This window comes from Vipera ursinii (genome assembly GCF_947247035.1).
Source record: "Vipera ursinii genome assembly, chromosome: 3".
Classification (NCBI taxonomy): domain Eukaryota; kingdom Metazoa; phylum Chordata; class Lepidosauria; order Squamata; family Viperidae; genus Vipera; species Vipera ursinii.
Genome location: NC_139516.1, coordinates 61543108 through 61687286, shown reverse-complemented (window position 1 = coordinate 61687286; position 144179 = coordinate 61543108). Strand labels below are relative to the sequence as shown.

The window sequence follows — 144179 nt, the reverse complement described above, 5'->3', positions numbered from 1 at the left end:
ATGTCCGACCCATCGCGACCCCATGAACAACGTTCCTCCAGGCCTTCCTGTCCTCTACCATCTTCTGGAGTCCATTTAAGCTCACGCCTACTGCTTCAGTGACTCCATCCAGCCACCTCATTCTCTGTTGTCCCCTTCTTTTATTGCCCTCAATCTTTCCCAACATTAGACTCTTCTCCAGTGAGTCCATCCTTCTCTTTAGGTGGCCAAAGTATTTGAGTTTCAACTTCAGGATCTGACCTTCTAAAGAGCAGTCAGGGTTGATCTCCTCTAGGAGATCTCCTTGATCGCCTTGCAGTCCAAGGGACTCGCAGGAGTCTTCTCCAGCACCATAGTTCAAAAGCTTCAATTCTTTGGCGCTCAGCCTTTCTTATGGTCCAACTTTCACAGCCATACATTGCAACTGGGAAGACCATAGCCTTGACTATACGCACTTTTGTTGGCAGGGTGATGTCTCTGCTTTTTAGGGTGCTGTCTAGATTTGCCATGGCTTTCCTCCCCAGGAGCAAGCGTCTTTTAATTTCTTGGCTGCAGTCCCCATCTGCGGTGATCTTGGAGCCCAGGAAAATAAAATCTGTTACTACCTCCATTTCTTCCCCATCTATTTGCCAGGAATTGAAAGGGCCGGATGCCATGATCTTGGTTTTCTTAATGTTTCGTTTCAACCCAACTTTTGCACTCTCCTTCTTCACCCGCAACAAGAGGCTCTTTAGTTCCTCTTCACTTTCTGCCATTAGAGTGGTATCATCTACATATCTCAGGTTGTTGATATTTCTCCCAGCAATCTTAATTCCAGCCTTCGATTCATCTAGCCTTGCCTTTCTCATGATGTGCTCTGCATATAAGTTAAACAGGCAGGGTGACAGTATACAGCCTTGCCGGACTCCTTTCCCAATTTTGAACCAATCAGTGGTTCCGTGTCCAGTTCTCACTGTTTCTCAAGAGAGAAATAAGATGGTCTGGTACTCCCATCTCTTTAAGAACTTGCCACAGTTTGTTGTGATCCACACAATCAAATGCTTTAGCATAGTCAATGAAACATAAGTAGATGTTTTTCTGGAACTCCCTAGCTTTCTCCATGATCCAGCGTATGTTGGCAATTTGATGTCTAGTTCCTCTGCCTCTTCAAAATCCTGCCTGTACTTCTGGTAGTTCTCGATCCACATACTGCTGGAGTCTAGCTTGTAGGATTTTAAGCATAACTTTGCTAGCATGTGAAACGAGTGCAATGGTGCGATAGTTTGAACATTCTTTGGCATTGCCTTTCTTTGGAATTGGAATGTAAACTGAACTTTTCCAATCCTGTGGCCACTGTTGAGTTTTCCAAATTTACTGGCAAATTGAGTGGCACGTTTACTGCATCGTCTTTTAAGATTTTGAGTAGCTCAGCTGTAATACTGTCACCTCCACTAGCTTTGTTGTTGCTCAGCTTTTCTAAGGCCCATTTCACTTCACATTCTAAGATGTCTGGCTCGAGGTCAGTGACCACCTCATTGTGGTTATCAGGGATGTTAAGCTCGTTCTTGTATAGTTCTGTGTAGTTTTGCCACCTCTTCTTAATCTCTTCTGCGTCTGTTAGGTCCCTGCCATTTTGGTCTTTTATCCTGCCCATTTTTGCATGAAACGTTCCCTTCATCTCTCCAATTTTCTTGAAGAGATCTCTAGTCCTCCCTATTCTATTGTTTTCTTCTATGCACTGTTCATTTAAGAAGGCATTCTTATCTCTTCTAGCTATTCTCTGGAATTCTGCATTCAATTGGGCGTATCTTTCTTTTTCTCCCTTGCCTTTCGCTTCCCTCCTGTCCTCAGCTATTTGCAAAGCTTCCTCAGACAGCCATTTTGCTTTCTTGCATTTTTTTTCCTTTGGGATGTTTTAGTTGCTACTTGTACAAACTTCCGTCCATAGTTCTTCAGGCACTCTGTCTATCAGATCTAATTCCTTAAATCTATTTGTCACCTCTACTGTATATTCGTCAGGGATAGTGCTTTTCCCTACTTTCTTCAATTTAAGCCTAAATTTTGCAAGGAGAAGCTCATGGTTTGAGCCACAGTCAGCTCCTGGTCTTGTTTTTACTGACTGCATAGAGCTTCTCCATCTTTGACTGCAGAGCACATAGTCAATCTGATTTCTGTGTTGACCGTCTGGTGATGATGTCCATGTGTAGAGCCTTCTCTTGGGTTGTTGGAAAAGAGTGTTTGCTATGACCATCGTATTCTCTTGACAAAATTCTATCAGCTTGTGTGCCCTGCTTCATTTTGTACTCCAAGGCCAAACTTGCCTGTTATTCCAGTTATCTTTTGGCTTCCTACTTTAGCATTCCAATCCCCCATGATGATAAGGACATCATTTTTTGGTGTTAATTCTATAAGGTGCTGTAGGGCTTCATAGAACCAGTCAATTTCATCCTCTTCAGCACCGGTGGTTGGGACATAGACTTGGATTACTGTGATGTTGAATGGTTTGCCTTGGATTCGAACTGAGATCATTCTGTCATTTTGGGGATTGTATCCCAGTATTTCTTTTCCTACTCTTTTATTGACTATGAAGGCTACTCCATTTCTTCTGAGGGATTCTTGCCCGCAGTATTATACCTGATGGTTATCTGAATTAAGTTCACCCATTCCTGTCCATTTTAGTTCGCTGATTCCTAAGATGTCGATGTTCAGTCTTGTCATCTCTTGTTTGACCACGTCCAGCTTTCCTTGATTCATGGATCTTACATTCCAGGTTCCTATGGAGAAAAAATCTTTACAGCATCGGACTTTCCTTTCACCACCAGACACATCCACAGCTGAGCGTCCTTTCGGCTTTGGCCCAGTCGCTTCATTCTTTCTGGCACTACTAGTACTAGCCCTCTGCTCTTCCCCAGTAGCATATTGGACGCCTTCCGACCTGAGGGGCTCATCTTCCAGGGTCATATCTTTTTGCCTTTTGGTACTGTCCATGGGGTTTTCATGGCAAAGATACTGGAGTGGTTTGCCATTTCCTTCTCCAGTGGATCACGTTTTGTCAGAACTCTCTGTTATGACCTGTCCGTCTTGGGTGGCCCTGCACGGCATAGCTCATAGCTTCATTGAATTACGCAAGCCCCTTTGCCATGACAAGGCAGTAATCCATGAAGGGGAAAATATAAAATACAGAAATACAATTTTTTTTAAAAAAGAAAATAATAGGAAAATAGGGAAGGGAATGGGAAAAAGAAAAAGTGTAGGGGAAAGGGGAAAAGAGACAGAAAAGCATGAACTTCCAACACTTTTGGGTCAGTAGAATAAGATAACACACAAACTCAACTTTTTACTAATGGAGTATATGTAGATTTTGGCACACAGGTTGCCACACAAGTAATGATCCTAAGTGTATTCAGTTGTATCAGTGGAATTGTGGTGTCTTTAATCATTGATCTTTGCTCAGATGTATTGTAAGAAACAATAGAGCAACCAAGGACTGTTTCATATCCATAGTTGTCATCAATAAGTTGTTGCACTTGCACAAACAATAATGGAGCCAATAATGAGTGTGTACATAACTGTACCAGTGAATATACCTCTGCATGAGTGCTACCTTTTTGTGACTGAATTTTCTTGTGTTCAAACTATGAAATGAAGCATGTGCAAAAAGTGCCTGTAAAAGAAAGAAAACTAAGAGATCACAGTAATTCACTTATAAATAGATACCGTATTTTCCGGCATATAAGGTGACTGGGCGTATAAGACGACCCCCTACTTTTCCTGTTAAATTATAGGGTTTGGGCTATACTCGCCGTATAAGACTACCCCACTGCATACAAAGTCTGCTTGGATTGGGTGGGTCAGCTCTCCCTCCCTGCCTGGCCAGGCCTCCCTGTCTCCAAGATGATCCGAGCGGTAGTACGCAATTTTTTTTAAAAAAATCCCATTTATATCCTGCCCTTCTCCGAAGACTCAGGGCAGCTTACGATATAAAGCACAAATCAATGTGCTTAGCAATGTACAAAGTACACTTCCGGCATCCAGAGCCTGCCTGCGTTTCTTTAACCTCCACATGCTTCCGACTCTCGACAACTTCAGCGTTGTAAACCTTGCTGCTGTTAGTATCCTGGGTGACTCTTCTCCAAACCCCCTCTACCCCAACCCGGGTGAAAACACTAACGTGCTCCCAGTGTGTGCCTATCCCTCTCCAACCAACTGCCCCCCCTCATCCGTATCTGGCTCCAGCGGGCTCGTCCACACATCCCAGGGCCGCCCTCCAGCAGTCCCCGGCTCCGGTCCATCTGACCGATGGAAAACAGCCGGCCCTTGCCTCCAGCGCGCAGGCTATAGCATGCAGTCCTGGCACAGGTCCGTCGGCAGGCAAGGGAACAGCTAGCATGTTTTGTAGTGCCCAGGCTCCCTGTACGGCAAGGCAGACTGGGCTGTCCTCCTGAGTGCCTGCGGGGTCCTCAGCAAAGCCCTGCGATGCAGGCGCGTGCAAACGCCGTGAAGCAGCTGGTCGTCGGGTTTGCAGAGCCAGGAACCGACGATCAGCTGATAGTCGGGCTTACTGATTACGGGCGACCTCCTCCCTTGTTTGTCGGAGCGCCAGGTCATGGAGCGAGCCGTGTGCAGTGGGGGGGTGTGAGTAGGTGAAGCAGGGCTTGTTTTTGGAACGAGACCCCCTGCGTAGTGTTGGGCCCGCAGGGCTCGACAATGGACAGCAATTTTGTGATTCCCTCCCCCTTCCTCCCCCCTATCAATGAGCTGCCGAGGTTGGCTGCATGTGTGTATGTGTGGAGGGGTGTTGCCTCTGGTTTTTCCTGTAACATTGGACAATAAAACTGCCCCTAACCCTAACACCCGACGTATAAGACGACCCCCGACTTTTGAGAAGATTTTCATGGGTTAAAAAGTCGTCTTATACGCCGGAAAATACGGTAACTTGAGTTGAGTTGTTTTAACATTCTGTTGTGCCATAGCCAATTAAGTAATCTTATCTCATGATGTGTAACTGCCATGATTTTACATGATGTATTGCCTTGTAAGATTTTCCTACTGTAAACTGTATCAGTGATTGGGATTACTACATGATGTAAATATAAATATTAATACTATTAATACTATGATTTTGAAAATGTGTGGGCTGAAACTTGCTATTCTGCAAAAGACTGGCTGATATGAAATAGGAATAAAGAAATAAATAATTAGTATCCTAAGTAATGATTCATATATTTTACATTAATACCCTACTGAATTTGTGTTTCAGAACAACTGTCAAACCTTAAACACAAAATTTAACAGAACTGTCTTTCAGCATAAAGAGTTTTATGGCATAGTCTCAAGCTAATCATAATATTTTGTTGTATCTTACAGTAGTTGTTTCATATGAAAGGGAATCTTACCATTTTGATTTCATAAGTTAATTCTATGCAAATACTCATATCTTTAGTTTTTGAATGTTTATCTAATTGTACTAATCTATTATATTTTTAAAATTAACCCATTTGGAAAATTGAGCAATAATATATTATTATTATATTTTGTTAGCTGTCAAGTGCAAATCCAGTATACGAAAAATATTATTGTCAGGTAAGTGTGAGCTTGTTTTCTTTGCTTTTATTTTAAAATAAAATAACTTCCCATTTGGTTGTTGTGGTTAATTGTCTTAAATAGAATAAAATAAACCACTTTGTAGTTTATAGAGCAAAATCAGCATTTTAAGTATGCTAAAAGTTAATTTTATATCTTAGCACAAAATCAAAGGACCTTGTTTCATATCCTGAATAATTCCAGTTCAAACTTTATCGTTGTTTAAGTGATTTGTTTGAATACAATGTTTATCAGTACTAATGGTACTTCATGCCCCCTGTCCTTGGTGCTCTCTGAGCTTGGTTGTTTCTAGCACTGATAATGTTACCTGGTCTGTACCAGCCTGCTACCAGCCCTGCAGAAAAGGCAGGGACAACCCCTTTTACAAGAAGGCAAGAGGCTGGAACTAAGCCTGCCAAATTTATGGACACAAAAGCAAACAGAACAAGACACGAACCATGAAACAGGAGCTATTCAAACGGTTGCCTTTAGCAAACCAGCCCTCCCACGCATTCCCCTTTTAAACAGTTCAGGGCGTGGCTTCTCTCTGCCTCCTTCCGAGGTGCCCCATTGCCTTCCTCTGTTTACTCCTGATTGACTGCCTCCTGCGTCGGGCGTCCTTGAACAGGGCCAGCTGTGGGTCATCTTCATCCACGCTGTCAGGCTCACACAGCTGGGTCTGCGTCGTAACCAGGTGGGAGGGGCCTGGCTGAGGGCTCTCATCAGCAAGCTCTCCAACACCCTCAGCAACCTCTCCAACACCCCCTTCCTCCTCCTCTGAATCATCTGACCCAACTGCTGAACCCACAGGCTGACCCTGAATCACAACATTACCTGGTTTGGGAAATGAAACATATACAAGAAAACAACCAATATATATTTAGTATATTGACTCTAAGGCAGAAGTCCCCAATCTTTTTGGCACCAGGACTGGTTACGTGGAGAGAGGTTTTTCCATGGACCAGAGGGGGCCTGATTTTGTGTGCTGCCTGCATCCTGTGGATGGGGCTTTTCTTGTTTGTGCAGACCAGTTGCTGGCATGCCACGGCCTGGTACTGATCCACAGACCGGGGATTGGGGACCCCTGCTCGAGAGACTGCAAAGATGAAGTGAGAAAAGTTAAGGCTCAAAATGAACTAAGGCTTGTGACCAAAGTCAAAAATAACTACAGAAAAAGCTTCTTTCAACGTAAAAAACAAGAAAAAAGTGAAGGAAATGATTGGTCCATTGGTGGGTGAAAGTGGCAAGAAGGTGACAAGCAACAGGGAGAAAGCAGAACTATTTAACTCGTTTTTTGCATCTGTCTTTACGCAAAGGGAAAAAACAGACCAACCTATCAAAAATAGTGCCATAAAAAACAGAATAGAAACACAAGTTAAGATAGGCAAGAAAATGGTAAGTGAGCACCTGTCCAGCCTAGACGAGTTCAAATCACAGGACCAGATGGATTACACCCCAAGGTTCTCAAGGAACTGGCAGATGTGATCTCAGAACCACTGAACTATATTTTTCAAAAATCCTGGAGCACTGAGGAAATACCAGAGGACTGGAAAACAGCTGATGTAGGTCCCATCTTCAAAAAAAGAAGGGGGGAATGGATCCAGGAAATTACAGACCTATCAGCCTGACCTCAATACCTGGGAAGATTCTGGAAAAGATAATCAAACAACGAATCAGCGAAGACCTAGAGGCAAACAAAGTCATTACTGAAAGCCAACATGGGTTTGTCAAAAACAGATCATGCCAGACAAATCTTATTGCGTTCTTTGACCAAGTGACAAAATTAGTGGATCAGAGGAATGCTGTAGATGTAATTTACTTGGACTTCAGTAGGGCATTTGATAATGTAGATCACAACCTACTACTTGATAAGATAGAAAAATGTGGGTTAGACAGCATCACCACCAGATGGATTCGTAGCTGGCTGACTGGCTGTACTCAGCATGTGGTCCTCAATGGAACCGCATCTACATGGAGGGAAGTGTGTAGTGGGATGCCCCAGGGCTCTGTTCTGGGCCCAGTGCTCTTCAACATCTTCATCAACGATTTGGACAAGAGAATAGATGGGGAACTCATCAAATTTACAGACTACACCAAGCTGGCGGGAATAGCCAACACTCCAGAAGACAGGCTTAAGATACAGGAGGATCTGGACAGACTTGAGCACTGGGCGCTATCTAACAAAATGAAATTCAGTGGTGAAAAAAGTAAGGTTCTACATTTAGGCAAGAAAAACCAAATGTACAGGTATAGTAGGGCATACCTTGCTCAATAGTAGTAACTGTGAGAGGGATCTTGGAGTCCTAGTGGACAATCACTTAAATATGAGCCAGCAGTGGGCTGCAGCTGCCAAAAAAGCCAATACAGTGCTAGGCTGCATTAACGGAGGGATAGAATCAAGATCACGTGAAGTATTAATACCACTTTACAATGCCTTGGTAAGGCTACACTTGGAATACTGCATCCAGTTTTGGTCACCACAATGTAAAAAAGATGTTGAGACTAGAAAGAGTACAGAGAAGAGCAACAAAGATGATTGGGGGACTGGAGGCTAAAACATATAAGGAACGGTTGCTGGAATTGGGTATGTCTAGTTTAATGAAGAGAAGAACTAGGAGAGACATGATAGCAGTGTTCCAATATCTCAGGGGCTCCCACAAAGAAGAGGGAGTCAAGCTATTCTCCAAAGCGCCTGAAGGCAGGACAAGAAGCAACGAATAGAAACTAATCAAGGAGAGAAGCAACCAAGAACTAAGGAGAAACTTCCTGACAGTTAGAACAATTAACCGGTGGAACAACCTGCCTCCAGAAGTGGTGAATTCTTCAACACTGGAAGTTTTTAAGAAGAGACTGGACGGCCATTTGTCCTAAGTGGTATAGGGTTTCCTGCCTGAGCAGGGGGTTGGACTAGATGACCTCCAAGATCCATTCTAACTTTATTATTATTATTATTATTATTATTATTATTATTATTAGTAGTAGTAGTAGTAGTAGTAATAATAGTAATAGTATTAATATTAGTATTAGTATTATATAACATCTGGGAGCTGGATAGATGTGTTTGAACATTTATTTGTTAAAAGTTGTTATAGATGTAACTTTTTGTAACTATATATGTACAACACCATGATTTTAGCATATGGTATACATGGTTCTACAGTATTGTGTATGCAACATAATTAAATATTCCATAATTCTTTACTCTATTTTCTGAGTTAATAATTTTTTTGTTAAAACTGTATATTTTTAAAAGATTTGCTTGTTTTAATTAGTTGTATTGCCTTTTTTGGCAGGTTGATCCTAGTAATTCTGGAAGAGTGTTGGCTTCTGATGCAGCTGTCTTTTTGAAAAAATCAGGACTAACAGATTTGATCCTTGGGAAGGTATTGATATCTTCAAATAAGGGGATAATCATCTATTTTGGCTTTTAGGAAAACAAAAACACTGTAACTTGCAGAATCTTACATTTCACAGATTGCATTGTTATTGTAATTCTTATTGATATTATCTTATGCTGGTCTTTCACCGAAATAAAGATTCAATTTGATCCTGCATATATTGCTATTTTGTTAACAATTTGTCTTACTGCTACATTCTGCATTGGAGTTATAGCTACATTTCTTTAATCATTTCTGTAATTAGTGGAACTTAATCATTTTTTTTAATTAAGTGTGATTATGTGTGTAAAATAAATCATTAAGTTCCACTGATTAAAGATACACGTATATAAAAAATTATAATTATATTATTATAAAATGGAATTAATCAGAAGTTGTGGGGGCTCCAAATGGTTGTCCAATGTCTTTTAAGAAGAGATTGGACAACCATTTGTCTGAAATGGTATAGGGTTTCCTGCTTGAGCAAGGGTTAGATTAGAAGACCTTCAAGGTCCCTTCCAACTCTGTTATTCTGCTATTCTTGGAAAGTAGTCATTTTAATTTTAAGTGGTTGAAGTGAATCCAATATTGGGTGTGTCCAGGAGTATTTAGTAGCTGCGTATTGAAAATGAAAGTATTACTTGATTAAATTAAAGATTCTCCAAGATTTAGTGTAATCTAAAGATTTTTAAATGCATAGAAAATATTTAATTTTTAAAGATATTCAAAAACTATAAAACCTGATTCAGATTGATTTCTAATAATTGTAATATTGTAATCTCTGTTAACTAAGATTAAAAAGTTAAGCTGTATTAGTATTGAAATATTGCCAATAATAAATATAACATTTTAAAAATAGATTGATAAGGTAAATAGAAGAACTTTCTGGCATCACTTCACATGCTTCTTTTATCTAACTATATTTTAGGTTTGGGACCTTGCTGATACAGATGGCAAAGGTATCTTAAACAAACAGGTAAGACATATTTTCTTTTGTATATAAATACAGTTATGAAATAACAACAGGAAAAAGCATGTCTCAAAATAGTTTAAAGAGATTTCGGTATCTGACTATAGTGTGAACATCTGTCTTTGTTTTATTAACAAGGTAGGGGAGCATGTGTAGAAAATAGCCTTGAAATTCTATATGTATGTATGTATGTATTTAGCATATGAGCTAGCAATCTATCTTAACAAATCACCAAGATTAATAAAACACTATAAAATATAAATATGTTCAAATACTAATGTCTAGGCCGTCTAAGCATTGAAGCACAGCATCGTTTATATTAAACAAAATCAGATACTGGACCAATATATGCCCTCAGTTTACAGCCAGTCACAATGTGATCTATGGTTTGACATGGGATCCTGCAGTCACACTGTCTGAAGGATACTGTAGCCCCATTTATATGGAGACTCCCAGCAGATGCCTTTTGAGGTGCAAATTCTATTCAGGATTGTCCATTGCTGACATGGTAGTTAAAAGCCTGGCACCTTTTTTTGGGGGGGGGTGTTATCATTTACACCTGTTAAAGTTGTTGGGCGGATGTTGTTCAAGTGCCGGTGGGGACTTCCTGGATTTGAGTCTTCCAGCTGTACCTGTATTTGCTTCTGTGTAATCGAGTAGCATTTTCACTTTTCCCTCATCTTGTCTCTGTCACTGTGTACGTGTGCGCGCGCACACATGTGCATGTGCATGCATGCTTGGAAGCACAAATAAGTTGCCTACGTTCTGCTGTGAGTCACATAACCAGGAGGGAGCAGTCATAGATTGGAGCAGACAGCAAACTTCTGAGAAATTATTTAACTACCTCCGGCAGGAATGCACTGGGAATAGAAGGTGTGGAATATTTTGGCCTCTGCTTGGCCACTGTCTTACATAGGACACTCACCTTAATGGACCCTTGACCTGATTCAGCAGAACTCTTACAAAATAGAAGATTGACAAAGATGGAAATAAAATTTCTCATTAAGTCTGCACTCCTTGTTATATTAAGCCCAATAGATGGGAGAAAAATACATTGGGCATTGTATATCATTAAAAGTCTCTAAGACAAAAGAGAAATATTACAAATTACAGAATAATAAATTATACAATTAAGCCTTTTGGGAAATGTGCACTGTTTCTCAAGTCTAGTATAGAAAAGTTTATAAACAGACAAGAAATCCTATATAATTACATGAGCCTCTGTGTGCTTCCCTCTTCCAATTTATACTTTAAAAACTGTTTAGGGAACAAATCACATTATTTTGCTAACAAAGCACGTAATTTGAAAAACAAGGACAAACCTCAGTTCATATCAATGCACAATGCAGTGCAAAAATTTTTTTAAAAAAATTTGATGTTTGAGATTTGAATTAACCATGCGTTATCTGTAAAACTGTTTTATGTTACTTTTTTTTCCTTTATAGGAATTTTTTGTGGCTTTAAGACTTGTAGCCTGTGCACAGAATGGATTGGATGTTTCGCTGAGTAGTCTTAACCTGCCTGTTCCTCCACCTAGATTTGTAAGGCACTTTAAAAATGAGTTAATCCATTACAGGACAACAGAAAACTGTTCACTGATTTGATCAACAACTTAAACATTGTTATGTAATTGTGTTTGCCTGGATTGTGCCTTAATTGTTTAGTGATGGAAGATTTTTGTTTCAAATGTTTATTTTATTCAAAAAAAAGTTTAAAACTCCTAAAGATTAAAAACAAACAAACAAAAACACATAGCAATAAGACATTTTTAAAAATTTGGGAAAAAAGAAAAGCTAACACCTATACACATACCCACTAGTTGAATACTGATTGATACGTTACTACCATATTAATTTACCAACACTTGCAAAATAGGCTCAAAAGATTTTTAAGCTACTAAAACTATTTGCAAATTACTAACATGTCATCTATATACTATATTAATGACAAAACTGTTAACAGGAAGAACAATACTGATAAAAAAGACAAGGTAAAAGTTTCAAAAACCTCTGGTAACAACTGTTATTGTAACCTGCTTATAGAAAATTTTGTCATGTTATCATCCAAAAAGTTAACAGTAATTCATCCTGGATCAAATATCCACATTTGTTTTTTAATTTCATATCTTATCAAACTGGTGAGGCTGAAACTAGTTTTGCTCAGCACTACTGCTGGTCAGACCAGGCAAATCACTACATATATTATTAGTGTAAATATCTGCTACCCTCTCTGCCCATTAATCACATTTTTTAATTTTCTGGATTTATTAATTTTATATCACTGTTGTATAGCTTTTTACTCTGTGCTCTCCAGAGTCATGAGATGGCCAGTCATATAAATATGAATGAATGAATGAATACATATAAGCAGAACATGTGCAGTCTCAAGGTTGGAAAAAGGATGAGCAAAACTGATCTGAAAAAGTGATTAAAAGGTGCATCAGATAGGGTTTGATTCTTACATTCCACATAATTGTGTGTAATTATTATCCTTTCTTCTCTGCAGTAAAAAGTTAATCTAGTAGTATTACAATTTTGAAATTTCAGCAATTATCTAGTTCCTAAATCTAAGGTTGTATTTCAATAAGTATAAAGAATTTTGATTATACATGTCCCAAAATCTACACCGGACATTTCCTATGTGCATGACTGTTTTTACATGGAATTCTTTTCTAGTTGCAAAGCTGACATTATTCAGTGAGTTTTTGCGCAGTTTCTCTTTTCTGTGAACTCTTGCATTAGTTGATTTCTAGGAATTTATTTTTTCTAATGTCAGAAGAATGGCTGGTTTTCTTATTAGAGGGTTTTGTTCACAGCAGTTTATCTTTAAAATGTGTTGTATATCATGACTGAGCTATAACATAATTTTTGGTAGTTACCACTTATCCACCAAATTTCTCCACTCTCTGTACCAGAGCAATTCTGGGATTCTGTCTTCTTCAGATTATAATCATAATTCTGTATTTTCCAGTTCTTGTAGCTATTGCAAGAAACCATCATTATGTCAAGTTACCAATCAAAGTTCATAACTGCCAGATAATGTCCCATCTTTCTCATGCATATTAAATAAGTAAGACATTTGGTAGGAAGACTTTTTCTATACTATAGCTTGGTTAATGACAGGTGGCATGCTTAACTCTTTAATAATTGAAAATAATCCTAGCAGCCTATTAAGAATGATCCAAACACCTGCCAGTAATAACCTGCGATGATATATAGTTTAGGAGAGAAAGATAATTCATTTAAATCTTTGAATTCTTTACTTGTGACAGGACCGAAAGAGGTATTTGTGAGTAGAAATAAATGGTGGCATTGAACGTGAAAAAACAGATTTATAACAAGCAATTCAGATAACACAAAATACGTGCCAGTAATAACCTGCGATGATATATAGTTTAGGAGAGAAAGATAATTCATTTAAATTTTTGAATTCTTTACTTGTGACAGGACCAAAAGAGGTATTTGTGAGTAGAAATAAATGGTGGCATTGAACGTGAAAAAACAGATTTATAACAAGCAATTCAGATAACACAAAATAGATTTTTAAAAACATCTTTTTATTTTATTTTCTATTAGAATGATTCCGCAAGTCCATTATTATGTGGGGGAGCTCCACCTGATATCCCTTGGGCTGTTAAGGTAAATGAATTAATTGCACTACAGCAAGTGATCTCAGTGAATATGCTTCATGGTATTGGATTCTTACTAGAAAAAGTGTTCCACTTTCCTTGTTCTAGCCACTTTTCCAGAACAAAAGCCAATTTGGTATAGTGGTTAAGGTGCTGATCTAGAAATCAGAAGACTATGAGTCCTGCCTTAGGCATGAAAGCCAGATGGATGACTCTGGTCCAGTCATTCTCTCTCAGCTCACCTTCGCAACAAGTTTCCTGCTGTTGGGAAAGTAGGAGGAAGAAAGAAAACTAGATATGTTCGCTGCCTTGACCAGCTTATAAAATAATAAAAGAGGGGACACGGTGGCTCAGTGGGTTAGGAAGCTGAGCTTGTCGATCAGAAGGTCGGCAGTTTGGCGGGTCGAATCCCGAGTGCCACGTAGCAGAGTGAGTGCCTGTTACTCGTCCCAGCTTCTGCCAACCTAGCAGTTCGAAAGCACGTAAAAAATGCAAGTAGAAAAATAGGGACCACTACGGTGGGAAGGTAACAGCGTTCCGTGCGCCTTTGGCATCTAGTCATGCTGGCCACGTGACCATGGAGACGTCCTCGGACAAGCGCTGGCTCTTCGGCTTTGAAACGGAGATGAGCACCGGCTCCTAGAGTGGGAAACGACTAGCACACATGTGTGGGGGAACCTTTACCTTAAAAAACAAAATAAATCTAATTGGGAAAACAGGTTTCTTTTTTTATGATGGTGCCTTGCTGTATTGTGATTTGGCAACTAAGCATAAAACCATAACCACTTCACATATACTAGATACCTGGAAATGGGAGGGGGGTTGCTTAGGTCTTGAGCATATATGAAGGCATACAGCAGATATGGACTGCTATGTAACCCAGTCTTAAAACTATAGCTTTCTTGAATAAAAACTAAGTTATGTAACCCCTTAGTTTCTGGCCTTGATTATGACTTCCTGGCTGCTATTCCACTGCCAAAATACTTCACTTTCTTGTCCCTATATTCATAGACATCCCACCATAAATTCCTACACTACCTTTCTTCCTGCTTATTTCCAGCATAGGGTCCTTATGATTATTGTCCAAGTACTTTAATGGTCTTGTCATTATTGATGTCTGCATTCATATCTCATTATCTTAATATCTTGACATTTTCTTCTCCCAACTTTCTACAAGTAGTCCTCGACTTAAAATAGTTCATTTGGTGATGGTTTGAAGTTACAATGTCACTGAAAACAGTGACTTATCATTTTTTACACTTAAGACCATTACACTCATGTGATCAAAATTCAATCACTTGGCAATTGACTCATATGTATGGTGGTTGCAGTGTCCTGGAGTCATCCTGTACTCCTCTTTTGCAACCTTCTGACAAGCAAAGTCAACGGGGAAGCTAGATTCACTTAAGATCCGTGTTACTAACTTAACCCCTGAAGTGATTCACTTAACAACTGTAGCAAGAAAAGTCATAAAATGGAACATAACTCACTTAACAAATGTCTCACTTAGCAACAGAAATGTTGGGCTCAATTGAGGTTGTAAGCCGATGGACCACCTGTAGATCTTACCTTTTGAAAGGTTCATTGATATCTTCAGTAACTCTGCTTTTTTTCTCCTTAAGATACAGACTCATTCCAAATCGTTTTTAGGTCCCAATGGTTGTCATTTCTCTTTAAATACAACTTAAGGCCCCTGTCTTTTCTGTGACACAATCTCCTCTCCTCGATCTCTTGTTTACAATGTCCTTTTCTTTTTCCCCCCCTTCTGTTTCCTTCTGTCAAATGGGTCTGAATCTCCCAATAGCAGTCTTTATTTCAATATATTTCTGAAGCATAATGCTTATTAATAATGCTGTCATTAAACTTGGGTGATGAATGCCACAAAAGAAGGAATCAAAGTAGGGATTCAGAAAAACAAGGGGAATCTCTGTTATATTACAGAAGACTGAAGTATTTAGCTCTTTGAGCATACCTAGTAGTGATGGTATGTTGATCGATGGACGGAAAAGAGAAAACGGAAAGCTAAGAGGTAGGAAATGGAATAATCTGTTGGAAGTGGCACCCTGCTTTTAGGAGGTGAGGAAGTATGTTATAGCACCACATTGTAGGTTCTGTTTCTTTCCCACCTGGCATCGAATCTGTGCACTCCTATACTGGAAACAATAAGGAGTGAGGCAATGATTTCTGTGTATTTTACACATTCTTTAGGTATGCAGGAATGTATTCATTTATAATTTTTTTTAAAAAAATCCAAAATAGTTCATGGAGACCATCCCCTGCCTTTCAGATGTGGAATGTTGGCCACTGGGGAAAGAGAGAAGAATGTCTGAGCCATAATCCCAGGTTGAGGCATTGCTGGTGATGACCTATAAAGCCCTAAATGGCGAGGGTCTGGGATATCTGAGGGAACACCTGTTGCCAGCATCAAGCTCCCTTCGTCCAGTGCGCTCCCACAGGGAGGGTCTTCTCGGTGCCGCTGGTTAAAGATTGCCACCGGGTAACACCCAGGGGTAGGGCCTACTCAGTGGGCGCGCCTGCCCTTTGGAACCAGCTGCCCACGGAGCTTAGGACTACCCCCGACCTCCGTTCATTCCGCCGGGACCTGAAGACCTGGCTCTTCGAGCTCTCTGGCCCAGGCTGAGAATTTTTAATTTTTAATTTTAATTTTAACTGGGGTTTTTATTTTCTCTCAGGGTTTCATTTAATCTTTTTTAATTGTTTTAACTTTTGTATTGATTTTCTTTTAAATATCCTGTAAACCGCCCTGAGTCCTTCGGGAAAGGGCGGTATATAAATCTAAATAATAAATAAAATAAATAATTAGATAAAAGTAATTTCTGCTGTGGTTTCAAGAAAAAAAGAAAGAAAAAATAGATATCTGCACATCTGCACTGTGGCTGTTTGATCAGTTTTTTATAGCTTGTAAGCCCAATAAATGAATATTTTAGGGGCAAATGCTTTCCTTATAGTTTTATTCAGAAACAATAAAATCTCATAAATAAATAGGGCTTACTCTGTATTTGGCACATCTGATGTTTACAATTATATTGTTTCAAAGTACTCCTACAAAACTTCAAGCAAAATCTCTAAGAAAATGGCCCTCTGATTTCTTCTCTTGCTGTCCTGTTTTCATTTCCTCTAATTCTCCTGAAACTGCTTTTGTTTGTCAGACTTGGTTAGATTTCCTAGGAAGGGTGACTGTAGTTTTTTTTAATATATAACACGTTCCTGAATTTTTGCATGTGCCAGTGTTGTAAATTAAGTATAGCATCTTATTATCTTTATAACCAGGTAGAAGACAAGGCCAAGTATGATGCCATCTTTGACAGCTTGAATCCAGTTAATGGATTATTGTCCGGTGATAAAGTGAAACCTGTTCTCTTAAACTCCAAACTACCAGTTGATATCTTGGGAAGGGTAAGAACAACAAAGAATTTCGCAAACCATAATATTTGTCCCTTTGAATTCTATAGTTAGAGTTGAAGAAATGTGCAATCGTCCCTCCACTCCCATTATTCACAGTTGCCTAAGGAGAGTCACTAAAAGGGGGCTGCTTGCAGATTGCTGGTTTCTCACAAGAACAGCTTTAAGGAGGTTTGGGGTAGAAAGATTAGTACTAGCAATTGGGCTCAAGATTGCCAGTTTCTAGCGATCTTGCTCAGAGTATGGATAACCCTTGCTTAACAACCACAGTTGGGACTGGCAGCTTGATCATTAAGGAAGACTTCACAAAATGTTGATAGACCTACGACCTCACTTCCATCGCAGTCATTAAGTGAATCACCCATGGTTGTTAAGCAAGCTCTCATGTGAGCACGACTTGTGATTTTACTGCTGGTTTCTCCATTGACTCGCCATTTGCATGTTTCACAGCCAGCTTCAGACAGGAAGCCAGCTGTGAAGCATGCAAATTGCGATCGCATGACTGTTGGCTGCTGTTGACAGTTATAAATGCCTGCCAATTGCAAAGTGCTGAAATCTTGATCACATGACTGTTGGAACACTGCGACAGTTTTAAGTGTGAAGTTGTTCCTTGCTTTCCCCTTAGGTAGATAATCTCTCTAAATCATTAAGAATTGTTAAGGCCATGCATTAACAGGAGAGTCAGTCTGGTGCAGTGGTTAAGGCATCAGACTAGAAACCAGGAGATCATGAGTTCTAATCCCACTTTAGGCATAAAACCTGTTGGGTGTCATTGGGCCATTCAGTCTCACACAGTCCTAGGAAGAAATGGCAAACCCCTTCTAAAAACCTTGCCAAGAAAACTTCAGGGACTTGTCCATGTAGATGCCAGGAGTCAAGAGGAACTCAAAGGATCCGTCCTCCAAATGCATTATTTAGGAAACATTGTTTTTTTGTCTTAAAACTATATATTTCTCCCCCAACCATAAAATGAAATTTTCTAATGATGTATCTAATAAAGATTTGCTGACATACTGTGTAGTCTTAATCCCAAAGATTTCGCTTTCATGTATAATGTACATATGTTGCAAGTAAGAATAGGGGTGTTGGCTCTCCAGATATAGAATTATAATGTGAACCACTGTGCTGCTAAATATTTCTCCTGCCAGTCACATGAATTATGTTTCAGCAACATGTGGAGATTCAAATGTGATTTATAAAAACAAAACATCCCTTTCTCAATAAGAATGACATTTTTAGTACTTTATTATTACATAAATGACATACAAATTGCTCATTTGTATTAAAATGAAAATGAGTTTCTTTAAATTACATTCAGGAATAGGCAAATAGCATATCGGGGAAAAACTTTCTACCTTGTGTTTTCTTTGAAAATATTTTATAGGGAGGAAAAAGGGAGGGTCTTTTTTGTTTTTTTAAATCCCATTTATATCCTGCCCTTCTCCGAAGAACTAGGGCGGCTTACAATCTAAGAAGCACCAATCAATGTGCTTAACAATAGCCTTCATTCTATGTATATGCCTGCTTATTAGGGCTTTCCCCCCCCCCCCAAGCGGCCTTATTACAAAGTCAGCTTATTGCCCCCAACAATCTGGGTCCTCATTTTACCTACCTCGGAAGGATGGAAGGCTGAGTCAACCTTGAGCCTGGTGGGACTCGAACCTGCACTAATTGCAGGCAGCTGGTGTTACTTAAGGAGGCATTAGCCCACTGCTCCACCAAGGCTCTTTGATGGATAGAAACATTCCTGACCTTGCTAATTTTCACCTGCTCCTGATTTCAGATTTAATTGGATATTGTGATGTGGGAACAATATGAAATGTATGATTTGGTCTTGAAATGAATAATTTATCTCTAATCATAAAGGGCTTGGTAGGCCACTATGCCAGCAGTTTGAATATTTCTTAATGTCATAAAATATAATAATGAATATATGATAAAGTTAAGGTATTTGCCTTTAAGTTTAATTTTAATCTTTAACCTCTTAAAAACTACTTGATAACTGGTGCTGAAATGTGTCACATTGACATATGTATGATCTTTTAAAAATGTAAAGAAAGCAAACATCTGATAATTGACAGTAATTTGAAAAAGTAAAATATTATCTTGAGATGGGCTTTTTGTTGTTAGGTTTGGGAGTTAAGTGATATTGATCACGATGGAATGTTGGATCGGGATGAATTTGCTGTTGTAAGTATAAATTTATATATTACAAAATTTTGAAACTGTTTAAAATAGTTAAAAAGGGCATAATGTAATATTTCTTGTTGCATATAATTTTTTGGAGGAAGAGCTATTAAGGGATCTTAAAATGCAAATTCCAACAGTAATGGTTCTTTAAAAAATGCAATTTTTATCTTTTATCTAATGTGATACTGTTTTCCCATTACATGATGCCTCCATAAAGTGTTTGTTCAATTGGATATGGCTTCTACTTTTCAGAAGAGTTTTTTGAATGCTTATTGTGCACATTGGTCAAAATCCTTTCCCAGAAGGTGCAGATTTACTGTTTAAAGCACGTTCTTCAGTATTCATTTTATTTACAAAGCCAGCACATATATAATGTTCTAAGCTAAATATCAATATAAAATTACACAGAAATATTGCGTATTTAACCTATATACAATCCAACTTATTTTGCTATACCATATAAGACTTTTAAGCTGTGTTCTACGCAATTGTATCCAAGGGTCCTGGAGGGATATTTCAGGATTTTCTGCGCTCACACATTCTGTTTAACATCTACATGAGGTTGCTGATGACCCATTGGTTTGGGATCATCAATATGTGGAATATACAGTTTCTCAATCTCAGGCTGACCAGGTAATACTGCCAAGGTCAAGTCAGTCCTGACAAGTCTGTGATTGTGTTTTTTGACACCTCTTGTTCCCAGTGCTAAGGATATTTCATATGTAGTCTTGAATGGGCAGCCCTTTTACCCTTTGGAACTGGTGCCTAGTTAAGGAGTTGTCCTGAATTTATAGCTTCTGCTCAGAGAAAAGGTGGCAGCTGTGGTTAAGAAGACCCTTACACACCAATTACACCAGGGGTCTTTAAACTTGGCCCTTTTATGACTTGTGGACTTCAACTCGCAAAATTCATCAGCCAGCGTGCCTGGTCTGAAGACCCCTGAATTATACCCTTATATGGACTGTGAGGCTCTTCAGATACTCATGCATTATTCACCTGATTAATATAAGGTACTCTATATGATGCTGGCCTTGAAAAACACTCCAAAGCTGCAACAGGTCCAGCATGTGGTAACACAGCGAATTATGGGCGTGTCTCATCTTGTCTGTGCAATACTTTTGCTCCATGAGCTGCACTGGTTATCATTAGGCTTCTGGGTGCAATTCAAGGTGCTGATTAAAATTAAAATGTGATTCTTCACTCAGCTTTGGGTTGGAATGAATAGCAGGTACCCATGTATGTGAGGGTCGTTTTTTAATATGCTGCTCACAGTTGTTATAGACACGAATAGCATTATAAATTTAATAAAATTAAAAAATGTCTAGTTTCTGTGCTTTTTTGCTTTACTATAATTTTAAATATAGTAAATGAGCAGAAGAGTAGCTAAGAGGAAAGTCGAAAACATTTAAGAGTTAGCTCAACTACTGCATTAACTATGAGTTTGCATAATAAGAAACTAATGTTTGGTTCATGTCTTTGATAACTTCAAAAACATTTATTCAGGCCATGTTCTTGGTATACTGTGCTCTTGAGAAGGAACCTGTGCCAATGTCCTTACCTCCAGCGTTGGTGCCACTATCTAAAAGAAAAGGTATCAGCATTCCAGGTGTTGGGCAGTCAGTTTCACCTTCAACACCCAACAAAGAGTGTAATCAGTCCGTGTTACCTGTCAGCCTATTACCATCCACATCATCAGTAACACAGGTACCTTTGACAAAGAGTAATGTTTTGATCTGTTGGGTTCACAAAGTGTAATTGAAATGTAAAACTTAGTTATTGCTTTACTTTACAGTGGGTTGTATCACCTACAGACAGGATAAAATATCATGAAATCTTCCTGAAAACAGACAAGGACATGGATGGCTTTGTCTCTGGTGTGGAAGCTAGAGAATTATTCTTGAAAACTGGTTTGCCTTCAGCTCTACTTGCACACATCTGGTAAGAGTTTTCCCAGCATTTCTTGAAAAGAATAAATAATCTAATTTCTTTAAAATTAATGAAAAATAACTGGTTATTCTAAATTTGGAATTTATTCTACATGCTGGTATTCAATTGTGCACTCTAACCCAAATTATTATATTTTTAAGAATTGAAATAATTACTGTTGATGCTTTTTCTAAAGTGTATCCTAAATTATGATATAAAGTATGTGTTTAATGTCACTCTTCTGGGTGCCAACATGGATTTTGTCATGTTAGGTTCTAAACAGATCTTTAAAAAAAAAAAAGATGAAAGACCTTGTATAGAATTGACTTAGAGCCAAGAGGCATAAAATGCAATAATAAATGTTATCTGCTTCAAAATGTACTCTACAAATATTTAGCTCAGTTGTATTAGATTGCTCTATCTTTTCTTTTTTTCTTTGAATCAAACATTCCCAAGTCGTCATTCTAAAATATAATGTCATTTATTAATTAGAGGCTTATTACGAAGTGTGAACTCAGGTATTATGAGCAAATGGAATGCAATATGTATGGCTAGATTTCAAAAGTAAAGAGCTTTGTAATGATAGTCTTTTAGTACAATCTTTATTCTGTTTTTAGACCATTTTAGAGTTATAATGCTTTCTAAAATGCTATCCAGTTGGTCAACTTTTAAAATAAATGGGTTTTTTTAGTTGTCTCTTAATATTTTATTTATTTCAGTTAAATAAGATACATTTTAATGTAATATAAAATAAAGTTAAATAATGGTAGGCTTAGACTTAACAGCTTAATGTTACCTAGATGTGTAGGAGTACATCTCCCCTTATTTCTAACTAGTGTGACTGAAAGTTAGGTTGGAGAAAGATAACATCTTTCCTGGTAAAAACTGCAGTGTTGGGTCAAAGCAAGATATGTCTAATTCCAGATTAATTTTTTTACAGAAAATAGCCAGTTATTTTGAAAGTTTTCTAACTGGGCAGGAAGATGATGCCTATCCACATATATTGGCCGTTCCATATTTTCTGCTGCTGCTATTCTGTGCAATAATGTGTGAACTAACGTATATCTGTAAAACCTTTTAAAGTATACATAGTGACATAATGTTACAGAATTGTTTTAATCATTGAACATAAGTAATTTTTAATCTAGACAGCATGTCCGTGCTATGAGAAATTTCATTAGTCATTTTCTTTCTTCAATGGATTTTACAGGGCTCTTTGTGACACAAAGGATTGTGGGAAACTTTCCAAGGAACAATTTGCTTTGGCCTTCCATTTAATCAATCAGAAGCTGACACAGGGCATTGATCCTCCTCAGGTGCTAACTACAGACATGATTCCTCCATCAGAGAGAACTGCTTCACAAAATGTGAGATTTGGAACATTTCATAAAATGTGATAAAGATTGGGAGTCCGAATAAAATATCGTACTATGTGTTTGAACTTGGTATCTCGGATAATAATAGATATAGAAACTGATTAACAGGAACACACAAACTCTGCTCATATTATCTATAAACTTTCCTTCATCTCACTAGCCAACCAAGCAGATACAAGTTGTTTGTTTAAAATAAAATGTTACTTTATTAGAAAATGGATCTATGACTTGCAAGCTTAAAATTGCTTTATTGAGTGCTGTTATATCTTGCTGTTCATATTTTAGAGCTGATAACAATTCAGTTCAAAGACCAGGTGGATTAAGTGCTAATAAATTACTAGAGTCAATTCCATGTGCAGTAAAGCATGCATGCAGATGTGTTCTCAACATTGCAGTCAGTGGAAAGGCAAATAACATATTTCTGCTATATATTATGCAAGAAGCATCTAATCATAAATTTCTGATCTCTTTTATGAAGTATACTTATTGAAAAAAATTCCATGATTCCTAAGATGTTTATTTTAACAAGGACATACTGAAATAATTTCAGAATAAGCAGGATAAATTTATATGTTGTGTACTTTTGTGGCATTGTGCCATTTTAAACAATATCCACCCAATAAAAAAAACAAAAAGCTAAAGTTCTCCCAGTTTGATAATTGAGCTTCTTCTTGGTTGTGCTAAGCCATATTACTCAAAATAAACTGAACTCCTTATCAGAAATTACACTCAAAAGTTCTTCATTTTGTTTGACTTCTACAATACCAGATTTATTTTTGTTTATTTTGAAAAAAGTTGCTTTTATTTCTTGCTTTACTAATCTTTTTATATGTTTGCTTTCTTCCTATGTCTTTCCTAGTTTGGACTATATTTTCCATTCTGCACCATTCTGCTTTGCATCTTTATTATACTGTCAGTTTCTTAAATCTGCCATCACAAGGTTAGAGATTCTTCACTTTTCCAATATTGATTGTTTAGTAATGAACATCTTTTTCACATCACACATTTTCTTTTTAAACAGCAGAGTGCTGCTTAAATTTCTGAAAAAGCTGTGCTATTCTCACATCACTGTTCTTACTTCAGGATGCTGCATGCATTTCCAAAATTGACAGAACAGTGTTCTGTGTACTTGATGCCTGCTGACAACAACAACATATTTTATAAACATTTATATTTTTTCACAGTTGTTTGGGCTTAAATATATGCCCTGAGTTTAAGATGCATACCTCAGTTGAATATTTAATTTTATTATCAGACATGAATTGTGAAGTCTTAACACATGTAATATCACACATATATGAACACACTAAGCCTTAAGCTATAATGAGGCTGTAATTATACTGTTGATAGTTGCAGAAAGGTTTAAACCTGAAATATGAAAAATAATGAATGACCATGCACCTTTAAAAAGGTGATTCTACAAGCAGAGGTCTGTCTTCATTGAAAATTAGGCTTTGTCCCTTTGCTTCACATTCTTGAAGGGAAATAAATATCACATATCCTTGTGTCTTTGGTGCAATGAATTATATGTATTAACAAGTGCAACTATGTGGTTTACTGTTGCAAGTTCAGAAATATGACAAAAATTCTCAACTGAGAGAAAACAATTATCAAGGAGAACTCATTGCCAATAAATGAGTCAGTATAGGTATTATGGAAAACTCTGTTGAAGCATACACATTTATATCTATGTAGCAGAATAGACTAGTTCAGACCTGGATATTTTATGGTCCCTAGGCCACAGCCAGCCCTTTGGCTGTCTCTGTCCGGCCTGCATGAAGTCAGTTGGAAATTGGAAATCAAATATTTCATAAGTACGCCACGGGGTGGGAGAATAAGTCGAGTCGGATCCAGATCTGCACATCACTATGCAGTCCTTCAGTCAGCTGGCCAGTTGCAGGAGGGCGAGAAAAGAGAGTGCTTTTCTGCACCTGTGCAGCACTCACCCCTCTGGAGAAATCTGAGGAGGCGATGGTAGTCATTGTATGAGGGGACCTGGGCTTGGCCACCTTGGTCAAAGCGCATCCCTGCAGGCACAGCTGAGAGCTCTTGGTTCAGCCTTCCACATCAGCCCCAGTTTTTGATGTGGCTCCTTGGGAAAATTAATTGTCCACCCCTGGAATAGTCAGTTTGATTGCTATGTTACAGTATATAGTTTTATCATCTTAAAAACTGATTGAAATAAAAGGAAACTCAGTTTAGCCTTTGAAGCTCACCACCTGTTTGGAGCTTATGTAAGCTTTACGTTTGGAGTTTTTTTTAAAAAAAAAAAGGCGGTACATTTTCTTTGATCTTAAATTAGAAGCCAGTTAATTTTTTCCCACCGAGACAATCAGAGTATTTGTTCTGGAGGCAAGTAGAATCAGGCCATATTTCCTTGTTTATTTTTCAGAATTTACTACGGCCAAATTCTATAGCAGATTTTTCCGCAATCAAGGAGTTAGATTCTTTAAGCAATGAAATAATTGACCTTCAAAGGTAAGACAAAGAAATGTACACTTCAATTATAGTGATTTTTAATGTTTGTTTTATTATTTAGATTTGTAAGAGCTGCTCCATGGAGCATAGACTGGGGGAAAAGCCAATTTTTTAAAGACTGTCTAAAAATGTGTACTTTTGATGCAGTCCAAAACTGGGCAAAGTGGGTTATTCCAAAGAGGTGGCACCACGCAGAGGGGACGTGAAATATGCCTGCTTTGTTAGATCCTCCAGGATAGACAGAAGTAAGGAGAGAGATGTGGTCCCTCAGATAGCCAGGCCCTATGCCATGAACAGCTCTATAGGTGATGACTAGCATCTTTAATTGCAACCAGAAGCGTATTGATAACCAGGACAGCTCACGCAGCAGAGGTGTTACATGGTTGTATTGAATTTTGCCCAATTATTCACTTGGTTGCATTTTGGACCACCTGCACCTTCCGAGTGATCTTCAAGGGGACCCTCATGTTGAGCACATTGCAATAGTCACACCTAAAGTGATCAAGGTATGAATGATTGTGAGAAGACTCCAGTCCCTGAAACAGCTCAGTTGGCACACAAGATGACCCTGCAAAGGCCCTCTTGACACAACTGCCACTTGCTTATGGCTAGGAGTTGTGAACCTAGAAAAAAAGCCCACATTATGCACCAGCTTTGTATGAGGGGGAACCATTCAGATCAGCAATTAAAAACCACCAGCATCAAGAGAACAGTGTATTGTACCTATAGCCACATATTCTTTTAAGGGTGAGTTTGAGCCTGTTCTTTCCTATCCAGACTCAGTCTTCAAGCACTGGGATATTACTTGGACTGCATTATTTAGTTAACTAAGACTCAAAATATACAGCTGAGTATCACTATACTTTTGGTACCTGACCATTGTTAGTAGATGACCTCACTAGACACTTTCCTGCAGATGTTAAATATTTATCTTACTATGGTATCTGATTCTGAAATGTATAACAAAAACTTTTATACAGCAACTGTGTTGATTCATAAACTGTTTAAATTCCTGAGCTCTGTCTTTTCCAAAAGTATTTGGATTATCTGGAACAATTTGTACTTCTTGGCATTATATTCAAATTAAGTATTTCTTCTGTGGATTATTTGATCCAGATGCTATTGCTGCTTGAAGTTCCAATGCCATTAGACACTCTAGAGGGATAAACTGCAGCTCCTGGCTCCTAAACCAGTAATCCTGCTTTGAAGGATGTTGATGAAATTGATACTACGTACTTATGTGTCCTTTGAAATAATGGGAATATCTTGTCCTGATAAATGGAACATTGCAGTATACAAAATGAAATTAGTTTCTGTAATTTTAGAATGAGATTTAGGTAACAACAACAATGAAATGCTTTGTGTTTTTGAAGCCTCAGTTTGTTCAAAATTTTTTTAGTTAAAATTAGTCTGCTCTTGAAGATATACAGTGCAATCAGAAAGTATTCAGACCCCTTTCACTTTTGTCAATTTTGTTATGCTGCAGCCTGATTCTAGACTTGTTGAAACTCTTTTTTTCTCATTAATCTACCCTCAGTATCCCATAATAACAAAGTGAAAACAGACTTTTAGAAATTTATTTATTAAATTTATTAAAAAGAAAAAACTGAAATGTCACATTGGCATAAGTATCCAGACCCTTCACTTAGTACTTTGTTGAAGCACCTTTGGCAGCTGGAGTCTTTTTGGGCATGATGCGACAAGCTCTTGGTCACCTATCTTACTAAGGCCCTTCTCCCCAAATTGCTTAGTTATTGGGCAACCAGCTCTTGGAAGAGTCCTGGTTGTGACAAACTTCTTCCATCTGAGCATTATGGAGGCCACTGTGCTTTTAATAACCATCAGTGCAGCAGAAATTTTATTGTAGCCTTCCCTAGATCTGTGCCTTGCAGATTAATGAGAAAAAATGAATTTCAATAACTAGAATCAAAATTGACAAAAATGAAGGAGGTCTGAATGCACTATATCTTAGGAATTAGAGGATTAATCCATACAGTCTGGTCTGGCCCTGCTGTTGCATTTTGGGTTGGCAGCAACAGAACTGCTAATATGTCTCTGGATCATTTCTATATTAAAAAATATGCATGTTCTTCTTAGCTGTGATCCTCATATTTGGAATCTATCCAGCAATGTTAATTTTTCTGGCATGAGGATTGGCTAAATGAATGATTATAAAACACAGAAGAAGAAGTCTGTCTGATTTGCAACACTAGACTGTTAACTGGTGTGTATGTGTAGTATTTTAATCTTTCTCATTTTTCAGAAAATTTGAACAATTGAAAAAAGATTGGGGATACTCTGCTGGATTTCAAAGATCCATTAAAACTGTTTTTTTTTTCTTTTCAGTAGGTCTTAGGGGCAAAAGTGCTATGGAAAATTCCCTCATATGATTTAGCATTTTGTTGGAAATGGATTTATTTTGTCAATTAAGTGATCATTTGCCTCTAATATATTCCTGTATCATTGGTGACCTTTTACAGATACCTGCTTGCTTCTGTTTAGCTAAGCAGTTAAGATAACCTTCATGCCTTGGATGACCTTGATAAGAGTATATACTCCTAGTGTGTACTCCGAGCATTGTTTGCTCATCCCTTCAGTGAACACACCACTACCACCACCACAATGAGGCAGCAAGGCAGACTTTGGGGAGGATTCCCTGTAGCACTAAAATCAAAATGTATTTTTACCATGATTTGCAGTGTTTCATCACCACTTCTTACATAGATGTTTTCCTAAATACTTTGGGGACAGTAACTTCTTGTTTTTTAAAGTATGGACTTTGGTGTTTTGTTTTGTTTCTGAAGTATGAATTTTTTAATGAACTGTTTGATTCTGCGTGCATTATTTCATATTTGGGAGGTCAGTGGAGGAGAGAAAGACTTTGGGAAACTGTTATTTCACCCATTTTATTGACTTTTGTTTTGGGTATATATACTTGTGAAATTTGTATGAACAAATTCATGCAACTTTTTAGGCAACATCTTAGGACACATTTCTATTCTTCAGGCACTGAAATATTATTACTTGGACTGCATTACTTGGTTGACTAGAGGGAGGAGGATGATTGGCCCAATGTCATCTGTTGGCTTCTGTGCCTAAGGCTGGATTAGAACTAGTCCATTGCCTTAACTACTACGCCAAACTGGCATTATTGTACATTAACTTTGACTTTAAAATGATATATCAGTCCCGGCAAATAAATTTAGTTAGCACTTTATTAATATAATGATTAAAAGGTAAATGATTAAAAGGTAAGTTAAAACCAGCCTTTCAAGTTGCTGTATTCACTATGGTATGTCAGTAATAAAGCAGGCACAGTTATGCTTATTGCCTTCAAAAGCCAACTTAAAATATTTTTGAAGAACTACTGGATTGTAACAACAATTTGGCTTTTTTTTTGCATTGAAGCAGGTTTGTCTATGTATTACTTACATTTTGTGAATGCATTCAGTGTTCATTAACTTTTCTTTAACCAAAGCAAAAGAAAGTGTTGATTTTGCATATTCAATGCCACTATGATAGTGTTATAATAGAAGAATTCAATAATAATAAGGATTTATGAGTCTTTTCCAGCTACTCCACTATCTAGATATAGGCTATGTTCATATATTTTTCAAAGCCGCAACATGGCTTGTTAGTTTTGGCTTATAATAATGTGAACTCCACCATACACATACTGTGGCTTAGTGTTACAGGTAACTGCAACTCCTGATATACAAGAGTTTGGCTTTAACAGTATTTCTTTTAGTATAATTTTTCAGCAACATGGAAAATAATGGTGGCAGGTGTAGAATAAGACATTCAGTGTGTGTGGTCAGGCGATTAATAAGGTAATACTAGAAATAGCCTGTGTGAATGATAAATACAATGTGTAAATGGATGCATGAATAATCTAGCTAAATCCAAAGGTGCTCTTTAGTTGGGAGACATCTTTAGCCCTTGGAAAAGTGTACGCTAAGCTAAAGCAAGGACATGGTCTGTTTGATTTACTGTTAATGAATGAAAAAAAGCTGCTCTCGAATTGATGTAGTATAAGCTTTATGAAAGCTTCTATGAATGAATGAATGAATGTACGAAGAGGATTGTGAAATTGAACTGTTACATTTGTGGTTTTTCACATTCATTCCCTGACTGAAAACCTGATGAAAGCTGCAGCATCCTAAGTCATGGGAAAAAAATGTAGACATATAGCTTATCTTTAAGATTTTATGCTTCAAGTAACACAAACCTTAGTATTTTTATAGAGAAAAGAAGAGCTAGCACACGGCTTTCTATCTTGCATAAAATACGTGCAATTCTAGTTCCAGAAGGGTTAAGTATATGAGAGTTGATGCAGTCCCTCCCTCTTTTTGCCAGACGGTTGTTCCATAGCAACAGTGAGATCACTGAAGACAGTATTTCATTGATTTTTTTTCCCCCTTTCCCCTTTGCTTTCTCTTTAAGCTGTCATTTCCACCTATCCATGTCTGGGAGAGTAGACATTTTTTTTATATTTTAATATTTGAGCTACGTAGGACATTCCTTCCGGCTTTTCTTTCTAAAACAACAAAATCAGTCTTATAAAAATTACATGTTTAACTATGCATTTAAAAAGAGAGACTGGTTTGGGAGGTTGGATAACTGTGCCTGGCGTAACGGATGTTCTTAAATATTCCTGCCTTATTTGTTGGTCTTCTAGGGAAAAGAACAGTGTGGAGCAAAACCTGAAGGAAAAAGGAGAGACAATCAAGCAGAGGACAAGTGAGGTCCAGGTAATTGTCATTGGAATTTTCAGATTTGGTTGATATAAATAGAGGTTATTGGAAAAAATGTCTTTCAGTGAATGGATTAGCCTTTTACCAAGTATGTTATTAGGATTTGTTCTCATTGTGATCAATATATTTGTTAGCTTAGGGATTGAAATGGACACGGTTAATTACATGAATGTCTACATTACTTGGGAAATAGGCTGAGGGGGAAATGCAGCATTTTTGTTAGATGACAATTTTGCCAGCGATGTTAGAATCCAAGCACTGTGGCTATGAATAACAGCTTCAGGTTTTTGTGTGATACGAACAAGGATTTGCATCTAGATTTTATATTTTCCTTAAAGTTGAAAATCTCTCTCAGTGCTTAAATGTAAATCCAGATGAGATTTATGCATGAATAAATGAATCGTGCATCCTAAGCTTTTACAGAATCATTTGATCCCTATTGTAACAGAAACAAATACGGAGCAAAATGCAGCCTGTTATTAAAGACTCCATAATAGTTCTTTTGGATGGAGCCTTTTTAATTTATTCTTAACCAGTATTTTGCTGATCATGCAAAATCAAGGAGCAACTTATATAACGCTATTTAGTTAGTTAACAGTTTTGCTACAGGTGTTGAGATATCTTAAGATTTCATATAATGCTAGCAAAATAATTCCCATGTATGATTTTTATTATTTCTTTCAGTGGATGACTTAGTCCTGTTCAATAGTGATTTCTAAAATATTTGCCCTAGGACACCAAAGAAGCGACTACAGACCCCCGAATTTGGCTCTGGAAATTTCTCTCCCTCTCTCCCTCCCTCCCCCCCCCCCCACACACACTATCAGTAGTGTTCCATTGTAATGGAAATGAATTTTAAAATTTAGAAAAAAGGTTTTAACAGAGAAGTAAATTAATGGTTTCCCTTGAATGTTCTCTATTATAGATTGATGAACAGCTTGTTTTTGTACAATTATTTCTGTAGTTAGATTAATATTACATTAAGATTACAAGAAATATTACATTTCTTGCAATCATTCCAAGAAATACATTCCAAGAAATAATCCAGGCAAAATAATAATAATAATAATCCAGCTTGCTTTATATGCTTTTCTGGGAAGACATTGACACTTTACAAGATATGATTTTAAAAAAATTATTATAATACATTTTTTGTCATGTCTCTGTACCCAAGGACTTTAGCCAGGAGTGAAACGTTCAGTATCATCACTATAAAGTAGGAATGTTTACAGAATGAGAATATAGCAGAATCCAAGTGTTCTACCAGAATAATCAAGTTAGTTGTGATTAAAGTAATTAAAATAAAAATGGCTGAAACTTTTATTCTTATTTCAGAACAGCCCACTCTGAAGTTGAAATGGCCCGTTTTGTTTTCTGTGACTGGAAAGCCTTGATCTGTTCTGAAATTAGCATTTTATTCCCATAATAAAACAAACTGTCATAACATGTCTTGCTTCCAGTTAAAAAACATTTCACATTCAAATTGAAATGAAATACCACAAGTTTAATGAAGTTTAATTCTGTTAGTGATATTGAAAGTTGTGGTCAAGAAGCAATCTAAATTGTGTGAACCTTTTTACTGTTGATAAATCTTGAAATGTATTGTATTTCACTGATAGGTGCTTGTATCCTGCAGTGTCTTAGCAATGTCTTTGGATACAGGTTTTAGGTGGCACTGGATGAATTGCAGTTGTCCTGTTTGTGGGCCACTCTTATGAATAATGCCCAGCAATAGCCAACAGACATCAGTTTGGGAAACATTTTATTCTCTACCTTTAGCTGCCTATCTGCTATTTTCACCCACTGAATTGCACTACATTTGTTACTAAGAGGCAAATTTTCTCAGTAGTTTTGGTTAAGTATTGTTTTTTCGTTCTGTTTATCCAACTCATTACTTTCTCATACCCTTCCAACCTCTATTTTGATTTACCTTTGTCCTTTTCTGTGTGTATCCTATGAATTTCATATGGCCTTGTTCATGATAATCCTTGCAAAGTATGTATGCTGAGGCTATTTTCTTTTCTTCATTTTTTCAAATACGTACCTACCTGTTCACATCCTGTCCCCTTCATCTTACATCACAAAGTTAAAATCATTATCATATACAATCATTACAACATCATAGTTTAAGAAGAAATGCAGGCCTGTATTTTTCACTTTTCAGGATCTTCAAGATGAAGTAAGGAGGGAGAGCAATAACTTGCAGAACCTTTTGACCCAGAAGCAGGAGGCAGAAGAAATCCTGAATGGTCTAGATGAGGAGAAAGCCAAGTTGGAAGAGCAGCTTAGTATGATACGGCAGAAATGTACAGAAGAAGTTGATCTGGTGAGTATTTTTACCTCAGCTGTAGAAAGCTGCATTTTCTGCATGGTTTCACTGGGACTGTTGTATACATGTTGTATCTACTTAGGGATTCCTTGTATAAAGAGATTGGCATGGAAATAAATGATTAAAAATTATTTTAAAAAAAGAATAATCCCTCGACATCATTGTTGATTTGATTGCTATGGGAATTGTTGGACTATTGTTAGTATTCTGTTGTGTTACATGGTTTAGAGTTTTAAGCATTTTATTTATTCATTGAGGAAGCTTTAATTAATTGTATTTGTATTGTCGTTACTCTGGCTTTTATTAATTAAACAAAGGGAAAAAATGAATTAGAGAAAAAGAAGGAAAGGAAAGGAAAGGCTAATTGTAGCCCCACATTTCTGGGACACGAAGGGGCTGAGGCTAAAAGGCGCTGCTCTTCTGTGGCAATGCTGATGCTGTGGAACAGCTTTCCTCAGAGGTCTTTGCCTCCTCCCTTCTGGCTTTCAGGAAACTACTAAAAATGGAGTTATTCCGGAGGGCATTCTCTTAATTTAAGCATTACATCACCTTTATGTAATGGTTTCAGTAAAAGACTACTATAATTCATGGTAAACTTTCATACATAATCTGTCTTTCTAAGCATGAGTTTATAAATAAATAAATCATTGTTATTAAATAAACAGAGAGAAACAACTGAGATAGGAAAATCTGGCAAAGAGCGGGACATTCAAGTCCACTCTAATTTTATGTTTTAAATTTTGAGAATAAACAAACATGAAAGTATGCAAGAGGAAGGAGGAAGCCTCTGGCACACTTTTCAGTTTCCCAAATCACGATTTTGCATTTCAGGAATATTTTATCTGGGCCGTCTGGTAAAATGACACAGCAGGAATAATGTTTATGCAGTACAGCTTTCCTTGAATGTGCCATGGAAGCAATCTCATAATTCAAGTATTAGAATGCTAGAGTGGAATATTTCATTTTTTTATTAATTTATTTCTACCCCGCCTTTTATTATTTTTTTACAAATAGCTCAAGGCGGTGAACATATCCAGTGCACCTTCCTCCTCTTATTTTCCCCACAATAACAACTCTGAGAGATGGATTGAGCTGAGAGAGAAAGACTGACCCAAGTCCGGTGCCTTAATCACTAGACCAAACTGGCTCTGATATTCTTCTGTTTTGGTTAGCTCTTTCTTGTTAAAAATGTTGATGGAGAGAACTGCTAGCTAGTTTTATATTCACCTTTCACTTTACAGATTACATCTCTGAAAAAAGAAATAGGAGAGCAGGAATCCAAAATCTCTGGATATAAGGATGATTTGAGTAAAGCCCAGGAAGAGCTTAGCAGGCTACAGAAAGAAGCTTCAGAGTTAGAGAAAAGTGTGGAGGAAGGAAAATTGCAATTAGAACCTATTCAGCAGGATCTTCAACACTCCCAACAAGAAATTACTTCAGTAAGTAACCTCTGAGATTGTTCTTTTTCATCATGCTTCCATCGTTGGATTTCCTCAATTACAAATGTTATTATATCATTCTACATTTAACTAAGAAATAAACCTGAACTCAGATTTTTAAAGCTGAATTCCTCCTGTTTTGGCTTTCTGTGTCATTCATAATATATTTTTTTTATAGTGTAAATACTCAAGTTTCATGGATTATAATTCAGATGAGTGAGAGCAGTGCTTTTTTTGTAAAAGAAAAAGGTGCCCGAACTCACACATGTTATACAACCCGCCTTGCCTACCCTACAAGGTTCCATCCAAAAAAGGTGCCGGAACTCCATTCTGAGCGTTCAATGAGAAAAAAAGCCCTGAGAGCTATTACCATGAGATAGGGAAATATATGTGTATTTATGTTGCTTTTATATATTTAATGATTTTGTCAGAATCCATTTAGATCACATTCATAAATGTATGTTTAAAACATTATCACACACCCCCCCCCCCTGGATTCTGCCATCTCCCGAGGAAGGAGGAGCAGATGTGGATTCAGCCTGCCGTAGGTTATTTCAAAGACCAAGGGAAACCTTTTGAACTGGGGGAACAAAGGGGAGGGTTAGGGAAGAAGGCATCTGGCCTGTGTCTCCATTTGAATCTGTAAAGGAAGAAGGCAATAACCGTAAAAGATCCGAAGTTCCCTTTTTCCCACGAAAGGGATGACACAAAGTAAATGATGGGGGGCTGACCAAATGGGGTTGAGGGAAGGGGGGGTTGAACCAGGAAGTCTTTATAAAGTTTCAATCTGTAAAACAATACCAGGTCCTGTCTTGTATTTCCACAACCAAACATGTCCTAGTAAAAATTCCTTTTGGACTAGAACTGACTCCAAGAGTTTTTGTTTCCCTAAGACGTGGATTGGGGTGGGTCCTGACAGATTTATATGCCACCCATCACTATTTTAGCGCTCTGTGTTTTACAATATCATTGCTTTTTTATTGATAGCAATATTGATCAATTGCTTTTTTGCAATTCTCCAAAACCATTTTGTCAATCAGAAGTTGATGTTTTGCACCTCTGCTTTTCTTTTTATTTCCTTTCTGTTCCATTGGAAGGATAAGTAATCTTGGATGTGAGTATGTTAATGGCCTATAGGTTCATAGTGTTGTTCCTTTTGCTGGATTTTTTTTTGAATCAGATAAATGTTGCCAGTTATTAACCAGTCAAAGCTCTTTTCTTCTTTATGCAATATTTCATTAACCTGTTTAGCTGTAATTGGATGTTAACTAGTCAGATATGTGAGCCCAAAGTCACACAATTGATCATTCCCAGGTCTACTATTTAATCCTTTTTATTCAATTTTTAACTATTTCTGCTTTTATTGTCAGTTCTTCCATTTGATGTTTAGTAAATTCATCTTCAGATATTTTTATCCATCCAGCATTTTTATTATAGTCTTTTTGACTTTCCCATAATCTTTTTCTAAACTGGATTGTTTCCTTTTTGCTTGGTTTTCCATTTTCAGAATTTCTATTGCCATTTATTCTTTGGTAGAATTGTTTATTTTATTTTGTTTGTTTATTATCAGGCGCAAGAAAAATTGCTGGAGCTCAAAGAGTTGGAAAACAGCCAGTTTAACTGGGAAGTTCAGCCACATGGCATATTAATTAATGGGAATGCGGATCACTCTAGCCTCAGCAACAGCAGCAGTGAAACTGTTAATCTAAATGAGAATGCAGAAAGAGAAAATTCAGCAGATTCTGAACAAGTAAATTATGAAACTCCTGTGAGTGGTGCTTGGATTATTTTTCAAAAATCTGATGAAACTCAAGTGAAGCTTGGGTTTCAATGTGATAAATAAAATATACCAAGTTTTGTTCTAGATAGAACAAGTCCAAAGTATATAAGTAAATTGATGAATTAAAGTATTTTTGAATAATTATTACCTAATTAGGAGATTTCAGAGAAGGTTGAATGTGTTGTTATACACTTTTTGGGGGGCGGGTGTTGCCCAAACATAGTATAATATTAGAGAAATAGTTTAAAGGCAATGGATTTTCTTCTTCCAAAATAAAAAAAATGAATGAACTTAATTATTTACAAGGTTCACATAGTTCTTATAGATTTGATTCAACAGGTAACAAGAGATTTATATTGCCCTTTTAGATGTAACTTGGTATTTGTACCCTAAAAGGGTACAGTTGTAGCCACATTTAATTATATAAAAGTCTTCTTTATAAGGCTTGTTTCTTAACATGATTAAAAGAGTTTGCATGAACATTATTAATACAAAAAGTACATGTCAGAGTTGTATCCATTGTGAAGAATTATCATCAGGGAATGACATATAGATTCGTTGAGTCAATTTTTCTTAAATAAAAGTCACCAGAAAAAAATTATACCAATCTGTAGATTGTTGTTGGGAGAACTTCTATGTCTGATTCTTTTTTTTTTTTCTTTTTTCTTTCTTTTTTTTTGCTCTGAAAGGCTAGAAATAGTCCTGAAGCGACACATGAAGATACAGAAGAAGAAAAAGAGGAACTGCCATCAGATGTTACCAAAAAAGTGAGTTTAAACATTTTAATGTTTAAGCATTTTAATGTACAACATTTAAGCATTTTAATATACAACTTCTAAGAAGCATCTACATTTTGTAGGTTGATGTGAGAACCTATACAGGTAGTCCTCAACTTACGACCACAATTGAGCCCAAAATTTCGCTTGCTAAGCGAGACAGTTGTTAAGTGAATTTTGCCCCATTTTACAATCTTTCTTATCATAGGTGTTAAGTGAATCACTATAGCTGTTAAGTTATAACACTATTGTTAAATGAATCTGGGTTCCCGCATGACTTTGCTTGTCAAAAGGTCACAAAAAGGGATCACATCTTCCTGGGACACTTCAGCCGTTATAAATATGAGTCAATTGCCAAGCATCTGAATTTTGATCAAGTGACCATGAGGATGCTGCAACAGTCGTAAGTGTGAAAAATGGTCATAAGTCACTTTTTTCAGTTTTATAACTTTGAACTGTCACTAAATGAACTGTTGTAAGTCGAGGACTACCTGTAGAAGGAGTAGGGTTTTTCCCATTATTCCCATAAGAATCTTACAATTCCATGCTCTTCTGAAGTATCCTCCATACGAGACTGTATGGAAAAGTCAGACTAAAATAATTGGTGTACTAATGCTAAAACTGGGAGGATCCATAAGCAGAAACCCGCTCACTGATACACAGGATCCGAGCTCCACTTTATTATGTTGTAATTTCCCTAAGGTTAATTACAAAGGATCTTGAGAGTACAGAAAAAAATGTGCTCAAGATCTTTTTTTTTACTGATTTAATTAGTTTGGGAGAAGAGTTTCTTGTCTTTAGTGAGATGTAAGTGAAAGAGGTGACTTATATCGGAGTTCCCCAACCTTTTGGGGTTGGTGGCCTGGAGCTGGGGGAGGAAGAAAGAAGGGATGGTTTTGTGTGGGGATGAACCCGCATGCACTCACACAAATACCCATTGCTTGCGCGAGTGGGGGCATGAGCACTCTTGACGCTCACATGAGTGGGGCCACAAACACCCACAATGCTCATGCGAGTGGGATTGTGCGTACACACGCTCACCGGCCAGCCATTCACATGGCCCATTGGCCAGTAGTGGTAGTGGGCTGCGACCCACAGTTGGGGACCCCTGACTTATGTAATAACAATATGTACATTTAAACTTTTTTTCTTCTAGGAAGATCTAGTAAATGAAGGTTCTCATCAACCCTCTGATCAGACAACAGATGCCAACTTGGACTTTTTTGAGTCTGATCCCTTCGTTGGTAGTAAGTATGTTCAGTTTCCTTTCCCTAACAATTTACTAAGGATTCATAGTGATACTTCAATTGACCTTTGAACCAATTATCCAGTGAGTTAGTTTCATTTAATTGGGCAGCCTTTTGATGAGAGTGGATTTCTGCATTTATCAAGGCGATTGAACTAAATTATATCAATTTATACAAGTTTTTTGTTACAGTAAATATTAAGTATATTATTGTCCCCACTTAAATTTTCCTTGTTTGAAAGCTTTGCCTTTTTTAAAAAAAAAACTACTAAATAAAGGCTAAATAACTGAAGATCTGTCTATTGTTGCTCATTTGATATCAGCTTCACTAGACTAGATAACCTAGACCAGGGGTCGGCAACCTTAAACACTCAAAGAGCCACTTGGACCCGTTTCCCAGAGAAAAAAAACACTGGGATTAATTAAAAAGAAATAGAGGCTGCTGTGCATGAGTTTTCTCTTTCTCTCTCTCTCTCTCCCTCCCTCCCTCCCTCTTTCTCTCTCCCTCTCTTTCCCTCCCTCTCTCTCCCCCCCCTCCCATTCTCCGATCTTCTGGTCACCTGGCAAGCTGGCTTCACACTGTTTTCGGACAAGCTGACACACATACTTATTGGGCTGGCTCTCCTCCTGCTGCTGCTGCTGCTTCCTGTGGAAATGCAGCAAAGGCAGGAGCCCCGCCCAATAAGCTTTTGAGCTTCTCAGAGAACAGTGTGAGTTACACACACGCACACACACACAAACACACGGGGGGGGGGAGGAAGCGCAAGTGCCTCTCTCTGTCTCTCTGCAAATGGCAGAGGACGACTGGGAGCCGCATGTCTAGGACCTAGTCCTAGACCAATAGGTTATTCAGAGTCACTTTGGATAATGAAATGGGCAGCAAGTAAAACTCCACAGGAAAGCTAAACCAGATTTTGAGATCAGCTATAATAAGATAACTTGTGTACCTCCTCCTCATAGTTGTGAACCTATCTTTCTGATCCAGTTCTGAATGTTATCTGGCTGTTTTGGATTTAAAATACATTTTATCCCTTGTTCCATTGGCAAAAGGGTTTCATATCTCTGACAAGGTCACCTTCCTTAGTTGACCTAGTTCCTCATTTCTATAGTTAAGCGACATTTGTTTCTTTTTTTGGTTTGTGGACACTAAGACTTCCATTGGGGAAAAGTCCAAATAGTTATCAGTGGATATTAGTGAAGAATTTTTTTTAAAAAAATGCTATTGCACTATATAGAGTGGTTGTGGCAAACAGATTGAGATAACTATAAACCTTTATCCATATTGCGATAATTTTGAACAAAGCTGAACAATGTTTTACTCTCTAAATAGATGATCCTTTCAAGGATGATCCATTTGGCAAGATTGGTGAGTATTTATTTTCTTTCCTTTTAATCTTTTAAAAGAAAAAAAATTCAAGATGGGAATCCATAATTAAAGAATGTTAAAGACTGCATAATGGGGTGGAATTCTTTATTGTATAAATCCTCCAAATATTTTGGTTTCAGTTAGTATATCAGCAAGCTAGAATGATGGGAGTTGTAGATCAAACATTTGTGGGGGGATGGAAGGGACCATTTTGGAAAAGACTCATGTACGGTTAAAAATTGAGTGTGTTGAAGTAGCCTTTACGCTGGGGGACAAAATGCAACATGGAGCATTAATTAATGTTCTAATTGGTAGAGAATACATAAACTAGCAATGTAATATTAAAGCTGGGCACGTTTTATAGTTTTTGTGATAAATATTTACAGTAGGAAACAACTAAGCACACTTCTAGTAACATTGTCTTCATTTCGCTGTCTTTAAGATCCTTTTGGTAGTGATCCCTTTAAAGGTTCAGATCCTTTTGCTGCTGATAACTTTTTTAAGCAGTCATCATCAGATCCCTTTGGGAATATTGATCCCTTCAGTGCAACCAGCAACAACAATTCCACAGTAAGTCTGAGAGAAGAGATTAGTACTGTGTGTATGGCGGATTTTGGTATGAAATGTCTCCATTAGTTTTCATATAAATAAACTTGCTTGTTCCTTGTCCTCTATGGACAGGTATATTTCACAGACATTAGACACTTGACCTTTTATTTGCACAGCTGCATTATGAATCTTTGCGATCACCTGGAGGTTTGGCTTAGACAACCTAAGTCTCTTGGTATTTAATGAAATCTAGAATTATTAGATAGCATGAGATTTCACAATGGCTAAATAGAACTGTTATATCTTAGGAAGTTCTCAAAACAACTGTTCCCCATTTCCCTTTTATTTTAAGTGAATCCACTTGATCCTTTAATTCATGGCCCATATAATTTAATGTGATACACTTAAATGGTTTATTTTTATTTATTTATTTTAATTCCATTTATATCCCGCCCGTCTCTGAAGACTCAGGGCGGCTTACAAGCTTAGCAGTAGCCTTCATTCTATGTATATGCCTGCTTATTAGGGCCTTCACACACCCCCTAAGCGGCATTATTACAAAGTCAGCTTAATTGCCCCCAACAATCTGGGTCCTCATTTTACCTACCTGGGAAGGATGGAAGGCTGAGTCAACCTTGAGCCTGGTGGGATGCGAACCTGCACTAATTGCAGGCAGCTGGTGTTACTTAAGGAGGCATTAGCCCACTGCTCCACCAAGGCTCTTTTTAAGAGTTAAGAGTACTATGGTTAAGAGTACTGGTGTTTATGGAGAACCAGATGTAGACTAACAGTATTCTTCACAGTGCTGGCGTTTTAATAACTTCAGAAGGGATACCGGTTGGTTCAGTTTGTAACCATATATGAAAGGTTATTGATGCTTCAACCAGAAAAGAATTTGTTTTAATACTGCAGTTTTGAAAATAACTTTCTGAAAAGCTAAATACTGGACTAGATAGAATATATTTTAAATGACTCAAGTATAGTTTAATGTTCATTTAGATTTCTCTCTTTAATACTCAGGCAAAAATTAGCATGTTTGATTTTAAGAATTTGTAGCAAGCTAGTTAATGGATTTTAAATTTTAGACAGAAACATTGAAACATAATGATCCTTTTGCTCCTGGTGGAACTGCTGTGACTGCATCAAGTGATCCAGGTAAGAAATTATGATGACAATATTAAACTATTTGAGATGTGAGGCATATTTGGATTTTTGAGAGTACATCATAGCTGCTTACCCAAAATGGCTCCCACAGTGGGCATAGATTATCAAGGAGCCTTTACAAGGAAGCAGAGTGAAGACAGTTCCTACGATACCTCCTCAACCATTATAATCAGGCCCAACTTACTTTACTTTTTTTTCTTTCCAAGGCAAGTTTGCTCATTTACATAATACTGGATTATGATTACCATTGACTGTTAAGCATGCTACTGAAATTATGCAGTTTAATAATTTTACTTTTAAATTCCTGTTAGATTAAAAGAAAGTAATGTAGGGGAATCTGATAGATACCAAGTAATGTCTCCATAGGAATTCGTTGTCCATAAGCTGTATCAGGGGTCTCCAAACTTTGGCAACTTTAAGACTTGTGGACTTCAATCCCCAGAATACCTCAGCCAGCCATGGTGACTAAGGAATTCCATGAGTTGAAGTCTGTAAGTTTTAAAGTTGCTATGTTTGGACTATATTTTAGAACTCCCTTGTTATGAACAAGCCAAGTTATACAGACTAAGCTTCATTACTTCCCCAATTTAAGTGTGTTAGATTTACCTGCATTTTGTAGGTTTCTAAAAGACATCAAGCTCAGTCAGATTAACCATTTTAATAGCTTAATTACTTTATTTTTCAATCAAAAATGAACAGTTAATGCATTTTGATGTGTTTCATAATTTTAAGCATAACTTGACCTTACATCTGCCAGAATACATTTTTGTGTTCTCTTAACTTAGATTAACTTCTGTAAACATGTTAAATTTGATTAGCTTGAACCCAAGAAGTATAATTCATTTAAAATCATTAGCATTAAATGTGATTAGCACCATAATCAAATGTGATTATGTAATGGCTTTGAGGTACCGGTTTACAGAAATATTTGATACAATGATACTTAATTATTATACTTTGAAGGCATCAAATTTGACATAATTGTCACACCCAACAGCAGACAAGGATTTAAACATTTTAAGAGCCGAGGAGTTATTTAACACACCAGAAGTGAAAGCACATTCTGACACTGCTTCCAGCATCTGACCGTTTCACATTTAGAAGCTTTTATACTCAAAACTTTTCTGAATACTCCCTTTCCTATTTTTCCCAGTTAGACATAACATTTTGGTGTTATCCGAAAATCTGTTTATATATAACTTTAAGTTGAAAGCTGAAGTTCTGACAGCTGAATTTCTACATGCTGGTGTTTTAAGGGTTAAATAGATACTTGGACAAGTCCTAAATTGCTCTTCCAGCTCAGAGGCTACCTGGGCTAAGCTAGTCTTTATTCCTTATCAACTCTTCTCAGATTATAAAGTAATATCACATAAGCCTCATCATTTCAGAAAAAAATTGACCAAATGATTCATAACATTACATAAGGTTTTACTAATCTAGATCCCATATTTAAACTCAAATCTATGGAAAATTGAATCAAGATGTCCAATATGTTCCGAAGAGAATTTATTCCTGAAGAGTCAGACTAAGTGCAGTACAGAGTTTAAATTTAGTGTTTTTGTTGAAACTTCAACCATAAAAGACAATCTAGAGCAGGGGTCCCTGATCCGTGAACCAGTACCAGGCCATGGCATGCCAGCAACCGGGCTGCACAAACAAGCAAAGCCCCATCCACAGGATGCAGGCAGCACACAAAACCACGCACCCTCCGGTCCCCAGAAAAGCCTCTCTCTGTGGAACCACTCCCTGGTGCCCAAAAGGTTAGGGACCTCTGACCTAGCGGGCTGGCCTTAATAGTGCCAATATGTGGATGATGAACTATCTGTAGGAGAACAATGGCAGCACACAAAACCACGCACCCTCCGGTCCCCAGAAAAGCCTCTCTCTGTGGAACCACTCCCTGGTGCCCAAAAGGTTAGGGACCTCTGACCTAGCGGGCTGGCCTTAATAGTGCCAATATGTGGATGATGAACTATCTGTAGGAGAACAATGGCAGCACACAAAACCACGCACCCTCCGGTCCCCAGAAAAGCCTCTCTCTGTGGAACCACTCCCTGGTGCCCAAAAGGTTAGGGACCTCTGACCTAGCGGGCTGGCCTTAATAGTGCCAATATGTGGATGATGAACTATCTGTAGGAGAACAATGGCAGAATATGGGGGCAGAGTTAAGGGATCAGTCTAGAATCTCTACGTAGCCACAAATGGACTAGGTCCAATCCCTTGATGTCTATGGAGATTCTCAGTCTTCCAGGTCATAGCTATCCCAAAGGTGCTTTTTCACAAGGCAACTGGACTTTCTAGTTTTTCTTTGAAGACGTTTCACTTCTCATCCAAGTAGCTTCTTCAGCTCTGACTAGATGGTGGGGCATGGCACAACATAGAACAAACCCATCAGGACAAGATTCAGCAGTCCATCTGCATTTAAAAGACAAAGGCCACTCTTTCAAAGATAGCAAAGTCCACATTTTGTACAGAAAGGACCGCTGGTTTGAAAGACGGGTCAAAGAGGCCATCCTTGTCAAAATTGAGCAGCCCTCTCTCAACAGAGGGGGAGGGATCCGACACCATCTATCTCCAGTCTACAACACAGTCTTTTCAGCAGTTCCAAGAAGGCTCCACACCCATTTGCACTACTCAGGTGACCCTGATGACACAGATAAACTTCCAGGTGGCCTCAACGACTCTAAAAGAATGCAAATGATCAGCTGCCTGCAAGGAGTATAAATCCTTCCATTCCCCACTATCCAGTCAGAGCTGAAGAAGCTTCTTGGATGAGAAGCGAAACATTTTCAAACAAAAACAAGTAAGTCCAGTTGCTTTGTGAAAAAGCACCTTTGGTATCCACTCCCTTGAATTCCATGAACCTTTAACTCCAAACAGGTGCTAACCTTAGTTGATAAGATTCCTGTGCATAGGCTGTTTAGTAATAAATCAGTTTATTTGGACCCTCATGTGCGAACCCGGTCTTTTACACTACTTCTTATTATATAAACATCCAAAGCTGCTTTTTCATGCTACCTGGGGTTTGTATTCAGATGCTACTGTTTTTGTGTCGGAAGCACCGAGTCACTTTTGGTTTGAAAGAATTAGTTAGTGACATCATTATTGCCCAGGAGACACCCAGTTGGGGGCTCCTTTCATGTCTCCATTAATATGCCCAGCAAAGGGGCACCTATTTATCTACCTGGGTTAGCACACTTTCAAACTGCTAGGTGGGCAGGAGCTGGAGCGAATGACAGGACCTTATCCCATCACATAGCAGCACTTGGGTCTCAAAGGTGGGCTTGCTGATGATCCACCCAGCGTTCTAAGCACGTGAGCCCTCATGCCCCTTTCCCTGTTCAGATCAATGAGGTTGCAGTTTAATGGGCATCCCTTGGGAAGGTAGGCCCCATGTGGTTCCTGTGCATTCTGAACGTCTGAATTTAGCATTAGCTATAAAATAGTAATTGTTCATTTGTAATAACATCCTGAATCAACAAGAAGAAGCATCAACTGTTCTCAAGTGCTGTTTTTCATAGGGCTGTTTTGTGGTGCTTCTTGTGAGGTTTGCAAGTTCCTGTGAGATTCTTGCAAAGTTGTTTTTTATCTTTTACTTTTCAATGCAATTCTTATTGCTGTACAAACACAAGCCTGAGTTTTGTTTAGGCCAGGGGTATTAAACTGCCGGCTCATGGGCTGGACGCGTCATGCGGAAGCCGCACCCACCCCATTGCCGTCAATGGCAAAACAGTCCTGATACATTGCGTGAGGTCGCGAGTTTGATATGTCTGGTTTAGGCAGTCTTATTTTTTTAAAAAAAAATAGCACTATTTGATATATTAATCTTGCAGGTATATTAAAAACAAATCTATCAACTATCCTGTACTTCCCTTATTTAAGATCATTAGAAAATCTTTATAGCTGCAGAGAAGCCAACTGATTATAATCAGCAAGTTTTAGCTTTGACACTGTATCAACACAATTAGTTCAAAAAACCACCAGTGACAAGTTTGTGCCTGCCAGCTTGTCTTTTTCATGCACTATTTGCAACTGTAATCCTTCTTAACATACTCATTTGGGTCATTTATCAGACTATGATGGAAGAGTTAATGTTACCATTTGTGTGAAAAATGCATCTACCAATGGGTAGTAGTCATGGCAAAATCTGTGTCAAAAGAAAGTGTAACTTGGCTATCAGTTTCTAGAAATGAGCTGTATGGTCCTTGGTCTTTTTCATGTAGTGTGTCTTTTGAATGGCATCAAATGTCCTGTATTTCATTGTAACAATATGCATACAAGTGAAACAGAAAACTAATTTTTTTTTGAGTTTGAATTCCTTTGTACATTTTGAGGGGCACAATAAGCAAAATGATTTCCATCACCTCTTGGAATAACCTCTAAATATTTTGGCGGCAGTCCTGAGATATTTTTTAGTTTATTTCCCTATAATTAACTGAATGAGAGCTGAGCGGTAGTGAGCTTTACATAAACCTTCTTCCATATCTGATGAAAATGCAGATAGTTCAATAAATAAAGTAATCTGTTTCCTGTTTTTCATCTTGCATGGTTTTTGGTTTTTGAGTCTCCAAATCAGTGTAGACTCCTGCCTGGACAAGTCCTTACTGCTTCCTGCCTGGACAAGTGCTTACCGCTTTCTTGGCAAAATTTCAGAGTTGGCTTGCCATTGCCTCCTTCCTAGGGCTGAGAGTCCGACCGAAGGCCACCCAACTGGCTTTGTGCCTAAGGCATATCTAGAACTCGCAGTCTCCCAGTTTTCTACCCTGATGCCTTTACCACTGCACCAAATTGGCTCTTTTTAGATCCTTGCATGTGTAGTCCATTGGATTTATCTTCTTTCCTTCATGTTTTCCTTTGCTTACTACAGCTACAGATCCCTTTGCATCTTTGTTTGGAAACGAATCATTTAGCTGTGACTTTGCTGATTTCAGCACTTTGTCAAAGGTAATTTGAAATAATTAATGCTTGTGGACAAAGCATAAACTTGTTGAGTAACAAAATAAAACTTCAGCAAACATTATTGTAATTTAAGCTAAATGGTAACTTAATTCCCATTTTGAACTATGTCTCATTAACTATGGGATTATTTGTTTTCCTAATAAAAGTGTTGTGGTTAATGGAAATTACACCGTGGGCACTCATACAGTCTCATGCATTAGCTGATTTTTTTCCCTTCAGTTCTCAGAATATAATCTCTGGAGTGGACTAGTTCAGCTTATTTCTGAAGTTATACTATTTGGTAATTCATTAAGCCAACCCATAATCTGAATTTGTTGCAGCAGAATTGACATTGAAATAGTGAAACTGAGTGTGCAATCCTTCAATTCAGTTTCGTCATTCACAGGAAATGATACAGCAAAAACACAACATTGAAGGACACACACAAACACACCATATAGTAACTTTACACACAAATAGTTTTTCCAAAGGGGCCATCAAGATCTATACTCTTCATTTAAATTAAAAGGACTTTACAGTGGCAAACATCTGTCTATCATTAATATTTAATGAAGTGGTAATAAACAAATATGAAAGATCTGAGTAGCTATAGAAATTATTACTTCTTGGAGCACCCTAAATCCCCATTAAATAATACACACTCTCCATGTTTAGTGACCACAAACCATTCCTTAAATTGGAAGCAAAATAATTAGAGAAAAAGAGGGTGCGAAGATCACTCGTTGCTGCCATCCTGTTTAGATAAAATTCTCTCATGCGGCATTATTCTCACTCCAGTGCACATTGTTGTCAAGTGCAGAAGTTGGATTACAAGTGCCTGCATTAGTTGGAAAATTATTTTAAAAAATTATTATATTTTAAATTATTAAATTATTATTACCATCATACTGTGAATAGTTGCTAAATAAAATAGGCTAAAGGAGTGGCTGCATAGCCTTTGTTCTGTTTCCTGTAAATATACCATAAAATTGAAACTTCAGATAGCACCTCTAGGGAAAATATTAAAGCATGCATATATGATTACGGAGATCTTTATATTAAAGCATGCATATATGATTAGGAAGTCCTTAACTTTCAACCATAGTTGAGCCCAAAATTTATGTTGCTAAGTGAGAAACTTGTTGAGTTTTGCCCCATTTTATTTTTTCTGGCCACATTTGTTTAGCGCAGGGGTCTTCAGACCTGGCCCTTTTATGACTTGTCCACAAGTCATAAAAGGGCCAAGTTTGAAGATCCCCGGTTTAGTAAATCACTGCAGTTGTTAAATTAGTATCATGGTTGTTAAGTGAATCTGGCTTCCCCACTGACTTTGCTTGTCAGAAGGTTACAAAAGGTGCTGAAATGATCCCAGGACATTGCAACCGTCATAATTGTGAGTCAGTTGTCAAGCATTCAAATGAAAATCACGTGACCATGGGGATGCTGCAACGGTCATACAAGTGAAAAATGGTCATAAGTCACTTTTTTCAGTGCTGTTGTAACTTCAAACAGTCACTAAGTGAACTGTTGTAAGTCAAGGACTACCTGTATTGTAAAAATGAAAAATTGGAGAAAGCATTGGTTTATGGTGAAAAACTGGCTGGTGGGAATCAAGTAATGACATTCATAGGAGCTTAATAAGCAGCAGTTGGGAGCAACAGTATGAGGCTTATAATGATCAGTAAATAAAAAAAGACACTAACTTGTGCATAATGGAGTTATTTCCTTTCTTTTTTTTAAGACGAACAATGAAGATCCTTTTAGTTCATCTGCAACAAGTACTGTTAACAATATAGTTATAACAAAAAATTTGTTTGAGGAAGCTCCAGTCAAAAATGAAGATATTCCTCCTGCTCTGCCTCCTAAAACTGGAACACCTACCAGACCTTGTCCTCCCCCACCTGGTAAGAAGCAGCATTAAATCTGTAAATACTGAGGTTTATATGGAGCTTTTTTCAGATGTAATGAAACTGTAAAAGGAGCGTTCTATATTTTTTAACAGAATAATAGAGTTCGAAGGGACCTTGGAGGTCTTCTAAGCTAATCTGCTCAGGCAGAAAATCTAATACCATTTTAGACAAATGGCTGTCCAGTCTCTTCTTAAAAACCTCCAGTGTTGGAGCATCCACTGCTTCTGGAGGCAGGTTGTTCCACTGATTAATTGTTTTAACTGTCAGGAAATTTCTTCTTAGTTCTAGATTGCTTCTCTCTTTGGTTAGTTTCCATCCATTGCTTCTTGTCCTGTCTTGGTTAGTTTCCATCCATTGCTTCTTGTCCTGCCTTCAGGAGCTTTGGAGAATAGCTTGACTCCCTCTTCTTTGTGGCAACCACTGAGATATTGGAACACTGCTATCATGTCCCTCCTAGTCTTTCTTTTCATTAAATTAGACATACCCAATTCCAACAACCATTCTTTATATATTTTAGCCTCCAGTCCCCTAATCATCTTTGTTGCTCTTCTTTGCATTCTTCCTAGAGCCTCAACATCTTTTTTACATTGTGGTGGCCAAACTGGATGCAGTATTCCAAGTGTGGTCTTATCAAGGCGTTATAAAGTGGTATTAACACTTCACATGATCTTGATTCTATCCCTTTGTTAATGCAGCCTAGAACTGTGTTAGCTTTTTTGGCAACTGCAGCACCCTGTTGGCTCATACTGTATTTAAGTGATTGTCCACTAAGACTCCAAGATCCCTCTCGCACTTAACTATTATTGAGCCAAGCACCACTTTTAATATGTGCATTTGTTTTTTCTTCATAAATGTAGAACCTTACTTTTTTCACCATTGAATTTCATTTTGTTATATAGCGCCCAATGTTCAAGTCTGTCAAGATCCTTCTGTATCTTAAGCCTGTCTTCTGGAGTGTTGGCTATTCCTGCCAGCTTGGTGTTGTCTGCAAGTTTGATGAGTTCCCCATGTATCCCTTCATCCAAATCATTTATGAAGGATGTTGAACAGCACTGGGCCTAGAACAGAGCCTTGGGGCACCCCATTACACACTTCCCTCCATGTAGATGCAGTTCCATTGAGGACCACACGCTGAGTACGACTGGTCAGCCAGTTATGAATCCATCTGGTGGCCATGCTGTCTAATCCACATTTTTCTATCTTATCAAGTAGTAGGTTGTTGACTACTTGTATCAAATGCCTTACTGAAATCCAAGTAAATTATATCCACAGCATTCCTCTGGTCCACAAATTTTGTCACTTTGTCAAAGAATGCAATAAGATTTATCTGGCATGATCTGTTTTTTTACAAACCCATGTTGGCTTTTGGTTATGACTTTGTTTTCCTCTAGATGTTTGCTGATTCTTGCTTGATTATCTTTTCCAAAATCTTCCCAGGTATTGAGGTCAAGCTGATAGGTCTGTAATTTCCTGGATCCATTTTTCCCCCTTTTTTGAAGATGGGAACTACATCAGCTCTTTTCCATTCCTCTAGTAGTTCCCCAGTGCCTCAGGATCTTTGAAAGATATAGTTCAGTGGTTCTGAGATCACGTCTGTTGGGGTGTAATCCATCTGTTCCTGGTGATTTGAATTCATCTAAGGTAGACAGGTGCTCACTTACCGTTTTTTTGCCTATTTTAACTTGTGTTTCTAATCTGTTTTTTACGGTACTGTTTTTGATAGATTGGACTGTTTTTTCCCTTTGTGTAAAGATGGATGCAAAAAACAAGTTAAATGGTTCTGCTTTCTCCCTATTGCTTTTTACCTTCTTGCCACTTTCTCCCATTAATGGACCAATTGTTTTCTTGACTTTTTTCTTGTTTTTTACATGTTGAAAGAAGCTTTTTTTGTTATTTTTGACTTTTATTGCAAGCCTTAGTTCATTTTGAGCATTAGCTTTCCTCACTTCATCTTTGCAGGCTCGGGCTACTTGCTGCTGTTCTACCTTAGTTATGTGTCCCTCTTTCCACTTTTTATACTTGTCCGTTTTGTCTTTCAATTTATAAAGAGAGTTCTTTACGCAACCATACTGCTTTTTTTTGAGAGCTGTTATTTTTCTTCTTCATTGATATTGTGCTAGACTGGGCTTTTTCCCCACATTCTGTTACAAAAATGCCCAATTTAGTTACAAACTATTTTTTATTTTTTAAAAACTTTGGGTTATATTTTTTTAAATATCCAAAGCAATAAATTATAAAAGAAGCTGTTCTTTTGTATTGCTATATTAATACTATAAAAAACTAAATTCAGTTTGATAAGGATGGCTGATTTGAACCATTTTAACCTAGGCTAATATGAACATTGTGATTTGAATTAAATGACTAGTTCTCATTTTATATTTCCAAAAGCATCCGTATAATGAAAATAGTGGCACACATTATTTACTCTGCAAGTCAAAACCCTCATCCTTTAGAAACTTTAGAATATTTTAGAAAATCACATGAGTTTAGGATATGTAGCATTACTTATACAACTGTATACTGAATAAATTATTGTCATGTTCATAATTATGCTAACTGGTTATTTTGGTGTAGGAAAAAGACCTATCCACAAATTGGAGTCTTCAGAATCTTTTAAATTAAATGATCCTTTCCAGCCTTTCCCAAGTTCTGATGGTTGCAAAGGGCAGGAAGCTGACCCATTTGCTCCTAGTGGAGTAGGCAAAGAGATGGATTCCAATAATTTTGCTAATTTCAATACTGTAAGTATGGAGATATTCAGTTAAATAATGATTGTTTTGTAAGAACAGTGAATGTTCCTATGAACCTTGAGGATGGGAATGGGTTCCTATATATTAGTAATGTCTTGCTTAAAGAATACATCATCAAGATCTATTTGGAGACAAATACTCATTGTTAGCCTTCCAATAAACACATTAACCACTACACAACAATTATATAGTAATTCTGAAAGTTCTCTCATGTTTTAATCTAGCTGTAATTGCATACAGTATTATACAATGTCCATATATCAACCTGTAAGAGTACTATTAGGACGCGGTGGCTCAGTGGGTTAGGACGCTGAGTTTGTCGATCAGAAGGTCGGCAGTTTGGTGGGTCGAATCCCGAGTGCTGCATAACAGAGTGAGCTCCTGTTACTCGTCCCAGCTTCTGCCAACCTAGCAGTTCGAAAGCACGTGATAATGCAAGTAGAAAAATAGGGACCACTACGGTGGGAAGGTAACAGTGTTCTGTGCGCCTTTGGCGTCTAGTCATGCCGGCCACTTGACCACGGAGACGTCCTTGGACAAGTGCTGGCTCTTCGGCTTTGAAACGGAGATGAGCACCGGCCCCTAGAGTTGGAAACAACTAGCACGCATGTGCGGGGAAACCTTTACCTTTTAAGAGTACTATATATGCTTCTGTTGCTGTTAGAAAATGCACTGTGCAGGATTTAAAAATATAAATTGATATTGCAACAAGACAATGTTAGCTCTGAACACTTTCCTTAGCAAGCAGTCATTCAGCAAGTTTCTTGTTTCCCGCCCAGGCATTTGAATAAGCAGCCGGCTGCAGTGTTTGCATGATCCTTAGTTACTGTGTTGCATGACAGTCATATGATATATATTTGCTTGAAAAAGGTGGAGAAAATGTAAATAACGTTCTGAATCTATTGACCACATGATACAGAACTCTTCACAAATTTAGTTTTCTATTTTTTGTGATTAATTATAGTACTAGTATATTGTATGATGTATTTTAAAATAATTCATCTGTATACTTAGCATATGAAAGCACATGGGACTTTTTTGCCTGGGTTGGAAGCTAAGTGGAGTCTGATCTAGTTAATACTATGATGGGAGATTATCAGAAAAGTAAAAAAAAACATTTTAAGGAGAAGCAATGACATATTCCTTCCATATTATAGTGTTCATAAGTTCTTACTTGCTGTTCCACTAACAAGTCCATGTTTTTTTCTATTTTAGTATCCTACTGAAGAAGTTATGATTGAATGGGCAAAAAGAGAAAGTGAGAGAGAAGAGAAAGAGCGACTAGCGAGATTGAAGCAGCAAGAGCAAGAAGATTTAGAACTAGCAATTGCACTCAGTAAATCTGAAATAACAGAAGCATGAAGAGTTGTTTCAAATATTTCTCCTTTTCCCTGGATATCTAAGCTATACTTAAAGTAAATCAAGTTACATATGAATGGGAAAGTCAAAAGGCTTTAAATCCTGCAAATGTGATTTTTTGAGCAATTATCTTATTTGTAACTTTTTCATATCCATTATTTTCATTTGGTAATTGTTTAATATAGCAATTTTCCATTTGTACTTACCTTGGAATTTTTCTTACTGTACACTATTACACCAAAGTAGCTTATTTTAACATCAAAAAAAAAACCCTGACAACTCTACATTTTAAAAATTAGAACACCGATGCACAGCAATATATTGTGGACAGTTTCAAAGGACAAATATGTTTCATGCAAAGTACTTTTTTCTATGTGTAATATATTCTTTGCAGTGTGAAAATCTTTAGAAACGCAGGTGTGAGTAACTGTGTGAAGTGAACACATTTGTCCTTTAAAGATGGCTAGGTCACATATAAGAGATTTATCTTCTAAAATATTCTTAGATGGCATGTTTTATGTCTTTTCAGAAGGGTCCTATTTGCAATACCTATAATACTGAATTATTTTAGTTCTTCCAGGTGGCCTGCATTTGGCCTGTAAGTAAAACTGGTGATATAGTTAAATCAAATTATAGTTATTTAAAAAGAAAAATCTAGCTTGCAAATATTCAGGTAATTAAAAATTCTGATAATCCTGCTTTGTGTTGAAATATTCATGTCTGGCAATACAGTATTAAATTTTATATTTTATGTTTTACAGATATAGCATTTCATATTTAATATATGAAATGCATTATGCTTCTTGTTTTCTTTTTACTGGAAGCTCCAATAGTGGACTGGATATCTAATCGAAAGTATCTTTTCCCCCCTGCATTAACTACCTTTTTGCCTGTCCATTAAAAGTCTAAAGAAAGTTAGAATTTTTCCAGGGAGATCATAAAATTAGACTGGCCAAATTCACTGTCAGGAATTCTGATACTAATTGAGCCAGTTTCTTTTGTGAAATATGCAAAAATTGGTGATTTGACAGCTGAATATGAAATAAGGTAGGGAGTAGACTACACAAAAAAACAACTTACAACAGTCAGTTACTGTTGTGTATAATTTATTGAATGCCAACTGATGGTTGCACCTTAAATTAAATACCCTTATGTGGTCACCGAGTCAAAATAAGATTGAATGTTAAAGAAAATAAGTTATTTCCTATTCTGTATAGTATGTTACATAGTGCAGAGTGTTGAATTCATTCCAGTTATCTTCCTTTTTATTCTGAGATGCTTAGTTAGGCTGCAGGCCTACAAAATAGGTGGTCCTGTGTCATCACCACCCCACCCCAATGCATGATATGGTATTTATGACTGAATTGGATTTTTTTTCTTCTGCTGCAAAGGATTCCATAATTGCCACTGTCAGGATAAGGTATTTCCATTTACTTGTGGATGCTGCTGTCAAGAATCTTTTGAAGAAAGTAGTGTTTCCTCATTTTTTAAATATTCGTTTAGATAAACTTTCTCTTTTGCACTGAGAAATGAGAATTTAAACACCTAATAAACAAAATAAAACCTCTTGCCAAGTATTAATAACCTTAATTTTCTCATGGACTTTCATGGCATTAATCATACAAATTGTGTGATTAACTGCATTTCTTATTTTTAAATGTTTACTTGGTGGACCAATACATTATCTGTGTCACCCATATTCATATATACATGTACATGCATATGTACACAAACATTAATTCATTCAGGCATAGGATTAAAAGTTCTGAGACCCCTGATGTGACATTTTATGTTACTGATAGATCACAGAACTTTTACTCAAAGTATCTCAATAAACCACTGCTATGTCAGCTTTGATGGCATTACTACTAAAGGCTTGTAAGAACTTTTTCAGGCAGGGTTAACCTCTATTTATAGACTTTGTTTAAAAATTCTAAATACAGCCTGTAATTATGAATTAAACTCTTTAAGTATATAAGATGAGCCTAGAGGGTTTTTTTTAATGTTTTATGTAAGGCATAAAGCATCACATCTTTGGATCACTGTTCAAAAATTACTTCGCCTGATACAAATATATAGAGAGGGGGGAAATGGCTCAATTAATACTTCTGAATATGAGAAATATCCAACCTCCAGATGTAAATTGCCATCTCCCTATTAGCATGATATTAGATTTGCAGACCAACCAATTCCAGTATGGTACATGAGAATACCATCTTGAAAACTCATTCTGAAATAGAAAGTAAGAAAAGGATAAATACAGTGTCTTTTCACTTCAGTACTGTATTACAAAGCATGGAAAGTTTATAATTGATCCCCTTTTGAAAAGTCACCTTTTAGATTGTTACATGATTATTATACAGTTCCAATATGGTCTGCCATAAAACATCTGCATCAGTAATTTAGTGGCTGGATTTATTGTTTGCACAAAGTTGAACCCAAATAAACAAAATTATTGGTTAGCACAAATGTGCTAATCCAGCCACTGAAGTCAGATTAATTCTATTGCCGAGTAGGATTTCAACTTTTCAAAATTTCCTTCTTTTAGGATCTAGTTAAGAGTTACCTTTGTCAATATTGGTCTAATTCAAGCCTTGCCCAACTTGCCTTTCTCCAGTTGGGTCAGTTCAGCAATTCCCAAATTGTTGCTCTGAGTTGCAGTCAACAGATTTAAAAGTATCACTTTGGGAAAAGCAGAGCTTTGCGTGTATTTTGATCTGTTTCAAGAGGCCGCATGTCTGTATTTGAGGATTTGCACATAAGAACACTCAAGCGGATATGAATGATGGAATGCCCTAATTGAGCAGAACAGTATATGAGTGCTGGTTGGTATCTGTTACATTTGTAATAGCTTTAAATGACCCACTTTACTAAGAAAACATCTTGATCTACAGCTCTTATTTCCCACTTAATACTGCTCCCAACTTCCAACAATATGCATAAGAGTGTCCATGCTGAGAATAATTTAGAAGCATTTCTGATTGTACAAATCTTAACAGAAAAATAATGTCCTTGTGTGGTCTGGAGAACATCTAGATAGCCTTCATAGAATGCACAGTTTTAATACATAATCTATGCAGTTCATCAAGTAAAATGCCCTCAAAACCTGTCCTATGTATATTTTAACAGATCTGAAGGACTTGTGCTACTATAAAGTTTAAAATGACTTATCTACCCATCTGAAACTTTTGTAACCTTGGATGCTTTACATTAATTATTCTGGTTGATACCTAATATTACTATTACATTGCTTGTTTTAAAATTGACCTTAAATATTGAGGTATTTGATTCTTACATAGAATGTAGAATGTACGCATGATCAACACACGTAGATTGATTATGTGCCATCAGGTTGATTTGATCTGGTCTGACTTTGGATAGAAACACGGCAGACTAGGATGTCTCTGTGAAATAGTGGGGATAATGCAGAGGCAAAGATCAACGGTCAGACAATACACCCAAGCTAACAGAGCTTTTCCAGACAGAGCAGCCAGAGATGGGGGTAAGCTCCACATGAGGAAGCCCACAGGAAAAAGCGCCCATATATCAGCCTTTCCAAGGAAATCAGACAGGAAATAACTAGATTTAGTTGCAAGTCTTAAAGTACAAATCTACTGCCATCTCTTTTTACTTGACTGATAAGTTAGTGTGGATTCTCTTAAGTTTTTCAACCGTTAAGCCCCTGGGAGCTCCTCCCACTCTCTGTCTATTTCCTAGGCAGTATCTTTTCCCCTTATCCCCCAAGATTACCCAAACCTCCAGATGTAAACTACCATCTTCTATTAGCATGGCATTAGCTCTACAGACTGACCAATTCCAATTGGTATATCACACTTGCAACTTTGTGCAAATTTTGTTTGAAGGATACTGCCTGATCCACTTTTTAAAGCACATTTAAATGAAGCAAATTTGACACTTGAGAGCATTTAAAGCCACTTGCATGAGTGTATCTTCGATCCATAAAAGATGAAAGTTGAAAAATGAAAATGCCAGTTACCAAGATTTTAAAAGAATTAAAATGCAAAAGGCTTATTGGGAGTTTAGAATAAGAAAGCTAAAAAACAGGCTAAAAGAACAGTTAAATTTGGAATATTGCCTCTTTAAAATACTTATTTTAATTGAACAGATAATATACAGTATATCTCTTTGGGAAAGAAAGAATATATTAAGGAAGCTGACTGACAGACTGTTAAAGAGATAAATAGAAGGGAAACATGAAGTTCTAAGCACATGTGATTACAGAAGTACGGAGTGCTGAATGGGACCAGTGTTATGAACATAAAGGGGGGGGAAAGCCTCACATTTACTCCCCTTTTATGGATTATAAATCTGAAATATATAAAAATGTTTATTACTAAAGGGCAAGAAAGTTATTGTTAGCCTTCATAGACAGCCCAGACAGGAAATGAGCAAATTCTATTTTATTGAAAAGATAAAAGGTAAGGAGTCCCTCTGGTCCCTCCGCTAGTCGTTGCTGACTCTAGGGGGCAGTGCTCATCTCCATTTCAAGGCCATTGAGCCATCACCGTCCAAAGGCATATCCACGCTCGTGGCCAGCATGCAGACACAGAGCGATGTTACCTTCCCACCAAAGTGGTAACTGTTTACTTGTATGCTTTCAAATTGCTAGGTTGGCAGGAGCTGGGGCGAGGATGAGTGCTAACCCTGTCGCATGGCACTCGGATCTTGAACCTGGCTGCCAGGTTTCCAGCTGACAAGTCCAGTTTTCTTAACCACTGAGCCACCAGTATAAAAGATACATTAGAAGAGTTTTGAAAGTCTGAAAGTACAAGTTTCCCAACCTCATCATTAAAAACCTTACAACTTGGTCTCTTCTGAGCCTCTTGTTCTGCCCACCGCGCAGCTGCAGGCTATGCTCGCTCTTATCTAGGCAGCATCTCTTCACCCCATCTTCCAAGGTCATTCCCACAGATCATTCCAGTTATAAAAATGCGATCTGAAAACGCATTTATTTGAACAAGCCGGCTTGGCCTGATGGGGGATGGGTTGGGTTTTTATTGTTCTTAATATTTGTATTTACTGTTTTTACCTTGGGCATTATGTTTAATTCCTTTTAACTTTTGTATTTTTGTATTTTAATACATTTGCCCTGTTCACCGCCCTGAGTCCTTCGGGAGAAGGGCGGTATATAAATAAAATTATTATTATTATTATTATTATTATTATTATTATTATTATTATTATTATTATTATTATTATTATTATTATTATTATTATTATTATTATTAAAAGGGAAGGGAGGATTGTTAGACCACTTCAAAATAATATATCTATGATAGTATCCTCTTGTATGAATTTATCTATTTCATTGGCCAGCAAGATTATTATATGTGCATAGAAGGCAGATATATTGAAGTTACCACAGTGGAAGATTTTATGGAATACTAAACCTGGACTTTTTGCTGGAACTGGAAGAACTAAAATAATTTTAAGACTGGACAATTAAAATAGCTTTGATGTGTGTGTGTGTGTGTGTGTTTGTGTGTGTATACATGTTAAAGAAATTACATTTTAAAAAAAACTATGAGCAGAATAACTATGGTTTAATTTATACATCAGGCATTTGCTATTCAGCATAAAGAGTTGGGTGCATGTTTTCTTTCCCCTTGAACCACTTACGTTCTTCCTGTGAATTTAATTTTTAGACTAGCTGCCCATCCAGCCCTGTTGAAACCTTATGGATTTATCCGCGCGCCCCTCCCTCCCCGCAATTGCAGAACTTGTAAATTTCATACCAATGCGGAGAACACTTAATAATTAAATGAATCCATCATTCCTTTTAAAAAAAAACCACCACCACCACCCTCACGCGTTCTTCTTCCTCTTGGTTGATGGATCCAGTCAGGAACTGTTCGATCTCCCTTCCAGCAAGAAGGAAAGACAGAGAAAAGAAAGAAATCTTTAATCTTGGGCGTTTCAGATACAGCAGGAAATTGATGGAAGCCGCTTGCCTTGAAGCCTAAAAGCTCCCTCTTGGACTTGGCGCCACACCCAGATCAGACGCAAAGGAGCTCCTGGCCGAAGTTGGTGGACAGCAGCGCTTTCCTGGAGTCTGGAAGCGGCCCCGTTGAAGAAGCTAGAAGAAGAGGTGGAGCCCAACCGGCTGGAGGGTTGCTCCGAAGGTGCTGGAGCTTCGCTACGTTTCTGTTACGAGGGCAGCCACTGGCTTGCAAGCTGAGGCGGGCCAGCTTCAAGCGCCCCCTGGAGTTCAGAGGAGAACCTCTCGTTAGCCAGTTCAGTTCTGACAAACGCTCCCCTGCCGGGCCCGATGGATGCGCAGCATACGCGGAGAAGGAGGGGCGAAGCCAAACACCCTAGGTAGATACGAAGACGGTGTGTGTGGTGTGTGTGTGTGTGTGTGTGTGTGTGTGTGTTGGTCCCGTATTTGCGGGGATGGCGGTTTCCCTGATTTTCATGCCTTCTGCTTTTAACAGCACAGGCGTGATGGCAGGCAGAAAATCAACCGGTGAAGTTTTGGCTTATGACTAATCACCCGACGGACTGTCGTATTATTGGTCTTTACTGAGGTTGAAGACAGATGCTGTATTTTGAATTACGGAGCACCGTTCTCCTTCCTTGCCTTCTTTCTGATTACTTGGAATCTTTTATGGAAATGTGTTACAGAAAGCAGACTATGGCTAGGCTCACTTGCTTACACTGGTACAAAAAGGAACCATATTTTAATGAGTTTTCTGAACCTCTGTTCTTATCTAGTTGTTGCTGAATTTTTGCAGATAGCATATAGTCTTATTTGACCTACTGGATATTTCAAACCCAGAGAGAGTGCAGTTAGTTTGTTCAGTGTGTTATTACAAACTGAGAAGGGGTTATTAGTTATTAGTTATTAATTAATTATTGACTAAAGTTTGATCTACTTAACGATTGGCAAATGTGCACTGCTTATAAATAAGGATGGAGCATATGCACGTAAGGAAGGTGACAACTGTACCAATGAACTGAAATCATGAGCAGATCTAAAGAACTAGCTGATAGAGAATGTAGTGGCCCTGTGGTCCTGAAGCATTTTTCTTAGTTATATAGGCTGGGGAGAAAGTAATAGTATGGTTTTCTTACAGTTAATGACCACTTTTAAGTCCTACTCCATAACTAGAGTTGTGGAAATAAGGATTGTACAGAGTACAATTGTACAGAGTAAAAAGCAAATGTAAAAAATAAACCTAAAATACAGAAGTAGTTTCAAAATGTAGCAGCAGATAAAATTACACTTACTACCTGTTAGATAGTAAATAAGTACAATCCTACATTTTATTATCATAGCTAAGTAGAGAGATACCTTGATTAAAGATAAGACCAGAGTATCTTGAATTGTCTTCTTGATGAGTCATTTGACTGAAAAAGAGGATCAAAGCTGGGCAAGTAGGACTACTGGAAAAAATAGATTATCTTAAATTATAAAATTTGGGGGGGGGGTTCTTTGCAGTCTTGGCTGTTGGGATGTGCCTGGCATGACAATTATAATATGGACTATAGTTAATAAACATTGACATAATAAATGTACTAGGCATTAAGGTGTAATTAAATTGGTAATTATTTCTGCTATAACATAGAACACAGCAACATTCTGGGAATTTGGATCCAAGGAGCACCTAGTCGTCGATTCAAATTATTAAAATTAAACTACATAGTCATATCAGTAAATATCAGTATAAAGTCTCTCTGCCAGTTGTGGCCTTTTATAAAATCACCCTCACTTGTCCTGGGGAAGGGGCTGAAAGACACATAAAAACTTATACACAGGAACCTAGCATAATATCAAATGTATATCTCTGTACCCTGAAAGATTAAGGGAAGGCAGGCTATATATTTTGATAACTTCAGTTTGATACTAGCCAGAGTCAAGAAGAACAAGAAAAAGCTTGCTGCTTATTTCCTTTATTAGAGCCACCAAATATGACCTGCAAAAATCTGGATAATCACCTGATGGCAGCAAAGTGGAACAGAAAGCAGCTATTTGCTGCCATCAGGTGATTATCCAGATTTTGTTGCTACTCAGATCTGGAGCCCAGGTTTTGATGAGACGTGAACTACAGGTAGAGGAGCTTTGCTTTTCACTCCTCAGGGCAGGTTACTAGGTACAAACAGCTGTAGAAAGTCTCTTGATGTGAGGCAGGGAAGCTCTGCTACTGTAGCCTGCTAGCATTGTAGACAAGGAGGGATCTAGTTCTCCTCCTGTGCATGTTGAGAAGGGAAGGAACAATTCAAGAGAAAATTGCTTCAGTTGGCGCTATGTCATTTTGTATATTTCCAAGACTGCTTTTTTTATGAGTGCTGAACAAATAATCCACTGTTCCTTTAAATCAAGATCATATGCCACTGTAATTAACTCCTTCCTCAGGATATTGCAACTAGGTGACTTCCTCATCTTTCCATAGCAACTCTAGCTGGGAAAGACACAGTAGTTGCCCACTGACATTCAACTCAGCTGACAAGAATTAACCTTCCAATCACCAAAAACATCTTTTGAATTACTTCTGAAAGGTTTTGCCCTAGAAAACCTTTCATACAGAATGCACAATTCTCCCCAAACTATCTTCTAAGGCAGTCTTTCTCAATCTTGGCAACCTTAAAGTGGAGAAAGGCCCCAAATCTGTACAGAACTACAGTTTCCTAGCCTCTTACCCCACCCTTTCTTAGGAGCTGCATCTAAGCCAGAAGTGTCAAACTCACAATGTCACATGACATGTCATGATGTATCGTGACTTTTTTCAATTGCCAGCAATGGGGTGGGCATGGTTTCAGCATGATGCATCCGGCCCGTTTGCCGGCAGTTTGACACCCCTGATCTAAGCAATCTCCACTTCTTGAGCAGCTGGCAGCCATTTTCTGCCATGGGAGTCTCTTCAGGAGGTGGCTCCCACAGGGCCTCTTCATCTGGCCTTGCCAAAAGGGGCCTCTTGTTAGGCCACAGGCTCCTCCTAAAGTGTGCCACAGGGCCTTTTGGGTACCTGCAGCTGCTGTGCTGTTTACAGAGTCTACAGGCAGTCCTCGACTTACAATCATTTGTTTAGTGACTGTTTATGTTACAGCAGCACAGAAAAAGATGACTCATGACTGTTTTTCAGTCTTGCAACCATTGCAGTACCCCCATAGTCACCCCATGATCAAATTCAGACCTTGGCAACTGATTGATATTCATGACAGTTGCAGTGTTCCCTTTTGCGACTTTCTGACAAGCAAAGTCAAAGGGGGAAGCCAGATTCACTTAACAACCATGTTATTAACTTACCTGCAGTGATTCACATTACAGTTGTGGCAAAAAAAGGTCAAAAAATGGGGCAAATGGCCCATTTAACTCTCTTAGTAATGGAAGTTTTGGGGTCAATTGTGGTTGTAAGTCAAGGACTTTCTGTACTGCCTAGCCCTTCCTGTTGGCCTGTTTCTGGCCTCCCAGGCCAAACCTGCTGACAGGCCTCTTCAAAAGCCTGAGTGTTGCTGGATAATCCCTGGTTTTCATTTTTCAAGTGCTGCTGAGTCTCCTACCTTGCCGTACCTTCTTTGCACCTATATCGCCTGCTGTCAATTCGGGCATACCTAGCCATCTGCTATTTCATTAGATTTCAACAGCTGCAGCTATTTAGCTTAAAGGGAAACATACTTTTCATCTCCTTAAAACTTTTATTTCATTTTCTGTCTCCAAGCAGCCCAAATCTGGAAACCAAATCTGCATGCCTCCCCTCTCTCTCATGCTCCTTTGCTTTTCTTCCATAAACACACATGCAAATCCTGGCTAAGCTGGAAATTTCTGCTTTTCTCTCCACAGTAACATTGGGGTAAGCAGGTGGAGAACATTGTATAAAAGCAACAGGGGAGGAGCTGTGAGGAATTTCTTTCCATGTCATGCTGGACCTTTTCCCTTTAATGTGCCCTTATGGTGCACAAAAGCATAAATGGATCTAAATATCCCATGCGCCTGCAGTACTTAAATGGCCTCAGACCAGCATTTCAATTTCTTTGGACTCTGTTCAAAAGAGCAATCCGGGAAAAATGAAATTATAAAGACAGTTTTGCATCTAAAACTGGTTAGCTAAAATCGTTGGAGAATTTAATCCTGATTTCTCATTATATAGCAGTGATCTTCTCAACACCTTGTATTATAAAACAGTCATCCAGTTCAGGAATGTATGTTATAGGTAAACATTTTTCATCTCTTTGATTTTTTTCCCTTCATGTTCAATTGAATCTTAGAAAGACAAGAAACAGTTCCAAATTGTCTGGCTCTGATTCAGTTCCAGTGACTGCTCTACTCTATACAAGGTCACATTGAGGCTTGGTAATTGTCCTGGATTATGGTCCTTAATAGAGCGGTATCGAGTGTAGTCTGGAGCTTCCATTGTAGCTTATCCTGGACCAGGAACCCCCAGCAGCAGTGAGTTACATCCTTACCCCCACATGTTTAAACCACTCTATGCCTTAGAAAATGATTCAGAAATTAAAACTGATACTACTAAGGGAGGACATCTGTTACATCTTAAATCAGTGTTGTAGCTGTACTGATTGGCAATAGCCTTCTGAGACCAAGTCATAATGCTAGTTTTCATGTTTAAAGTTCCATTTGGAGATCTGACGAAGTGGATTGGGAGCCAGGGAAGTTTATATGAAAATAAATCTGTTAATCCCTAAGCATCTGGAAGTCGCATTTTTTGGCCTCTATTTGACACCTAGTAACTACAAGATGGATTAGTATCAAAGGGTCACTATTGATTTTAGAGAATGTTGGCTAAAAGTTTTAATCATCTTGATTTTTTTTTTCATTCTTCAATGAAAAAATAGAAATTGATGATATTTTATTTATTGCCAAATTTTTAAGAATGCGGTCTCAAGAAATGCTCAAGGAGTTGGAAAGTACACTAAAAGACTGCATTCTAAAAGAGGATGCGTAGGTAGTTACGCTAGGCAAGAAGCAGAAAATTGGATATAATTGTTGCCTTCTTAAAATAAGCAGAAATATTTGTCTTTGTGAGATAAATTTGTGGAACCAATTCATTTAGAATTTATTCAAATTGAGAGATTCTTGACATTTTTTTTCCTAAACAGCCAATTTATTGAGAATTAGTGAGTACAACATCTGTCCACCCAGCAGCTGGAAGCTATCTGCTTTGAAGTGTGAGAGAAGAACTAGTATGTGGATTGATTCCACTAGTTTTAGGCTCTCTTGCTGTATTAGGTTAGTAAATCAGCTTTAAATGACCTTATTTTGTTTCACTGTATTATTAAATTAATAGTCTGTGTTCTTATACGTATAAGAATTCCAGGCCATTAACAAGAAGTAAAACAAATACAATATATAAATTGTGACATTAAAGTAAGCAAAAGCAATTAAGTTTTTTTTAATCTGTACAGATTATATTCTGATAGCTATCGTGTTGCTTTCCCGTGCACAAAGTGTTTCATGATTCTGCCAGAAAACTTAGTATTCATTCTTTTTTTTCTCCCCAGTTCATTTACAACCGATCTGAATGCTGCTCTCAATGAATGCATGGTAGCCGTCAATTTCTTTCTGAATAACAAATTCCAAGATGCCCTTACTTCTCTGCAAACTAAGTGAGCCACTGCTTCTATCTTCCCTCTTCTGGTTATGATCAACATACATAATTACAGGATTTAGAGACAGGGAAATGTTTTATAAGACTTCAAAAATTAAGAATTTCAAACATGTTGATAATAACAGCAATTAGTACCAGCTAACATGAATTTGTAAACAATTGACAAACTGACAAAACTCTGATAGGTTTAATGTAATATACTGGACTGCATGGATAGATTAAATGAACTGTATATTGATTATAACAAAACATTTGAATAGGTGTCCTTTGCTACTTAGTATATGACATACAATAATGGTATTAAGTGGATTTACACCTAATTGCAGAAGTTGTCTCAAAGATTACGCTCTCATTTGGGCTTCAACAAACTAGAGGTTTTGAATATGAAATTTGCATGGTTGTCTTCAAGGCCTAGCATGCTTTTATTAATGATTTTGGTCAGAACTGAGGAATCTGAGCTATGGAATCTTCAGAATGGTAGCCTTGACCAGATGATCAAAGCCCGGTTACTTTTTACATGTGAGTGACACACATTTAAAAAGGAGGGACTTAAATTGCCTGGTTGTGCTTATCATTTTGAAGTTGTTAATCTGACCCTGAAGATAAAACAATCTATGGCTAACGGGCACTCAGGTGGCCCTTCATTCCCATTTCTCCAAATCTTGACTGTGAACCTGATGACATGTTTCTCCTGCTATTTTAAATTAAGAAACATGAATGTGTAGTATAAACTCTATAATACATATAGTGTATAGTTAAGAAAAAATAAGGAAGCACTGAAAAAAAATCCTGAATTCTAGGAAAAATAAAAAATCTCAATATTTTACCATCCCCCTCTTTAGAGAGCGTCCTCTCATATGGTATTGTGGTTTGGTATGCCGGTCTGACAGCCGCGGATAGGAAAGTATTACAGAGGGTAGTGAGCACAGCACAAGACATTGTGGGCTGTTCCCTGACACCACTGGATGACATCGCCAGGGCTCGTTGCCTTGGAAGAGTGAGGAAGATTCTCAGGGATGACTCACACCCTGGACAGTATCTCTTTACTCTCCTACCATCCGGTAGGAGATATAGGAATATAGCCAGCCGTACCAACAGGCTGAAGAACAGCTTTTATCCGTGGGCTGTTAGGCTTTTGAATGGGATGTAATCTTATGCAGAGTTGACTTGGGAGGCCGGTGTGTGGTGTAGTTGGTTCACATAGTGTGGTGGGATGGAGGGTTTGTTGTCACTGTGTGTTGGGGGGAGAGAGCACAGGGGGAGGCTCAGCTAATCTCAATGTACACATGTTGTACTTTGACAATAAAGGTTTATTATTTATTTATTTATTATTTATTAAAAATAGAATTTGATTTTCCCTTGTTGAAGTAACAACTTTAAACCTTGCATTTTTGAAATTAGGAAACAAGAGCTCATGGAAATTAGATTAATTAGAACTTCTGGGTGAAGATTTTTGGTGGCCTATTGTTTAATTATTCACCAGTGACAAAACTGTTCAGATTTTTGTATTGTAAAAATCTGAATAATGCAACTTTGGGATATTTCAATATTCCTGAGGTCCAAATGCATATTTTGAAACACATAATTAATGTACAGTTAAATCAGACATGTCAAACACAAGGCCCAGGGGCCGGATGCGACCCGCAAAGTGGTTTCATGTGGCCCGCAAACCCATCCTGGAAACAGTGAGGAAATGGCCCCCACTGCCTTGGCCCTGCCCCAGGCTGGCCAGGAGCCAATGTGCAATTTTGTGGTGGCCATCTATGTTGAAACACATTCAGCCTTAGCTCCACAAGGCCGTCTGGAAACAGCGAGGGACCAGCCGCTGCCATGTCGGCCCCACCCACTGGGCGCATGCTGGGGAGGTATCATCCTTTGTGAGGAATGAAGAAATGCACCATTGCCTGGAAGTGGCCAGCACATGGCCCTCCCTACTTCGGGCAGACCAGGGGCTCGGCAGCATTGTGCTTCTCTTTAGATTCATGCCACGCGGCTCAGCCTCTCAGCACTGAGAGGAGAGCACCCTGTTGCCTGCCAAAACCAGGCAGGCTGGGGGCTGGGCAACACTGTACAGGTAACATTGACTCTCATGCTGCTTATGGCATCCCCTCCCCCAGAGCCCACCAAGATATGTGAAGTAGGCGAGGGCCATGTGCTGGCCACTTACAGGCGATGGTGCATTTCTTCATTCCTCACGAAGGATGACACTTCCACAGCTGCGTTTCTTGCCTGTTTTTCTCCCTCCCTCATCTCAAATATTTTCCCACCACTCGGAAGGAAGGAAGGAAAGAGAGGGAGGGTCTAAGAGAAGTCCTGCCTTAGTCCTTCCCTGCTAACCTTTCACCATCCCCTTGCCCCCTCCTCCTGGCCTATCCTGGGGGGGGTGTCTCCCATCCTATTGTTAAGGAAGCTTTGGATACAAAGCCAGGTCTCCTCACATGGAGAGGGAGTGGGCCTCCCTCTTGACTTTGCCCTCGTACCCATCATAAGCAACCTGGCTAAGAAGAGCAAGCACAGCAGCAGCAGCCTTGAGGAGGTAAGTGCAGCTGGGTGCACCCTTGGGGAATTGGGGCTGGGTTTAGTGCTCCGGGTGCTTGAGGGCTGGGCTGGGCATTTGACTTCCATGCCACTGTCCAGCCCCCCCCCCCCATGGCCTGAGAGAAACAGTGAGGCTCCTCCAGTGGACCATGCCTTGGCACTTGCCCCGGTCCCATCTCCTTCTGCCAGAGACCCTCAGATCTATCCCACTCCTGCCCAGGCCCCCATAGGTACCCTTGATGCGAATGATGTACGTAGAGCTGGTAATGCCCACCCAGTAGGCCACATGCACTCTAGCAATGCCCACCCAGTAGACCGCACCCACCCTGGCCACATCCACCTGGCCCCCTGAGGGCAACCACAATGCTGATGCGGCCCTCATTGAAATTGAGTTTGACACCCCTGAGTTAAATGCACTAAAAAGACACTGAATGGCATAAAAACAGACAATGAAGGTAGTGATTACGATGACATGTAGTTAGCAGCTTAGGATTTTTGTCTGGGAGAATTTTCTATGTTTTATTTGAAGCCGTTTATATTTCCTGTTTGGTTGCAAACAAATAAAAATAAATTTACAAAAGGTATTTATTCAGAATTTAAACAGTGATTTATATAACCCTGGAGGACTGGATGTAAATTATGGTGTACTTTGCTGGGATGGTTTCTCAGTGTCAGTTTCTATTGATGCAGAACCTGTGGAAAGTCACTGACAGCCATAGAGTGAAGAAGCATATTGACATTCTGTGTTCTGGGGAAAAACATGAATCATATGCTATTCCAGGGAATGCTAAAGGAAAATGATAACAATAATTATATTGAAGTATTGAAAAGATAACTTTAAATGCTTTAATTTATTAAATTGGTAAGAAAGACTGAATAGTAATAGCAGGAACAGATATTTTATTGCATCTTATGATACATAAAATATCTAAATATATTCACACATGTATGGCTGTACAGTATTCTATTCTATTCTATTCTATTCTATTCTATTCTATTCTATTCTATTCTATTCTATTCTATTCTATTCTATTCTATTCTATTCTATTCCTTATTTAACTCTCTGTTCTGTGTCTGTTGAATGTATTTGTTATGAATCAGAAATGCTTGCTTACAAAGTTTCTCTATATTGAGGAATGTTGTGAAATGTATACTGTTTTAAATGCATCTTTTTTTAAAAAATGTAGAACAGTAGGAGAATTTTTTCGTTTTAGCATAGTGGATACAGCTCTCCTTGTTATAGTTCAATCTGCTGTGCTATAGAGAGACACAAGATCCCCGAAAGAACAAAGCTCTGGAAAGTAATTTCTTGTTGGATGTTGCTGCAGTCTCACTTGTTTCTGTATGACACTGCAGATGGCTAATATTGTTGCCACTGGGGATTTTGGCTGATTGCCTGTGGAGATGTAAGAGAGAGGGATATGAGCAGCTGGAATGGACTGTCCTTGTGTAAGCGTTCCAACCAGATGGCCATTTTACAAGTGCTCTCCAGAAGTCCTTGAACTGACGGAAAAGTCTGTTGGCATAAAATTTGCTTCCCCAATTGCTGTGACTTTGCTCTGTTGTTGAACGTGAGACAACTTAAGGAAACCAGTAGATGGATTCCCCCAGTCTTTCCCATCCTATCAAGCTTAACCTACTAGCAGGACAACAACTATCAATCGGTCCTTAGCATGGGATGGGGCACCTTAGAGCTAATGAAAGTGGATAATTGAAATGGCATCTTTAGGGTTTTTTGTTTTTTTTAAAAAAACAACAACTTTTTTTAAATTGCATGTCACATTGCCCAACAGTCTGCAGGCAAGGAAGTATTTCATGTGTATATGACTGATCAAGCTGTTTCTTAACATGGTCTTATTGGGAAAGAGAAATGACTAAAACAGTGCCACTTACAAGTGCAAAGAAAGAACACCAATAGAGGCAAAAGGGAGCTGTTGGTAATGAGTAAGTGATATCGTTGACTTAATGTTGCCATAGAACAGCAGTGCCGGCAGCAGTTCTGTTCTTATGGCCATGCTGACGGCAAGTGGAAATAGCTCCTGGGTGGCCAAACAGTCAGAATGAAGTAGGTAAAATAGCAGTGCCTCCCCCAACCCACCCATCAGAGTAATAACAGCATTTCAGGCCACGTGAAACTATTCTCTGTGAGAAGTGGTAAACCGGTAACATCCGCAATTTTAAGAGAACCAGCAATATATAAGTAGGAGAACCTGACTTTCTTTTTTAAATCAACCTCCTGTGTAGTTCTTCCAAAACAGTATTACAAGGTTGCTACTCTTTCAGAGCCCCAAATCCACGTTTAAAAACAATCTAACACTCTTTTCAAATGATGCAAAACTCATGTTTATAAGGAACCTGAATTACACCTGACAAATATTTCAGAAATTCTCGGTCAACTGAAAGAGCTTGATGCTTTCTCTCTCTTATGTAGTTTAACAACTACATAAAACCCCTGGATAAGTTCATGCATTAGTTTGGAGTCTGGCACCCTAAGTATGCTGATGATACCCAATTATACAATACATCCCAACCTGGGCCAGCCACATGATGCTGTCAATACAGGCAGTCCTCGACTTACCATCATTTGTTTAATGGCATTTGAAGTTATGACGGTGCTAAAAAAAAGTGACTTACAATCAGTCCTTGCATTTATGACAGTTACAGGGTCCCAGCAGTCATTGTGATCAAAATTTGGATATTAAGCAACTGGCATGTATTGGTTGCACTGTCCTAAGATCACATGATCACCATTTGTGACCGTCCCAGCTGGCTTCTAACAAGAAAAGTCAATGGGTAAGCCAGATTTGCTTAATAACCACAATGATTTGCTTAATGACTACAGCAAAAAATATTTTACTGGGTTTAACTCATGCGCTTTGCTTAGTGACAGACGTTCCGGTCCCAATTTTGGCCGTGAGACGAGGACTACTTATATCCAGTGTTTAGAGGCTGTTTGGGTTTGGATGGGTAGAAAACAGACTTAAGGTCAATCCTGATAAGATTTGCTCATAAATTTTAATATGTAATCTGCCAGTCTGGCAACTGAGAAAACCTTGGCCTTCATAAAACATTCCTTTATTGTCTGTGATGTCTCACTTTCATTTTTTGTCTAGATTTCTAACATTCCTTCTCCAAAATAACAGATATCATTTTATTTCATGGTATCTGAAGCAGAACATCCAGATTCAGCCATAGTTTCATTCCATTAACCTTGTGAACGCTCAAGCTTCCTCCTTCCATTATATATTCAAGATGGACAGTATTTATTTATTTATTTGTTATGTATATGTAGAGGTGTGGGTCTATACCAGGGGTCTTCAAACTTGGCCCTTTTATGACTTGTGGACTTCAACTCCCAGAATTCCTCAGCCAGGCACGCTGGCTGAGGAATTATGGGAGTAGAAGTCCACAGGTCATAAAAGGGCCAGGTTTGAAGACCCCTGGTCTATACATATGTTGTATATAGTATCCTTAGGTGTGTGTCATGTATGTGCTTCATTTTGAGAGCGGGCAACTAAATTTCATTTTTGATGTGTGCCGTTGTGCCCACAGTAAAAAATGACAATAAAGGTTATCTTATTATCTTATCTTATCTTATCTTATCTTATCTCATCTCATCTCATCTCATCTCATCTCATCTCATCTCATCTCATCTCATCTCATCTCATCTCACCTCACCTCACCTCACCTCACCTCACCTCACCTCACCTCACCTTACCTTATCTTATCTTACCTTACCTTATCATCTTATCATATTAGTGAATTTTTAATCCTAAGAAGACAACATCTGTTGTTTCTTCAGTTTCTTCTCCACCAGTTTGCATTGGGTTGTCATTGTATGTTGACATTGTTGACATAATCTTTGTTTTTTGTTTTGTTTTTAAAAAAGTTGGAGTAGTGGACTGCCTTTTGTATGCTCTACCTTCACCTTCAACAGAGTTTCTTTCAGTCTGTTATTTACAAGCCCTCCCCATAAAAATGCCTGGTTAATTCAAATAAAATATATAAGGCCAGGATGGTAATAGGCATACGACACAGGCACAAGAATTTATAAAATAGTAAACTGTAAACTTTCAAAAACAAAACAAGACATATGATTTGATACATTATACGTGTTTTATAATTATAAATTAAAATGTGCATTATTTTAATTTATACATTTTTGTTTATTCATACTATTTTAAATATAAATATTGTGTTAGGAATATTTTGTATTATAAGGAACTGATGGGCTAATAACAAATTTAAATTTATAGTGCTATCAGTTTGATATGGAAATGCTGGTGTTATAGGGAATATACTTTAGGGATTGTTGTAATTAGCTTCAGTTCAAGACCTCTTTAGGAATCACACAAGCCCATCTTTTGTTTCCCAGTGTATGATGCTCCCCAAAGAATAGTTGACTGTGCTGTATCTAATGTAATTAAGTGTTTCAGATAATGGATGTTCCTTTCCTTTACTTAAGAGCTCATTTAATTAACATTTTATCCTATTGGTATCTGTGTTAAGTAGAACATTGCAGAATGCAAGGACACTAATCTTACTGGTACTTCAAATTAAGGAGTGATACAAGAACTGTAACAACCCTTTGGGGATAACAAATTACTGAATAAATTACATGAATGGCATCTTTTAGACTCTTTAAAGGTTTCATAGAGGGGAAAATAGGATTAATAGAGAAGAAGAGGGAACACTTAAAATACAGGGAAGAAAATGTAGACAGGCCTCTGTTTTATTGAATCTGGAGACTAGTCTCTGTAGTTATATTCTTTGTGGCTAGTAGTCCAGTTTCTGGTCTTGCAGTTTTCAATTTTATCATGTAAATATCTAGATGTCCATATGTCAGTGCAATAAATTATGTAATTCTTTCAAGTAATTTATTAGCAAATGAACATATTAGTAAACTGATCAAAGAGAATGATAAACAAAAAATACTGCAGTAGTTCTTTGAGAATGCTTTAGATAAGCCATTGTGACCCAATACAGGCAGACATACAGAAATTAAGCAAATCTATGTAAGAAACAGAAGTTTTAAAAAGAGCATTTAAAAGCAATGCTTTGTAAACATTGCATTGCTAAATTTAAAAAAAACATAATTAGGAAATCCTGTAGGAAAGACTTTAGCAAAATGTAAACCTTATCTCCTTGATGCTTCTAAGGGGAGCAAGATTTTAGTGAAAGTGTCTGCCTTTCAATACGTTTTTGCAGACGATGTCTGTTTTATTTTCAAGCATATTATTAGGAATACAATGAAAGAAAGACACGAACCATTCTTTAGGATCAGCCTCATGTGGAAAACCGCATCTGTAACATTTCGTTAGCCTCTCTTCCTCTATGATATCTCATAGAGAAAACACTATATCCTAAAATAAATAGATGTGACTCTCAGTATGAAATTTAATTTATAAATAGGATAGATTTTATACTCTTAGATAGCACTGCCTTTAATGTTCCTGTACATTCTTAAAGACAAGTTTCTTTCTTTTGTTATGCTACCTTTGGGCCTTGTCTACATATTTCTCTAACTTCTCTCCTATAGAAAAAAGGATAGCATGTATCATGCTTTGACTTATGCTACCATTTTGGAAATTCAGGCCATGATGACCTTTGACTCCAGGGACATATTGAATGCGGGACATACAATGGAAGAAGCTCAAGTTATATGTCAGAAGTAAGCACATAAAATGCAGTAATTATGCAATTAGTACATAAGATGCTATTTTTTTCTTCTGTTCAGTCATCTCCAGTTCTTGAAGACTGCCTGGATAAGTCCCTGAAGGTTTTTTTGGCAAGGTTTTTCAGAAATGGTTGTCACTGGCTTCTTCCTAGGGCCAAGAGTAAGTGACTGGCCAAGGTCACCCAGCTGAGTTTCTGTCCAAGGTGGGACAAGAATTCAGTTTCCCAGTTTCTAGCCTAGTGCCTTAATCACTATACCAAGCTGGCTCTCTAAGATGCTATTACAATAATGTTAATTGGAAACATATCTTAAAAGCCCAATAGTCTTTTTCAGAAGCCTGAAAGTAGCATGTATATAGTATACACACTATTCTCTTTCACATAAACTTTATAATGCAAATTACAGGAAAGGGTTAGAAAATGGTTAGCAAGTAAAATCAAATATATCAGCCAAGGAAGACAAAAAGGAACTATATGGTGGATCCATAAATCTCTTTCTCCATCAGAACTTTGTAATATTTTCACGTTATACTTTTTCAAATAAAAAAGAAGAGTTCAATTGGCTTAATAACTCAACCTTACCTGTATGCCCTCTGCCGGATCCTAAAGTGATTGGTTTGGGCACATTGTAGCCACTATGCTGTAAAAACAACTAAGGGACAGTTGCACCCCAAGTCTGCTCAAGCTGTTCTAGGCAGACTAGGATATCTAATTTAGCAATAGCTCTACAGGTCAAGGTATTCTTGCCTGCCTCCATCAACTAGGAGGTACATGTAATTTATTGATAGGGTGTGCAAATAGCCTAAAACTTTTGTTTTAATAGTAGAGTTCTGTTAAATTTAATATGGATATAGAGTAGAACCAATTAATTAAACTCAGAGCTGGCTTGGTTAAACGAGAAGATTTCCCCCACACACACTTTCATCCCCTTTCAGGTTAGCTTTTGAATCTTATGTCAGATTGATATACGGTAGGTAGCTCTCAACGCACAACCGGGTGCTTAGTGACCATTCATACGTATGGCAGAACCTCCCCCCAAATCTATTTATGTTATGATCCAGTTTCAAAGTTACAGTCACTGTAGTGTTCCCATAGTCATTCCTCCCTGCAACCAACTGCAGGGATGCGGCAGTGCCCCCTCTCAGCTATCTCTCCCTGTCCAATCCTGCCAGGTCCCCACAGGTCTTCGGTCTGTTTTTCTCCTCACCAGACTCCACACCTCTCCAACCCTCCATCAATGCACACTTACCTTTAGAAGATATCCAGATCTCACGTTAGAGAAGGAGGGCAGGCTGTTCTATCTCTCAGTGTCACTAGTGCACGTGGTTCCACTCCAAAAGCAGATACCGTTTTTGGAATGGCCACAATGAATTTCAGGAGACCCAGTGGGGGAGGGGGGAATCAGGCCCAAGGTCTGCATGGACCCCAAAGGGCAAGAAGTAAACCCAGAGTGCCTCAGGGCTGGGGGAAGTTTGGGAGGCTCAGGGGCAAGTGGGCCTCACCCAGCATTAGATCTTCCAGGGAGTCCCCCCATCTCTGAGGAACCCTATGTTCTGCTTAATGCCAGCTTGGTTGCTTAACAACTGCATTGGGGGGAGCAGGGATAGGGGTAGTTAAGTTAGGTTAACAACCGTCATGATGTGTGACCATAATAGGCAACCTCCATTACAGTCATGAATTGAAGACTACCTATATGACAGGTATGAAACTTACAAAGTGAAGAAAAGTAGCAAGAGTATTGAAGAGTGTCTTTCAAGAGTATTGAAAAAGATATGTAATTTTTTTGATTTGAGAATAAATGTCTATGTGCTTTTATTAAATACTAAATTTCAAGGAATTAAGTGGGATTTACCTTCTAAGTAAACATATACAGAATTAATATCTGAGATTCATTTTCTCCCCAGGAGAGGGGATTACAGACCTGTTAACCCCCAGTATTTTAAACTAGGGTTCCTGTTAGCACCAATCATCATGTCTTACAGTTGTCAGGAATTAAAGATTCAATCAATTCAGAAAATATGTTTCAATTTTGAGAAAAGTCAGAAATTCATGCATCCAATATTATGCATTCCAGAATGTGTGTCAATTATATTTATGAATTATTTGCTTAACTGCAGTATTGTAAGTATACTTTAAATCTTCAGCCTCTATAATTTTTCTTTAGGTTTCGGAAAAAGTCTTCTGTAGCAGACTCTTTCAACAATTTAGTGTACAAAGACAATGTTACTCAATTAACTGAAGGTAAACAAACAAAAAGTTAGCACTCTATTATACTACAGGTAGTCCTCGACTTATAACAGTTTGTTTAGTGACCATTCAAAGTTACAATGGCACTGAAAAAAGTGACCTATGACTCTTTTTCACACTTATGACCATTGTAGCATCCCCACAGTCACATGAATCAAATTTGGATGCTTGGCAACTGATTCATATTAATGACGGTTGCAGTGTCCCGGGGTCATGTGATCCCCTTTTGTGACCTTCTGACAAGAAAAGTCAATGGGGAAACCAGATTCACTTAACAACCGTGATACTAATTTAACAACTGCCATGTTAATAATTTAACAACTGCAGCGATTCACTTAGCAACTGTGGCAAGAAAAGTCGTAAAATGGGGCAAAACTCAACAAATTTCTCATGTAACAACATAAATTTAGGGCTCAATTGTGGTTGTACGTCGAGGACTGCCTGTATTCTGTTGATATAACTGATGAATACGTACTGTAAACTTCAGATATTCAGATGTCTACCTAAGTTTGGGAAACAGTTCCATATCCGTTGTATTGTAGAAAGGATTTTATCTTCCTTTCACTTGCTTGTCTCTAAAAATGGCCTCTTAGAATTTTTAAGTGGTAATAGGCGGTCCTTCAGTTTCTTCTTTGAAAAACACTTTTTTTTACATTGATAATAATCACATTATGTAGAGAAAATTTGAAATATTTCTTTTTTACTTTTTCTAGAAGAAATCCATGCAGAAATTTGTTATGCTGAATGCTTGCTTCAGAGAGCGGCTCTTACATTCCTCCAGGTAAGGATGTTGTTTCAGGACCTGGTATTGTGAAGGCAGTCAGGGGAATGCGAGAGTGGCAAGTATGAGTTTATCGCTTATGTTTTTTATGATATTTTATATGCAACTAATTCATAATTAAGGGACGCAGTGGCTCAGTGGGTTAGGACGCTGAGCTCGTCGATCAGAAGGTCGGCAGTTTGGCGGGTCGAATCCTGAGTGCCGCGTAACAGAGTGAGCACCTGTTACTCGTCCCAGCTTCTGCCAACCTAGCAGTTCGAAAGCACGTAAAAATGCAAGTAGAAAAATAGGGACCACTACGGTGGGAAGGTAACATCGTTCCGTGCGCCTTTGGCGTCTAGTCATGCCGGCCACATGACCACGGAGACGTCCTTGGACAAGTGCTGGCTCTTCGGCTTTGAAACGGAGATGAGCACCGGCCCCTAGAGTTGGAAACGACTAGCACACATGTGCGGGGGAACCTTTACCTTAATACATAATTATCAAGGGAATTTTATGTTTTAGTTTATAAGATTCAGAAGTAGATTAGTTTAATAAAACAAAATTGGCATTTATTCATTTCAAAGAAAACTATATTTGAGATATAAGAGGGAAAGAGGGAAGACCATTATTGTTTTTTGTAGGTTTTGGGGGAAATCAGATAATAACTTTAGCTGAAAAGAAAATAAACCATTAAAGTTGGATGCAGAAAGTTGTGTGTCTGTGTGAGAGGGGTGGGTTTTTATTAATTGATATTAATAAATTGTATTTCTTAGCTTACTATAAAGCCTATGACCATAAATTATGTTCTTACTCTATAGTTTAAATTTAATAGGGAAATTTGCTGAAGCCATATAATGCTTAGACTGAGGGTCTATTTGTGTGTGTGTTTTTAATGATAACTTAATTGAATGAATTGGGTATTTTCTTAGTATATTTTAGCAATTCAACTTCCTGTTAATATATCAAATTTATCAAAAATGAGATTGGTAACTCTCATAGTGTGCTTTCAAAATAGCTAAATAGTGGGAAAAGTTTTTTTTTATTACAGACTGAGTTTTAGCAATTTGCCAAATAATTATCTCATAATTAGTCACTGTCCATCTGAAGCAAAAGTATTTAATTGACTAATAAACTGATATAGACAATCTATTCTATTTTTCTTAGGATGAAAACATAATTAGCTTTGCGAAAGGCAGCATCAAAATAAGAAATAGTTATCAAACATACAGGTATGTGGTATTTGAAATTGTTTGATAATTGGTATTTTTACAGTGACAAACTGTATTACTCTAGATTAGGGGTGTCAAACTGCCGACCCATGGGCCGGATGACGAAACCACACCCACCCCATTGCTGGCAATGGAAAAAAGTCATGATACATCACAACACATCATGTGATGTTGCGAGTTTGACACCCCTGCTCTAGATATTTCTGAATGTGTTTACGCATCACATAGTCCTTTAAGGTAGAGCAGATCAGGAAACATACTCCACAGGAAGATCAGAACTATATTTCTTGTAAATCTGATTGTGCTACTTCTCCCTTCCCTCTTCTTCCCCAATACTCAGGGAGGGGTTCTCCTGAGTCTCTTCTTAATGCTACAGAGTCCTTGACTTATGACCATAATTGGGATCAGCATTTCAGTTGTTCATTGATTTGGGCGTTACGTGAATCATCAGATGTCTGGATCTGATGTTTACCATGGATGTTAAGGGAATCAGACTGTCTTTTTAAGTGAATCTGACTTCCCCAATTTACTTTGCTTTTTGGATGCTGTCTGCAAAGGTTGCAAATTATGATCACATGACTCTAAGATACTGCAGCTGTTATAAATGCAGGTTGGTTGCCAAGCACCTAAATTTAGATTATGTGACTGCAGGCATGATGTGACAGTCATAACTTTACGGATGGGTTGTAACTCACTTTTCTGAGGCTGTCTTCACCTTGAACTGATGTTAAATGAATGGTCATAAGTTGAGGACTATCTGTGCTGTTAATTTCTTTTCTTTTTCTTTAATGTGTTTAAAGTACAATCTTTTATTCTAGAATTCTCACTAGACTTACAGCACTTAATAAATACAGTAAGATGATCTGAAAAATATAGCAATGAAACAAAAGCTGTTAAAGTAAAAAAAGTTGATGCAATCAAAATCACAATTAAAAATCATTATTTGCAGAGCCATTGTTTCTTCTCCATCATGTGGATAAATAGGCTAGTCAGGTCCAGATCAAGGAACTTCAAGACCTTCCCAGACTTCTGTGTCTTCTTTCTAAATGTTCAGTATTGGAAAGAGCAACTACATAAGCTAGTCGAAACTATCATTGGAACTTCTGTTTCCAAGCTTTGAGTTCATTACATCTTCAGTCTGGAAGGGAAATCTGAGAGCCCTCATGGAATGCTGTCTCAGGAGGCAAAGGGTTAAAAAATATTTTAAGTATGCTTAAAAATGTGCAAATTCCTCTTCCCACCTTTGTGGAAGGGATTTTCATATTGTGGAGCTCAGTGGTGGGATTCAAATATGTGAACAACTGGTTCTCTGTGTGGATGCCGCTTCCGGAAGTCCATTCTGGTCCTGGGCAATAAAAAATTAGCTACCAGTTCTGCCGAACTGATGTGAACTGGCTGAATCCCACCACTGGTGGAGCTCCTCCCCAAAAGTCCAAATGTGGATAGTGCTTATTTATAAATAACATCAGGTTTTTCTCATGTCCCTGGGCTAATAATCGTTGCTGAAATTTGGTGAGCTCACCAAAATGGCTGCTATAGGAAGTTTTTTCATTCACAAAATGGTAACAAGACATCTACCAAGCAAAATAGTTAATACTTCACCTTCTAAACAATGCATTGGCCTGTAGCTGTTCTCACTGTTATTTTCAGAGAATTCTTTTGGGGGCCCTGTGGAAATGAAAAACATGCTAGAGGCTGACACTTAGTTTTCCAACACTCTAGCTTCCAATTCATGTTAAAATTGAAATACTGTACTCTATTTACTTTCTAAAAATCAGATGACATAGGAAACCATGTAGGTGCCAAGGAAGGCGTCTCTTTGCTTATTGGTGACACATGCCCCATGTTTGGCACCCAAAATTAATTATTTCTAGTGGCCCTTAATAATTACAGTATGTGAAAATGTTGTATATTGCTTTTATTTTTATGCTTAAAAATTTGTTTAAAATGAGATCTTTGGTTTTGCTAGGGTACTAGAGAATTTAATACGGTCTCCCAATTATGTCAAAGGAGAAAATCATCCCCATTTTGAAGTTGGTGTAAAGTTGGGAGTTGGAGCATTTAATCTGGTATGTACTGAAGTTCTAATAAATATTTAAATAGAATTATTTCAACTTTGTGCCAGTTGTTCTGATGCTAGTATGTAGAGCACCAGCAAATAGTCCTTCAGGGCAATGGCAATGACTCTTTCATATGAGCACTTTATTTTGGAATTGTCCCATCACAGATATGTAACATATGAGGGTGAAAGTTCATTCTCCGAGCTTTTGTTACCAGGCTAGGTAACATCTTCAGCGCAGTTTAGGGGATATCTGTGTTAGTGGTCTTCTGCTTATAAGGGCTTCAGGTGTGGGTGAAGTAACTCATGTCAAAAATATATCAGATTGCTATAAATACTCCCTGTATTAAAGAACATATACAACTAAACAGCATAAGCTTCAAACTGAATTTGAATACCTTTTCAAGATCCATTCAAACTATTCCATTATAAAAATAATTACAATAGTTCATAGGCAGCATTCTGTATTCTTGGAGGAAGGGTAGCTTTCAATTCCAAGTTTCACATAGGAAGGAAACTTCAATTACCGTATAAATGCGTTAGTTTTTTTTAGAATTTTTAGCTTCATCAGCTGTCTCCTAAAACTCCTTAGTTCGCTTAGATCTCATCAGTTAAGAGCTGCAAAATTGTCAAATGTTGTCAGCGTTATAGAGACCCAATTGTTCTTTTCATGTTGTCTCTGTAACACATCCTGTTATTTTCTCTATATACTTCATCTGTGAATTTCTTTCAGTACAGTGCTTCACGGGCAGTGCTGAATCTTAAAATCTTTGGGTTCCTCTACTGAGCAGTCCTATATGGGAGGGTATATTAGGCTTCCTCACAAATCATGCTGTCTAAAAAGAGTTTATATCATTTACTACTAAATTTATTACCCATCTTTTTGTTTCAAGATTACTTGTGACTTCTTTGGTTCTAACTGCTTTGAAGCCAAATAAGTATAGAACAGCATATTTTCTTGAAATCTTTTTTTTTTATTGAAAAGTTTTAACATACAGTTTATCTTTAACAATCCCCCCTCCCCCCCTACCTCTCCCCCCTCCCCCCCTCCCCCCCCCCGACTTCCCAGAGCTAAATACAAGGTATATATAAAAAAAACAATCATAAACAACCATATACTAACAACCATAACCTCTAAAATCCATCACTCTCTAGCTTATATAGGATAGGACAAACCTTAGTAATATTAAATATATATAGAAAAACTAAAATAGAGAAAGAAAAGAAAGAAAGAAGACTTATTCAAATGCTACATAAAACTTCTTAACCCTATACTTATTCTGGATAAACTCAATCCATTTTCTCCATTCCATAATATAACGTTCTTGCGAGTGATCTTTCAAATAAGCCGAAATCTTCGCCATTTCTGCCAGGTCGGAAACCTTTAAAGTCCACTCTTCTATGGTCGGCAGTTCCTCTTTCTTCCAATACTGACCTATCAAAAGTCTTGCTGCCGTAATTAAATTTAACATCAGCTTAGTGTCCACAACCGTAGCATCCGTGATTATTCCCAACAAGAAGAGTTGCGGACAAAACTTTATCCTTTGCTTAAAAATCTTCTGCATATTCCACCAAATTTTTATCCAAAAAGCCTTAATCTTTTTACAAGTCCACCATACATGAAAATATGTTGCATCTTCATCTCCACATCTCCAGCATTTTGGCTGATAGTTCGGATACATACTTGCAAGCTTTTTAGGATCTAGATGCCATCTATAAAACATTTTATAAAAGTTCTCTCTTAAATTTTGAGCTTGTGTAAATTTTACGTTCCTCACCCAAATCTTTTCCCACGTGTCCATTGTGATAACTTCCTGGATATTTTGGGCCCATTTTATCATACAATCCTTAACGAGTTCTGTTTCTGAATCAATCTCTATCAACGCAAGATATATCCGTTTAATATGTGCTGGTCCCTGATTTCTAATTTGCTTTATCAGATTTTCATCAGTCATTGTAAAACCATTTTTCTGATCTTCTTTCCACCTGGCCCGTAGCTGAGTATATTGAAACCAATTTTGAACAATCTTCTCATCTCGCAAGAAACTATATGGCTTCAAACACCAATCATTTCTTTCCAAGCTTAGGATCTCCTTGTACGTAGTCACATCATGTTTGAAACCAGCATGTATATTTTCTAATGCGTGTTTTGGAATTGCCCACAATGGTATCTTACAATCTAACTTATGTCTATACTTCTTCCAAACTCTCAGCAATGCCTGTCTTAAAATATGCACTCTAAACACATTATCTACCTTCTTATCATACAACAAATATGCATGCCAGCCAAACAGCAAATCGTGGCCCTCAAGATTTAATAATCTCTCTTGTGTCAAATTAATCCAATCACTTATACCTGATAACGCAGCAGCTTCATAATATAATTTAAAGTTAGGCATCTTGAGACCACCTCTTTCACGAGTATCCTGCAGTTTTCTTGAAATCTTTGTACAATCTTTTCTCCACCAAATAGTCTCTCTGAGATGACTCTGAGCAGTACCAGGAAATGAGGGGTCCTTGGTACTCTCTGAGCTTGCTTGTTTTCTTGCAGACGCTTCATTACCCTAACTAGGTAACATCATCAGGATTAGCACTGATGATGTTACCTACTTTTCAGTTACCTACTTTGGGTAATAAAACGTCTGCAAGAAAACAAGCAAGCTCAGAGAACACCAAGGACCCCTCATTTCAACCCTGAGCTAGAAATATTCTCCTTCACTGGTAACAGGAAATTTTCATACAAGCAGCCCCTGACTTAATGACTGGCCACTTAGCAACCTTTTGAAGTTATGATAGATCCTCAAAAAATTACTTATGACCCATATTTGAAGTTTTCATGTTAGCCCCCCTCCCACAACAGTAACTTGGTCATACTTTGTCCCTCAGCAACCAGCCCATATTTATAGCTGTTTGTAGTGTCCTGTAGTTACGTGACTGCAATTTATGTTTCTTTTGCTGGAAACTGGTATTTACCTCCAGTTTCTGGCAAAACCCGCCCCATTGTTAAAATTGGTTCACTTTAGTGACCATGCTATTAAGTGAACATTGCAGTATTCACTTAACAAGCACCACAAAAAAAATCATTAAATCAGATCTGGCCACATCGTGACCTGTTTTACAAATGTAATTGTGGGACTAAATTGTGATCGTAGTTCAAGCTCTTCTTGTGCTGTATTTAAGAATAATAAAAGAGCAGGAATATGAAGTTGACTTCAATGGATATGAACTACAGTGTAATGGAAAGACTAAGTTCTTTTATTAATGGAGAACTTCTATAAAATTTAGTGAGGGCAAGCTGTTTCTTTTTCTTTCTCCTCTCGCTCCAGACTCTATCTATGTTGCCAACAAGGATTGCACGATTACTGGAATTTGTTGGGTTTTCTGGAAATAAGGCAAGTGTTTAGTTTAATCTGCAACACATTAGTGACAAAGAGTATAGGTAGTCTTTGACTTACAACAGTTCATTCAGTGGCCATTCAAAATTACAACAGTACTGAAAAAAAGTGATTTATGACCATTTTTTACGCTTACGATTGTTGCAGCATCCCTATGGTCACGTGATCAAAATTAAAATGCTTGGCAACTGACTCATATTTATGACAGTTGCAGTGTCCCAGAGTCATGTGATCACCTTCTGACAAGCAAGGCCAATGGGGAAGTCAGATTCACTTAATAACTGTGTTACTAACAATTACAATAATTCACTTAACTCTGGCAAGAAAGGTCATAAAATGAGGCAAAACTCACTTAACGGTAGCAGGAATGTTAATTGTGTTTGTAAGTTGAGGACTACCTGTGCTTCATATATTATTGTTTGTAAGAGGTACAGTTCATGCGACAAGACTGTATTTGTTACTGCTTATATTTTACAGATGCATCTTCCCATAGTTTTTAATCCTTGCTCTGTGGATGGGCATATCAAAGGATGGGGCCACAAGATACTTGAGGCATTGGGAATGCCATTTTTTTAGCTTAGTGGTAGGATAAATACATAATAAATGCAACGCTGCTATAGTTTTAGTTCTATTCCCTCCAAAAGCCTGCCATAAATTGAATGCATTTAATAATATTTAGCTTTTATTAAATGGCTATAGACTACACTTATTTTACGGATGAGAATCTGTTGTAGAAAGGGAAAGAAAAAGAGAGATGTATCCAGTGGCGTAGTGGGGGGGGGTACAGGGGGGGCCAGCCGCACCGGGCACAACATCTGAGGGGGCGCTTGCACTCGCAGCTCTCTGCCCCTGCCTGGCTCACTCACTCACTCTCTCTCACTGCATTGCTGGCTGTGCGAATCCGAGCCGAGCCGCTGGGTCGCCGCCCACTGTGGAGGGGTGTGTGCAAATTACTTGCCTTGCCCCGGGTGCTGACAACCCACGCTACGCCACTGGATGTATCCAAATAACTCAATAAATCCTAACAGGAAATTGAATTTTATACTCCTTAATCGAAGTTTGCATTAATTGCCTGGGATTCTTATCTCAAAACATAATTAACTAACGTAAGAATCACAGTTCCTGGTTTTAGAAGAGGAAAATTTATTTATGATGAAAGGAGGAGGTGTATTTTTGGAATAATAGTGGGAAAAACCTCTATAAATAGTGAGCAAGTGGATTCTCAAATCAAGAAACTGGTTGCTAAATTATTATAATTAATCTTTAGATAATCTATTATTCAGAAGTTATAGCTTAATTCTGCCTTTTACTTAAGAAAACCACTCAGTGTCAGTTTTTCTTCTACCCTAAGTTCCTCATTCTGTTATTCTTCTGTGGCATTCCAGTATTTCCTATGCTTACTTTCTATGTATCTTCAGATTTTATTCATGGTGGATTCTTACATGGAAACATGTAGGGGAGATTTTTAAAAAGCGAATCTAACCAATATGCATAGACAAAACGCTGTTTAGAGATTAAAGTCAAAATTAAATATAGCTTATATTATATGTCTGGAAGATTGATGTGAATTGTTTCTTCAGTTCTTCTGGATTGTTCTAATGTTGACTTTTGCTTCTCTGAGGAGCAATTTTTAAGGTTTTTTGTTGTTACGTTTTTGGTTCCAGTTTGCTTACATTATCATTTTTTAAAAACTACTGAATTAACATCAATATCAAAAAGACATTTCTAATTAAGCCCCTTCTAAAGAAATCAAGCCTGACGCTAGAGATTTTCATCATTAATATCCCATCAGAAAAAATAAGCCAATAAAATAAACATTTGCTACAATACTTTATGCCTAAACATTATGGGACAGCGACTGCATAAATGTAACGGATCATGATTTAGCATTTTTTTTGCAGCCACATGCCTACAATAAAAAGACAGCATGACTTAGTCTATATGTAAGGCAGATTGTGTGCAATCACTACTTTGTTCATATGGTATTTCACAAAAGAAATGACTAATTACAACATTAACATTTAGGGCAACTTATAATGGTTGGTATTTCCTCTTAGGCTAGCCGTGTAAGCCATCTAATTATCTGATGCAGGTCTGATATACTGAGAGATACTAATCTTTTGGTTTCCTTGCAGTAGAACAGACAAGGCAAGCTAGGATGTGATTAATTTGTAACCCTTTATCTGTGTTGCAGAAATATGGCTTGCAGCAACTTCAAGAAGGAGCATCAATGTGTGGCTTCAGATCTGTGCTATGTACTCTGCTACTGTTGTGCTATTATACTTTTCTGACCTTTGTGCTAGGTAGGATTTCCTTTTTTCTCTAAACCTGACTTTTTAAAATAATCCAATATAGGAAAGATTCAGGTTCATTGCAAACATTATTTTAACTTTATTTTAATGAATTAACCATTTGAAAATAATTCTGAATTCTTCAGGTGTGATTGGCTGGTTCTTCACAATGTCCTTATCTTCAGGGAGTACAAGCCACTTTTAAATGGGTACAGTTTTTTAAATTCATCGAATTTGTATAGCTGCATTGAAATGATTTTAAGTATGAAAGACTATTGGAATTAAAGAACAGCAAATACAGGTAGTACATTTAGTGACCATTTGAGAAAAAGAACAAAAGCAAGATTTTCCCTATTTTTCTAGAGTTCCTTTTCAACTTATGTCTGCCTCTAATTCTGTTGGACCGATTATTATGGTCATAATTATTACAAGCAAAAAAGGCCCTCTCATATAATTTTTAAAAGTTATGATTTAACAACTATTCCTATCATCGAGATTGGGTATCAAAAACCTCTTTAGGGTATAGGCCTTGCTGATTTGAGGCACTAGTTGGAGGTTCAAAATGAAGCTCACATATTTTTTTGCTGGTTATCACCTATAAAGTTCTGTAAGGCACAGGACCAGGTTATTAGTGGGACCCCTTACTTTCCATTGTCTCTGCTCACTTACCGGTTCTGACTAAGTGTACATGTTCCTCATCTCTTCTGAGATGCAATGTCATTTAATGGAAGCCAGGAGATGTGCCTTCTCTATTGTGGCATCTGATTTCTAGAACTTCATTGGCCCCAAAATTCAGATGGCCCCAATTTTATCACCCTTTTGGAAAGCCTTTAAAAATCTGGTTCTTCCCTCTGGCTGGGATGAGGACATTCGGTAAGTGTAAACTACAGGTAATCCTCAACTTACAACCTCAGTTGAAACTGGTATAACTGTTGCTAAGTGAAACAGTCATTAAATTGTGCATGATTTTATGACCTTTTTGTAAGGCCATTAAGTGAATCACATGCTCTTTAAGCAAATCACAACTCATTATGTGAATCTAGCTTTCCCCATTGACTTTATTTGTTGGAAGCACTGGAAAGGTCAGAAATGATCCTGGGACTGCAACAATGCTAAATACATGCAAGTTGCTAAGTTGCAAATTTTAATTACATGATCGCAGGGATACTGCAACAGTTAAAAGTGTGAATGCCGGTCCTAAGTCACCTTTTTCAATGCCATCATAACTTCAGTCATTAGACAAATGATCATTAATCAAGGACTACTTGTATGTGGTTTGAAGTAAATAATTTTGTGGCTTGTGGCACATTGAATATTGTTTAATGATTTGTTGTTAAAGTTTTTTATTTTTGTTTTGGATTTCTTTGTGTTTTTTTAAATGTACTGTTAGCTACCCAGAGCTGTGCGAAACAAACTAGGTATCTCTATAAATTGCTAAATAAATAAAGCACTGTGTTTCCCCGAAAGTAAGGCCTACACCAACAATAAGCTCTAGCTTGATTTTTGGGGGTAGGCCTAATATAAACCCTATCCCAAAAATAAGCCCTAGTTTTGGGATGAGGCACACACGTAAAAATCATGCTTGCACCCACTTACCTTGCAGCCAGGCCTCTCCTTGCTGGCCCACTTCTTCTTGTGAGGCCTCTTCTGCAGCCAGGCCTACATTTCTCCATCACAGGATTTTCCGGCAGGACTGTACAACCAAGAACTGAGCTATGGATTCAATCCATAGCTCAGTTTTGCAAGATCTCAGCAGCCGAGCACCAAGCTATGGATTGAATCCATAGCTCGGTACTTGGCTGCTTAGGCCTTCTGGAAAGGCCTGATTGCAAAATGCAGGCCTGAATGCAGCTGCAGAACTTCAGCCCCAGAAGAAGTGGATTGGCTCGGTGGGGCTGTCGGTGCCGGAGATGAGGTAAGGCCTACCCCCAAAATAAGACCTGGTTCCTCTTTTGGAGGCAAAAAAAGTCCCCTTCTTATTTTCAGGGAAACACGGTATTTGTCTGTGAAAAGAGCAAGCCCTTTCATTTGTTTATACAAATCTAATAAAAGGAGTTACTATATTACAAGTACCGTATATCATTTACTGTTCCATTTTTATAGTTCAGCCAGACTTGGGCTACTAATTTTTCTTCAATTTTACTTTCCCCCCCAATTAATCCAGGGACAGGTAAAGGAAATGTTGAAGAAGCAGAGAAACTTCTCAAACCTTACCTGACTCGATATCCCAAAGTAAGATAAATCTTATGTTGATCTACCAAATACTGTTATGCACTGCTTCATTTTTTAAAAAATGCACAAAAACTAATGTTTTCTCTTGGATTTCTTCTAGGGTGCCATATTCCTGTTTTTTGCAGGGAGAATAGAAACAATAAGAGGCAATATTGATGCAGTGAGTAAATGCTTTTCTTTCCTTCCTAAGCCATTATTTCAGTTTAAGAAAAAAAAATTTATGATCACAAGAAGAAGTGGAGTGTAAGATAATTTCTGTAGTGGATTAAGGGGATTGTTAATTTTGAGCCGCTGTACATGAGGCCTCATATTTGGCATGTTGGCTAGTTGGAGTCTTTTAAGGACTCTAAATGTAGAGACTGTGGGAGGGGGCTGTGAATTATGCAGAGAGGAAGTTAGAAATGTCTTTGTTCTTAGAGAGTCCTGATTGGATGCCTTGTGGAAGTAGACACCCTAAGAAAATAGATTTCATACAACTGAGTTGAGGAATTCAGTCCCAAAATCTTGGGAGAAAGAAACCAAGGTAAAAGATCGAAATCAAGGTAAAAGAAAGTAAAATTAGCAGTGAAAATGCAGATAGACATTACACAAAGAATACACAAAGCAAAGGATTCTTTCTTTATTTCTCTTGTTATTTCCCTCAGTTGTGAGTAATTGTGATTAAATTATTTTTTTCCCAAATGCTTATTTTATTACTTGTATTATAATAAAAACCCTGTTAAAAGTTAATGCCAGTTTTGAAGTGATAATTGCGTGGTCCTGGTTCCTAGTAAAAATAAAAAATGGAATATTTAATTTAAGAGTTTGTTCCTCTGGAAGTGCTTTTTCTTGTTCTGCTCTACCCAGATTTCAGATGAGAGGGGCTCTTTCTCCTATTCAAGAGCTGGTAGTGGCAAATGAGAGAGAGAGAGAGATTTGAACTAATAATGTTAGGAGTAAATGGTTGATTTAAGATTTAAGAAATACAGGTTCAAAATGCCACTTGGCTGGGAGGATCAGTGGAATAAATTTAAAAAGCAATCAATAAGTAACATGTTGTAAGGGAAATGACTAATACCATGTACTTTCTCTGTATTGTCTTCCCACACACTTATTTTCTCAGAAATTGTTTCCGGATATTAGTGTTAGTTTCTTAGACTAATGAATGTTTGGAACACATGTTTTAAAGTTATATTAATATCCAGTCGGGTTTATATTTGTCTTTGCTTTTTCAGGCCATCAGAAGGTTTGAGGAATGTTGTGAAGCCCAGCAGCTTTGGAAGCAGTTCCATCACATGTGCTACTGGGAACTGATGTGGTGCTTCACATACAAACACCAGTGGAAGATGGCATATTTCTATGCAGATCTGCTTAGCAAAGAGAACAACTGGTCAAAGGTGAATTAAAAACAATAATGCGACCAGGATTACAGATAGTCGTTGACTTACTATCATTTGTTTAGCAATGGCTTGAAGTTACAAAAACATTGAAAAAAGTGATTTACAACCAGTCCTCACACTTACAACCGTTGTCACATCCCCATAGTGATCTGATCAGAATTCAGGCACATGTATTTATGACGGTTGCAGCATCCTGGGGTCATGTGATCACTATTTGCGACATTCCTAGCCAGCTACCTACAAGCAAAGTCAATGGGGAAAGTTGAATTCACTTAACAACCTTGTGATTCGCTTAATAACCATGGCAAAAAAGTTCATAAAATTGTCTTAATTCAATTGACAACTGCCTTGCTTAGCTAGAGAAATTATGGTCCCAATTGTGGTCATAAGTTGAAGACTACCTGTATTTGATAACAAACAAGGCATGTTTGCTCACAGAATCATATAACTGATTATCATATAACTGATAAATAAATGTATTCCAGGGCATCTTTAAAGTAGCCTGGACTGACTTCTGCAGAATAAAAATAAAATAGCATTACTTCTGGACCGGAGGGCAGTTTAGGAATGTACTGCTGACTTTTATCATAGAGTAGTGGTTAACTTTCCTTTTTAATTAACTTTCCTTTTTAATTAATACAAAATAGTATTTTCAATTTAAATGGGACTCTCCAATTTGGTTTATAGGAATGCTTCCTAATATATACCATACAGGTAGTCTTCAACTTACAACCGTTCAAAGTCACAACAGCACTGATAAAAGGGAGTTGTGACTGTTTTTCACACTTACAACCGTTGCAGCATCCCCGTGGTCACGTGATCAAAATTCAGACACTTGGCAACTGCAATGTATTGATGACGATTTCAGTGTCCCAGGTTCATGTGATCATCTTTTGAGACCTTCTGACAAGCAAAGTCTATGGAGGAAGCCAGATTCATTACTAATTTCACAACTTCAGTGATTCACTTAACAACTATGGCAAGGAAAGTTGTAAAATAGGGCAAAACTCACTTAACAACTGTTTTGCTTAATAACAGAAAGTTTGGATTCAATTGTGGTTGTAATGTATTGGGCTTGCTTGTTAACACCACGTGGTAATGGCTGGTAGGCTGCTGGAGCAGGGAGCTAGCTAACGGCTCCCAGCATTTCAGACAACCCGTCTCCAGCACTGCCATTGGTTGCCCCCAGGCGGCAATAGGTTGCTTCAAACCTATTGGCTGCCGCCTAGGGGCCAGAGTATAAATTGCTGCATCTGCAGCCCTGTTCTCTAGTTCAGATCCTGCAAGCAATAAACCATGGTCTTTGCTGAACTCACTCGCCTCATCTTCATTCCTGCACAACCAACCCAGTACACAACACTGGCGACGAAGGTGGGATCCTGCTTCTCTGTTGAATCTGAAAGTCACGAGGGGAGAGGAAGTGTTCGCCTGGCGGGAAAAGCAAATTCCCCCCCATGGTCGGCTAGCTAAGCCACGCTAGTGACCATGCGCTCAGAGAACCAGTCCCTGGGCAATGGAGAGGCAGGATTCGAAGACGCTGAGATCCAGCCACGAAGACCAGCAAAATGCCCAAGGTCTGAAGGCTGTGAGAATTCGACATCAAGCAATCAGAAGGATGGCCCTCGTACCTGTCCCAGGTCAAGAACTACCTTTGGGCGAACCAGGTTGCAGAGGATGGACTGAAGGCCACCACGCTGCTTTGTGTGTGCGGCCCAGCGACGTTCGATCTGACCAAAAACCTGTTTGCGCCCATGCCGTTGGAATCCGTCTCCTATGCCGAACTGAAGAAGAAGCTCAGAGAACACTTCCAACCAAAGATGTCGGTGATTGCATGGCGCTATGCCTTCAAACAATGAATACAGCGACCAGGAGAGACCACATCCGAGTACATTGCGGCCTTGAGGCAGGCCACACGCCTGTGTCAATTTTCAGATGTTGAAGAGCGACTTCGAGATTGTCTCATCTGTGGCCTGTGCAACAGAGAACTGCAGCAGAAACTTTTTGCCAGAGAGGTCCTGTCGTTTGCAGATGCCCAGAATGAAGTCATGGCAGACGAAGCTGCCGGTGGAGCCATCCGAATGATCTGGCCTGCCAGAACGACACAACGCGAAGAAGCTGTTTACCACGAGGACGCAGAACTCACTGAGGACTCCAAAGAAGACGCCAAAGTTGACAAGTTGCACAGACAATCCGACCAACAGCTCCGCAGCAGCAAGCAGCAAGAGACTACTTACAAGGCAGATGTCTTGCCTAGATGTCCAGGTTGTGGCGGCCACCACCAACGCTCGGACTGCAGGTTCCAGACAGCCATGTGCCGGGCCTGCGAAAAAACCGGCCACATCGCATCAGTTTGCAGAGGTCACCAGAGGGATCGGCCATCGAATCGCCAGTTGAAAGATCCGACCAGGAGAGGTACCGGGGCCCCGGGGCCATTCAGTGTGGGGTTTTGCTCAAGCCGTAGAATTGTCTGCTGTACCAGGCCCTGACGCTCCCTTAAACCCAAGTATAGACTTCAGGTGGAGCTACAAGGGGTCCTCTGTAAGATGGAGCTGGACACAGGCTCCGCCGTTTCCATTATTCCATTTAATTTTGTGTGCAGTCGCAGTAGGAGATGGGCCAAGCTGAGGCCCTCTGACATACTTTTAACAAATTTTCAGAATGCAAAAGTCATAGTCAAGGGTGAAACCACCTTGGCCATTAAATTTAAGGGGTTTTCAGGGCACCTGGATGTTGCTGTAGTAGGGGGCCAGAGAACGAGCCTAATTGAGCTCGATTGGTTTGATGCACTAGGCATCCAAGTAACCAGTATCAACCGGACACAAGTCGTGAGTCTAGCATCAGTTTGCGAGGACTTCGCAGATGTATTTGATTCAGCCCTAGGAACTTACACGGGCCCGCCAATAGCATTTAAACTAGACCCAAACATGGTTCCCATCAGGATTAAGCCTTGTAAAGTCCCCTTTGCCCTCAAGCACAAAATAGACATGTAACTAGACAAGCTTGTAGAACAGGGCGTTTTGCAATCAATAGATGGTGGGGAGTGGGAAACTCCTATTGTAACACCACTTAAAGCCAACAGGGAAGTCAGAATATGCGCAGATTATAAATGCACAATTAACCGGGCCCTTAAACAGCACGCATTCCCAGTCCCAGTGGTGAGCCACATCCTGGCATCCTTGCAGGGTGGCACCACTTTTGCGAAATTAGATTTGGCGCAGGCCTATCAGCAACTACCTGTTGATGAGGCCACGGCTGTAGCACAGACAATTGTGACCCACAGGGTAGAACAACAGCTAATGACCCTCTTTTACTGGTCTACTATAGAGAGCGTCCTCTCGTATGGTATTGTGGTTTGGTATACTGGTCTGACAGCCGCGGATAGGAAAGTATTACAGAGGGTAGTGAGCACAGCACAAGACATTGTGGGCTGTTCCCTGACACCACTGGATGACATCGCCAGGGCTCGTTGCCTTGGAAGAGTGAGGAAGATTCTCAGGGATGACTCACACCCTGGACGGTATCTCTTTACTCTCCTACCATCCGGTAGGAGATATAGGAATATAGCCAGCCGTACTAACAGGATGAAAAATAGCTTTTATCCGTGGGCTGTTAGGCTTTTAAATGGGACATAATCTTATGCAGAATTGACTTAAGAGGCCGGTGTGTGGTGTAGTTGGTTCACATAGTGTGGTGGGTTGTCACTGTGTGTTGGGGGGAGAGAGCACGGGGGGAGGCTCAGCTAATCTCAATGTACACATGTTGTACTTTGACAATAAAGGTTTATTATTATTATTATTATTCAGAGTAAAGCGCTTGCAATTTGGGGTCAGTGAAGCCCCGGGCATTTTTCAGGGAATCATGGAATGCACACTCAAAGGCATTCCAGGGGTTTGCCCCTATTTTGACGATGTGCTTATTGACAGGGAATCCACAGAGGTGCTAGCAAGGAGGCTCAGAGCCGTCCTGCAGAGGCTGCGTGAAGCAGGCCTCAAACTAAAAAAGAGCAAATGCAGCATTGGGGTTCCCTCAACTGAATTTTTGGGGTTTTGCATTGATGTTAATGGCATCCACCCAGCTGAGTCCAAAGTGAAGGCCATTCAGATGGATCGAGCCCTAAAACAAAAGGAGAGCTGCAAGCATTCTTGGGCCTCCTCAACTTCTAGCACGTGTTCCTTCCTAACAAGGCCGCAGTGGCAGAGCTGCTTCACAGGCTCTTAGATAAAAAAGCTTCTTGGAAGTGGACCAGCATTCACGAAAAAAGTTTTTAGGACCTGAAGGCACTTCCGTCGGTCAGTTCCACTATCACTCATTTCAGGGAGTCTAAACCAGTCTGCTTAGCATGTGATGCATCCCCATACGGGGTGGGTGCAGTCTTGAGTCTCTTAGAGAAAGATGGAACCCAAGTTCCTATTGCATTTTATTCAAGGACACTGTCCTCTGTTGAGCGTAACTATGCTCAAATTGACAAAGAGGCATTGACCATGGTAGCTGGAGTTAAAAAATTCCACGACTACTTGTATGGCAGGGACTTCACGGTCTTCACAGACCACAAACCACTACTGGGGTTATTCACCACAGACCAACAGACACCCCATATATTATCCCCTAGAATGCTGAGATGGTCTACTTTTTTATCAGTGTACACATTTAAGCTGATTCACAAACCTGGCAAAGAAATGGGCCATGCAGACAGCCTGAGTAGGCTCCCACTGCCACAAATCAAACCAGATCCAGCCCCAGTGGCCCACATATTGTCCATTTCCCTCCACGCAGGGGACATAGCTGCAGAAACAGCGGCTAATAAGACACTAAGTAGAGTGTTTTTTTGGGTGCACACAGGGTGGCTGGCTAAAAGCCCAGGTCCTGAATTTCAGAGTTATTTTACTAGAAGACACGAGCTATCAGCTCACAAGAGTTGCATCCTATGGGGGAACAGGGTCATAGTACCCACCTCACTAAGAGACAGGGTCTTACAATCACTGCATGAAGGTCATCTGGGTATTGTCCATATGAAAGCTTTAGCTAGAAGCTACTTATGGTGGCCAGGTTTAGACAAGGCCATTGAAGCCCAGGTGCATGGATGTTACACATGCCAACAATCAAGGCCTGAAATGCCGCACGCTCCAGTTCACAGGTGGGAGAAGACTCACACTCCCTGGTCTAGAATTCACATAGACTTCACTGGGCCCTTTCAGGGACAGCTCTTCCTTATAGTGGTCGACAGCCATTCTAAATGGCTTGAAGTAATACCAGTGGCTAACATGACTACTGGTAGGACCATCCAGGTGCTTAGGAAACTGTTTGCCACGCATGGGCTGCCAGACGTCATAGTATCTGACAATGGAGCCCAATGTACAGTGGCAGAATTTCAGGCATTCCTGAGAGCAAACCTCATCAGGCATGCAACGTTGGCCCTGTTTCACCCTTCTTCTAATGGTCAAGCCGAATGCATGGTCTGGACCACAAAAGAGTCACTGAAGTGTATAGTGACTAGGGACTGGCATCACAGATTGGCAGATTTTTTTACTTTGCCAGTATTCCACGCCCTACATGGCTACAGGGAAAAGCCCAGCAGAGCTGCGCTGGGGGAGGCAACTGATCACAAAACTGGACAGGTTGCATCCAGATAGGGTGGCAGCAGAAGCTTCATGCCCAAAACCCCCAAGGGGGCTGCAAGTGGGCGATGGGGTGTGGGCCAGGAACTATGGGCATGGGAATTTGTGGGTGCCTGGAAAAATTACTAAAACATCAAGCCCCCTCTCTTACAAAGTGGGGCTGGAGGGTGGGCAAGTTGTCCGGCACCACATTGATCAGCTTAGGAAGCGTTTCCCAGAACGGCCACAAAGTGAGGACTTTGTCACAAGTCCTTACTGCTAAGTTTGTAAGCCGCCCTGAGTCTTCGGAGAATGGCGGGATATAAATGGAATTTTTTAAAAAAGGTCCACAAACTGGCAGCCAAGCTGGCCCATGCATAGACTCTGAAGGCTCACACAGCCCAAGCAATGAGGAGTTGGCCATAGAGGAGGGGAGCCCAGACATGCAACATGGTTCCCCTGACAGAGAAAGCCAACCTGATGGCTACAGCCGCTGTGCTAACTCTGCTGAACAAACTGACTCTGGGGTGGGCCAACCTGGAAAGGCCAGCCAGAGAGCACTGAGCCACTCTGAATCACTTGAACTAAGAGACACTGGTCTACCCAGCCCGGCAGGCAAGCTGGTAGGCCAGGACATGCCTGGGTCCCCCAGGCATTCCACAAGGCCACGCAAACCTCCTGCTTATCTGCAAGATTTTGTTCTGAAATAATAAAGCTATAATGTTGTATGTATCCTTGTATTTAACGCTGACCTACAAGAGTGTAATGGACAATGGAGCTATAATGTTGTAAGTACTTATTATGCTGCTAAGTGGAACCTATTCACACCAGTGTTAAGTCTTTGTAAAGAGTATTGCTGTAATTACTTTCTATGGTTGCTATAATGTTGTTCGTTCTAAGGGGGGAGGGGTGTAATGTATTGGGCTTGCTTGTTAACACCACGAGGTAACAGCTGGTAGGCTGCTGGAGCAGGGAGCTAGCTAACGGCTCCCAGCATCTCAGACAACCCGTCTCCAGCACTGCCATTGGTTGCCCCCAGGTGGCAATAGGTTGCTTCAAACCTATTGGCCGCCACCTAGGGGCCAGAGTATAAATTGCTGCATCTGCAGCCCTGTTCTCTAGTTTAGATCCTGCAAGCAATAAACCATGATCTTTGCTGAACTCACTCACCTCGTCTTCATTCCTGCGCAACGAACCCAGTACACAACAGTGGTCATGAGTCGACTATCCATATGATTTGTGAACCCAATCAGTGAATGGATAGTTTCAGAGTTTGTGCCTAACTGAATAAGAACCCTTTTTATTTCATACTGATCAGATATATTTTTATTCCCATGAACAGTACAGTTGATAATTGTCTTCCCACAAATACAAATGAGTTTTTTTCTTAGGTTTGAGGAATCGGAATTAAAATCTGTCAATTAAGAGTATTTTTTTGGGGGGGACTATGTGACAACATATGATTACTTCTATTTTAAAGTGACCAGGTAACCCACTTAAATTTGAATCCTCCCTGGCATAAATCTTGGAACTGGCTATATAGGAATTACATTTTACTCTTTTCCAGGGGTTTTTAGTTTTCTCTTTTAAAAATAGCAAGCCCGTTATGATTTCTTTAAATTAAATTTCTTTCTCCACATGGGCACCCTTCTCCCACTCTTAAGTGCAATGTTTGATGAGACTGTGTAAATGATTTAGTCATACGTTCTGCAATGGAAGTCTGTGTATATAAAGGCCAAAATTTTATCAATACCAGTAAGGAGAAGACCCAGGAATACCACACAGGTAGAATAGCTATGTAAAAAAGTAGTGCTGCTGTTCTAGTAGTATAACCTTACGGTCCTTTTTTGTATTTTTAAGCATATGAATTCACACTAACATTAAGAGAACAAAGGTAACTAAGTAGAAAAAGAAATGGGGAGAGGGGACAGAACTGATGCAAATTCCTTTTTAATAAATTATATAACTATTCATCTGTGTATCGTGTCATTGGCAAATAATTATGAATGGATCCTTATGAAAACAGCCCATTGTAATGTTGCATTAGATATTATATTGTTAAGGAAGATATTATGTTCTTTTACAGAACTCTGAAAAATTCTGAGGTGTAATTCATTTGCTCACAAATCAGCTCTGTGTAGTTTTATATTTTCTTGCTGACAAGAACAGTTATTTTCCCATTACTAGAAAATAATGCACTTTCTGCTCCTTTCTAGCTTCAACATTATTGATCTGCATGTTGTATTGGAGATGACCATGAATATATCTCAAGGGTATTGTTTTTCTTTTAGGCTACTTATGTATTTATGAAAGCTGCCTACCTCACCATGTTTGGGCCAAAAGATTATAAACCTTTTGGAGACAATGAAGTTGAGCTATTTAGGTAAGATTTTTTAAAAAGGAAAATAGATGTCAGAATGGAAGATAATGATCGATATTGAGAGCAGAAAAACATCTTTCATTCATATCACATTTTAAAACTAAAGTTATCATTTTATGTACTTGTGTGAATTTTATATTTATGTCATCTTTAAAGTTAAGGGAGATCTAATGGAATATTCTGTTCATGGCTATGAGTTAAATTTTGTCACAATTATTCAGAAAAGGGTATATGTTCTTCTGCTGATAACCATATACTTGCCCTAATGCTGGTAATTTCTGAGCTAAGAGAACAGCATTTTCCTAAGACAGGAACAATTTCTATCTGGATCACTCTGCCCATTGTCAGCCTAAAATCTCCCTGGGATGCCATCCATTGTACCTCTTCAGATTCTTCCAATCTCTAGATGGAATTTGGTTGTCTGTAACACAAAATCTTTTATTGTATAATATAGAAACAATATCATTTTTTCCCTGTTCTGTTTTGACTTCTCCTGTCTTTCCTTTTTTCTAATTTTTAGAAGATTACAGTTATCATACAGAAGATCGTTTAAATGTGTATCTCCGTTTTTCCCCCCAGGGCTGTGCCTAGTCTGAAATTGAAAATAGCAGGGAAATCCTTGCCTACCGAAAAGTTTGCAATTCGGAAATCCCGGAGGTACCTTTCTCCAAATCCTGTTCCACTTCCTGTGCCTGTTTTGGTAAGCTGGAAAAGATCCCTCCTCCACATCTGTTTCTTATATATAGTCATACTAGACTATGAATGTTATAAAGATTGATTTGAATATATTCATAGACCAGAACATTTTGTACAAATTCTCCTGATATTTCTTTTGCTGATGCTGGAGATAAACACTCCATGAGGATTCAAACCGGCTTTTATCAGTGCATGAACAAAACCCTTTGTGTGTGCATCTCTGAATAGCCGGTGAGCTTTGTTTTGCTTACCGTAAACAAAAGGAGTAGATCATATGAACCAACCTTTCCCAAGCAGGTATCATCCATTGCATTGGACATACTAAGCATGAATTATAATGTTGAAGCCCATCACAGTTGGAGAGAGTCACACTGGAGAAGTCAGATGTGTACAATAGCATATGCACAGATGTATGAGTCCACTTAACCAATTATACATATATGAGAAAAAAGTACAAAATGCTGTGTCGGGTTCAAGGATCAAAGAGACTCAGACTTCTAGCGTGCCATGACTTTATTAGGATGAAACCGTGGTCCAGAATGGGGGAACAAAGGGTACCAGTCCACCTTTATACCTGGCCAGGTAAATACCTGGCCAATAGAGTTAAACCCCTGCTTTCCGCCAGCGGGTCAGCCAATCTCTTTAAATCCGGCTCTCCTGCCGAACGCTGTCCCTTTAAATCCTGCTTTCCCGCCGAACGCTGTTCCTGCCCGGAGCTGTCCAGCTCCGCGCTTTCTTCAGTAGCTGTCACACGTGTATGCTATGCTGCATACACTACACCCCTTTCCCCATAAGCCAGAACAATACCCTATTTCCATTTCCAACTTCTTCCCCCCCAAACATTCTATATACATATTGATTTCCCACAATCTTTCCCTGCCCCCTTACATTAGTACATATTCTGAGATGTAGGCAGGAGTCCTGTGGGACCTGCCAGAACGCCTCAGGGGTTCTTTCCCCTCAGGCCCGGTGTTGTTTTTGAAGGCCTCTGGCCTGGGGCTGGGGATTTTCCTCAATTCAGGTGGTGATGTTCCTGGGGAGGGGAACTGCCGGTCCACCTGGGTCCTGTAGTTCTGTGTACTCCCAGGGCTTCCACCAGCTGAGGTAGTTCCGTCACTCAGGTCCAGATGTTGGTGGGGTCGGGATTGTTCCAACCCCCCAGGATTGGGAAGTACTTCCCTGATTATTGTGTCCTTCTGGACCCTCTGAGTGGACTCAGGGTCAGGTAGGCCCCCTGAATGTTGCTGTCAGGTCCTTTTTCAGGCGCTCGACACCTGAGCTGATCAATGTGTCTCCTCCACTGGAGGCCCCCCTCCACCCCTATGATGTAGGACAGTGGCCCCGTTCGCTCCACCACTTCCCCCTGCACCCATGCATTCCCAGAGCTGTAGTTCCTTGCCCACACAGTGTCTCCCTTTGAAAATTCCCTGGTGACTTTTGGGTGGTCTGTGACTGCTGCTACTCTGTCACGGTGTAGTCTGTCCAAGACGGTTGTGAGGTGCCGTCCCCAACGGAGTTCTGCTGGGCTCTTCCCGGTAGCAGTGCAGGGAGTGGTGTGTTGATGTAGTAAAAATTTGGCCAAGAGTTGTTTCCAGTTCCCTTGGATAATGTGCTTCAATGCGTCTTTTGTGGTGTGCACCATGCGTTCAGCCAAGCCATTAGTCGAAGGGTGAAAGGGAGCAGAGGTGACGTGTCTAATCCCATGGGTCTTCAGAAAGGCCTGGAATTCCGAGGAGGTAAATTGTGGACCATTATCAGAGACCAATACATCAGGAAGGCCATGAGTGGCAAAGAGCCCCAAGAGCACCTGGACTGTCCCTGTTGTGGTCATGCTACTGACAGGTACCACCTCCAACCATTTGGAATGACTGTCAACTACTACCAAGAATGATTGGTTGTGCAAAGGCCCAGCATAGTCAATGTGAATCCTGGACCAGGGTGTGTGTGTTTCTTCCCATTTGTGGACTGGGGCGTGGGGCTGTGGTGGCCGCGACTTTGGCAGGTGTAGCAGCCTGCTACCTGGTTCTCAATATCCTTGTCCAGGCCCGGCCACCACAGATAACTTCTTGCCAATGCCTTCGTCCGCACTACCCCAGGGTGACCCTCATGTAATGAGTGTAACACCTTGTCTCTCAATGTGTGAGGTATGATGACCTGGCAACCCCACAATAGGCAGCCCCTGTGTGATGACAACTCGTGCCGCCTGGTGAAATATGCCGTGAATTCTGGCCCAGGAGATTTGTCTTGCCACTCCGTGCTCACCCACGTTTGGACCCTACTTAATATTTTATCTGTTGCCATTTCAGCTGCGATGTCAGTGGCACTGAGAGGACACTCTGGCAGATCCTGAATGTTCAGTATTTGAGCTGCAGGAGCTGGGTCTGGTTCCATATTGTTTAAGGGCAGTCTGCTTAGGCCGTCAGCGTGGCCCATTTCCTTGCCTGGCTTGTGTACTAATTTACAGGAGTAAGCGGAAAGGAAAATGGACCACCGGAGCATTCTGGGTGACATGATCTGTGGGGTTTCCTTGTCTGTGGTGAACAGACCAAGTAACGGTTTATGATATGTAAAAATAGTGAAATCCCTACCATACAAATAGTCGTGGAATTTCTTTACTCCAGCAACTATTGCCAGGGCTTCCTTGTCTATTTGTGCATAATTCCTCTCAGCCGCTGACAATGTCCTAGAGTAATAAGCAATAGGGACTTGTCTGCCATCCTCTTCCAGGTGGCTCAATACAGCCCCCACTCCATAGCGGGATGCATCACAAGCAATGCAAATTGGTTTGGTTTCTATAAAGTGGGTAATGGTGGCATTGCTTGCCAGGAGGTTTTTTAATGCCAGGAAGCTGGAATCATGTGTTTTGGTCCAGTTCCATGTGGAGTGCTTGTCCAATAACCTGTGCAAAGGTTCAGCAATAGATGCCTTGTGGGGTAAAAAAGCATGATAAAAGTTAAGTAACCCCAGGAAAGCTTGCAGCTCCGCCTTATTTTTTGGCGTGGGTGCCTCTTTGATTGCTTTCATCTTAGATGCTGCGGGGTGAACTCCCTGAGCATCAATTCTGAACCCCAAAAATTCTGTCTCTGGCACCCCAATGCTGCACTTATCCCTCTTGAGCTTAAGGCCAGCAGCACAGAATCTTTCCAAAACTGCCCGCAGACGTTCTGCCAGAACCTCCTCTGAGTCCCCAGCTATAAGGACATCGTCAAAGTATGGGCAGACTCCCGGTATTCCCTTTAGTGTACGCTCCATCACCTCTTGAAAGATGCCTGGAGCTACGCTAACTCCGAACTGCAACCGGTCTACCCAGAACGCCCCCTTGTGGGTGACTATTGTTTGTGCAGCGGCAGTCTCTGGGCTGACCGGGAGCTGTAAGTAAGCCTGAGCAAGATCCAGCTTGGCGAAGATTGCGCCTCCCTGGAGTGATGCAAGGATGCTGCTGACCGTGGGCACAGGGTATGCGTGTGGGTTTAATGCTTTATTGATCGAGCATTTATAATCAGCGCAAATTCTGATGTCACCGTTTGCTTTGAGAGGCGTGACAATGGGGGTTTCCCATTCTGCTCCCTCGACTGGATGCAGCACCCCCTGCGCCATGAGCTTGTCAAGTTCCCGCTCAATTTTGTGTTTTAATGCGAACGGTACCCTCCGTGGCTTTATTTTAATGGGTTGTATGTTGGGGTTCATCGGATGTGGTGGCTCAGTGGGTTAGGACGCTGAGCTTGTCGATCAGAAGGTTGGCAGTATGGCGGGTCGAATCCCGAGTGCCGCGTAACAGAGTGAGCGACTGTTACTCGTCCCAGCTTCTGCCAACCTAGCAGTTCGAAAGCATGTAAAAACGCAAGTAGAAAAATAGGGACCACTACGGTGGGAAGGTAACATCGTTCCGTGCGCCTTTGGCATCTAGTCATGCTGGCCACATGACCACGGAGTTGTCCTCAGACAAGCGCTGGCTCTTCGGCTTTGAAACGGAGATGAGCACCAGCCCCTAGAGTTGGGAACCATTAGCACACATGTGCAGGGGAACCTTTACCTTAATACATAATTATCAAGGGAATTTTATGTTTTTGTTTATAAGATTCAGAAGTAGATTAGTTTAATAATGACTAGCACGCATGTGCGGGGGAACCTTTACCTTTACCTATGTTGGGGTTCAATTTGAATGTGATTGGTGGACCTGTGTATTTTCCCAGCGTTCCATCGAACACGTCTGCAAAAGCCTTACACACGGATTCGATGCTTTGCACTTGGGACTGTGTCTGGTGAATTCCGATAATGCGAATTCCCAGCGCTTTGAACCAACTCAGCCCCAGCAAGCTAGTCCTTTGCCCCTTGACCACTAGGATGTCCAAAAACCCCTGGAACTCCCTGTACCTCACAGGAAAGGTAGCCTCCCCCCGGACTTGTATTGGGGAATTCTGAAAATCGGTGAGGGTGATGCTAGATGGTCTCACGGGGAACCCGCTGGCCGCTCTGGCTGCAAATTAACTTATAGGTCTCATACGAAATGACTGAGACAGCGGATCTGGAGTCCAGCTCCATTTTACAGGGAACCCCTTGGAGATGCACCACTAGCTTAATTTGGGGGGTGAGTAGTTGTTGAGCCCCCGTATTATACACCTCACCTCTGCTCTCCGTGTGGCTGATGGACACGATGCGTTTCGGAGCCCCAGTACCTGACGCCAGGTGAGCTTCAGCATCCACCTCGTGCAGCGTGTCCCAGTTCCTGCTCCGGCAAACGGACACGATGTGTCCCATCTTGCCACACGCTTGGCATTTGGCCGTTCTGAACTTGAAGGCGGATCGATGATGGTTCCCCCCACAGCCGGCACATTTCTGCTTGGTCGAGCCACACTTACAACTGGAGCATTTCCTGTCCTGGCCGTTGGCCGCAGCTGTGGACCGTTGACCCCTCAGGCTATTGTGCTATCCCATCGGATGAGGGGCTCTGAGCTGTAGCGCGTCCTCCTCCGTCTCCAGATCACCCATGCTGCTTCCTCCGGCCCCGTGCGTCTGATGGACGGTGATGCCCTGATTGCCTCGGTTGGTCTCAGTCATCTCTGGCTTCTCAGCTAACTCCCAGGCCAGTACTTCTTCCTGTACTTGCTTGAGAGTCAGACCTGGTCTGGCCAGCAGCTTCTGCCTCAGTTTTCGGTCCCTGAGGCCGCAGACGATTCTGTCCCACAACCTCCTTTCTAAATTGTCAAAGTTGCAAAGGCAAGCCATCTGTCGGACTGCAGCCATGAATGCTGACCCCGATTCACCCGGCAGCTGGTTCCTCTTTACAAACTCGAATGTCCATGCCATTTCCAACATATGTGGGTTAAAATACTGATTCAGTTTGTCCATGAGGTCGTCGTACTTCACCTCCCCAATGGCTGTGGGCGAACACAGACCCACTGCCAGTTTATAAATGTCCTTTCCGCATGTGCTAAGTAGGGAGGCCACCTTTATCCTGTTCTCAGTGATGCGGTTTACTATGAAATAAAACTCTAGCTGCCCCACGAATGCTTCCCATTCTTCGGGCTGGGCGCTATTGAAAACAGGAGCTAAACTGACTGGTGCCAAGGGGGCTTGACCGACCTGAGCCATGGGAGCCTGACCGTCCTAAGACATCTCAAGCGATCCGATCAATCCTGTTCCGCTTCAGGTGACGACTCCCTGCCAGACGGGGTGTCCTGCCAGACGGGGTGTCCTACCACCCTTCGGAACAGCATCCCACCTTTGTCGCCAATGCTGTGTCAGGTTCGAGGATCAAAGAGACTCAGACTTCTAGCGTGCCATGACTTTATTAGGAGGAAAATGTGGTCCTGAATGGGGGAACAAAGGGTACCAGTCCACCTTTATACCTGGCCAGGTGAATACCTGGCCAATAGAGTTAAACCCCTGCTTTCCGCCAGTGGGTCAGCCAATCTCTTTAAATCCTGCCTTCCCGCCGAACGCTGTTCCTGCCCGGAGCTGTCCAGCTCCGCGCTTCCTTCAGTAGCTGTCACACGTGTATGCTATGCTGCATACAATACACAAAATAATGATAAAGTCTGTAAATCAAGCCAATCAATGATTCATGATGGATACCTATTAACTGTAAGGGTTTGGTATATAGAGCTCCATAGTGCAAATGGAGAAAACTATAGATGGAAAGTATTCCTGAAAAAAGTCACATTTATAGTGTGCAAATAGATGTGTATCTCTTTGTTTCAGAAAATGAAATTCTTAATTGACTTTTTACCTCATTTATGGCTGATAATCTTTTTTTTCCCATTGTTGGTGGAACAGCATAACAAGAGCACCAGATGGTGCTCACTAATAATGAAACTCTAATCCGAGGAATTAGAAATTGGAATTGCACTATTTATAGTAGGCTGTTAATCATTAACTGCTGCACCAGGGCAATTTTTATTCTGGTGGAAAGGTCCTTATTACCAAGCATATAGAAGAAAGTGTCTTTTATATTGTGGTTCTGTTCCTTCCAACTCATGGCTAACTGATACTGACACAGAAAGGACTTTTGGGAAAGAATGGCTAACTGGAAACAGCTCCAGTAAAAGCAGATCCAACAACTATTGTGGAATGCAGAGCCAGTAAGTTGACCAGGTCTGCGTAATTCTTCTCCAGAGAAGAGGCCTTGAGATCCTGCACAAGTGCTCCAGACAATTGCTTCCCATTGGTAAAAGAGAATATTTGTAACTCAGGGTTCAAATAAGGGGTCCTTGGTCCTCTCTGAGTTTGGATGTTTTCTTGCAGATGTTTCATTACCAAACTAGGTAACAACATCAGTGCACAGTTGCTTTTCAGTAGGACAACACAAGACAGTAGTCTCTTGTGAATTAAGAACTCTGGAAGACAAGGGGAAGCCCTTTTCACTCAAACCATGGTCAGTGCGTTTATGGATACTGGGTTCACATGCTTCTTTTTCTAATCACTTTCAGAAGTTGCTTATTAACTGCTTTTTAGTTATTAGGAATCTTTGGATTTACAAGTCTGAAAATACTGGGTGAGCTTCTTTTAATTTTTTAAATAAACAGCAAAAACATGATTAGAAACTTGATTGTGAAAAGTTACAAATGAACTAAGGATCCAGATGGATTTGAAGTAAGATTTTGAAATTAATTATAAGAGTCCTTCCTGTGGGAAAAAGCTTTTGTTTTGAATTATTTTTAAAAAAATCATAAGGTAAGACTTTGAAGGTTAGACACCAGAGAAAACCAGAAGGAAGTAAATATTACAATAAAAGGAGAAAACCACTTAAATTTGACTTAGTAATACAGAATGAAAAAATATATTTTAACACTGCATGTGTTGAAGGATATTTTTAAACAATGGACCCAGAAGCTAATTTTAAGAGTGTCTGACTCTATAGTTTTTAAAGATGTTATGGAAGAAGAACAAGTTTTGCCTGACGAAAATGATATGGAAAAAGATGCTACGCTGGACATGCAAGTGAAATAGATGGGTATCTTAGTAATTAAAAGGGATATACAAATAAGAAACCAAAGTAGTTAACTGGATTTATTTATATTGGATTTGAAAAAAGAGGCTTGCTAAAGCTTAAGAATTTTGTGAGAAGAGACAATAAAAAGAACTCATGTTCTATCTAGAACATTATTTGAAAGCACTAAAGATCAAGATTGTTAAAAAGTAAAAGGAAGGAATATAGTGTTGATTTGTTTGATCAAGGTTAAAACAGACATTTAGACTTTTGCTGTGGAAGTACTTCAAGAGAATCAGTGATTTGATAATAGTTGTCACATGACTCAGCTCCATGGGTCTCTTAGGCAATACCTGAATCTAGCTGGCTGGGCAACAAAGCCGTTCTTCTTGCATCAAGTGACTCCATCATCTGGAACCCTTGCCTGCTCTCATATACAGGTTGGGAACTGCTTTGAGGCTAAGTCTCAAGGTTAAGAGAAACACAGAGAGACAGAGACAGAGAGAAACAGACTTTAAAAAGTAGAGGGCTTTTTGATGGAAAAGAGTTATTTGAAAGAGGAAAGAATTTATCTGAATTTAACAGAAAGGAATTACATTCTCTTCCAACGCTTCCTACTATTAATTTTAGTTGATTAAATTTTTATGCCACTCATGTCCCCTAGAACAGAGGTCCCCAACCTTTTGAGCATCAGGGACTGGTTCCTTGGAGAGAGGTTTTTTTGTGGAGTGGAGGGGGCAGGGTTTCATGTACTGCCTGCATCCCACGGATGGGGCTTTGCTTGTTTGCGTGAACTGGTTTCCGGCATGCTGCGGCCTGGTGCCGGTCGAGAGACTGGGGCTTGGGGACCCCTGACCTAGAAGGTGACATGGGCGGCTTTTGCTTTAGTCTTTTAAGGTAGAAGATTAATTGTTGAAATAAATTATTTCAAATTAACATTTTTTCAAAGATCTGGGAAAATAACAACATACTGTCAGTGAGGCAGAGAATGTGTCGATCAAGAATTGTTGGTTGGCAGAGTTTTGCAAGAAGTTAGCAAAAAGAAAATTCTGTCACAAACTTAACAAAAATACTTCTCAAATATTTATCTGATGTACTCATATATTTTGGAAGAAGTTTCTACAGTAACATACATTATATTTTAATATTTTTTAGGAAATGATGTACATCTGGAATGGTTATTCAGTGATTGGGAAGTGCCCAGATTTAACTGAAAACATGTTGGAGTACTTAGCAGATGCAGAAACAATCCTGGAAAAAAGCCCAGGTAATCCAGATCTCGTTTCAGATGCATCCTTGCAGAGGGTACAGCCAATGAAAGAGATTGTGCTTGTCTTGGAGCTCTAGGAAGTTAAAAAGATTCACCCATTCTTCTGCAATCAGTGATTGGACTAATTGTAAGATAGTAATAATAGTAGCAATGTTATCATTGCCAGCCTGGTTACGTATGGGCCCTGTAGTGGGCTGTGCCTCAGGAGTTGGGGACCCCTCATCTAAAGGGCAAAATGAAGCTTAATTTCCCAAAAGGCTTTGGCCAATTAAGAGTGGAAATGAGAATAAAATAGTTTTCCCACTCCAATTCCTAATCTTAACTTAGGGTATATTTGGAAGTGTTAAGAATGGTAATAGGAACAGACAGTTTCTGGGGAACAAATTAGGTTTTGATTTTGGAACAGCATGGGTGAATGTGGTCCACTGTTCACAGGTAGCTTGTAGTAGCTTAAAGTGTAAACATTGACTGGGTTTAAACACTTTTGTAAGTCAGAATTTACATGTAAAATTTGCCTTCCGATTCCATATGGAAAGTGAAAGTAGTTCACAGTCATTACAAAAAACAGTGAAGAAACAAAAGAAAGTTGACTTTAAAATCCAGCAAGGAGTTGGAGTAAATCAGCCTTCAATCAGTCAATTAACTTTTAAAAATATGAATCATATAAAGAAACAAAAACTTTAAAATGTGCAGTTAAAAGCCACGACAGGCTTAAAAAAACCCGGAACAGTTAAGAGGAAAGATGGAGACCTGACTCCCTGACCTTTCCTACCAGGAATTGCAACCTCCAGGAGTATCCAGAAAGTTGTTTTAGGTCGTTCCAAGTGGCTCCCAATCTAGGGATCCAGCTGCCAAGGAACCAGATTAGGCAGCAAAATCAGCTGTTTGTCAGCAGGAGAAGCAAATTCCTCCCACCACTCAGCATGCCATCTTGGAAGAGGAACCCTGATTGGATTTAAACACTTTTGTAAATCAGAATTTCCTTCACTGTGCTCTGTTGAAAAATATATCTGAGTTTATACAATATACTAAACCTGAGACAAGGAACTGCTGTAATGATAATGTAAAGTTATCAATATATATAAACCCAGCCAGTGAGCTATATATGTTACCCATCCAGTAACATGCATACGTTACTGACATAATAGCAAATTCTTCATGCTATCACAGAATTTATGGAGTCACTAATTCAAATAATTGGATATTATACCATCTAAATATTGTATGAGGATAGTTTGAATACGTGTTATCAATAATTATAATTAATTTAATAATATGTATATATTACAATATTAGATGAGAATATTAAATATGTTTCACTATGTTCCCTGCCTTAAAAAGTTGTCTATCATGATCCAAAATTGCCTGTGCATCTTCTTTTATTTTACAGCTACAGATGTTCTCATTGATGACCATTGTGTGATAAAGCTTCTGAAAGGGCTATGCTTGAAACATCTCGGCAAGGTATCGGAAGCAGAAGATCACTTTACTTATATTCATTTCAAGTAAGTTTCCAAACTGGAAGATACTAATGAACACTAAACCAGGCATGGCTGCATTAAATTATCAAAGCTTTCAAGCAGAGTTTCTTCATGTCAGTTAATAATCTATGTATTTATATAGGTACAAACTATATTTATATAAATTTTAACATGTACAGGTAAAATCAGGAGATGGGTTTTAGGAGAATATAAATTATTGTGGAAAGAATATTGGTCATTTCCTGAGAGATGATTTATCTGGTAAATTGGTAGCTCCATCAATCTGGGATAGTAGCTATCAGGGTCAAAAAAAGCTTAGTTTTAAAATAGCTAAAGTGACTTCAGTTGTATAACTTACATATGGGCAGTCCTTGACTTAGGACCGCAATTTGGACTGGGCATTTGATCACTAAATGATGCAATCATTAAGCAAGTCATCATGTGACCAGACCTAATTTTACAATCATTTTTACTGCAGTTGTTAAGCAGTAAAACAGTTAAACAAGTCACATGCTCTTTAAGTGAATCACATGGTTGTTAAGTGGATCAGCACACAGAAGTATTACCTAACTGGGTAATGAAATGTCTGCAAGAAAGTAACCAAACTCAGAAAGCACCCAGGACTCCGTGTTTTAAGTATTTCTCCACTTTCAATAGATTCATCTCAGTAAAAATGGCACCTAGGATGAATTTATCCTTCTTTCAACACTTAATAGGAAGACCATATGATTATGCTGCATTATTTTAGCAAGGAGCCTGTTCTGTCCTGCACACTGAGGAGTTTTAAATGTTAAAAACCAGAAACATTGCAAATATTTTTAATTTTAATATAACACGGGAAAGCATATGCTTAAAATGCTTAAAAAGGAGCCTTGGTGGAGCAGTGGGCTAATGCCTCCTTAAGTAACACCAGCTGCCTGCAATTAGTGCAGGTTCGCATCCCACCAGGCTCAAGGTTGACTCAGCCTTCCATCCTTCCGAGGTAGGTAAAATGAGGACCCAGATTGTTGGGGGCAATTAAGCTGACTTTGTAATAATGCCACTTGGGGGGTGTGTGAAAGCCCTAATAAGCAGGCATATACCGTATATACTTGAGTATAACCCGAATTTTTCAGCCCACTTTTTGGGCTGAAAAATTCCACTTCGGCTTATACTCCAGTCAACAAAAAAACTTACCGAGGACTTGTGCGCGGCCGAGGCTTTGGTGCTTCCGGGATCGCGCGCACCTCTCCCAAGCCGCCACCGTCCGGAGACCTGCCGAAGTTTGGGGAGGTTTGGGGAGGTGCGCGTGCACCTCCCCAAACCTCCCCAAACGTCGGCAGGTCTCCGGATGGCGGCGGCTTGGGAGAGGTGCGCGCGATCCTGGAAGCACCGAAGCCTCGGCCGTGCGCAAGTCCTCGGTAAGCTCCGGGCGGTCACTTGCTTCGCGTCTCCTGAGGGAAGGGGGGGCGACTGGAGCGGGTGTGTTTCCTCGCCTGCTGGGTGCCGCGATTTGCCCGGGGAACGCGCGGGCCCCGAATGGCAGCGTGGAGCGAGGAAGCGGACAGCCAGGGCTTCCCCGAGAGCCGCGGCCACACAGGGTATTCCTGTGTATTCAGGCTTGCAAAATGGCGGATCGAGCCTCTGCTGGCGGCAGAGGCTTGCAGAGCGCGGATCCAGCCTCCGCCGGCAACGGAGGCTTGCAGAACGGCGGATCGGCTTATACTCGAGTCAATAACTTTTTCCAGTTTTTGGGGGTGAAATTGGGGGTCTCGGCTTATACTCGAGTCGGCTTATACTCAAGTATATACGGTACATAGAATGAAGGCTATTGCTAAGCTTGTAAGCCGCCCTGAGTCTTTGGAGAAGGGCGGGATATAAATGGAATTTTAAAAAAAATGGACAGTTAAAAAAGGTAGATTTTATCTGATGCACCCATTTTCTTTGTAGATATTACAAATGTTATGTTAACATGGAAATATTAGAGTCATTGCAAGAATAACTACAATGGATGTTTGGATGAAAGTGTACATAATCTGCTAACCTAAAATGCATGAATTTCCTCTTGTCATCTCTGAGTAACTTCACTTATTCTTGCCTATAAAACTATTGTTATTCATTACATGTACCTTGCCATTTCTTCTTTTAAGTGAAAAGAAGATCAAGTATGATCATTACTTAATTCCAAATGCGCTGCTCGAACTTGCTTTGTTATATCTGGATCAAGGTAAAATAGAAGAAGCAATTAAGATCCTGGAAAGAGCAAAGTAAGCCCATTGAAGTATATTTTTCTCATTATTAGTAGTAGATAAGGTGATGGAAAGGGTTGAAGTGGTTTTTTTGAAAAATTCTTAGAGGGGCTCCAGTGACGTATAGCTCTATCTTACCATGTAGGTTGTTTATTTTCAGTCATTTTGGTACACAAACATTGAAAATATACAATTCAGTAAATGAGAGTTGAAGCATACATTTGTTATCTATTTATAAATTATACCTAAATTTATATTTGTTTTTAATCAATGTTGTTAGACTTTGAGCAAATTGTGAATGCTTATGCTAGTGTATGATACTGGTCTCATCTAGACAATCTGTAATATAATTTTTTTTAAAAAGGTCATGCATTTACGTTATGTATGTTGATCTCATAGCTGAACAACTGAAGTATCTGTTCTTATTGGCAGAATCTCTGTTATAACTAGCTACAACTAGTTATAGAGATATTTTGCTGCAATCCAAAGAATGTTTAACTAATGATCCCAGTGTGTTCAGTGGAACTTGTTCCTTACTCTTACTATTATTTAAGATTTCAAATAGGATAGTCTAACAACAAAATCAAACTCGTTTAGCTACAATCATATTAAATTTACCTAATATAGTAGGCAGCAAACCCACTTGACAATGGCAGATGATTTTTATATCTAAACAAATAAAGTTCAAAGAATGTATAAATAAATTTCAAACTTAATGTTTATCTTACCTAATGTTTCTGAACTCTTGATACACCTCACAGGCAATATCAAAAATATAATAGTGAGAGACCCAGCCAGGAAAATGCAAAAAAGCTGAGGCATGAGAGAGTAATTCTAAGGGGCTACCATGTGGTTGTCATGGTGGCTGTCAACTCTTAGGCCACTCCAGATCCCTCACCAAAGAAGGCAGATTGAAGATCCTAGCCCTGTTAGCTTGGGGAAGTGTGCCACCATCCAGAGTTAGGTTGAACAGCTCTGGCAGGGACTGTACTGTGTAAGCAGGGAGACTAGTACACTGGTTGCAAACCTAACTTGCCTTTTAGATCTCATGGACAAACAAGGTTTCATATCTGATTTATCTGCAAAGTAACATCTCTGGATGCTAGCAGATACTCTGGATATAGGCACAAAAGCTACTCCCCATTCTTTATTCTGGGATTGTGACTGGTATCAGGCATAAATATTTTTACCTGAAGCAAAGCCTTATTGAATGCAGGAGGCCTATGCTTTGAGCAGGCACGAGTAAGATTGCACTATTTCAGTGAATGTAGTAGAAGTCATACATAGGATTGTATATTAACTTGTTAATATGTATTAAATGTTTTATTTATACCAATACATTAGCTTTAAGTAAACATTTTGTCTTGGAAAGTGTTAGGCATTGGAGTTACATATAAACAAGCTGTATTGCTCTATGTATTGTTCCCTTTTAAAAGTGAAAAATTTGGAAAACAGATTTTTTTTCTGTGTAAATATTGCTCTATTAAGTATAGATGATGATAAATGCTGTAGGTATGAACCTATCACAAATATCTGTTTGTTTTAGGCAAAATTACAAGAATTATTCCATGGAAACAAGGACACACTTCAGAATTCAAGCTGCTTTGCATCAAGCCAGATCTTTCCCAGATGATGATGATCATTCTATAGCAACTGTGGTTTTGTAAAGTTATTGTGTTTTTTTAATCACCAGTTCATTTGGTGTACAGATCTTCACAGATGGACATTACTGGCAATATTTTAAAATATTTTCCATGTTCACATTCAGCACAAATGTCCTTTAATTTTAAAAATCCTGAGGAATCAACACTAAAAAGCAGTATTTCTTTAATTACCCTTGTGTGCCATTTTCAGCCAGTTATAAGCATTTTAAAATATAGCTGTCGGAGAGTAATATGACACAAACTAGTAGAAGTTTGAAGACTTTCTGCTCACATCTTGTTCAGATTCAGATGGTTATTAATTTTTAAAAGTACTAATTAAATGGATCTTGTTTTCTTTATAATGAAAGAATAACTGGCCTGTTAAATTGCTTATTTAAATAGAACAATGTGTAGTCCTACAAGGTTGCTTATCACAATTAAATAGTTGAAAAAGGTAGAACCTCCCTCCCACCTTTCAGCTGTTCTTTAACACAAGGGTCCCCAAACCTGGCAACTTTTAAGACTTGTGAACTTCAACTCCCCGAATTCCCCAATCATCCATGCTTTAATATGTAAGTGGTCCTGATGTGGCAAAAAAAATCAAGCTGTGTAATATTGCTGTTTTGCCCGTTTGACCAGGATTTTAGGATAACTATTATTAGCATAATTGAAGAACTACTAGAGCAAACAATCCTGAAGCAAGTTTAAAGTATTTGAAAACTTTTAAACCCAAGTTTAAAGTATTTGAAAATAATTAAATTGTTAAAATACTTTTAATATGCTATTACTTCATAGTCAGTAGTAAAAAATTGATGTAGATGACCAGGCTGAGCCCAACGAGGGGTCAAATGCATCATCAGTCACAAGTCCCTGTGCGCCCGCAAGAGATCTAAGGCCAGCCCACCTTGAATGCCTCTCTTATCTCCCGCTTATTTCCCTTGATGGTTAGTTGGTCAGATTCTTGTAGAGAGTTTAAGCTTGCAATAAATCTTTATACTCATTTGAACTGCCTGGATCTCCTGATTTCCCCTGATGCTTGACATTAATTCAACTTAGGAAAATTATTTCACAAAATTTTTTATACAAGATAGCATTTTAAACTGGAATATGTATAATTCGGCTGCTGACTCTCAATCAGTGGGATATCACTGGTGAGCAACAGAGTAAGTCACTGAAACTTTAATTAGTTTTAAAACTATATGGTAAATACAGATAATCTTCAACTTACAACCATTCATTTAGTGACCATCCAAAGTTACAACAGCACTGAAAAGTGACTTACAACCAGCCCTGACACATTGTCACAGTATCTCTATGATCACATGATCAAAATTCAGGCACTTGGCAACCGCCTTGTATTTATGATGGTTGCAGCATCCTGGAGCCACACAATCACCATTTGTGACCTTCCCAGCCGGTTTATGACACACAAAATTAACAGGGGAAGCCAGATTTACTTAAAGCCCACGTGATTCATTGAACTACAGTGATTTGCTAACAACCGTGGCAAAAATGACCATAAAATTGGGCATGGCTCAGTTAACAACTGTGGTTGGAGGACTACCTGCATAATAACAGAATGTCTGCAATTTTTTTTTTACCAAAAGGGACCTTTTTGATTCATCACTGATGGAATCAGTTTCTTTGAGTGGGAATTCCTGGTCTACATTAATCAGAGCCTCAAAGACTACAGACAATAGAGTATTGTATCTTATTTGTGTTCTGCACTTATTCACTGATTGGAAAGTTGTTCTTGAGAAATTGCTAATTTCTTCTCCAGTTAAATTAATACCATATCCTTCAGCATTTTCCACACTTAACTGAATTAATTTCACAACTTCAGTTTGTACCTTTGCTGGTATATTACATGAAACAAATGTGTCAGTACCATGTTTCAATTTTTGCAGAAACCTGAAACGATAATATGTGATTTATTCTTTCAATGTGCAATTAATTAAGCATCCTGTGACAGGATACTGGGTTAGATAGACCTAACGTAATCTTTATTTTTGGATTTAAACCAGAGAATCTTTTCCCACAATAGAAATTACTTGCTTGGTCTTGAAAGTAGAAATTGTTTAATATTTTCCAGTTTTTAAAAAAATGCAAGTTTGAGTAAGAAATTGCCAACTTTACTGGAACAAATGCAATACACACAGTAACTGTTTATACCAAATGTGAACTATGTGCATAGTAGAGAGACAAAAAGCCAGTTCTTGTGCTTTGGCTGGAATATTAAATTATTTTTGTGGTTCTTGAAATTTGTAGCATGTCATTTTGTTCAGCAATCGACTGTCTTTCCAAAATACACTTTTTATTTAGTGGCCATCCTGCACTAAAGTTAAAAGTCTTGCATCTTTTTTTTTTAATCTGTGAGAATTGGTGCTTGATCCTGGGTATATTTATTTCCCAATATGGATGCTTAGGCTATAATCATAGTTCTGTTAGTTGTATTAGAATATGACAAGTAATAATTTTTGATAAATTGAACTCATACTGTAAGCTGACCTTTGATAGGTTCTATTGAAATGGGTACAGATCAGGATTTAAGCAAATAACCAACATTATAGACATTTCCAACGTAATTTAGGAAACATGTTTAGAGATTCACCTATGGAAATTTGTGCTGTAACATTTAGAAGTAAATCAAATGTTTACTTTTGATTTAGTAATTTTTTTTAAAAAAACATTTTTATCACAAAGTTATGCCACTAAATTAGAAAGCTATATTGAGCAAAATTCAGGCAGCTGTGCAAAATCCAATGTTATATAGTGTCTATGTAAAGATAAGTTTCATTTGCTCTTTATACATAACTCCCAACTCCTCCAGAGCATGTCCTCAAATTAGGAAGCAAATAATCATTTACAGAGAAATAGCAATTATTGTCCTAGTTGAAATATATTATTTAGGTAAATTACTTCTTTCTAGTTCTAATTTCCAATAGATTTGACATAATTTTTAAGTACCTTTGATATTGTGCTTGATTTTTTTCCTAAGTATTAACTGAGAAATGTCATGTGCCAATTGACCAAATTGTTTGTGTAAGTTGTAGAGAAAAGTACATGGTGATTTTAAGGCACAGAACCTGCTTCCAAATGTACGGTAAGTATTGCTTCTTTGTAGCAGAGCACAAATATGCTTTGACAATTATAACCATGTATTTGGAATGATAAATTAAAAGGGCTGAATTTTTCTTCCACCAGTAATCGAGGCCCTGGTGCTGAATCTAGGGTGCGCACACACACACACACAATGCACACACACACAAACACAAATCACCTTTGCTTATCTCATGATCATATTTGAAAATAAAGTTTTGGGAATAAATATTAAGTTCTCAAAGAAGCCTGCTGAGAGTTCATAAAGTAGTGTCTTTTCTGTCAAAAGGCACAGGAATTTATGATGAAAGTTCTGAGGCTCTTGGTCTAATAGTGATCAACCAGGAATGGAGTCTGTGTTGGAAAAGACCGTGGATTGACATACAATTTTGATATGCCAAGATCAAAGGGCAGGATTTTTGCTAGTCCTGGAACTGTCACAGTTAATTTCCTTTGTAAGGGTAACAGTCAAAACATGCAAAAGAAGGCTGCTGTTCTCAATGTGCACATACTGGGAAGACACAAGTGGCAATTTGTCCACTAGATGCCTGCTCCTACAAGAAAGGTTATCACAAAGGGGGAATTAAACAGTCAACACAAAAGATTTAACAATTGCAGAGTAAATTATTTGAGCTACTTAACATATAACATGTGATGGAATTATATGAGGCTTCCTCACATACCTGACTGCAGCCTAGTAGCTTGCTGAGCAACTGATCAGAAAAGGACTAAGCAGGCATTGTACAAATGTTCGCATCCATAACTCTGATCTGAGTCTTAAAGAAAGTTTCTGAACAAGCCATTTAACTTTTGCACTAAGAAAGCTCTATGGTAGCTGGCTCTTTCAATAAAAGGTGGCCTAACAACCATAAGAGGCACCCCACCCCCAAGCACACGTCAGGATACTGGACTGTAGATTGGTGATTCTACAAAAGTATGGTCTATTGGAAAGTTGGCAGTGATGGCAGCAATAAATCAGCAAGTGGGAGGAGGCATGGAAGAAGGAGAGGTTATGAGCGCCCTCTGCAAGCTACACCAGAGTCTGGGGGGAGAATAGGTTGGCTGTGTTTCCCCCCACACACCCAGTTGTAGAAATTAAGATGTACAAGGACATAAATTCTCAGCAAATCAGTACTATTCTTCTAGCTTTTTTTAAAAAAAGAGTCACAGAAAGAAAACAATGAACTTGAAAAATGTGTTTAAAAATGGTTCATTTGCCAATTTTAACATCCAAGGTAAAAGAAACAAATTCTGGCTATAATACTTAACAAGATAGACATTAACATTTATGGAAAAAATATGGAATGACAAGGTAGTATGATTTACTCTGAAAATATTGCACAATTTCCTTTTATCTCTCTTCTAGGAATTAAGAACAGTTGAAGGGGGTTGCACTAAAAAGTTTCCTATAAAATGCAAATTAGTCTAACATGGTACTTGCTTCAAATTGCTTTCTTCAATGCATCAGAGTGTAACAATCTGTATCTGATGCAGAATTGCAATCAAACTACTTAGACAGGTACAAGGGTGCAGAGGCAAATATGGAGCTTTTTCCCAGCCTGTTTTTTTTTATTTGTAAGGCTAACTCTGATCATACTCAGTATGCTTTGCTCACTATAATTTGGAGAGAAAATCTGCTTGCATAGGAGCTGTATGAATAAACGAGTGTACACTTTGGATACGGACTGAAACAACTGAATGAAAGATTCTGCAGTATAAGAAATAAGTCATATTTCAGATGTTTGCATACTACTAACCTTGTAGAAATTATTTGACATCTAATTACTCTATACTCATAAGCTTACAGTCTTCAGTGTAGCAGTTTGTTTAAATACAGATATTAAAATCATGTGTTAAAACAAGGCCAGTCCTCATAATACAGTGCTATTAACTGGAGCCTGTATCTCATGCTAAATTAAAAGAATTGTCTTTTAAGTCAAATGTATAAAATTACATTAAAGAACACATAATAGGACAAAGCCCCACATGCTAAATTGACAGCTGCTTTTATAACTACACTTTCTTTGCATGACTTTCTTTGCAAGCACCTTTTGGTCATTTCAGACATACAAATACTTGAAACAGCCCTTCCCAGCTGCAGTTCACTCACTTGATCAGTCCTATGTAATTCGGTGCCAAATACAATTTTTTTGCCTTTTTGTACAAAACATATAGATTATTTAACATCTGCTTGACAGACTGCTTTGCCAGCCAACAAAATACAAGATACATTGATTACATAGACTGGGACACAGTCTGGTCTTTCAAATCGAAGAACTACAAGAATGAGAGATGCAGTATCCTTTTGATATGGTTCCATGTAATACTTGCTGTAAGAAGGGTATTTAAACAAATTTTGTGATATAGGTGATCTTTTAGCATGCTTACATGTTCACCATTCTCTGTCTTTACCTGTCAATAACATAGATCTTGGTGTCTGAATCCAGTAAACTTTAGGCAAAAAAAAATGAGGCAAGGAAAGAAAAGCCTAGAGAGGCAAAACACTGATTTGTTTTCTGATTTTTCTTTAATACCTCAACATTAGAATGCCACATATACAAAAGATAGTGCATCTCACATTTGCTTATAAGCTAGGACATCTTTTTGAAGTCCACATAATCCTAACTGCAAACAACATATAGTACTTGTACAACAGGTTATAAATAAACTGATTTTCAAGCATAGAGCCAGCCCAAACATATGAATATGCTATTTAAAAAGACCTAAGGCAAAATGGATTCCATTTCCAATGGATTAAAAAAAGAATTGTGCAAACAAGCTTAAAACTATTTTTTGTGCCAGTGTTATAAAAATGTAGGATTTTTTTTTGTAAATAGAACATTGACCCAAATACCAGAAACCTGTGAGCAATCTGAGCAGACAGAGTCTTTTCTTTAAGAGAAAAGGATGTTTTGGTACCTCTTTCTCTTTCATCAAGTACACCTGTATATCTCACACAGCTTCTGCTCTCCAAACACTTTTTCCCATGGCAGCCCTCTTGTGTGAGTCAATGATGCTTCAGCAGAGTAGCTTGCTAATTTCAGTCCACACAAATTTAATATTTAGCATCTACTATTACCCTCCACACAGTTCCTCTGGGTGGGTGTGCTAGCAGGCTTTCATGGAGAGTAAAACTATTTTTAAGTACTGGATCAAGGCTTTACATAAAAATAGCATCCTATGTATTCCCTAAAAGATGTCTCTTCTTCCCTTTCATTATCAATTACCTGCAGCTAGTTGTAAATTATTCTTATAAGGAAATGAACTTTCTGTGTGCACGATTTTGTTTACTAATCTCTGGTTCTTTGGGTAGAACAATAGGAATAATCCATTAAAAATGATGTTTTCTTGACAGGTCAGAAGAGACAACTCTGGCTCAGTTAGTCTCATAAGAGGACAATAATGCGGCATCAACGGGCTCCATACAGGAAGGACATGTGAAAGATCTCATCAACCAGTCATCTATACAGTCCAGATGGTAAATATGCATGCAGGGCAGAAATCTGATAGGGTCTCCGTAAACAAAGTCCATCATACAGATGACGCACCTAGAAAAAAACAAAGAGAAACAAGATGGAAAAAATGCAAACTGTATAGAAATAGGCTCATGAAATTAGAGAGAAAAATCTTGTGAACCTGCTTTCTAATACATATTAAAGTTGTTATTTGTTAAATCTTTGATGTTAAACTTCTAGAAGTTATTATTACATTATAATCTCTAGAAATCCATGTGAAATCTATTAAGGCTGCAAATCTGTGCACATTTATTTCATACTAAACCGCACTGAGCACAGGGTTCAGTAAGTATATGTATAATCCTGCTGCAGGATCTATGTTAATTAATACAGATAATAATTTCACTGAAGACAGACTGCCTTTATTTCATGCTTTTTAGAGCTGCAATTTCAGTTTAAGTAATTTAGAATAATTTAGTTATTTAATACAGCATTGATTACCCAATTTCTTTTTGAGAATTTAATTTTGGGGAGGAGTGCATACTTCTTAAGCCACTTGGAAATGCTCCGTATTTTATTATTAGTGAGTTTTGACTCAATAAAGCACTTAACATTAATCTTAGTTTTGCTAATACGTTACTTCATTTCTGGGTTAAATACTGCTAGTTTTTCAATGTTAAAAATAGGGGAAATAAGCCATTTATGCAATCTGAAATTGCCTTGGAATAATTCGGTGAAAAATATTTATCACATTTTGGATATTCAGCTTTTTTTTCATAACATCATCAGCACATGATATGGATTCTACATATATGCAAAGAAACTCACTGTTATTTGTTCACTCAGTATTTTGTGCTTGTTTAATTCATCAACAAAATCACTCAACATATGATGTTCCAAGATGAGAAGATAATCCCCCTTTAGATTTAAAGAATTTACTGCACTAACACAGCAGCAATAACCATAATCTGATATTGGTCCATTCCTGTAAGACAAGTAGCTTCAAGTCAGTAACATTTGAGGATTTTCTAGCACTGTTATTTCAGTGTCTCCAGGAATATTTCTATGGAGTTTACATTGGATCATTCCAAACACTGAATTTGTTCTTGATGGTTTAAATCCACAATTCCTTTCTCACAAATGAGCATGCTACATCAATGAACCAGAATTCGGTAGAATTCTGTCAGAGAAGGAAACAGGGCTACTATTTCTGCCAATTCCTTCTTTCAACAGTCACCAATGCCATCCTAGATGCCCCTGCATTGCAGGATGTCCCTGGGTATGACACACTCAGAAGACTGGTTTAACATTTACATGATGCCACTACTGAGGTCATTCAATGGCATAGGGTGAGATATCTTCACTGTGAGCTGTCCAGGTGATGTCATCGAAATTCTATCTTCAGGATTGGAGCCTGTGGGGATTTGGATGTGGTGGAACAGGCTTCAACCCAATCCTAACATGACTGAGTGGCTTGGGTTCCATCACCCGTTTCTGGCAATTCTCCATCTCTCATTTTGCATGGGATTACGCTATCCCACACAGAACCAGTGTGCTATTTCTCTTTACAAAACAGAAGTGATTGTGACTTGGGAAACTTTTCTGTAACTTTGTAGACAGGGGGGTTACTTCCCAGATGGACTATTACAATATGCCCTACTTGGTCCTGCCCTTGAAGTGCATCCAGAATCTGCACTTAGTACAAAATACTGGCAGTTATAAGCACTTTTTAATCTATGGATGTCATAACTCTGCTTTTTTAAATTATTATTATTATTATTATTCACCATTAGTCAATTGCAAAAGGGGGCCTTACTAGGAACTGCTTCCATCCTGCGACGATATCTATAATACCATCAAACATCACATCTGCCTATCCCAGGTCCTTGGTAAGGACTCGATAGGTAGACAAAAATGCCAAATCCAGTCTGAACATCTGACTGTGCGATGAATAATAATAATAATAATAATAATAATAATAATAATAATAATAATAATAATAATAATATAATAACAACAACAACAACAACGTTGGAAGGGACTTGGAGGTCATCTAGTCCAACCCCTGCTCAGGCAGGAAACCCTATAGCATTTCAGATAAACGGCTGTCCAATTTCTTCTTAAAGACTTCCAGTGTTGAGAGTATTCACAGCTTCTGGAGGCAGGTTGTTCCACTCATGAATTGTTCTAACTGTCAGGAAGTTTCTCCTTAGTTCTAGGTTGCTTCTCTCTTTGGTTAGTTTCCATCCATTGCTTCTTGTCCTGTCCTCAGGTGCTTTGGAAAATAGCTTGATTCCCTCTTTTTTTCTGGCAGCCCCTGAGATATTGGAAGACTGCTATCATGTCCCCCCTCGTCCTTCTCTTCATCAAACTAGACATACCCAATTCCAGCAACTGTTCCTTGTATGTTTTAGCTTCCAGTCCCCTAATCATCTTTGTTGCTCTTCTCTGTACTCTTTCTAGAGTCTCAACATCTTTTCTACATCGTGGTGACCAAAACTGGATGCAGTATTCCAAGTGTGGCCTTACCAAGGCATTGTAAAGTGGTATTAACACTTCAGGTGATCTTGATTCTATCCCTCTGTTAATGCAGCCTAGCACTGTGTTGGCTTTTTTGGCAATTGCAGCAAACTGCTGGCTCATATTTAAGTGATTGTCCACTAGGACTCCGAGATCCTGTATAACAGATCCTGTATACTATTCCTGCATACCAGTCCATTATTACTATTGTAGTATATGTAGTATAGGGGAAATTAGAATAGCTTAAAACCATACATTTATCAGTATACAGTTATATATGTAAAAATAGATAGTAGAATTCTACTGTAGATTTTTCCTCCTGTTGACACATTATGATCTATAAAATTTATTTTGGCTTTTGGACATTTTCTAATATTATTTTCTATTTTAATATCTTCAAATCATAAGCTGTAAGAAAAAGATTTTGATATCAGTAACATACTATACAGATTCTTTGAATTTGTAAACTGCTTTAACAGCTATAAATGTATTTCCAAACAAATGATTACCGTAAAATATTATGCAATAATGTTCTGTCCTTTTGCAGTAACACAATCTCTGCAAAACAATTTCTATCAGTAATGCTACATTCCTGTATACCAGTCCATTATTATTATTGTAGTATATGTAATTATGTGGCATATCTGCTCTGAATGATAATATGGAAAGTATTGAATCCCATTAGCACAACTGAGTGTTATACTTGTAAAAAAAAACATGCACTGCCACACAGTTTATATCAGCATGAATGGGAATTGTCTCTGGAAATAAATTGATTACTACATTCATTATTGTCAGGTAGAGGCCGGAGCAAAATCACTCAGACGGCTTTCATGTCAAAAGGTGGACTAGAAGTTGTGGTCTCTGGCTTTCTGCATAAATATAAATGCATAAATATAAAACATTTATGCATGAATGCATGAATATTTAAACAGGTTGTTGAGATACAGAATGATAAGAAGATTTTAGGTAAAGAAAGATAAGAATGATAAGGCTGTTTTAAATTTCACATTTCACTATGCAAAAGAAAATGTACAGCTACTTCCACCCCTTTTTCAAAAACAACAGTTTTTCTGTGGTGAGGAAAAATAAAATCCAGAAGTTGTGAGAAAACATGGAAAGAATTCAGAAGAAAAGTAAAATCATCTGGACTTACTATAAAATTTTGTTTAAAAAAAACACTCAGGGCAATGCACAACGAAGATATTTATTGTCTGGCAGCATCCCAGAAAACATCTGCTTACCATTAAAAAAAGAAAGACAACAGAAAAGCAGTATATAGAATCCAAGAAGGTGAAGAAAACTGTAAAAGAGGAACAAGATTTTTGAAAAGCCCATGAAAGCCATCTCTTTTATGTCTGTCTTTTTTTTGAGGGGGGGACATTTGCCTCGTCTCGTGGCAGCAACACCAACAGACCCATCCAGCAGGAGCCCACATGGCCCACTTCTGCGTAGCCCACTGCGCCATGCCGCCACCACGAGGTGAGGCAGATGGGGGAAGGGGGTGGAGCTTCCCCAAGCGCCCCATAGGCATCCAAACACTTTTCTAGGGCTTATTTTTGGGGTCTTATTTTCGGGGAAACACAGTATCAGAAATGGCACTTCTTCAACTTACTCTCTGATCTTTTTCTCAGAACCATCTCTTCCAGGGTCATAGACTCCTTTTGGCAGGTGCTGTATAAGGCCTATCCGTTGTGCTATTCTAATCTGTTCTTCCTCCGTAAGCTGGGTGGCTAGGCGGGTCTGGCTAGGTGTCGGATGGTAAACTGGAACTTGTTCCTTAAATGAAAGAGGACGGGAAGAAAAGAAAAACAGTTAAATAGGCTTTTTTTAAGTTGATGACACAAATGAAATGGAAATTATTTGCTACAATTTCTCTTTCTGCTGGAAGGTTACTCACAAGATAGTTCGTTTCTTTGGCTTAATAAAAAGAAAATTGAATAAGTAGCAATTCCTCTGTCACTGCTGGCATGAATTTGTTTTAAGCTGCTCTTTGCAAAGACAATTTAATTTTGACTCTATGGGTTAATTAAATAGATGTACAAACTTGATATGAGTATCTACTTGCAGGCTTGGCTAATTGATTCACTTTTACTCTGCCAATACGGAGAAGCTGTCACTAATCAATTTTCAATTTTGCTTTGTATAGTTATACTGACATCAAGGGAAGAAGGATGTTAAAAGTTAACATCCACCTTTTAAGCAAACAAGAACGTAAAAGTTATACAGTGTCTAATTAAAACTTGTTAGTTAAATAGATTTCTCTGCCCCATCAACTTTCCTCATTCATGCTGCTTAGGAAATACATGAAATCCCCTAAAAGTATTGAAAAAGCAAATAAGATGATGTACTATAGTATAAATCTGGAATACCAAAACTTCAGCTAAGATATAGATGCCAGACAACTGGGTATCTCATGCTTGATAACAAATCACAGAAAAAAGTTTACATTCTTAATAGAATTTATCTATAACTAAAGTATGCCAAGTAGCTGGAATATGCTACCTAGTCATTATTTTGTAGTTTCAGTGGGTTTTAATTTAGTTCAGTATTTTCAAAATGAGTTCCATTTGTTAAGTTCAATTTATAATAAAAACTCACCTCAGAGCAATAAATTGGACACATCCCAATGGATGTTCTTTTCTTTGCATGCACACGCCCCACTCCACAACAGCCAAGGGGCAAAAACCTCTTTAAAACAGCCATGCAAGTGTTACAAAAGATACATCTGCTTTAATAATTGAAAGAAAGCTGCTTCATTATCAATAACATGCATTACAAGAAGCCTCCTACAAGTGCTCTGCTTAGCTGTATTAATGAAGCCATTCAGGTATACAGGTAGTTCTCAACTTTCAACCTTTCACTTAGTGACCATTCAAGGTTACAGTGGCACTGAAAAGAGTGACTTATGACTTATTTTTCACACTTACAACCATTGCAGCATCCCCATGGACTTGGCAATTGACTCGTATTTATGACGGTTGCAGTGTCCCGGAGTCATGTGATCACCTTTTGCAACGTTCTGGCAAGCAAAGTCAATGGGGAAGCCAGATTTATTTAACAACCATGTTACTAACAACTGCAGTGGCTCATTTAACATCTGTGGCAAGAAAGGTCGTAAAATGGAGCAAAACGTACTTAAAAACCGTCTTGCTTAGCAACAGAAATTTTGGGTTCAATTGTGGTTGTAAGTTGAGGATTACTTGTAATGGCTAAAACCAAGCTGTGAAATGATTTTTTTCCCCATGCGTCCCTTGCTCTTGCATTAAAAAAATGGGATGGGAAGGTGAAACTCCAAATGTACACCACCAACTAGTAAACTAAATATAATTCTCAAACAAAGATCCAATATTAATGTGCTGGCAGTATTAATATTTTTCCTCATTTTTGCAATAGACAACATGAGAGATGCCAGATTGGCTAATCTACAGAGGATATTCTGTGCAGACAACAAAAAGAAGTGTCCACATTCTGCATTTGTCTGTTTCCTCGAAATGATCATTTATTGATCAGAAGAGAACAACTAACATGCTTCAGAGGGCTTTGTTAAATTTGCTGACACTCTCTTTTCGGTGGGCCTTTATTCCATTTACAGGTCAGAAACCTAATTAAAGAGCAACAAGGACCACAACTTAAATGCAGTACTGGTAGTATCTTATGTTGAAACCTCTCTATAAATTTGAGGGTTGACTGATGGAAAAGATTCCTACCAGAGGATGAACCCCTTTCCTTGGGGAGGCTTTTCTCCTGGAAGTTAAGATTAGGGCAGTTACTCTGCTACGATGGCTGCGATAAGTAAAATCAGAATTTGGGCATCAGCCCATGGAGAAATAAATAGTAGATCAGCTCTCCCCTCCAGGGTTCCCCACTGTAGCTCTGCACCGTGTTTTTGATTTGGCAGGTTTAAGCTTGAACAGATTCACCGATACTATATTTCATTTGGCCTCACACATGTTTTAAAAGTCCTGAGACGTAAAAACGTAACAATTTTTTATTTGATTACATCATTTCTTACCATTTTCTAAAAAAAGAGGTATTCTGGAACTGGAATTCAAGAAAAAGTAAAGTTACCAAGAGGAACAAGCAGTGAATACAGAAACCATATTTTCCAAGAAATCAGAATCAATCAGGGCCGATGGGGGAGTTGCAGTTGGATCATTCAAACAACACTTCATCCCAGACCCTCTAGGTCTGAAAGGGTCATTACTCCTTACCTGTGCTTATTATTCAACAGGTTGTCCACCCCTTATTTTAAGCGAAGGGCTGAACTCAATTAAAGAGAATATATCTTGCCTACAGGGCAAACTTTCAATCCCATCCTCTGCAACTAAAATTGGGGAAATCCTGTGTCTGAAAGAGTTGACTGTCCCTCCCCTCCAGTCACTGAAAGTAGATCCCGGATGCAGGAATCAGTGGTCTCACTCAATATAAATAATATTCCTCTGTCATTTATCCATCCTTCGGGTCTGGATTATGTACAACAATATTCATTAGCATGTGCATTAATAATGATTACCCAAAAAGGAAGCTTTCTTCTGTATATTATAGGCCACGAGAGTATTTTATTGCAATTAGGTAAAACTTAAAAACAGGATTTTGATATCTATTAGTCTAATTACACTGAAAACTTTTTTTATTGATTAGGTCATATATCTAGAAATGTACTAAGTTGATTACTTTGACTATGTGAAAACTAAGGGAATCAGAGAGGGAATCTTTATTGATGCAACCTGAACTATTTACTAACAACGTATTTGTTACTTTCCACTACCCAACCACCATATTGCTTCACAAGTACATGTATATGTAAATATTGAAAAACCAATAAAACTTGAATAAAAATAAAAATAATGATTTTGTAATACTCTAAAAATAGGTCATTGTATCTTAGAAATTCATAAAACCCAGATAAAAATAATCTGATGATTAGTTTGCTCCATATAATAAAATGATAAAACGTTCTACATGTTTCTTCAAGGATTTCACTGGACAACAAAGATTTTGCTTCCTGAGCACTTTGCATCTTATAGATTTTTTTTGCTGCTAATCATGAAAATAACCTGTAAGTTAACCTATCACTTTTATAGAAATGTTTTATAGAAATACTTCTGCTTCACAATAGCAATGTACGCCCTTCAGTACATGTTACCTCTGCTGCACACATGAAAGAAGCATCTGAAAACACGAAACTTTTATTGAAGCACATATATTACACCGAATATAACTGGAATATCTGTGGAGATCTAAGAGTAGTGGCTCTACTGCTGGGAACGCAGCTCAGATATACCAAACACTGTTGTTACATATGTGAATGGTACAGCTGTGCAAGAGAGTTGCATTATATTAAAAAGAAATGGCCACTCTGAATGAATTTGGTTCATATTTTTTGCCTCCATTCCACATGAAACTTGGACTGATGAAAAATTCTGTAAAAGCGATGTGCACAAGGAAGGTGAAGGTTTTTGTTGAAACAGATGTTTCTAAGAATAACTGATGCCAAGATTAAGGAAGGCATTTTTGTTGGTCCACAGATCAGATATTTCATCAATGACAAGCAGTTCAAAGAACTGTTAACGGGGTCAGAGAAAATCAGCTGGAAAACATTCAAGGATGTTGTTGAGAATTTTCTTGACAACTACAGAACACCAAAGTACATTCAGCTATTTGATACATTTCTCGCAGAATACAAGACCAGGAAGTGCAACATGTCACTGAAGATTCATTTTCTGCATTCACACTTGGGCTCTTTTCCGAAATCTAGTTGCAGTCAGTGGCATACATGAGGGAAGGTTTCACCAGGATATTGCCACAATGAAAAAATGGTTCAAACCAGTTAAGCAGACAATAGATTAACACAATGTGTGACTGAAGTCACTATGCATCTAGTTAATGAAGTGGCACTTCTATTTTTTTTCTTTCTTGCTTGCTTTTTGTATATTCCTGGTAGATTTTCACATTTAATGGATATGGACATGCAGCTACAGTTGTGATAGCCTTGGGTTTTGGCCTTTGCCAGTAAGGCACCTTCATTCCATTCTTTGAGACAATAACTACAACTGTTCTACTTGATGGTGCTCTTTTCTTTTTTGCTTTCGTCTAATGAACATATTCAACCTCCCCACTCCCCAAAATAAGAAAATATACAGAAATAAAACAGCTATAGTAATATTTATTGACATAAACATTCACCTGTAGTTAAACTTCAAATTAGTATTTATGACTTCAATACATATCTTCATTTTTTGTTGTTCATAAAGAAAACTCACTAATTTATTCTTGCAAAATAGAAATTAAGTAGCACTCTTATAAGAGTTCCAGACTCATGGACTTTATTTATTTATTTATTTTAAGCGATATACCGCCAATCTCACTAGCCAATATGCACTTTGCATCTGTATCTTTTTTTTTACCCGACCAGAGTTTTTCATCTCATTTTAGATTTGGAAAACTAAGTTTTTAATTAATATATGCAGTTATCATTCTGTTTATTGTCATGCATTGTCTTTATGTGATTACAGTATTGAATTTATCTGTAATTTATTACTGTAAACTGCTTAGATTAAAGCAATAAAAAATGGCTTAAAACAGATTTCTTAAACTGCTGGTTAGCCAAAGGCGATTTGTCTACATTTTGTAAAAACTTCAAGTAATACGGCATACTAAAAATTAAGTTTTTCTTTGCCCATAAACTAAACATTAATATCATATTATGGGCTAATTCTTATATTCATGAGGTCTGGGCTAGACAAAACACTAAATATATTATCTCCTGCATTTCAAAGTAAACCTCTGCTAAGTGGAATATCATGTGGATTATATTATTATTATCTATCCATGCAACTTTTGATTGGAAACTAATCAAAAGAGGACGACAAAGTTGTTAATGAACCATGCATCTCCTTGTTACAACCAATTGCTTTTTGCACTTCAATTACTGCACAGCATGTTCCTCTCATTCCAAGACAATATCCTAGGGACTATTCCAACCAGCTGAGTTTTCACCCTCAGCTCTTTCCTCACCTGGTTCCTGTACTCACCAGGTGCAATAAGTTTTGTTTTATCTTGCAAAAGTTCCAGTATCAGGTCTCACCGGGAAACCCCCTTTAACAACATAGGTTAGGTCCAGGCTCCATGGGGCTCCACATGGACAATCTGGAGGTTATACTTCATTAATGAAGTGCAAGTATTTGAAATTACAATCTGAAGAGCTAAGCAACTGGACCACAGACAGGGATAGATCACAGGATATAATGAGGAATATCAGTGGCAATTGTACAAATAGACATTATTGTCTGAATGGCACTCTCTTTTTGTCACCTGGTTCATTATGTCTGCAGAGGCTACAATGATTTTTGTGAAATAAGCACACACTTAGGAGATAACATGGATCTTAACATGATACTCCAACACTAAGAGTTTCACTCATTTATTTGTGCTATGTGGCTATTAGTGCTCATAAACAGGAAAATGTCCTGATTGTTATTGATTAAAACAAAGCGATAGGTTAATAAAATGCCAGGTCAAAGCATAAAATCTCAGGTCAATAAATCTGACATATATTCCCTTCCACCTTGCATTAATTATACACAGGAAGACAGAAAACTGCTTCATACAGCACAGTTCAAAATGAGCAGATTTTTTGGCTTTTTACAATAAACTGTCAGAAAAAAACTAGAAAAACTTTGCCACTGCACTGGCCTTTCTATATTTGCAATAAATTACTGTAGACTGTATAACAAGTCTATATTTCTGTTTGCAATAAGCCATAACTTGTCTCTCTCTGCAAGCAGTGACTGTGCAGTTTTAATTCCCAGGGCACACATCCAAGAATGATTTCATTTAAATATTAACTATTTCTAATACTCATGCCAGGTTTTCACCGAAGATACATACAAGAAACAGAAGCTACATTAATCATGGGCTGACCATTAAAGCTGTGTTTCAGACAGTAAAACAAGCTATGATTGGCAGAGTCTAAATAGACCATATCAATGCAGCATGAAGCAATATCAGAAATAAAAGCTAAGCAACTACCACATAAAATAGAGAAATACATAAATTCTACTAGATCAGCTATCCAGAGCTATTCTGATGTTATTCTTGTGTCCTGTAAATGTGACTTTGAATCTTTTCCCTTCTAATTCAACTGATCCAGAGAAAATGCAAGACAGAATTCTGACTAGGATATGACTTTTTGTAATTTCCTTCTAAAAACTGCAGCACCCAGAGTTGTGTAGCAACTGCAAATAATACTGTACATTCAAAATTCTTCCATGCTCAAGAGCTACCTAGATAGTGATTATTATATCTAAAAAAGCACTCTACATTCCTCAAGTCATCAAGAACCGTATGTTATGCTTCACAAAATATATGCTACAACTTTTGTATTCCTAAAGCATTAAGACCAGCATTAATGAGATTTAATTTTAACCTTAATTTTCCTCAGCGTGGTCACCTTGCTGCTGGTTTCTTAGTGGAGGCTAGAAACTTTTTAGAAATGATTTTAAATGTAATTATGAAATATACATACATAACATACATCAATAGATTGAGATAAGTGGTTGGGTACTAATATTTAACTTAAAATACTGAATTGTTGTAGGCAGTGATTTACTCTGTGATTATTAATCATTCAGTGAGAAGAGGAAAGCTGCGTATATTGCAAATGTTTAAACAGAAACGTTATAGGATGGTCTCAGTTGTTAAAATATCCAAGTATCATTCAAAGGGATGACTGAAATAAGAGGCAAGATCAGCAAGGACAACATCAAGTTTTGATAAAACCTGTAAATTTACTTTTTAAAAGCTGGTTGTTTCGCATAATACTGTATATGCAAAGAAAAAAAATATTAAAAGGTCCTCCTCTCTCTTCTCATACTGAGGAATAGAAATGAAAACACAAGTATTGGGTCAAGGCCCCAACTACACAAACATTTGAAAAAAATTATAGAATGCTCATTTGTGGCTGCCTACGCTGATAGGAAATGAAATGTACAGGATAATGCATATTATGGGTGGGTCTTACAAGTAATTTGTATATGCAAGACTATAATAAACATGGGTAGGTTAGTTATTACTGTTTGATAGGATATACAATATAGCACTCACTTTTCATTTTAATATTGTATTTTGAGCAGCTACAACTCAGCTGCGACTTGGTAAATAAAAATGGATTGTTGCTGTTATCTTGTCCAAGCAGTTATATTTTGGTATGTCATGTTTTTAATTGTATACTTAATATAAGTCACCCAGAATTTTATTGGAATTGGGTGGCCTTAACAAATAATAAGTAACAACAACTGGAGCACAACTTGAACACCACCAGGATTGACAAATTTACCAACAGTCAATTGTAAAAGGCAGCTTTACTTGGAACAGCTTATATCCTGAAGCAACAACTGTAACACCATCAAACATCCACATCTGTCTATCCCAGGTCCTTGACAAAAATGCCAAATCCAGTTTGAACATCTGGCAGACTGTGCAACAAACCATAATACTGAGATTCAGCAATAAAATAATATTGCTTAATTGAAGACTTCTTGCATGTATAAGGTAAATTGGATCCAACAAATCAATGATATCAAATGTGATCTCAAAATAATTCAAGACAACACATCTGACAATGAAATGTAGACATCAGTACATTACCCGAGTAAAATTTTAGACCACATTTTCATTGCTTGTAACAAAAGCCTAATTGTAGCTTCATAATAAATTTATTTATACTGGGGGAGGAGAAAATAGTTTTATTTTTATTTTATTAAAATTTTATTAAAATTTATTTTATTATTTTATTAGACTTTTATCCCACTTTTATTGCTTTATAAATAACCCAACTAATAACTAATACTCCTTCCTCCTCCTAGTTTCCCCACAACAACAACCTGGTGAGGTGAGCTGAGAGAGCGCGAATGATTTTCCAGGATGCAAAATGATATTTGAGAGAGAATTACTGTTGTAATTTTTACTGGGCCACAGGGAAGTAATTTTTTGGAGCAGAGGAATACATCCTGTGGCAATGGCGGCTTCAATATTACAAAGCCCTGCTACACTCATTTTGATCAGATAGACAGAAAGGAAGAAATGTTCTCTTTATCTCTCTTATAAATCCTAATACTGATATTAGTAGGAGCTATTTATTCTACACTCAGTCATTAAACAGTGTATTTTGTCGCTTGTTTGGGAGTATTTATGGGACGAGAATGCCTCGGTGATCTCCCCTTGTAAAAGTCTCATTCTCCACCCTTTCAGTGGGAGATATGGTATCTTATTGCCCTGAGATGCTTTCTCAGAAGAGCTGAAGGTATTACTCTGGACCAATAACTAGTAAAACTGGTGTAACAAGGGAAACACAGGCTTTCTATACATGGTCCCATCAGGAGACTAGCCACAGCATTCTGTACCACCGGATTCTCAAAACAATCTCATGTACAGTATCTTACAACAGTTGAGATGCAACTAAATTATATATCACGGTGTCCTGAGGTAACATTGAAGGGAATAGGCAAAGTGGGCACACAATGAATTTGGATATTCAGTTTGAAGAACTAACCTGCTAATGTATGGATGGTGGGATGTAAGGAGGGACAGACATTTTGATTAGGCCAGTTCATGGTTAAATTTTGACTTAGCATGTTGTGTGAACCCAGCCAATTATGGATCAAATTAATGCAGTACTTTTCAAAGATGAAAATGGTGATGATCTGAAAAAAAAGAGTGTAGTCTAGTTTTTTTCTCCATCCATTGATAATATGTCCAGATTTCTCTTGAAAAAACAGAACTCCTTTAAAGAAAGAATGATATGGTACTGAATTCTGGATAAAAGAGAGTGGCAAGAAGCCAGCTAGTTTGTCTCCTGAACACCTAAGAGCTTGATTAGATCAGTTCAGCAAGTTATAGATTTTATCCAACTTTACCTTATCCAATTTTATACAACCTGATTTGAGCAACAGAGGCATTTAATCTGTTGTTGCTTATGGCCATAAATCTGTCTCAATCAGTATCTGCCAATATTTTATTATTTATTTTATTTATTCGGTTTATATACCGCCCTATTCCCAAAGGACTCAGGGCGGTTTACAAGGCAAAATTTAAAAACAATCCAATATACGGTAAAATTAAAATAAATTAAATTAAGTCTAGCCACAAAAGTTAAATCACAATTTAAAAACATTAAACCCCTCAGTCCAGACCAGATAGCTCAAAGAGCCAGGTTTTTAAGGTCCCGGCGAAATGAACGAAGGTCAGGGGCAGTCCGGACTTCCGTTGGCAGTTGATTCCATAGGGCAGGCGCGCCCACAAAGAACGCCCTCCCCCTGTGGATCGTCCGTCAGCAATCCTTGACCGGCAGTACCCTGAGGAGGCCCTCCCTGTGGGAGCGCACAGGACGATGGGAAATTGACGCTGGCAGCAGGTGCTCCCTTAGATAATATCCAATGATTCAAGAAGAACTTGGCTTGACAGAAGGTCCTGTCACAGGAAACATGTTATTTTCAATCAAAATGGCTCACATCATCATAGTCCTAGTGTTGAATTGATAGAAGAGATTTCTTATTTCTTAAACTAACATGTAACCTTCCCATTATATTTGAAACTTCACCAGATTTCAAAATTTCAAATTTATGTATTAAAGCACTTTTTGCCCACATGTCCCTCTGGGAAAGGTTTTCAAGATCATCTTTCACCAAATTGGGTGCCTTCCAGATGTAACGAGACTACAAATTCCTCAAATTCCCAATCACTATTTCTGAAAAATGCCTAGTTTGCAGAGATTATTCAAAGCCATTTTCTGCACTGAGCCAGGAAATATGTGACTTAATATTTATTAATGCTCGAAGCTGTTTGTTGAAATCAATATTCTAAGTACATTTACTTAATATTTAAATGATTTTAAGACATGTGCAAATAATAAAGAAATAATTATCTTTTCATCCAAACAATTCAGAAGGAAAGCCATTGTACAAATAATGTTTTTTTCATTATTAGTAGTTTAGATCAGGGCTTTTCAACCGGTGGTACGGGTACCACCTGTGGTACACTGGCACCTGGCAGGTGGTACGCAACCATCCTAGAAAAGTGGTAGCGGGGGAGGGGAATGAGCTGAACTGGTGGCAGCACTCCACAAGCCTGAGTGAGAGATGACTGGAGCTGCAGGGCTGTCAGGGCTCAGCAGAAGGGCCAGGACCAGAACCGCTTTCCAGCTGATTGGCACTTCTTTGGGGCTGTCAGGGCTCAGTGGAAGCGCCAGGATCAGCGCCAGACTCCAGCTGGAGCTTGGGGCTGATCCTGGCACATCTGCTGAGCCCAGAAGAAGCGCCAATTAGCTGGAATATTGCAGCATCTCCAGGATCTTGTGATTTACATTCAGATGCTTGGCAACTGATTCATATTTATGACAGTCACAGTGTCACAGGGTCATGTGACACAGGGTCAGATTCACAGCTTTCCTTGGAAGATCATATAGTAACTGTGACTAGGGGGGCCTTCGCCCAGGTTCGCCTGGTGCGCCAGTTGCGGCCCTATCTAGACCGGGATGCCTTGTGTACAGTCACTCATGCGCTCGTGACCTCTCGGTTAGACTACTGCAACGCTCTCTACATGGGGCTGCCCTTGAGGACCACTCGGAGGCTCCAACTGGTGCAGAATGCAGCCGCGCGAGTTGTATTGGGGGTCTCCCGATACTCCCATGTTACACCTCTGCTCCGTGAGCTGCATTGGCTTCCAGTTGCCTTCCGGGTGAGATTCAAGGTGCTGGTAATGACCTATAAAGCCCTACATGGCATGGGTCCGGAGTACCTAAGGGAGCACCTGTGGCAGGCGTCAACTTCCCTCTGCCCAGTGCACTCCCACAGAGAGGGCCTCCTCAGGGTGCCACTGGTCAGAGAATGCCGACTGGTGGCCCCCAGGGGGGGGGCGTTCTCTGTGGGCACGCCTGACCTTTGGAACCGTTTACCGGTTGAGCTCCGGATGGCTCCCGACCTTCTCTCCTTCTGACGTGATCTAAAAACTTATTTATTTGAACAAGCCGGCCTGGTCGGATGGGTTTGGGGTTTTAATTACTGTTTTTAAGTAATTTATTGTATTCGGGCACAATGGTTTAATCTGTTTTTAATTTTTGTATTCTGTATTTTTGGTATTTATTGCCCTGTACACCGCCCTGAGTCCTTCGGGAGAAGGGCGGTATACAAATTAAATTAAATAAATAAATAAATAAAATTAAATAAATGTGAAGTGACCAAACCCTGCTGCAACCACTGGCAGAGGTAGGGGGGGGATAAAAACCAAACACTCCACCCCCACTGCCAATCCTCAACATAAATGCTCACAACAATGAAAACCTCGGACAGGAGGAAGAGCGCCGCTGGGCGGGCAGGCAGGCGTCTTGCTCGGTTGTGGCTTGGGCACTTTTTTCAGTGTCATTGTAACTTCGAACAGTCACTAAGCGAACTATTGTAAGTTGAGGACTACCTGTACTTCATCACTTTTTTCCTTTTTTTTTGGTCATCAAGTTTTTGACACCTTGCTAGGCGACTGGTGTTACTCAGATGTTGCCATATCCTGAAAGTGGTACAATGGGTGAAAAGGTTGAAAAGCCCTGGTTTAGATCCTATACACGCATTTAAATTGATTAAGAGTTGAAGGGGCTTTTCTCCCTTTAGCATCTTGCAGAAAATCATCTTGCAGTTATAAAATTTTAAGTGACTTCCTAAGTGTATCACTGCTACATATAGGTATCCTTTATATGACAGCAGTTTAATGTTCTACATATTTGTCACTAAAAAAAGTATTAAAATTTAATAATTGTAACAATAATAATTATTTTATATTCTGGAAATGATTGCCAGTAGTTAGACAGTTGGATGGAAAACAAGATTAAACAAAATGGGCCAGCAGAGCATGGTTTGAATAATCTGCATGACTAAAATTCAGCTAACCTTATTATATTCCCATTTCTATTCAGATGTCCTAACTGCATGCCTATTTATTTATTAATTTACTCATTCCTGAAGTCTCTGAGCTCTAGTCAAAATAATCTCAGATGAGGCCCAATAGCAGAGGAAAACACAAACAAGACAGAGGATTTCAAAACTCATTTCAAAATTCATGAATCTTACTTACATGCTTCAGACAGTAATGAAAAGTGCAGAGGAAATGGCACAATAAAAAAGCAATTCAAACCTCCTCACTCTGTGTAGGTGAGACGCTGATTGCCCTTCCATCTAAACTTGGAAAGAGTTACTTGAATTCCTAACTGATATGGAAAAGAGAGGATTTTATTGGCACGGAAAACCCCACTGAAAGTCTTTAAAAAACAGAGACTGTGTTTTGGCAATGTTCAGATTTTTCTAAACTTAGTCTTTAAGAATAAGATGATTCAAAACTGTCTTTAAGAACATTTGTATTGCTCCTTTTGCTACAAAAAAGAGAAAAAAGCTATATACTTAAGTTTAGAAAATAACGTGAGATGGTAAAAATAAAAAATACCTCTTACTCAAGACATGCTGGTTTTCTTCTCCACAAGTCACCCGAGATGCCACAGAGAACAACACTAAGAAATCTAGAGCATGTCATTCATTTAAAACTGGCCACAGACCCACCAAAATGACATCATTTCTAGATAGACCAGAAAGAGTCCTTTAGCATCATTTATGAATACAGCAGTTCTGTTACAAGCAACATTACAAAAAAGGATAGAAGAGGCTTTAAGCAAGATGGATGGACACTACCAAGCAAGAAACAGAGTTAATAATTTAAAGGTCCCAGAAGATGATGTATCTGAAGCTGAGAAAAATAACTTTCTTGGTGACTTACTAATGTATGAACAAAATGAAATTACACTGAGACCTGGCAGTTCCTATTCTCATATGCTAAAGTATAAACAGTAAGACCTCTTATAGATCTTATATGCTCAGGTTGAAAGCTCTGAAGACTTGATCACAAGTGAAGCAGAAAAATCAAATAATAAAACCCACCCCACAAAAACACCACTAACATTATAAGGGACTTAGGAAATAAAAATGCAAAGGCATACCGTATTTTCCGGCGTATAAGACGGCTGGGCGTATAAGACGACCCCCCCCAACTTTTGAGATGATTTTCATGGGTTAAAAAGTCGTCTTATACGCTGGAAAATACGGTATGTACAGCAATGTTGAATGTTCATAACATTCTTTTCTTCTGGGCTAGATGGAAAAGGCAACAGAGGGGAGAATCAGAGTATGAACAGAGTATTGTTGAACATCTGATGATGGCTAGAATTCAAAAATACTTTTACCTTGTAGGTTATATTCATCTATGATATTCACTTTCAGCATACTTTAATTAAATAGCAAGAGAGATTAACCTGATTCTGCAGATGTCAGGCCCATAAATAGCTGGGAAGATTTCTGTGCTTTGTTTTTGTAAAGTTATTTGTTACTCATTTATGGATTATAAATACAGTGAGCTTTATGTGAATCACAATAAATGGAGAAGTGATATGACTAAATTCATAAAACTTTCAGATGCTTAACTATATATGCACTGTCATAATTCTGAAGTGCTATAAAAATCATCAACAATAAACCATAAAAAATAGGGAGGAAAACAGAAAAAATGAATTAAAAGCAAAACTCGGAAATAATTTAAAGAAGTAAACCAAACTGTATTATTCAAACCCTAACCCACTTGGAAGTAATTCTAATTGTAACAGAAGATTTACTTATAAATTTACAATTTAATTGTGAGTAAATATGTACTGAATTTATGTATTTTCTTCATTGCTACTATAAAATTATCTATGAAGCTTTGTAGACTAACTTTATATTTTATAAAAAAGGGAACAAAAATGAAAATCCTTTTATATATTTTTTAAAGTGAATTCTAAATATCAGAGTTCAGAATAACATAGTCCTTGTTTTTAGCATAAATAAGAATGCTCAGTTTATATTAGTAATAGCCTTGAAATGGGCACTTCTGAAAATAACTGATATTCTGCCTGTTGGTAGCTGTTACAATGTTGGCAATGCTAAAAAAAACTTTTTATAAATGGCAGTACACAGCTTATTGCTTTTTAAAGCTATACAACGCTCTGAAAGATAAGCAATGTTCTTGTCTTGTAGTGCAATATTTAATATACTTAATCCCAGTTAGTACTGATCTTAACATTTATATTATTTCCATGCAGCTATTCGTCCCATTCCTATGTATGTTTACCTGCAAATTAGTTTTAATAAGTTTAATAGGGTTTACTCCCTTATATATGCATATGATTGCAGCCATAGTTATCCAATGCACAAGGTAAATCCTGCTGAGTTGAAAAGGATTCACTCAAGGTAAAACACATAATAATTCTTCTAACATAACATAATCCTGTGAATATAAATGTGGAAGAAAGTTCTGCTGTTTTCAGTAAAGTTTACTTTCAGAAACTGTGTGAAATGAAAGTGTTATGAAGGCATATATCTGGAACTACCAGATCTGGGCTACAAACAAGCACTAGAAAAACTGGTAACTCTAGAATATCCCCAGCAACACTTACTTCTAACTAAACATGCATAGGAGTGTAATGCTAGAGTATACAGTACTATATACCAGCCATCTTTCTTTCATTTATCTGTCAAATTACTCAGATAAACAAATCAATTGCAGCTATTGTATACTTAGTATTAGCATTCAAAATAATTCATTGCATTAAGCTAAATGCTTGCTATAATTTATTTACTATCATCTAAGCTTCTTGAAATATGTTTACACCTTGATGTAAATACGTATGGATAGATTGTAATTGACCAAGTGCATCATATATGCATGCCAAGTATACGCATGCAACAAAATACAAACTTAGAAGCTTAAAAGTTGTTTAGTGGTAGACACTCTGTTAAGTGGAAATAAATGATGAAATGATGAAAGTTTTACACATGCATGAGTAGTTTCACTGGACTCTGACTACTGTTCTTAGCAGCAGCATTATGCAAAACTCTGGAAGAAATATATAAGGGCTGCAATCCTACGCATACTTACTTGGAAATTTAACTCACTGAACTTAACGGAATTCTGAGTATATATTTAGGATGTGAGTACAATTCATTTCTGAAGACTGGTAGCTCATCAATAGTTTCCCAAGAAAACATCTATCCCATATCCTGAAAAAATAAGCAAGCATTGAGAATAGATCAAGGCTTCTTAAATCTTTAATAAAATCTCTAAGCAATATTGCTTAGATTTTCAGAATATATTTACTGATTTTCCAGTGCCAAGGACTGAACCTAGAATAATTCCCTATTGTACATTTATTCTTTAAAAGGGGGCTGCAGTGTTTATAGTAGTGAAGTAGGATCTGGAAGATCTAGATTGCGATGTTTATTGACAGAACTTTGGGGGATTCATGATCTTGCAGCCTCATCTTCCTCACAAGGTTATCTGAGGAGAACAAGCAATGCTGTTGAAAAGGCAGACTACATGCATATAAATTATTATCCACACAGAAAATGAACATGCAATGCCATTATCTAACCAGTGCAGAAATGGCTACAGTAGATTGGTCATTAAAACTCTAGGGTTAAAATAGAGGACCTCCACTAAGTACAATGGAGCAGAGAAGCAATCTTGACAATCGTCACACCTTTTGCAGTTTTCTTGGGTCATGTTTCATTTTTCTCAGGAGCAGTGCCCCTCCAACTCCATAGCAATTTTTAAGGAGGAACATGAGCTGCCTTCTTATCCTCTTCCTCTAACATCAGCAGAACTCCACTTATCACTTGTTTGATCTAATCCAGCTATTAGTCATATATTTCAAGAGTAGCAAAAAAAGTTGGTGATGAATAAGAGAGGAAGAAAGAAACAGAACATGGTAAGAGAATGATAGAAAATCAACAATAAAATGTTTACTTCCTATGCTTGCTATAGTTATAACAATTAAAGCATATTGCCACAGAACTCCCTAAATTATGTGTTATTAGGATTACAAAAAAGGATTTCTCTCTCTCTCTCTCTCTCTCTCTCTCTCTCTCTCTCTCTCTCTCTGTGTGTGTGTGTGTGTGTGTGTGTGTGTGTGTGTGTGAGAGAGAGAGAGAGAGAGAGAGAGAGAGAGAGAGAGAGAGAAAGAAGGGAGTGGGGGAAGGAGAGGGAGATTGTTACTGGTTTAACAAGGTAATAAGAAGGAAGCAACACCAGACAGTGATGTCACTCTGTGTAGAAACAAAGGAAGCTTGCCCAGGCTGAGAAACTAGAACCTCCTTTTATGACCCAGATAAAGAAAAATATTTCAGAAATGACAACTAGAAATTCCTAGAATTAAACACCAAATCTACCCAACATTATAATCAATTAAATGCAGTCTTAACTGTACTACTTGGAAATAAAATTCACTGACATTAAAAGCTGAATTCCTAGTGGAAAACAGTTGGAATCTAATAACATCTTAATTCACCTAAGATGGATGTTTGTTTGTTTGTTTGTTTGTTTTTAAAACTCTATTTTGCCCCATATTTCAAGCTTAAGTGGCTTATATCTTGTCTTTAAAGAGTCAGCCTATAAAACCACAAACAGAATTTTGAATACTTGACTTTTTTAATGCAGTACTGAAAAACAAATGAGGGAGAGAAGGCAGGAATGAAGGTCTGGCTCCACCAGACTGAAGGAGGAGGTTTAGATGAGAGAGATCTGGCCAGATGTCAAATTTCAGGCCTCGGGACTAGAGTACTACGTACTACTGGTAACCGTATGTGAAAGGAAATCCCCTACTTTTGTTTGCTCATCGGTGGCCATTTATTCCAAACCGGCAACAGAACAGACTTTCATTTTTAAAGGCAAAACACTCACACACCCACGAAATCAACGGATTGGAAATCTTGCATCGGTCCATTAGCGACTGTAATTTCTGTTTCCCTTCCCGATGAATCCGGGGTCAAAACAAGCCCTTAAAGGCGTCCTAGCTGTGTCCTCCCCCCCCCCCCCGAGTTACCTTCCCCTCTCTCTCTCTCTCTCTCCCTCTTGAACGTCACTACAAAAGTATCGATCCTTACGGTGCCACGAGACCCTCTTCCTCGTCCCTGGTTGCAACCGATCCATTCCGCTACCCCGTTAAGAAAATTTCCCCTGGCTGAATGTCATTCTCTTTCTAGCCCCAACCGGGACCGGGTTCCTTCTCGATTCCTCGCAATACCTGATATGGCGGCGGCGGCTCCTGATCCGCTTCAGTCCCATCCCCGTAGCTGGCCCTGTCCGATTGGGACTCGTGCAGCAGGGAAATATCATCCGAAGTGGGCGATTTCAAGCAATTCCCCATCTTCCCCAAAGGGAAGTCTTCTTGGGGGGGGTCTTCTCCTTCTCAGTAACACAACGGCAGCTCCAGGCGACAGCGGCGGCCCTCCCTCGGCCTTTCCCGGGCAGCAGCTACCCAATACTGGAAGCTCATGCCAGCTCCCTACCCGACCTAAGCTGCTTAGCCTCTCTGCTCGGCTCGCCTCGAGGAGTGACCATCTCTTGCTCGCCTTCCGTCAGAATGCCCAGTCACCGACCGCTCTAGCCCCGAAGGAAGCGGAGAGGCTTCGGCCCTCCAGCACCATCAGGCCCTCAGCCCGGGGCTGCTCTGGACCGCCGGGAGTTAGGAGAAGGGGGGAGGCGGCGTCCAGGTATACAAAGCCCGTTTCCTCCCTAAGCCTAAAGCGACGTTCTTCTTCCTGGTCACCGGCCGTCTACGAAGCCAGCTTTGTCAGCCGGGCCTCTTCCTAGCTCCTCCTCCTGGATTGATGCTCGCCGCTTGCTGCGGCCTGGTTTCGCTCGCCGCATGCTCGAGTCCCACCTTCCCTTCGAGCCGAAGGGAACGAACACCCCAGGAACAGGGGTAGGCAACCTCGGCTCTTTTATGACTCGTGGACTTCAACTCCCAGAATTCCTGAGTCAGCTACGCTGACTCAGGAATTCTGGGAGTTGAAGTCCACGAGTCATAAAAGAGCCGAGGTTGCCTACCCCTGCCCTAGGATCTAGCTTTCTGAAGAGATTCTCGTGATTGGGCTGAGGGATTCCTTCTGCATACAAGAATGGACCGCGGATTAATTTTATAATTAAAATAGGGCCTCAGCAGACCTCAAGTTGTATGTTTATTCGGGGGGGGAGGGGGAGGGGGCTTTGCATTTCATGAAACTTCTGGCACGTTTTTTGTTAAAAACGATTGCAAAAAGCTGAATCCTTTGCACACTTACTCAAAAGCACAATTCATTCCAATATGGTTTCTAGCTGAACATTGCAGTATCACTAGTTTATGACTAGTCAAAGGTTAAAGATATATTACGTTACTTGTGGTCACGTAATTCAATTGGACGTGAGCAAATAAGCGTAAGATTGCATTGTAAAAACATATATTTCCCCTCTTGGGTTTGTTGCGAAGACAATATTGGATGTTATTTTAAAAAAAACACCCTAAAAATGTGGGTTTTTAAATCTTAACTTTTTCATAGGCATTTAGACATTGTCCTACCTCAAAATCCTTTTGAAGTTGTATACTAAATGATCTTACTGAGGTCTTAAGCAATATTGCCACAATCTACTTTTGCAAAGAACCTGACTTGATACTTCATATCAAACTGTTGAAAACAATACCTAAAAAATTATGCATTAATTGGCAAAACCCAATTAACTCTTATGTGGTTAATTCTACAGAATGCCAAGAAGTGTTCAGCTTACAACCATTCTTTATTTTTCATTTTTCTGTATTAGTATAGCAATTGATGCCATATACATTTCCAACTACTTTCCATTCAAGTTAAGATTGTGTGATTTAAAGTTGTCACAGTATGCATGGACTCCTCAGGCATTTGGTGTGTATTAATGGATTTCACTGCTGGTGGAATAAGTATCTACCAGTTGCTGTTCTGACCTGAGCTCAGGGAGGTTGTAAGTTGTGACAGTTGGCTAGAGTGGTAGGTTTAGCCATTGTTGTTATTAGCTGCGAAGTCGTGTCCAACCCATCGCAACCCTATGGACAACGTTCCTTTTGCCCTCAACCTTTCCCAGCATTAGGCTCTTCTCCAGTGAGTCCTTCCTTCTCATTAGGTGGCCAAAGTATTTGAGTTTCAACTTCAGGATCTGGCCTTCTAAAGCAGACATGTCAAACACAAGGCCCGGGGGCCGGATGCAGCCCGCAAAGTGGTTTCATGTGGCCCGCGAAGCCATTCTGGAAACAGTGAGGGAACAGCCCCCATTGCCTGGGTCCTGGCCCAGAGACCCTTCTTCTGCCAGAGATCCTCAGATCTGTCCGACTCTTGCCCAGGCCCCCATAGGCACCCTTGATGCGATGTAGAGCTGGCCATGCCCATCCAGTAGGCCATACGCACTCTAGCCACGCCCAACCAGAAGGCCACGCCCACCCTGGCCATACCCACCCGGCCCCCTGAGAGCAACCGCAATGCTGATGCGGCCCTCAATGAAATTGAGTTTGACACCCCTGTTCTAAAGAGCAGTCAGAGTTGATTTCCTCTAGGACTTACGGGTTTGATCGCCTTGCAGTCCAAGGGACTCGCAGGAGTCTTCTCCAGCACCACAGTTCAAAGGCCTCAATTCTTTGGCGCTCAGCCTTTCTTATGGTCCAACTTTCACAGCCATACATTGCAACTGGGAAGACCATAGCCTTGACTATACGCACTTTTGTTGACAGGGTGATGTCTCTGCTTTTTAGTGTGCTGTCTAGATTTGCCATGGCTTTCCTCCCCAGGAGCAAGCGTCTTTTAATTTCTTGGCTACAGTCCCATCTGCAGTGATCTTGGAGCCCAGGAAAGTAAAATCTGTCACTACCTCCATTTCTTCCCCATCTATTTGCCAGGAATTGAGAGGGTCGGATGCCATGATCTTGGTTTTCTTAATGTTAAGTTTCAACCCAACTTTTGCACTCTCCTTCTTCACCCGCAACAAGAGGCTCTTTAGTTCTTCTTCACTTTCTGCCATTAGAGTGGTATCATCTGCATAACTTAGGTCAGGGGTGTCAAACTAAAAGAGCCTTGGTGGAGCAGTGGGCTAATGCCTCCTTAAGTAACACCAGCTGCCTGCAATTAGTGCAGGTTCGCATCCCACCAGGCTCAAGGTTGACTCAGCCTTCCATCCTTCCGAGGTAGGTAAAATGAGGACCCAAATTGTTGGGGGCAATTAAGCTGACTTTGTAACAATGCTGCTTAGGGGGTGTGTGAAAGCCCTAATAAGCAGGCATATACATAGAATGAAGGCTACTGCTAAGCTTGTAAGCTGCCCTGAGTCTTCGGAGAAGGGCGGGATATAAATGGAATTAAAATAAATAAATAAATAAATAAAACTCAATTTCATTGAGGGCCGCATCAGCATTGCAGTTGCCCTCAGGGGGCCGGGTGGGTATGGCCTGGGTGGGCATGGCTAGAGTGCATATGGCCTAATGGGTGGGCATGGCCAGCTCTACATCGTTCACATCAAGGGTGTCTATGGGGGCCTGGGCAGGAGTGGGACAGATCTGAAGGTCTCTGGGCCAGGGCCAAGGCAGTGGGGGCCGTTCCCTCACTGTTTCCAGGATGGCTTCACGGGCCACATGAAACCACTTCGCGGGCTAGATCTGGCCCCCGGGCCTTGTGTTTGACATGTCTGTCTTAGGTTGTTGATATTTCTCCCAGTAATCTTAATTCCAACTTTTGATTCATCTAGCCCTGCCTTTCTCATGATGTGCTCTGCATATAAGTTAAATAGGCAGGGCGACAGTATACAGCCTTGCCGGACTCCTTTCCCAATTTTGAACCAATCAGTGGTTACGTGTCCAGTTGTCACTGTTGCTTCTTGACCCGCATATAGATTTCTCAAGAGACAAATAAGATGGTCTGGTACTCCCATCTCTTTAAGAACTTGCCAGTTTGTTGTGATCCACACAATCAAAGGCTTTAGCATAGTCAATGAAGCAGAAGTAGATGTTTTTCTGGAACTCCCTAGCTTTCTCCATGATCCAGCGTATGTTGGCAATTTGATCTCTAGTTCCTCTGCCTCTTCGAAATCCTGCCTGTACTTCTGGTAGTTCTCGATTCACATACTGCTGGAATCTAGCTTGTAGGATTTTGAGCATGACTTTACTAGCATGAGAAATGAGTGCAATGGTGCGATAGTTTGAACATTCTTTGGCACTCCCTTTCTTTGGAATTGGAATGTAAACTGATCTTTTCCAATCCTGTGGCCACTGTTGTTTTCCAAATTTGCTGGCAAATTGAGTGTAGCTCTTTTACTGCATCGTCTTTTAAGATTTTGAATAGCTCAGCTGGAATACTGTCACATCCACTAGCTTTGTTGTTGCTCAGCTTTTCTAAGGCCCACTTCACTTCACATTCTAGGATGTCTGGCTCAGAGTCAGTGACCACCTCATCGTGGTTATCAGGGACGTTTAGCCATAAGAAACTTTAAATATGAGTATTGCTCTAATTATCTTTGTGGGATTAGCAGGTTGCTGTAAAAAGACTTTGGTGTAGTGAACCTTGTGATTCCTATATTCTAGGAATATAGACCTGCCTGCCAGACCTATGCAGAAAAACATGATCCAACAGGAAGGTCATTCTGCAGGATGCTTTGCTTCCACATGGGGTGATATTTAACACACACACAGGACATCCCTAAGCAATAGACCAGACTCATGGAGAAACAGAGCATCCTACCAGTTTGGGTATTTTTCTCTACATGGGTCTGATAGGCAGTTTGCTTTAGAATCCTGGCCTTTGGCTTTTTCTTGTATTTTATTTAATTATTTATTTAATGTTTGTTATCAAAACAGGTATATCAATTATACCCACCAACTATAACAGAATAAAAACTGATGGAAGGGAATGGAAATGCCCCATCTTTCTTACACCTTTACCACAGAAATTCAATAAACTACAAAAGGAAAAAAGCATCTTGCTCTCCATCCTGCTTAGCAGTGCACCTCAGGATTCTTTTTTGCCAATAAGCAAGAAAATAAATCATTCTGGGGCTTTATTAATTAGGCTTGCTGATCCATAGTCAAAATGGCTGTTATGATTTTGTTGTATTACATACTTAAGATTCCAGAATTATCTTTTAAGATCAACACAGGTGCTCCTTGGGGAGCACCTGCGGCCGGCGTCAACTTCCATCCGCCCAGTACGCTCCCAGAGAGGGCCTCCTCAGGGTGCCACCTGAGGTGCCGACTGGTGGCCCCCAGGGGGAGGGCGTTCTCTCGTGGGTGCACCGGATCTTTGGAACCATCTTCCGGTCGAGCTCCGGATGGCGCCCGATCTCCGCTCCTTCCGGCGTGATCTTAAAACCCATCTCTTTGAACAAGCTGGCCTGGCCTGATGGGACGGGGTTGGATTTTATAAATGGATTTTAACTTTTAATCTGTATTAATTTATTACGGGCACTGTTTAATTACTTTTTAATAATTTTTAATTTTTGTATCTTGTTTTTATGTATTGCCCTGTTCACCGCCCTGAGTCCTTCGGGAGAAGGGCGGTATACAAATTAAATAAATAAATAAATAAATAAAATATATCCATTGTTAAGCTATGCAAAGACTTGAATTCCCCAGCAAGTTGGAACTTCAGCTTCCCTTTTAAAGAACAAAAATTTCCTACTTTATTTCATAACCTCACTATATGCTAGTGAGTTATGCAGCTAGGTCAATACAACCAAACTTTGCATGACACTATATCACAAATAAAATATTTGTTTTTGATTAAAAAGTACGTAATGGCAAGCGTCTCAGTCCCATGAATAAGATCACAATTTTTTTCATTGACAGTAAAAATGATCAAAATCTATGTTCTCTTAGGCCACAATATACTATTTATTAATAAAACACTGTTTACTGATGTTAGGTTTCACTCTTGATGCTACCACAAAAGCCAATGACCCACAGGAACAAAATCTCAGTCAATGCATTGAATGCCATTGATTCACATGTCATGAATTCACCCAGATGGACTTGAAAGGTTTGGGTACTTTCTGGTTCTGGTTAGGAAATAATCAGTTTTATCATAATAACACTCCCCCAAATAGCCTCAGAATCCCTGCTTGCATGAAAGCAAGCATAAATGTAACTGAATGTGCAAAATAGCTTACAGGAACCTGCATTGAATGCATGAATATCTAGGGGAGTTTGAAATCATTTGAACAACCTCCAGAGAGGGTGTCTTATCTTGACGTAATAAATCTTGAATAGGTCTTCTAACAGTATATTCCCTTAGCCCATATACAATATATTCTACAAGTTCTATGGATGCTATGTTGTTGCATCTGTGTACACACACACACACTATTGTGAGTCTACAAAACATTTTGTGGTCAAAATATCCGAGATTCAAAATGTCTAACCGTAACCAGAAATGCCATTTTTAAAATGGAGCATCAAGAATGGAGAACTTCCTATAAAGCTGGAACAAGACTGTCACAGAACTTTGTGTGCTATTCTTAATGCAACTGTATTCAGTTAAAAAATTTGTTGTTTTACAAAAAAATTGAATCAACATTTTAAGATTAATTAGAACTTTTCAATGTAATATAAAGATAATGATCATGGATTTTGTACTTCAGAAACATGAGTCAATGATTGTACTGGACGTGATGTATTACTGGAAGAAGCCCTTACGATATCATTTTCAGATTTTGATCTTGAAATAGTTGGTTTCTTGAGCTGCGGTGACATATTGGTATTGATACAGTAGTTTTGCTCATCTTTCAAACAGTGGTTTGTTTGACATGCAACAGTAACAGTTTCCTTTGCTTTG

General features: G+C 38.8%; 3 protein-coding genes across 7 annotated transcripts in view; 2 read left to right on the top strand and 1 right to left on the bottom strand.

The window, feature by feature from the left end:
- The window catches only part of EPS15 (epidermal growth factor receptor pathway substrate 15), a 65661-nt gene extending 12414 nt beyond the window's left edge, over window positions 1–53247 (top strand). Inside the window, exons 2-25 of one of the 3 annotated variants that reach the window (XM_083359593.1) lie at window positions 5500–5541; window positions 8835–8924; window positions 9847–9894; window positions 11334–11429; window positions 13464–13526; window positions 16808–16933; window positions 19070–19129; window positions 20633–20833; window positions 20922–21067; window positions 22266–22422; window positions 24824–24909; window positions 29588–29660; window positions 31828–31989; window positions 33234–33431; window positions 35002–35181; window positions 35901–35978; window positions 37144–37234; window positions 38564–38599; window positions 39042–39169; window positions 40234–40303; window positions 45180–45256; window positions 46992–47154; window positions 49735–49901; window positions 51126–53247. In XM_083359593.1, the coding sequence (XP_083215719.1) occupies window positions 5500–5541; window positions 8835–8924; window positions 9847–9894; window positions 11334–11429; window positions 13464–13526; window positions 16808–16933; window positions 19070–19129; window positions 20633–20833; window positions 20922–21067; window positions 22266–22422; window positions 24824–24909; window positions 29588–29660; window positions 31828–31989; window positions 33234–33431; window positions 35002–35181; window positions 35901–35978; window positions 37144–37234; window positions 38564–38599; window positions 39042–39169; window positions 40234–40303; window positions 45180–45256; window positions 46992–47154; window positions 49735–49901; window positions 51126–51272 (2685 nt within the window). In that variant the 3' untranslated portion in view covers window positions 51273–53247. Of the gene's footprint in view, window positions 1–5499; window positions 5542–8834; window positions 8925–9846; window positions 9895–11333; window positions 11430–13463; window positions 13527–16807; window positions 16934–19069; window positions 19130–20632; window positions 20834–20921; window positions 21068–22265; window positions 22423–24823; window positions 24910–29587; window positions 29661–31827; window positions 31990–33233; window positions 33432–35001; window positions 35200–35900; window positions 35979–37143; window positions 37235–38563; window positions 38600–39041; window positions 39170–40233; window positions 40304–45179; window positions 45257–46991; window positions 47155–49734; window positions 49902–51125 lie in introns of all 3 variants that reach the window. The other 2 variants (XM_083359592.1, XM_083359594.1) reach the window with 2 other exon arrangements.
- A 4205-nt stretch (window positions 53248–57452) lies between these two features.
- On the top strand, window positions 57453–109610 carry TTC39A (tetratricopeptide repeat domain 39A). The gene is made up of 18 exons (XM_083359604.1): window positions 57453–57608; window positions 62748–62852; window positions 70932–71063; window positions 73233–73309; window positions 74029–74096; window positions 75243–75307; window positions 77277–77376; window positions 80693–80758; window positions 82956–83064; window positions 85217–85284; window positions 85385–85444; window positions 86499–86660; window positions 94549–94640; window positions 95217–95337; window positions 103918–104029; window positions 105423–105537; window positions 107643–107759; window positions 109288–109610. Exons 1-18 carry the CDS (start codon window positions 57559–57561, stop codon window positions 109406–109408), a joined length of 1740 nt encoding a protein of 579 aa, XP_083215730.1. The 5' UTR covers window positions 57453–57558; the 3' UTR covers window positions 109409–109610.
- A 4067-nt stretch (window positions 109611–113677) lies between these two features.
- On the bottom strand, window positions 113678–138141 carry RNF11 (ring finger protein 11; the record flags this gene model as incomplete). 3 transcript variants are annotated; one of them, XM_083359630.1, is made up of 4 exons in its annotated part: window positions 137606–138141; window positions 120074–120237; window positions 116767–116923; window positions 113678–116031 (listed from the first exon to the last, which is right to left on the bottom strand). In XM_083359630.1, the coding sequence occupies exons 1-4, from the start codon at window positions 137726–137728 to the stop codon at window positions 115942–115944; spliced, it is 534 nt and encodes a 177-aa protein (XP_083215756.1). In that variant the 5' UTR covers window positions 137729–138141. The 3 variants fall into 3 exon arrangements, with proteins under 3 accessions (XP_083215756.1, XP_083215758.1, XP_083215757.1); XM_083359632.1 differs by lacking the exon at window positions 116767–116923; XM_083359631.1 differs by lacking the exon at window positions 113678–116031 and having other exon boundaries at window positions 116743–116923.
- Between the last annotated feature and the right edge of the window lie 6038 nt (window positions 138142–144179).

What these genes read in the sequence shown, in the direction of transcription:
- TTC39A (XM_083359604.1), top strand. Translation starts at nt 57,559, where the DNA reads ATGGATGCGCAGCATACGCGGAGAAGGAGGGGCGAAGCCAAACACCCT. An exon ending in TTTTCTGACCTTTGTGCTAG is followed by an intron (nt 83,065 to 85,216) that starts GTAGGATTTCCT and finishes CAATTAATCCAG; the next exon opens with GGACAGGTAAAGGAAATGTT. An exon ending in ACCTGACTCGATATCCCAAA is followed by an intron (nt 85,285 to 85,384) that starts GTAAGATAAATC and finishes GATTTCTTCTAG; the next exon opens with GGTGCCATATTCCTGTTTTT.